A 138,026-nucleotide genomic window follows, 5' to 3' on the forward strand; every position below is an offset into this window, starting at 1 on the left:
GAAAAGGATCACATGGGAATAAAAAATCAAAAGGAATTGGGCTTCCCAACAATAAACTCAAAAGAAAATAGAAAATGCTAGAGGTACTTACATTTTTACAAAGGGAGGTTTACAAATTGACATGACATTTTATACAAATACGAAAATGCCCTTCCCTTCACCAATCCAAAATCTCTCCCCCACTCTCCCCTCTTGCCGGCCATTCTCCCTCTCTCCAGCACTCTCTCTCTCCCCTCTCAACTGGATCTGGTCGGAAACTCACGCTCGACCGATGTGGGTTTGAGAAATCTGGCCAGATCTGAGATACAGCCGAAACTCACGATCGGCCAGATCTGAGATCCGGCCGGATCTCTTGTCGGGATGCCCACGCTCGCCAGATCTCGCTGGCGGCCAGAGATCCGGCCTTCTCGAACCCAGATTCGGCCGATCGTCCATTCCCAAACCCAGATCCGGCCGGAAACTCACCCCTGTCGCCGCTGTTCCCTTACTTGGTCCTCGCCGGCCGTTTCTAGTAGTCGGACTTCCACAAGGCTGGTTGGGGTCATGGTTGGCCGGTGTGTTGGACTTCTAGCGGTGTCTGGATTCAACCGGAATAAGAAGGGTGTTTTTGTCTTATGTATTTAATTTTATTTTTTTTGACTATTTTTACATTAAACTGACGTGGAGCCTCATATAAAGCTCCACGTTAGTTTGTAAATTTGTTGGTAAGCTTCTCTTTGTACCTGTAGCAGCTTTCAAAGAAAATAGATTAAGATCCCTCAATTTCATTAAATAAAATGGATATTAAGGTCCTGATTTGAAGTTTGTGCATTTAATGATGTATATTAAGTCAATGTAGCACGTTTTTTTAAAAAAATTAAATAATATGAAATTATATACACTATTAAATGCATCAACTTTAAATCCTAACTATAAAATGGATAAGTGATGCATCAAATTTTCACTTGTCAATTATAGGTAATGTGACCTATTTTGGATGTTTTATACTTGTGAAAATGGTGTTTGTTATTCTAAGCTTGTCAATGAATAAGAACGATATTGTTTGTGATACTTCACTCTCACTGATAACATAGTTTGGCTTTTGTTTAATTTGAAGTCAAGATTGAGCAAGTTGTTGGAAATAACATATCGTTTGTGGGTATCGCTTCTAGTAAGCCCTCACGAGACTATAACTCGTCCACTAAGGACACCTAGGGTTTTAAAGACTTGTTGCATCCGCTAGATGCAATCGAGAATGCCAGTGAAAAGTGGTGTAATTAGTACTTTTATTTTAGTTGTTTTTCGACATTTAAAAAAAAAAAAGTTTTTTCTTTTCTTGAGTCTTTGTTCTTTTCATTTGTGTTTTAAATCGCTTGAATTGCCAGAGACTAGCAATAAGCTGGTTGGGGGTTGTGATAATAGCTTAAATATGCATGTTTTTGGAGATTCAAATAAGCATTATCATACTATGTATTTGAATAGATATTTTCCTAACTGTTTATATCAAGAGAAACGTATGTACATCATACGAAGAAGAAGTTAAAACCAAATACAAATCTTAATAATGTTATCTCTTATCACTTTTATCTACATGATTATCTTTAGATATATGTATGTTGAGATAAAGTTATTGTGACGACCTATTTTTTTTTAAAAAAAAAAACCTTACATAAATGGATTTTCATAGTGGCACGACTACTTGTCGCTCAGCCAACATAACGTACGCGTTCCATAACATGTACCTGATATTCAGAGTTACATTTAATACAGCGGAATATAAATATCAATGTGCAGTAGAACACATATCATAAGCGGAAATACATCTAATACATAACAGTTAATTACAACAACAAGAGTCATTTACAAGTTTATCTATTTAAGGCTTATAAAACATATTACACTAATTACGTACTAAAATACAGGCTCAATAAATACATGTGTCACGTAGGACACAAGTCATAAATAAAATACTTAAAATGCGAACTACCCCTGAGTCCGTGACTTATGACTGTCGCGATGGCTCCAATCATAACATCTCATACGCTAGGTGAACGAGTCAATATCTATATCCACCGAGAGCGACGGTCACAACCGGTGAGCAAGCGAGCGGGAGAGAGAGAGAGAGGGCGGCGGTTTCAAACGAAGGAGATCGAACGCCGGTGAAGCGGCACTGGGAAGGGGACGATCGGCGAAACAAATGAGCAGCGGCGGCGGCGGCTGTTTCATACGAAAGTTGGAGAGAGAGAGAGAGAGAGAGAGAGAGAGAGAGAGAGAGAGAGAGAGAGAGAGAGAGAGAGAGAGAGAGAGAGAGAGAGAGAGAGAGAGAGAGAGAGATGCGTTGGAGGGGAAATGAAAATTTCAATCCCCTCCAACCAGTTTTAGTCCCAAAAAACAAAAAATAATAAAAACCACTTTACCCTAGCTGTGTAGATGTGTTTTGGTAGTTCATGAATCATTTCTTTTACAATTTACACAGGCATCTCAATCCCTTAAAGAGAGTGGCAGCTACCGATTTGCAAGGGATCTGAATTCCTCACAATTTGCTGCTTGAATTGTTGGGCAACAAATGTGAAAGAGTCTTTATGGAGTTCACTTGCCTAATCAAGTGGGCGGGCAACCCAAAATTTATTTGGGCAAGTAGACTCTATAAGGATTCTCTCACATTTATTGCCTAAATTCTGATAATTTAGGCAACAAAATCGATGGGAGATTTCTATCCATTTGCAAGAGAAATTTATGGGAAAGTAATTGGAAAAAGTGAGAAATGCTAAATACTATAATTCTATCTAATTTTCATCTAATAATGCTGATGTGACCGTTCCAATCAATAATTGGAAAAAGAAATTTATGGGAAAGTAATTGGAAAAAGTGAGAAATGCTAAATACCATAATTCTATCCAATTTTCATCTAATAATGCTGATGTGACCGTTCCAATCAATAATTAGATATTTTCTTTTCTTTTCTTTTCGTTTTTGTTAAAAATGATTGATAAAAATGTTGGTTATTGTTGAATGAAAGTTGAATAGAATAATAGTATTTAGCATTTTTTGGGAAAAAAAAATAAATGGATGGTTAGTTTTGTGTGTGTTTTTCTTTTCTCTCTTTTTTTAAAAAAATTTTCATTTTTCTAGACATGTGAGAATCATATGTTTTTTTTATTAATGCTATTAAAAAAGCATGTAAGAAGCACATGCTATTTAAATAACGTGTGCTTCTCACATGTCAAGGGACACATGTCAATCTTATATGTGGGTTGTAGGAAATTTCCTATAAATCGGTTTATAAGAAATTTATGTCCAAGAAAGAAATAATATTTTAAATGAAAAAGTGAAAGGGAATAGCAAAAATGCTATGACAGATGTAAGTAATTTTAAAAATTAATAGCTAAATTATAAATATGTATATATATATATATATATATATATATATATATATATATATATATATATATATATATATATATATATATATATATATTCTAGCTAAATATTTGTTGGAGATGTGAGTGCTTATTATTTCTTGAGTTGAACTCAAAAAGTATATAGCAGTAGAACCCGAGTAATGCTAGAAGTCACTTTTTTGTCACTTTTATATTCTTTCAAAAATGATGTAACTTTTAAAATTACCATAAAGCTTGTGATTGATCACTATTGAATTTTTATCAAGTCGTAATTTTAAAAGTCACATTATTCTTGGAGGGTTACAAGAGTGACAAAAGAGTGATCTCTAAAATTACTCAGTAGAACTCGCCAACCAAGCGCGTGGAAAACAGTATTAGCTGTTTTTTATTTTTGAGAAAATAGCACAATTGGTTCTTGTGGTTGCATAAATTACAAATCGCTCCCTCTCCTCTGGTATCAAAATTAATTCAGAGATCTATGTGGTTGACTTAATTTACAAATCGCTCCCTAGAGTCAATTCCGTTAAGAATTTTGACAGATTTCGTTAGGCACCACGTTAGCGTCAACAAGATGGCGACACATGTCGATCATCATAAAAAATAAATAAATAAATATATTAAAAATATAAATAAATAAAACATATTTTTTAAAAAAATATTAAAATAGAAAATGGGCAACTGCCTCCAAAGGTGGCCGGGGGTGGCACGCGACCATCTCCAAAGGCATCTAGGGTGGCGTATGGCAACCCCCAAAGACATCTAGGGGTGGCTGCCCAACCGACAGCCACTCCTTTTTTCTTTTCAATTTTTTTATTTTTATTTTCTTTTTTTAAAAAAAAAAATTAAGCCTTTGGGGGTGGCGCACGGCCATCCCCAAAGGCACCTAGGGGTGGTGTGCGGCCACCTTCAGGTAGGGCTGTCAATTTTTGACAGGGTTGACCCGTTAGACCCGTATACTTAAACCTTTCTTTTTTTTTTTTTTTTTTTTTATTGTTAAAAAGTAAACCTAAACAATCATGTTACCTCTATATTTTTCTCATTGTCTAAAGAGTAAAGACTAAACTTAAAAAATCTCACAAAAGACAAAACAAGTTTGTTTATTTTATTGAGTTAGAACTTGAACCAAAAGGAAAAGACTAACAAAAAATTAGCTGAGTTTTTTTTTTGGGTTAAATACATTTTAGCCCTCCAAACTACCAATGCTTAAATTTTGGCCCCCCAAACTACCACTTTCTGATTTTTTGGCCCCATCCGTCTATTTATACCATCAATTCTAACAGAAATTGGCAAAAGACCCTAAAATACCCCTCCCTTAACCGTGAGAATTTCAAAGTTGAGGAGGGGTATTTTTGAATTTTTGTTTAGAATTGACGACATAAATGGACGGATGGGGCTAAAGAATCAGAAAGTAGTAGTTTGGGGGGCCAGAATCTAAGCATTGGTAGTTTGAGGGGTCATCCAAAGAAATTGTGGTAGTTTGGAGGGCTAAAATATATTTAACCCTTTTTTTTTCTTCAAGTTTTCAAACTTGAAGTTAGACCAAAACAAGTAAACAATAAAATAATTCAACGTTTCATACTTTCAATTGTGGAGTAATATGATTATTCAAACAATATGATTATTTTTAGTTTATATTTGTGTTTTTATTTTTATTTTTATAGACTTTATTATATAATAAGTCAAATGGATTGTGTCGTGTTAACCCGTTATTTAAGTGGGTTGTGTTAGGATCGAAGGGTCTGATCCTTTTAGTTAAACGGGTCGTGTTAAGATTGACCCTTAACGGAGTGGCGAGTCAAACAGATTGACCCAAATCCGAGACGTGAACCCGATTTGTCAGCCCTACCCCAGGGGCCAGGGGTGGCTCGAAGGCCACCCCTAGATGCCTCGAAGGACACCCACAAAAGATTGGGCAGCCACTCATTTTCTTCTTTTCAATTTTTTTTTTAAGTATTATTTGTTTATATTTTTAATATTTTTTATTTTTTTTATTATGATCGACATGTATCGCCATCTTATTTGCGTTGACGTGCCTAATATAATTTGTCAATTTTTTAAGGTTAAATACCCTATTAGTACCTGAGTTTTAAGCGTTTTTAAATTTAGTACCTGAGTTTTCATTTGTATCATAGGTGATACCTGAGTTAGGCGAAAAAACTCATTTGGTACCTCTGTTAGATTTTCCGTCCAAATTTTAACGGCTCGCCACGTGTCAACTGTTGAGGTTGACATGTGGCACCTCTTTTTTTTTTTCTTTTTTTTTAAAAATTATTTTTTAAAGATTTTTCTTTTATTTTCTTATTTAGTGTAGTTGACACGTGGGGAGCTGTTAAAATTTAGATGGAAAATCTAATAGAGGTACTAAATGGGTTTTTACCCTTAACTCAGGTACCACATATATAGAATACAAATGAAAACTCAGATACTAAATTTAAAAATACTTAAAACTCATATACTAATGAAATATTTAACCTATTTTTTTTAAGGAAAAATGATATAAATACTCACAGTGCACAACAGCAAGACACAATGAAGTGGAGCCTACACATTGAGCCCCACTCCATTATGTCTTACTGTTGTACACTTGTTGGACAATGTTTTTTAAGCAAAAGCAATTTGTAATTTAGAGTCTAGACATACCACGTATACCAAAAATACAATTTTTCCCTAATTTTGAAGCCTACAGCCTTTAGGCTTTCGGTATTAAAAAACAAATCGTGCTCTTGTCATCGGTCACCGGTCGATCCATCCCAATTCGTTAGGTTGAAGACAGTAGCCCCGTGGGTGGAACGTCTATTCAACTTCAGCCTTCAAGGTTCTGATTCAACCATCTCCTCTCACCAAAATCCATTGGTACGCTCTACATAGAATCTTGGCAGGCATTCACTTCATGTAGAACTATAAATTTTCAATTTTTTTTTTTAAAAAAAAAAAAAATTTAGATGGGTGTTATTATTTTCTAAGTTTTTTTATATTGTACGTTTGATATGGATAATCCAATCTCTCTCTATCTTAAAGGTGGCCATGGCCATCTATGCTTTCTTTCCTGTTATGTTGGCATAACATTGAGTTTTGACTAATACCCTCTGATTTTTTGCTTTGCTTTTGTTGGGCTCCTTTGGTCCATGTAAGATACCGAGACTGTTGAGTGAAAAAAGTGATGGATTCATGAGAAATCTGAGCAAATTATGACTTGAGGTTTTGCAATTGAAAATATTGAAAGAAGAATGGCCCCATTTTGGTTCACAAAATTGAATTGATGATGTTAGAGTATTAAATAAATTATCAAATGGAAAGAAAATAAAAAGAAGAAAATATATTTTTAATTTGTAACTTTTGTTCTTATTACGAACTTTCTCTCTAAATCTTACTGAGAAAATTTTAGTTGGACTGAGGAGGAAAATTTGTTATTATTTTCTCTTCCATCGTTCTGTTCTTTTCTTCTCCTTTTTCATTTACTAACCAAACAACCAAAAAAAAAAAATTCAAAATTCTCCATTATTTCATTGTAAATTATTTCATTTTCTCTAGTTGCAAACCAAACATAGTGTAAATTTGCAAAGGTATCATATATGTATTTTCTTTAGCCTTTTATGTGGGTTAAAAAGGCTCCTCTTTTTCTTTTCTTTTTTGTTCGGGGGGGGGGGGATGCTTAGTATATTTATGCAGTTCTGTTAATTTTTTTATATACCATACTAGCCTGTAAATTATATCCCTACCCTTCGCGAATAATATCATTCTTATAGTGATTCTTTCTCATTACGCTAGACCTTTATTGGAAGCAATGTGTTAAGAACGAAACTATATTAAAGTTCAAGAAAGAATTCCAAAGAAATTCTTCCGAGTGACAAGAATAATAGTTGGTTATTTTTGCATGACTTTCTTCCTCCTAAGCTCATTGCATAAATATTAGCATGGAGTTTTTCCAACAAGGAAACTCTCTGCTAGTCAATGTTTTATTTTAGGATACCAGAATATGGTTTCAAAAGAAAAATAACAAAGAAAATGGAAAAACAATAAAAAAAAACATGGTTCCTTTTGTCCTCTGTTTTGGGTTGCCAAAATAGAGCTTATTTCCATCCATGAAATATGACTTAACATTCCTGCCCATGGTTGCCAAAACAGGACTTAACATCCCCGCCTCCTTAAGATCAACCTTGTCTGCAAGGTTGGAGATCTGGAAAGTTATCATGAAGCTCCACTTATGTCTCACCCGTGCCTTCATCCATATCGTCTCATTTGATGAGAAACAGATATTTTTGCTTGCATTGATGCCCTGTGACCCAGTGCTCATCGCAGTTGTAACACAATTGCTAGCGAGTTGCGACGACGCTTTGCGGCTTCAACGGGAGTGAGTCGTGTTAGGTTTTATGCTGGCCAATTCAGTGTCCAAAACAATTTGATGCAAGTCAAAATTTAGTTAGGTTAAGTTGGTACTTAGGCTAGAAATCAAGAGGTTGATTATTTTTGAAGAATCAAGAATCTCGTTTAGAGCCTCGGTCAATAGTGGTCCGGACGAGTGACTTTTGAAGAGCCTCTGAGAAGCTCGGTCGATGGTGGTCCGGACGAGACACTTCAAAACTCTACAAAAAGGATTTCCGAGACAAATGGTACCTTCTTTGGAATAGGTTCGGACGAGGTAGCTTGAAGCTGTTCATTGAAGAGGTCCCGAGGCACTCGTTCGATGGATTCGTTTGATGATGGTCTGGACGAGATGAAGATCACAAAAGGTCTTGAGAAGGTCGTTCGCTAGCCTGGTCCGTGCTAGTTTGGACAGCGCCAGAAGAAAGCTGTGAAACCCTATTCTAGTCCGAACGCGATCACCTTACACGTCTGGACGCCGCCTTTGAAAATAGTTTTTTCAGTGTTTTAATCGTATTAAAACACTGTGTTTATCCCTTGGCTCTATATAAGGACTTCAATGCACGATTTTCCTAAGAGACCTAGAGACTATTGTTTTTTGAGCTAAAAGATAATTTTGTTTTGAGCCTTGACTTAATACCTCTCTTAGAGTTTTGTTAAACCACACAAAAATTCCACAAAAGCCTTCAACCACCAGAGTTCCAAGATTACAAGAGGAGACTCGATTGAAGAATTGGCCAAAGGTTCGGGAGTTACTATAGTATAAGACAAGCGGGTCAATTTTTGGGGTGCACATCAGGTTTAGTTACAAAGGTTGGTTTTTTTTATTTTTAATTTAAACTGTGTAATTTAATTCTTCTATAGTTGATGTCTTGATGAGTTTCCTGGGTTTGGCTGCCCTGGAGTTGTTACCTTGAGTAATTCTTCAAAGAATTTTCACTTTGTCACCAAATTGTTATGTTTGATAGTTTTATTACTTTGCTTATTTTGATGATTGTCGTGTGGTTGCCATATTTTTTAATTTGTTGTATTTGTTGGAAAACATCTATTCACATTTCACTCCCCTCTAGGTGCTGTTTAGGATACTAAAATATGGTTTCAAAAGGAAAATAACAAATAAAATGGAAAAACAATCATAAATGGCATGACTCCTTTGTTCCTCTGTTTTGGGTTGCCAAAATAGAGCTTATTTCCATGCATGAAAAATGACTTGACATTTCTGCCCATGGTTCCCAAAACAGGACTTAGCACAATGGAGCAAAATTTGAAATTCATATCTTCTCGTTCTAAGAGTTTACTGCAGAGTGATGATTTGTACCAGGTATTGTACCATTCTCCTTATTATTCTTCTGCTTTTGCTGTTTAAATTATCAATCTTATTCTTCAATGATGTCACAGTATATCCTGGAGACTAGTGTGTACCCACGTGAACCAGAACTTCTGAAGGAGTTAAGGCATATCACTGCTGGCCACCCACGGTAATTGTTCATTTCTAACTTTCTCCTACTATAGTTGTTGACCCTTTTTGGTACATTGACTTTTGTCGAAGTAATCTACTAGTTGTTTAGAAACCCAGCATGAAATGAAATTTCTGAAATTTTTTTTTTTTTTTACTAGTAAATTTCTGAATATTTCTTTAATAGAGCAAAACCACAAACATGATGATGCTGATAGAAGTTCATGGGTATGTTTGGGAAATGCTTGTACAGAACAGAGTAGTGGGTTAGTTTTAGAATTAGTAAAAAGTGATGATGTAATATAAAGTAAAAAGAATTTGTATAGAAAAGCGAAAAAGTTTTGTATTGTAGTGAATTTTTTTATTTGAATAGTAATAAAAAATTATTAATGTGATATAAAAAGTGAAAAAAGTTGGAATGGTTTGATGTTGATTGTTATTGACTTTAGTTATAGATGGATGCATGTAAATTATTGAACTATTTTCAAGACAACGTTTTCCTCCAAACTAACATATGTCCTTAGAGCATGTGAGAATCATATGTTTTAAGGATAGATTTCAAGTTAATAGACTGGGTTGAAAAAATTTCCTTCAAATACTCCCTTAAGAAATGGTGCATGAAACAATGAATGGCGTACGTACAGCTAAATCATCTTACTGGTTTAATGGTAGGCACTGAACTTGTTTATAGCAATAATTCCCTAGTACGCCTTTAAAATCAGTTAGTAAAGACTTTCTAGTATTTTTATCACTAAGTTTCAAGAAAGATAATTAGCTTGTCATTTTCCAGTGCTAGGATGGCTACTGCACCAGATGCAGCCCAGTTGATTGCCATGCTGTTGAAGCTAGTAAATCCAAAAAAGACTATTGAAGTTGGAGTTTTCACAGGATACTCTCTTCTCCTCACTGCTCTTACAATTCCAGAGGATGGCAAGGTCTGTAATTGATAATTTTCAGCGAGTATCTTATACTTATCCATTAGACTACTTATGAATTGCAGTACATCACTGCAGATTACAGCCATAGATATAAATCAGGAGACATTTGAGATTGGGTTGCCGATAATTAAGAAAGCCGGTGTTGCAGATAAAATTAATTTCATTCAGTCTGAGGCTTTACCAGTCCTTGATCAGCTTTTACAAACTGTAAGGATGAGCTTTCTCTTAATTTTTAACATTCTTTCATGCTTGCCACAATATGATCTCATTTTTCTATCTCCTCTCTTTTTACACTTCTGTTCAGCTCATCTTGAGTTTACTTTCCACAATAAGGTCTTACTGTTTTTCTCTCTCCTTTTTCTCTGGGAGTGGGGGGTTGTTATTGCAGCATGAAAATGAAGGGAGTTTTGAATTTGCTTTCATCGATGCGGACAAGGTTAATTATTGGAGCTACCATGAGCGGTTGATGAAACTGTTAAAGGTGGGTGGGGTGGTTGTCTATGATAACACGCTGTGGGGAGGAACAGTTGCAATGCCTGATGAGTTGGTTCCAGAGTTCTTGAAACAGGGCAGGCAGTTTACAATTGAGTTTAACAAATTACTTGTAGCTGATCCCCGCGTCCAAATTTCACATGCTTCAATAGGTGATGGTATCACCATCTGCAAGCGGCTCTACTGAACAGTGCTTGTAACCTCTCTTTAATTTACTTGCCTTATCATATATTTTGTGAGTAATACTCCCCTTATCATATACATATAGAGCTTCAATGTACAATTCACCTCAACTACATATGAACAACTATTTGTGATTTTGAAATCAGAGAAACTGAGGTTGCTGAAAAACAGATGGCTTCACCAGTCCACTGCGGGCGGTTTTCTGTGTTTTAACTTTTATTATCAGAAAACAGCATTCTGAGCTGAAAACAGCCCACACCATTCGCTTCTTTGTTCTTCTCAAGCCTCAACAGCCCAAGTAGTTTTTTTTTCTTTTAATGAATTTGAAATGTCTAATATTGTCTTCCTCATCCCTCTTTTCAAGTACACCGGAGTATTACAGTTTTTACTATAACTTCTTGCAAATTCACGAGGCAATCTACTTTTTGAAGTATTACAGTTTTTACTATAACTTCTTGCAAATTCACGAGGCAATCTACTTTTTAGTGATTGTCATGATAAGTACCATGTAAATTTTTACGTCAGTTGCAAATGTAGTAAGTGCAATGTTGACTGCCAAATGACAATTCACGTTTTAATAGCTGAAGTTGTAAGTATTACGCGGACTACCACATCAATTTGTAAAGGACTTTTAATAAAAGCTGTAGTACCTTAAGTAGCATTCAGGATTTCTACTCGGAAGTCCTTATGCCAAATTTTTGTTAGGAGAAATTATAGTTTACCTTCTATTATTAGGTCAATTACACTTGGGCTCTCTATTTTCAAAATATATGTATGTAATTTGGATTAAATTAATACATGTTGGTGATACCATCAGTTATTCTCTTGCTGAAAATATATCTTCACAAATTACGTCTTCACACGTTTTTATTTTTTTTATTCTTTTCTAGGCATGTCTTATCATCTTTCATTATTTGGAAAGATCTTTTTATAGCATTTCAAGTAGTCTCATCAAATTTTACTAGCTAAAATAGTTAAAAAAAACACTTTTATTTATTTTAGCCATCCATATTTTTAAACCACATTTAGCAGTCTTACCATTTTAATTATCTACAATATTATTACATTTAAATAACATTTTTCAGAAGAAAGGTTAGATTGTATGTGAACCATAAGAGAGAGAAATAAAAAAAAAAATTAAAAAAAAAAAGAGAAAATTTTAATAGTTTTTTTATTGTTTTGGTGAGTAAATACTAAACGGTGCAAACTATTGTTTTTTTTTTTTTTAACATAACCTTCATTAGAAGATAACAGCCCCAAAAGGGGATTACAATGATTCAAATGACATCACAAATATAAGATTAAAAACAGAAGACGAATCTATCACCTGAAGGCAAAAGCATAGCCCAAAGGTCATCACAGTGACCAAAGATAAAGAATCTCCACCTACTAAGTCAGGATAAAACTTGACTTGAAGCAGCTATCAAATACAATAAACTAATAAGACATAAACTTAAATTTGGGCATTCCAAAAACAATAAAGCACAACCCATATAAAGATAAGAGGTCTGGTCTAGCTAAAAAGCCACCTAAAAGCCCATACAAAATCATTCCATTGCAATGATACACTGAAAATAAAGAATATGCAAAAACCAAACAGAAACACATCCACTGCCATCGCCGGAAAAAGAGCCAACCATCACCTGAGTCGGCGCGTGCAAATGCACGCGCCACCTCCCAAGACTACCAGCAGCACCCAACCACCACCAATAGCCACAAACCAGGCCTGAGAAGCAACGCATAACCCTCACAAGCTGATCCGGGAAGCAAGTTCCCCGACACGTGCAGGCCACGCGCTGGTCAGGGAATAGCAACACAACCACAGCTTGAGACAGTCGAACCGGAATGCGGTGGCAAAGATAGCTAGGCAGCGCGTGACGAGAGATCTCCGATGAAAACGCATAGATCTGGCTCATAAATAAAACTTTACTAAGCACTGCCAGATAAGGCGAAATACACTGGGGACTTGAAGAACAATCGGTTCCAAAACTAACAAAGCCACTGGAGATTTCCTGCCGGAGAAAAGAAAAAACAAACAAAGAACACAAAAACAGAAAACAAAATAAACATTCCACAACCCCAAAGGATCAGGTGATCACCAGCCACCACCGAAACTAGTCTGGGTGGAACAAAACACCCTACCCTAGTGGTAAGGACAAAAAACATCCTCCATTGGTAAAGCCAAAGAGGGACAAAATCTCCAAGCTTAGGAGCTTGGAGAGTGAAAGACCAAGAGGAGAGAGGCGTGAGACCTCTCTCCCCCGGCAAGCAGATCTCTAAAGGAAACCTCTCTCTCTCTCTCTCTCTAAGAAGTTGAGAGCTTCTCTCTCTAGAAAACACTAATGGTAAAGTTCAGTGCAAACTATTGTTGGTGAGTATTGTTCACTCACCAAATTGGTAAGGATGCTGGAAACACATTTGAGCTATTTTATCAAATTGGCTCTCCAAAATAGCATTTTAAGAGCATACGTAGTAAACTAATCAAAGTTTAAGCAAATTTTAGCCAGGAAATTCACTTTTGTTATTTTATCTAGCTATTTTTCAAAAACTCTAAAAATCAAATTTTCTAAATATTTATCTACTTTAATTAAATATTCTTTTTTATTTGTTTTAGTCGGTTGAATTCAACTGTCATGAGGAGGAATAAATGAAATCTAAAACCGACAATCATATGTTTTTGTAGAAATACCGGAACAAAACTAAAGACAAACCCAAATCACCAAAATCCCTAAAATTTAGTGCAGATGACAAACTCAGATCAACAAAATCCCCAAAATTACTTCAACAACATTTCAGAAGTGAAACAAAATCCCTAAACCCAAAAGATTGAGATTAGAAGCAAAACTTGAGAATAGAAGCAGTTTGCAAGACACAAAACCTGAGGCGCGAAGGAGCTGGGGCTGAGACGCAAAGCAGCCAACAATCTTTTGGTACGCGTGAAGATGAATATACAAGTGAAAAAGAAGAAGTGGCGAGAGAAAATTGGCTTTGCTGGATAGACGAGTGATTCTGACAATCATATAAATCACTATAGCAGTAGTGAGCTTGATGCAGACATGATTTTGAGAAAACTCTCAGAATTTGGCGAAAAATCTTATTTGATGAGCTTACTTCGAATGCTCAACTATTTTGATGAGTTTACTAAAAATGCTCTTAAGCAATATGGAAGCTGATCCCATGATTTTAGCCATTGAGAAGCCTTATTGTGGCTCCATCGTTGTTGCTATGAAAATCAAATATTACAGAGAAAATCCCCTCTCATGGTCTTATTGCTAAATCAGGTAGAAATTTTTTCAACATTCTCATCCAACATGGAAAAAGGAACAGTAAACACTACATTTTTCCCCTCAAACCCACCACCTGCCAGTCTGCCACCACCATGGCTATATTAAGATGCCTTTGTAACAAGGCTTTCTAAATTATCAAATCCAACCAGAGTCCAACATAAATGATAATTTGGTAAAATTTAATTTATTTATTAAAATGCTTCAATTTAATCCTAACCAGAAAGAAGTTTAATCCTAATTAAACCTCATTACAGGAAGACAAATAAAGCTTACCCTTACAAAAATTGATCAATTTATTGTTGTTTTCCCACCTGCAGAAGATCAATGTCTTCCAAAAGTGGCATTGCCACTCTAATCTTTGATTGCACAGAAGAAATTATGGTAATCTAATGTATCAGTTAAATGGTGCAAAGGAGTGTCATATTGAGGAAATAGGCCCAATTTTCTGGTGCAAAAAAAGCCAAACATGACTATAATTGTTGCAAACAAGCTCCCTCCCTGCATATCCTAGCATCTCCAAGTTCACCTCCCATCCCAGTTCAGTAATTTAGCTCCCCTTTTCCCGGCATTGAATAATTGAGAAAAAGAAAAAGAAAAGGGGTTCGGTAATTGTACGATTAAATGAATCTGCACTTGGCCAAAAGTAATATCGAGCTTTAGTCCTGATGGAATTCTTTCTCCTTTGAGGCGAATGTTTCAGCAACCAGTAGAGGGAAAGCAATGGTTGCATCGCAATGTACCTGACCAGTTCAATCAAAAGGGGAACAATCCGAATCATATTTAGTAGCACTTCAAATAGATAAGCAAATAACTGAGATGAAGAAAACAAAGCTTATTCATAAAAGGAAAGTGAACAAAAGGCTAAAGCCTAAAGTTTTCTGTTTGTTAAAAAAAATTATAATACAAGTGAGAAGAATAGCTTAGAGGTAAGAAGCAAAACAAAGATGAGACAAAAACGAGATATACCTTAACAGTCTTAGCAGAACCTCGTATTTTTCCCCATGATAAAGCCTCATCAGGGCGAGCTCCTCAGTCACTCCCGTCAAACTCTTGTGCAGTATTGATGAACAGCGCATAATCTGCACCATTACGCATCATATTGGCATTGCAAATGTGATGCTTGGGAAGCCCCCCTCCAAGAATTATAATACCAGTCTTCTTAGGGCTTGCATGGACAGCTTCAACATTCATGGCTCTAATGTCTGTTCAAAGAGCTAACTATTGCAGTTTCATTTCTCAACTTGTTAAGTACAAGCATGCAAGAGCGTTGGAGAAGGATGTGCACACCTTGCACTATGTCGATGATCAAACCTGGGTTGTGGAAGGAATGGAAGTACAACATGTCCCCTAGTGAGCCATCTATTAGGCCCGGACAGTAAACCGGAATGTTGTTCTGGGAAAGACAACAAAGAAAATCAAATCTCTTACAAACTTACTACATATGGTACTGGGAAAATCTAAGAAACAACTATTTTTACTTGGGAGGTTGGAATCATAGGTGTTATTTGAGGGGGACACCAAACACAAGCCACGTATCACGTGGCTATGAACGTCAACATCAGGGGATGCCCAGCCCATGACCTTGCAGTTGGTTGATTGAGGGCTGAAGAATTATTGAGCTTTTTATTAGTTTGCATTTTTGTTTTATTATTTATTTTTCAGACTTGTTTTTTATTTTATTTTGAGCTTTACGTTACTTTTAGCAGGCCATTAGCCCAAGTACGACTAGGGTTAGGGTTGGGGTATAATTCCAAGTCTATTTAAACCTAATTTTCTATTGCATTCAGCAGTTTATGATAAATTGAGAAAATTGAACGACTGTTATCGTCTCCCTCTTGTCTTCTTTCTCCCCTCTTTTCTCTTTCCCTAGCTTCTTTTTCCTTCTCTTTGGCTTCTTTTCTCCTCTCTTCTCGGTTTCTCCTGCTCTTCTTATTCTCTTTCTTCAAACTTTCTTCCCAAGCATTTTTGTTCCGCATCATTATTAGTAGAGTTACCTAATAATATTAGATTCCCAAACTAGCAATGAAGCTGCTAACTAAATAGCATCATTTTTACACGTGAAGAAAGCAAAATATTAAATAATGTTGAACATAAAAATGAAAAAAGAATTGAAAAATAAGCAACCGTTAAACAGCACGCTAAGATGGGGAAAAAAGAAGGCCTGCTTCCAAAATATTAAACTATGAGCACTTGCCTTGTACGCCCAGTAGAGGTATGAATTCTTGTTATTAATTTCTTTTCCCAAGCGAGCAATCACCCTAGATGGCATCCACAGTACATTCTATGAAACCAAAAACAAAAAGGTTGAGGAATCTCTGATAGCATTCACAAAGAGCAGTGTATAATTAACAAGAGAGTGGGTTTCAGAAAGGATTTTCCATCAATGGGGCAAGAAGAGAAGAAAATACATATTGAAAATGATATTTCCTCTTCAAAGTTCATCAATGCATTGTACAGAGCATACACGGGCTGAAAGACCAAAACCTAAGACATGTATCAGCACTCATAAATTAGAAAATAAAAACCCGATCACTTCTTTTTTTCTTTTTCTTTTTTTTTTTTTTTTTGGGGGGGGGGGGGGGGGGGTTGTCTGAGCAAAATAATAAAATCCTACATAATTTGTAATGATCCACAAAACAACAAGCATTTCAATATTCTTGACACTGTTTTTTCAATGCCTGATTGCCAATGGAGTACAACCTATGCTATAGGATGTTTTTTGAATTACTTATCAGGTATTAGAATCTAATTCGTAAAAAACTTTATGACTATAACATATTTGAAGAAAATCCAATAGTCCAGATTCAAATAGATGGGTTTAGAGACAGATATATTAACAGTCTACAACAAACAAGCTCAGTAGACGGTTAAAAAATCACTACTATTGAACAAGTTCAAATTTGCAATCCTAGATATGTAGTACAACAGGATAAAAGGAATACATACCTCTTTGATCTGTTCCTTCAACATCTGGTCAAAAATGGGAATTATCCAGTCCTCGAATTTGCAGTCGTTGTCATTAGGAACCAACAAGTTACCAATGCGGTTCAGTCCTTTTGAGCGTAAATAGGCTCCAGGCAGAGTAAAGTCACCTTTATATGTGGGTGCAAGGCATTTTATAAGATCTTCTTCGATGCCACCAGTTGTTGTAACCACTACATCAACCTGCAGCCAAAAGATAACTAACACATAATGCTAAAGCTAACATGCAAGGCAACAATGCAATAGTGATGATAAGACTGTTCTAATCCTTTTATAACTCATAACCAAAAAGATCAAAATAACTCAACTTGCTGATTATATAACACAAAGAGGCTTCCCGCATTACACACCATATGATGCTCAACAAGATAGCGAACCACATCCCTAACACCAGAAGATATAAGATTTGAAGTAAAACCAAGGAAAATTTTGCATCTCACAGACTTTCTGTAGGTCGGATCCCTCTCCTCCTCACTGCAATCTTCTGTAATACTCTCATCAGCGAGCCTCCAATCTAGCTTTGGTCCAATTCAATATATCTTTTAAAAAATAGAAACTTCTTGATATTTGAGTAGAATTTATATCAATCACAAGCAGCCCCATAAAACATGGAAACAACACACCCACACACACACACACACAATATCCAAGTTTTTTCAAATAAAAACCAACCATTTGATTAACGACTTCAATGGCATCTCCCAAATTGGAGGCTTGAAACCCTGTGGAGACCATGGTCCTGAGAAGTTGAGAATAGTTTACTCCTAGATTGAAATCGTAACCCTCAATCTTAACACATTTCCCCTCCAGACTTTCCGAGTCTTTGAACACCGTGGAATGCACGGTCGCAAGAAGATTATCCTTCATCGCGTCCCCCATTATTTACTTCTTCTGCAACACTGCAACAAAATAGAACATAAAACTGAGAACAACAATTTTCCCCTCCGCCGCTAAATTTCCAATTCAGCAATTCAATGATTTCATCTTAGAGAGAGATCGACAGTCTCTCTTGTATACTTGTGTGCTTGGGTTGCTCCCCTTAGCGCATTTAATAAGATTGATTTACTTTTATATATATAAAAAACCAAACTTAACCAAGCCAGATGATTTTTAATTGCACACTTGGGACCCCGTTTGTTTTAGGGTAAAATGTTTTATGTCGAAAAATGATTTTTAATAGGTTTTGAGAGGTTTTGTTTTTGGAACGAAAGACTGTTAATTTGTATTTTGGTTGGTTTGTTAAGGATTTTGATTTTTTTTTTTTTAAAAAAAAAAAACAAAAATAAGGGCCACTAATGATGTTATGTATTGTGACACTCGTCCTTCAAAATCTCTACATTCATCCATTTTCGACCAAAACAAGAAATTGCAGTAAGAAGAACACAGAACCTTCAAAGAACAACACCTACGAAAATCAAGCCGCCAACACCCAGTCAGTTTCAGAGAAGACCCAAAGAGAAGATTGAAACACCCATACCTCATCTGGCCATTCAGGCCATATCAAACCTACCCACACACTTTCTTTCTCAATTAAACCTCAAACAGCACAAGAACTAATCAAGAGAGGAAAAGAGATTAGTATACCTTTCACAGCTTCAATTTCGGCTCCTTTGCCCTCTCTCTCTCTCTCTCTCTCGACGAAGCCGAACAGGGAGGGGGAGTGTTCTGCTTCGGGAATGAAAACAGAAGAGGGGGTTAGCTTTTGTTGTGTGAGAGAAAAAAGGATGGCAGGCGGCTCTTTAGTACACGAGAGGGGGATAGCCTTTTTTATTTTTTTTCTTCTGGGTTCTGCAATTTTTGCAGAACAGCATGATGAGGAATGGCCCCATTCCTCATTTGCTTAATCAAATTTAGAGGGAAGTTGGGGGGGGTTGTCGGCGCTCCCCTCCCTCCGGCGGGATCCCCCGGCGTGATAAAACTAAAGATTCCCTTGGAAGCTTTATCTGAAACTCTTTTTCTTTTTTCACGCTAACTCCGAAAATTACAAACTTACCCCTACTATCCATCCATCCATCCATATCTCTCTCTCTCTCTCTCTCTCTCCCTCTCTAGATAGATATGAGTAATGATATTTAATAAATAGTGGACTGTTATATAATTAAAATTATATGACAGTAAAAATTAGTCTTTAAATTAACAAGAATTTGTAAAAAGAAAAAATTAAGGACTAATTTAATATGTCAGATCATCACAATTATATGACAGTGATATAATAATTCATTAAATTACAATATATTATTAACTAAGCTGTTCTTTGTAAGCAGTCACGTCTCAATGTGAGGTCGGCCTCTCATTACTAATGATAGGCAACCCTAGCCACGTCTCGCTAGGGATGGTCGGCCACCTCTTATTTATGATATATTTATAATTTAAAGGAACTCATATGACACATACAATTAGTACATGATGTCTCAAATGAGCGCGTCTTGACATTAATTAATTGGTTTGACATATCATACCATTACTTAATTGGATTGTAGATTTATAGAGGGATTTATTTGAAATAAGAGAAAAATTTAAAGATCTAATTTTCAAAATTTAAAGTTAATGGACTAAATTGAAATCACATCAAAACATAAAGACTAAATTTGATTTTTTGCTTTTATTTCTTGAGAAAATTTTCATTTGTCTTTTTTTCCTATCAGAAGTTTAAATGATTAATGCACAAGACAATCACATAAATATTGAGTCATGAACATTGAGTTGATAAAAATGATAAATTATATGCTAAAAGAATCTAAAGATTTTTAAGGACTCTAATCCCAATTAAAGAAAATCTTCTATTTTATATTAAATCATTTCAAATAATTAACATACACGTTAAAATCAACATATTCCAGTGACCAAATTATTTTATTAATTTATGAAAAGAGTAATGTTATTTAATGGATTCATGTCCACCGGCCATACAATTAGAAGATGTAGCAATAAAAATCTAACTCTTTGATCAACACTCACTAAAAAAAAAAATTTGCTTATCCAAGGGAGTGCCTTCAATTAGCTTGTTTTTGCTATATTTTTCTATTTTGCTTCCCTCGCTCTTGAGGCCATGGTTCAAACTTCAACCATCTCATTTGGTGGTCAGAGTTTCAAGCAATCTCTGATCCAAAAGCAACTTCTATAACCCAAAATACCCAAGTGTGAGTCCGTCAATGAGGCTTATACTTAATAACACAAGCAAGCCAAGGAACTCAAGCCTCATGCCTGCAAAGCCAACATCAGTGACTGGCTATATAATGCCACAAGAAGGCTATATACTGCCAAAATGGCCTTTTCAAGAGATATTACTGGATTAAATCGATATCAATAAGCAATACCGCTTTAGGCAGCAAACATCGTCTGGAAGTGCATCATAGAAGTGCAATCATAAATTCAAAATGGATTACAGATTCAGGATATATGAACATCAGTTCCTGTATATGGTTGGCATCCATGTCAAATCACAAAATCCTTTCTGTAACAAAAAAACCAGATCTTCATGTAGATCTGATTTGAATAAGTTCTATCACAGTTCAATAACTGAACAAACAATAAATTTACTAAGGGAAAGGAACAGAAGTTTGTTCATCATCTCATTCATCAGAAGATACGGAGTTCTGATAGACAACATAAAAAGTTTTTGATGGTGAAGGCAAGCTGTGATCAAGTAGGATCTCATAACAGTTTTTCCATTAGCAAACAAGCTCACTCGTCTTTACAGCTTTTCCATCAAAGCATGTGGAAAGAGACAAGGTGAGAATCTAATGAAAATAACCCAGAACCTGTCCGCCCGCACTCCTTTTAATAGCCTCTTCATGATCCAGAACACCCTCTGGAGTAGTGATTACAACATAACCCCACTGCATGGAGAGAGAGAGAGAGAGAGAGAGAGGGGTAATGAGATGATTTTGAAGAAAACAACTTCCGTCCTATAGCAAACAAGATCCAATAACAAAGCAAAGAGAGAGAATCAAGCGCCCTTGTTAGTTGTTCCCTAAGCCTTTTCCACAATACAAGGGCCAAATGAGAATCAAGAAAATTCTACAGATTATTGACAATGAAATGTTACCAAACCTGATGTGTTGGAAGCATACGCAATCTGTATCTTTCAATCTCCGTTGCCTTGATATCCTGCCTGTAAGTGAGAGCCCGGCAGTCATTAATCCTGCCTTGTAGTTCAACTGTTATCCTCCCCACTCTATGTGGATCATAAACCTGAAAACCCCTGATGTACCCTAAAAGTAAATATACCAAGTTAATGAAACTGGGTTGCTTAGAAAAAAACAAGTTGGTCACTCTGCAAAGGCAGTAGATTAACCAATAGCCTTTCAGAACTCAAAATTGAAAGAGTAAATACACATGCAAAGAAGCTGCTCCAAACCGAGAGTAGCAAATCCTCAATGTTCGAGAGAAGATGGCTTAAGAAACTTCTTAAACTGCCCTTCTCTAAACACAGATTCATATAGAAGCAATGGTTATTCACAAATTCCTGGCCTTTCGTAAGCAGCTAGAGATCCATTGTGACTGATATGCCAAACAGAAATTGGTGCATGTGAGGAAAACAATATGTCAAAATCATACTTCTAGCCCTCTTGAAACACAAACAGATGTAATAGACAATCTTGAATTTTATCGAGTAAATTATAAGCACCTCATCCTCTTCAATATAATCTGTTTATTTATCTATGTTCTGGCAATTTCAGGTCTCTGATTACGATAAGGGCCTCCTGAGGTTTCTACAAATGCTCTCCCTCTTACTTCATTGACACTATTTTAACCTCCCCTCTGTTAAGGAAATTGGACATAAAGTAAGACTAAAGGAATTAATACTCAAATAACAATAATAAAAGTTGAATTTTGGTTTATAAACCCATATCAGTTCAGTGAAGATACAAATACAAGACCAAAGAAAACATAATAGAACCCCTACACAACAGGCTCAGGGATGACAATAGGCTCGGGTATGAAGTAGCAGTTTGGCACATACAAAATACAAACCTTAATTCAACTCTAACCGCAATGGAATATTTTTTCTTTTCTTTTATCTTCTTTTTTTTTTCTTTTTTTTTCTTTTTTTATATGTAATCGAAATTTTATAAAAAGCGTAAGGAACTTGCAGGTACACAAGAAGTTGTTTAGTAATTGGAGCTGGTTGGCACATTTTATCATGCACACAGGATTTTCCAATCTCACTGCTGAATGATATCATTAGTAGAATAAAAAAAATAAATAAACAAAATTATGATAGCAATGGACGTCAAAACATACAAATATTGAAAAGGGATTTCTCTAAAATCCACATGAAATGAAACATATGTTAATGCAATCCTCCAACATTCTATTTAGCATTCCCAGATTTCAGAAAACATTTCAGTTATATACCCTTTCCTAATTTTATGGGTAGGAATAAAATGCACTACCCACTTATCCTATTATGTTTCTAGAGATCTCAAGAACTTAGAGCCGGTTTGGGATTGTTGTGGTGATAGAGCTCTTGTCTGTAGAGTCTTGTCAACAAGCTCTACTGCTGAAAAACTGTTTAGATGTTTGGTAATTACACGTTTGAAGTGCTTTGAAGCTATTAAACTTATTTGATAAGTGGAAACAAAACCAAAAAAGTGTTTTTAGAAGTGGGAAATGGCAAAAAAAGACTATTATGCCCTCAAGCAATCAAAAAATGACTGGATCATAACAGAATCCAGCAACCTTATCCTCAAGACTTCCAAACTGCAAAATGCCTCTGATTTTTCCCACCAAAAGTAGCAGAGACTACAGTAAAGGGAAATAAAGAAATGGCAACAGCCTTTATCTCAACTGCAAACACCTTTCTTCCTTCTCATCTTTCCTCTTTAGAATCTTCTTCCTCTTCACCATCATTATTTTGCCCTTATGAACACAATGCAGAGAGAAAATTAGCAATATGCAAGGCAGTTATGATTCAACTCCAGTCTCTCTAAGTCTTACTAAACAAGGCCTTCCTATCTGCTTCATCACCAGCTTTGCCTTCTCGTTAGCTGGTAAAGGCTGCTCTGATGCTAATGCAGCGATTCTGGAGGCTGACGATGATGGCAAGCTCTTGGAAAAGGTCAAAAGGGACAGAAAGAAGAGGCTTGAAAGACAAGGAGTCATTAACTCATCCAACAAAGAAACAGGTTCTTACATTTATTAACTTTACAGAAAGCTCACAATCTGCATAACTTGAATACCCTCTAATGTTGCTGTATCAAGTGTCTAGTTTTACTTTTCTGTCTTAGGTTGGACATTTGATCAACTTGTCCTGCACCCCACTTATTAGAATGTGTAGAATTTTAACTTGGGATGATATAACTGATTAATGAGAAGCCCAGCAATATGTGGTTATGAGTTTCACTCAGACTTCAGCTTGAAGGATTGCGGAATTCTCATTTTATTGAGTTTTCTGTATTTGCACTAATTGAATATATCAATCAGAAATAGTGAGTCCTGATTTCATGTTAGGGATTTGATCAATTGAAACAAAAGTTTATTAGGATTGCTGTTAATTATCAGGGACCACATAATCTGGTTTGAAGGATTAAATTTTTTTTATATATATAAGTAATAAGCCAATCTCATAAAAAGCGTAAGGCGCCCCTAAGTACACTAGGAGTATACAAAAGGAGATGTCTAACTAGAGAACGAAGGATTTAATAATATTACTGTCAGAAATTGAAATGAAACTATAGATCAAGGTGTTTGGACATTTCCACAGGGGAGAAGAAAGCGTTATGGTGCAAAGACATGCAAAATAGTTCGAAGCAGTGTGTGGTACATTGAATTGAGCTCTTACCACTAAAATATGGAGTGATTCAATAATCTGACATAGAATTAAATTGTGACCCTGGTTGGTTTCCTTCTAACTATAGTAAACTCAAGAACTAGAAAGTGATTATACCCTGACCCTAATGATCATATTGTTGGTTTGAAATTTGAGAATCTTAATCGTTGTTCTTTCTAGTTTACTTTTCTTTCCTGCACGAAGTAAACCAACTCACCCCATTGATTTAATGGAGCCTGGTTATATATTCTTTTACATGATCTTACCAAATTCAGCCGCAATGTATGTCCCACGGCTTCAACTTCTAACAAATCACGAAGAAAATGATGTTTTGCAGGGTATTTGCAGGATTTGGTTACAAGCTGAGCAAAGTTAGTCAAGCCATTGAAAACAACGATCTATCTACAGCTAGTTCAGTTCTTGGGGGAAGCACAGATAAAGATTTATTATTCCTCACAAAAGCCCTATTTAACAGAACCCAAAATAAATAGAAACTCTATTGAAGCACTGAAAACAAGAACTGCGACAATCAGAAAGAATACTACATAGCTTTACCTCGATCTTTCATGATCCTAAGAAAAGAAGACATGACTGTGGAGATGGGTTTCAACTCCACCGTTGCTTTTCCTCTCCGCTCCGCATTGACGATCGCTCTCAACGCCTCGTTCAGTATCCTCCTCCCCATCTCTCCCTCTCTCAGCACAAAGCGTAAAAAACCCTAAACCCCAATACTGGCAAGTTCACTGAAATGGGGGTTTGAGTGGCATTTTGGATATTTAAACAAATACCAGGCTCATTTTGAAGCGTACCCACACGCGCCGTTAAAACGAGTGCAACTACCCCTCCTTAGACCCCCAAGATTCAAAGCCACGTGTCAATCCAAACCACTCAAACCTCTCTCTCGCTCGCTCGCTCTCTCGCTCCATGGAGGAGCTTCCACCGTCTCTGATCGTCGACATTCTTAGTCGACTCCCCGACTCGGCCGAGCTCGCTCGGTGCCGACTCGTCTCCAAGACCTTCAAGTCGCTCTCCTACGAGGTCCGATCCGTCCGCCTCCTCTGCACCTTGTCGCGCTACCTCAAGTCTCGGGCCCCTGAGACCATTCCCCCGGTCACACCTTTCAAGACCGTCCTCAACACCCTGGTCTGCGACTCCCGTTCACTCGAGTCCGTCTCCATCCGCGTGGACAAGTCTCTCGGAACTTTATCAAACGACGACGTCGAGGACGAGTCCGACGACCTCTACCTGACCGATGTGCGCTTCGTGAAGGATTGGTTGCCGAGGGTCGCTGGACGGCTGAGATCGCTTTCGGTGTCGGACTTTTGGGTTCAGTCTTGTTGGAGAAAGTCGGAGGTTCTGTCTCTGATCTCATCGTGCTGTGAGTTTCCCCTATGTCTGTGTCTGTATAATTTTGCTTGTAATTTTATCATTCATTATGATAAAACATGCTCTTATCAAATGGATGGTTGACACTGAGATTTACAACAGAGAAATATCACCGATGTTATATATATATATATGTATAACTGTTTACATGACCCATCTACCGTATTCACAAATTTTTGGTACACATCTCAAGAGTGGCAAAGCATCATTATATAGAATTAGGATACTTACAAGTTGCAAGTGAAGAATTTACGAAAGAGTGGAATCAGTTGGATGTAACTATTATAATATATGATCAATAAAGTACATCAATAGTTATGATTACAAGACTTGTGAGATATTGAAGATTCTGCTGAAGATGCAGCATCTGATAAGTCCCAATCAGAGTAAATGGATTACAAAAGAGAAAACAATACAATAAACCAGATAATCACACGATAATCTCCACCTAGGGCGGAAGTAACCACAGTGTAGTTCAAACTTAAAACACTCAACAGCTTCTACGTTAAACTTTACAAACTAAATACTATGGAAGATGCAGCATTCTAGCTAGTTTACGAAGATTTTAATGTTTGTGGTTGCATGTGCATGTGCAGGCCATAGTCTTCTCGAACTAGAGGTGAAGAATGCTTGGCTATCAGTGGATGGCCTGAATGCAATGCCCACCCTCACAAGCTTGACACTTGAGTTCATAAGACTGGATGATGAAGACCTAAACAAGGTCAACAATTTCTTCCCTTGTCTGAAAGTTCTGAATTTGATAGGTGTGGGAGGACTTAAGGAACCAAAGATTCATCTTTTGCACCTTAATACCTGTCATTGGACGGTGTCAAATGCTCCACTTTCTCTGGCTATATTTGCACCCAACCTTGTCAATCTGACCTTGAAGTGTGTTAAACCGCGTTCTCTTGTCCTTGAAACCCCATCATTGTCTGATTTCCACCTTACCCTTGAGGAAGCAAATGAATTTAAAGTAAAAGGGTTTCCTCATTTGAAAAACCTTCTGCTTCAGTCTGTGGATCTTTGTAGTCTCATTCGCATGTTTCCATCTGGTAGGACCATCAAGAAGCTCACCATGGATTCACCGCACCTAAAAATGACAGGATTTTGCCTCGAGACAGTGTTTGATGTTTTTCCAAATCTGAGCTATCTTAATTTGGGCATCAGAGCTTGGATGCAAGCAGAGGGTTATTTTGTCACAAGATGTATGGAAGGTAGGACTGGTATGAAAGTATTGAAGGAAATTGTTGCACATATGGGGACGGTATCTGAAGATGTTACACTTTCATTCATTTTCTCTATTTTGGATAACTGTACCAACTTGTCGGACATGGCATTGATGACCTACCCTCAAATTGGTTTTCTCACTGCTAGTGACCTTGTCTCGAGGTGCAGGGCTGCTTATCCTAGAGTTACGTGGAAATGGAAAATGTTGAAGGAAGGAACAGAAGACGTTTGGGTTTCTGATGGCATCTAATTTGGTAACCCTGGTTGTCCTAGGAAGAGATGCAAAATTGGATTTGTTGCGGGTCCTCTTTAGATTGGTTTAGGGGACATGTGGTGGGAGGATTTGAGTATAATTTGAATGAAATTTGTTTACCCACACCGTGGAGTTAGAACAAGATTTTGTTGAGTGGAGTTTGGCAGACTTAATAGGAGGTTGCAATGACCAAATAATTCATTAGATCCATGACAAAAATCAAATGCATGGGAGATAATATATTGGATGAGTGTGATCACGTTTGATCTTCTAGCATAAATAGAGTAAAAAATATTCTCTTTTTACATACAGAAAAACTTCAATAAGGGCCTCGTGTAATCGAGGTCATTTACACCCTCCAACAACAACCAGCCGCATTAGCTTGGCACACCAAAATGAAGGAGCAAGTCCACACTAGTTCGGGTCTGCCCAATTAAGAGAAGTCCCATCTCCTAAGCAATCAACTATACCAGAAGCCCTATTCAAGATAAACGACGGTGACCTTCAACCACCACGGCCGAACGCTACTGCCTAGGTTTTGAACTTCCTTTGGGTTCAAAGCAAGAGCCCATTTGATAGAGATTCACCCAGAGATCGACAAAGTCCCAGTGATATGTACAGTGGAAATGGCAGTGTTGTGTAGATCCGGTATTGGAGGCTGATAAGTTATCTTTTATAATAAGTAGTATTATGAAATACCTTATCGGTTATATTTTGATTCGTCTATACTTACTCATAGCGGAGGGTTCTTGAAGCATATTAGTCTGCAGAATATAGATTGCAATGGATGTGTTTTACTGTTTTTGTTTCTAAATCGTAACTGGTAAAAGGAGAGAAGAATTTTGCTTTATTTTGTTATAGAATGCCTATCACAAAGTTTTCTTGCTTTCTTGACTCTTTTAGGCATATGGTTTGCGTTTAAGAGAGGTTCTCTTGGTTAAAATTGTTGAATTTATTTGATCACACTATTGCTCCTCCTACTTTCTTCCTTTTCTGTCCCTCTACTGTGAAAATGGTTGAGACCATAAATGAGGCTTTAAGGTCAACATGGCAAACTGTCAGGGTTCTTTATCAATAAACCCAATTTCTGGATTTCAAATCAAATTGCTTTCCATTGGCTACCGGTGATTACTTTGAGATCCTTTTATATGTTACCAATGGCTCTGTGCTGGGCACCGAATAGGCTTTTCTATAATGTACATAGGTTTAAAGACCCTTTAAAAAATTGGCTTGGATTTAAATTGCGAGGACCGTGTTATTCAGTCTCTTGAACTGTGTCTGTTAAACAGTCTCGTCTGCATAGATTATGCATAATTCTTGTCGGGGATGTCTTTTCCCAAGCACTTGTGTCTGGTCACATATACTTCTTTTCCGTTCTGTTTTTAAGACCATATCTTATGTTAATGATAGGCCACTTATGTCTTGCTTCTGCGTGGCCCAACTCAGCCCCTATTTTTAGTCCTTTTGCTTACCTTTGCAGAAAAATCCAGATTAATTAACAAACCTAGCTTGTGTAATCTTTGGGCAAATGATGAGAGAACAAAGGAAGTGTTGTTGTCCCCTGCTTGCAATTTATCTTTGAAGGTTCAGTTGATGAAAACAGTTTTATTCCTGGGTATTCATGGCCATTAGATTGTTGGAAATTTTCTTTACAAATTGCAACAGGAAACTTTTTTTTTTTTTTTTTAAGGCCCAAAATGAATTTCTTCTGTTATAGAATTTCAGTTTCAAGCTTTGATGATTTCAGAGAATTTTGTGGTTGCAATGCGGATGTAACACAAATTTAGGAGCATCTTTCAAGAGAGCAAACTTGTGAATATTTATACAGATTGTTGTCCGGTCTGCCTCTCCTACTATACTTTTGAGCACGATTAAGCAAGACCAATTTGGTTGGTGTAATTCTGCAGCTGCCTTGAGAGTTTTGTCATACTTGTCGCTGTCTTAATCTGTTTTAAGCACACTCTTGGTAGTTCCAACTCCACTGAGGGACGCTGTTTAGGATTATGTTGCAAAGCGACTCTATGACTGGTTCGGGAAGAGTCAGAGGATTGCTTAGTTTTGCAAGAGAGAGAGCTGCTTGAACGTTTCGTTGATAGGGAAGAAATGATGGACAGGTGTGGATCAGATTTGTGATTAGCTTCTTAAATGCCATTTTGTTTGTAGATGCATTGGTTAATATTCTGAAGGGGATATAGAAATCTGAAGTTGTAAACGCGGGGTGTAGCTTTGGCAAAGCCTTGTTGATCAAACTATGTGTCATTGTTCACCATTAAAAAATTTAGCAGGAGTTATTTGATAGAAGTTTAAAAACCACAACAATCTATACATTATTTTTCTCCTTTTGTAATCAATGGGATGATTTTTTCTCAAGCCCATCAGGCCATCATCCATTTTTTTTTATTAAGTAATTGGTCTCAAAAGAAAGAAGGAAAAATTCAAACCGATGACTTTTACTTCATGAAACGTGATCTCCAATCAATTGTGCTACCCTTAAGGTTAAACCTGCCATTTAAAGACTAAAGTTAATGCAGACAAATCATTTATTTATGCATTCGAAATTCAAGCAATTCGGACTCTAAATAAAATTTGACTTAGGATTACTATAACGAATACAAATGAGAATTATAAAATTAGAACTTGTGATAAATGAATCCTGCCCACATGTTTACTTGTCTTTTATAATTATCGAAGGAGTTTCTTAAAGAGCACCCCACCTGAAATGAATATGCAATCCTAGACTACCCAATTTTGTTGGTTAGAAGTTAGAACGAATAGATAGATTTTGGGATCGGAACATTTCAAGGAAAAAATAAAAATTACAAATTGCAACGTGGTCGTGGGGCGTTCCGAGAATCGAACTCGGGACCTCTCGCACCCAAAGCGAGAATCATACCACTAGACCAAACGCCCGCGACGAGAATGTTTCTTTGTTTTATATATTTATTTCAAATACACATTGTTTTTCCTGAGCATTTCTTAAGGCGTTTGAGATTAGGGTTTTGGAAACGCGTATAAATGTAGCACTTAAATTCTTCGGAGCGGAGGCGTCGTAATTCGTAAACCCCCCTCTCTGTCAGAGTCTTGCGCCGTCTCTCTCTCTGCGACTTAGAGTAAGTCTTCCTCATCTCTCCGATCGCCTCTTTCATTTCTCCCATCCTTAAATCGGTTTCACTCTCTACCAGTTTTTCGCTTCACATCAGATCAAGTACTCATTGACGCCATCTGTGTAGTGGAGTTTGTTTTCAATGTTTTGACAGCGTTTTCTGTGTTCACTCTTCGAGTTCATCCAATATATTGATTTTGGAATTGTGCAGGTAGCGATGGCCGCGGTTCCAGATCAGTTAATCTGGGAGATCGTTAAGAGGAACAACTGCTTTCTCGTCAAGGAGTTCGGGCGAGGCAACGCCAGCGTCCAGTTCAGCAAGGAGAGCAACAACCTCTACAATCTCAACTCCTACAAGCACTCCGGTACTTGTTTATTTCCCGAGAAAAATACAAAAAACAAAAGATTCACGGAAAACATCAGATGTCGGATCTTAAATTCAAAAATTTAAATTGATCATCTCGAACTTCGCGAAACAGCTATTGTATTTGATGTTTCCCTAATTGACGAAGCGAAACGAAAATGTAGGGTTGGCGAACCGAAAGACGGTGACGATTCAGCCGAGTGGCAAAGATCTGTCGGTCGTGCTGGCGACGACGAAGACCAAGAAGCAGAACAAGCCGGCGAGTTTGCTTCACAAGTCGGTCATGAGAAAGGAGTTCCCTCGCATGGCCAAGGCCGTTACCAATCAGGTACTCAACTTTGCTGCAAACTTGACGTGCCTTTGTTGATTGATTGTTGATTACTAGAAAATTTTGGTAGCAATTGTCGCTGGTGATGTCGAGTCTGCAGCATATAACGATTATTCGGATGAGTAATTTGTTGTTTTGAGTTATGCATTTGATCTTTGATATAAGTGCAATTCGAAGCCATGTCTTTCCTTATTTGACGTCTCGCCATAACTGCTTGTTCGCTGTAGAATGAGCTGCAAATTTTTTTTCTTCTTATGAGCAGTGATGAGTAGCTAACGTGTAAGGAAATCCTGCTTGCAGTGGGATTTTCGATGAAATGTTTGTTACGCTTGGCTTCTGAGCTCTCTTTTCACCAAGATGTATTGTGCTTCGGGATTGTTGGCCTTTATCACTTGAAATGATTATATTTGTCACATTAAGCTTTCTTGTTAATTGCCGTGCCGTGTAATTCTTCTATGCTGGTTTGTGGGGGTAAACCCTGCCCGCAAGGGTTAGCTTGAATGGTCAACTTGTTTGCTTAATACCACAAGATTGGTTCAAGAAGACTCAACCGATATGATTCTTGTGTGCAAGGTCGTGTGTCCGGTGTTTACTCAACAAGAATGGGTCACGAAGTGGCTCTGCCTTGACGGGGTTCCATTTCATTAAAAATAAAAAAAGTGTAGTAACATCATCTCCATTAGAAATTTCCTTATGCTATGCTTAAGGTTGAGATGAGCACTGAATTTACTCATTTTACTTTAGATACATCCATTTCTTGACAAATCTCCTTAAAATTTTGTTTGACTTTGATACCAAGTGCATATAGTTGAATAACTGATTAGGTTTTGCTTTTTCCTTTTTTGCGTGTACATAATGTCAAATTGAACTTTGAACTGGTTGTTTTCCTCGTATCTTTCCATGTACTTTGAGTTGCATGGGATGCAGTTTACTTCCCTGAAATGTGTATATAAATATGTTTATATATTGCATGCCTTCAAGAATGGCATTATGTTTTATGTAAATGCCAACACCTTCTAAGATGGTTGTTTGCCCATGATTTCAGGTTTCTCATAACTACTACAGGCCAGATTTGAAGAAGGCAGCCCTTGCAAGGCTTAGTGCCGTTCACAGGAGCCTTAAGGTTTCAAAGTCTGGCCTCAAGAAGAGGAACAGGCAGAATGCTAAGATCCGCGGTAGGAAGTGAGATGCTTGGGACTGAGTTGTCATTTCTTGTTTCTGTCGAGTCTTTTCCTTTGTGTTAATCTCTTTTTGTATGCAAAAGAACTACCCCTTTACCACAAAAGGGAAAACCCAGTTTTTAACATAATATTGCCCTAGTTTGTTCTGCAACTTCAATTGTCTTGACATGAAATTCACATCCATCCTTTGATGTGAAATAGTTTTAAACTTCAACCAAATATCACATTCCAGTTTTGACATGTGTGATCTGGCGACTCATGTATGCGGTTTGTACTGCTGCTGAGCTGTACAATAATGAGCAGCAGCTTAAATTTGCCTAGCTTTTTGAACCTTTCGAGCTGGTTTTTTTCTGCATTCATATATTGGAAGGGGCGTATATGTTAATTGATCTGTATGATAGTTTTAAGTGCTCCTGCGGTTGATCTGTTTGGAGTTTGAGCCTTGTGTTATAATGAAGAAAAGAAGCACATGGTGGAACATTGTTTTCAGGTGTTTATTAGGGCCGTCGTTTTTTGAAACAAAGAAACCATGGATTGGAAACCTACATGGGTGCGTACACCTAAAAAAATTTGCAAAACTTAATAATAAAAGAATTATTAAAACTCAAAAATTATAATTAAAAATCCAAAAATATTAAAACCTAAAAACCCAAAAGGGGTGGCTGGCCACCCCATTTTTGGCCAAAGGACCCCCTTGGCCGATTTAGGGTGGACGAATCATCCCATATCAGCTTTTGATGGTCCGGCCACCCTCAAAAGGCTAAAAAACAAAGGAAAAAAAAAATGGTTTAGGTTTTGGGGGTGGCCAATTGCTTTTCTTTTGCAAAGGAAAAAATCATCGTATTTGAAAGGGAGAAAATTGAGTTGATGGCAATCTGGGTGTTGGCAGTGTCGATGGCAATCTGGGTGTCACTCTCGAATTTAGTTATGTATTCCTTCTTCAAGCTAACATAAGCTTCTATTACATCACCCAACGGTGCATCTACGAAAAAGGCTAAGTTCTTGAAAATCAGGGCAAGCGAGCCAAACCAAGTAGGCTTGCCCCATCCTAAATCAGCTTCATACAGAGGAAACCTGCACAACTTCATACCAAAATTAGCTTCCTCCCATGTCTTTTTCTGTATCGGTTTTCTATTCTCTTTCTTTGTCGCTGTGAATTCTTTTTCGTTGTAGAAGGAAAGCAGTGAGCCGACCACCCCCAAAACTCAAGCCTCTTTTTCTTTTCTTTTTTTCTTTTTTTTTTTTGCCTTTTGAGGGTGGCCAGACTACCCCATTGGCCAACACTGGCCACCCCTTTTGGTTTTTTAGGATTTAATATTTTTTGGTTTTTTAATTTTTTTTATATAGTTTTTAAGTTTTAATAAAATATTTATTATTAAGTTTAAGTTTTGCAAAAAAAATTTAAGTGGACCACTAACAATATGCATGCGGTAGTTTTCATGCAAGCCGGATTCGGTGCATATTAGGTGACTTTGGGGAGTTGAACTAACAAAGAATACCTGCAATTACAAGAAAATTACAACATTTATGTCCTAGCCGAGGGCTTGGGTGGTTGGCTGCAAGGCAAGTCACGGCGTTTAAGGGTGCGTTTGAGATTGCGATTTCATAGACAATAAGTACGATTTTAAACCAAATCGCAGAACATAGATCGTTTAGGAACTGCATTTTTAAAAATTGTGATTTGAAAACGCAGAAAATCTGCTTTTTCAAATCTCAGATAAGATGGTGCTTTTTTGAAAACGTAAAATTTTAAAGGTAAATTCGCGATTTTAAAGGCCAAACTGCAATTTTGCCAAACGCTTAACTGCCGTTTTTAAAAATCATTTTTTTTCAAATTGCACATTTTAAAATCGTTATTTTAAATCGCACTTTTGAAATCGCAAACCCAAACAGACCCTAAAGCAAGTTGAATTAAATGGGGTTGACTAATATAGTCTTATACTCATGTTTTGACATCTACATGAAATTAGCAAGTTAGAATTGAAGTGTTTGACCCGTTTAATTAAATTGATTGGGCAATGGTTAAGTTATAAAGGATTATACTCATTTCTCGATAGCACCTAAACTCTACAACAATTTTTAACGCGTTGAGGTTAACGGGCTTTACCCGTTTAATTAAATTAGTCAGATTTTGATTGATCTTGACTATATATACATCAGCAAGACCTAAATTTGACACATGAACACAAATTGTTGCCCCGTAATATTTATTGGCCATGTAGTTTTACTTCCATTGAAATTCATTTGGCCAGCCTACTTGAGTTAACAAAAACTCAATGTATTTTCTCCCTCCATTTTCTTGATTAGAAGTTTTGGTGGATGTTTACGGAGAAACCAGATAAATTGCTTTTTGTTCGTTAATTCCCTCCGAGAGCATCCTGCTTTTGATTTCCATACCATTTTTATGGCAAAAATATAAAGGGCTCTTGGGATGGACATGTTTATGACTTTTGGTTAATGAGAAATAAAACAAACGGTACTACTTGTTCATATTAGGTTTTACAAATGGGTCTATATTATCACATTATTTAAAAAAAATTAATGATGCGTCACCGTGTTTAAAGCATTATGTATAGTATAAATGCGATAAAATAAAATATTAACCGTAAATTTTTTTTTCTCTATTTCATTTAAATATTTTAATAATAATTGATTCAATGGTGGGTTGAAATTACCGCATCGACGTTGTAAAATAAAAATGTAATTTTTAATATTGTACCTTTCTATTTCACTTAAAATGGAGAGTTCCAACTGGATTACCCTATTTCAAATAAATGAACAGTAAATCCTATATGGTATGAATCATGTCCTTAGTATGAAACCGAAATTGCAAGATATCATGAATTCCCTGGGATTATTTTGACCTCTAAATAATGCTTCAAGAGAATTCATCTTAAGTTCTTCGATTGCTTAAAGCCCACTAAGCCATGTTCGTTGAAACAATACGAAGCCCCTAATTGGCCTGGGCCTGGGCCTGGGCCTCATATGTAACCCTAGACAAATGTTGGTGTCACGTGCAATGCACGCGGGAAAAGTCTCCACCTGCCTATACAGGAGGACTATATAATGGCCTAAATTCCCCCCGATTGTTCGTACTGTAGAATTTCCCGCCTCTGTCCCTCACAATTTCCCGCTCTGAAAAACCCTAACCCCCAAAAATGGGGCAGAAGCAGCAATCCACCGCTGATCCCACAGCCGAGCCCAAGAAACGAAGGCGCGTCGGCTTCTCCAACATCGGTGAGTTAACTCAGCTCCGATTCACAGTCTTCCAAAACTTCTTGACTGACCTTTCATTTCCGTGATTTTGTTCTTGTTTGTGTGTTTTCTGGAAGCACTTTCATTGTTTTAGCTCACTTCTACTTGTTTTCTTTGTGCTTGTTTTCGTGCAGATGCTGGAGTTGAGGCCAAAGAGTGCATTAAGATTTACCTGGGTATGATTAGATTATGGGTAGTTAGATTAAGTATGATTTAATTATATTGATGGTAATTTTTGGTTGGTTTATTTTTTGTTAACTATTATTATATTCTGCTTGCACTTTAAGCATTTTTTTTAAAAGATAAAAACATGTTTGGTGCTTCTTGTGGTTTCGTAAAGTTGGGCCTTTGGGTAAAATACTTATGGGGATTAATTTTTCTATCTCCCTGTTTGGTTAGTGAGAAAATGCAGGAAAAGTAAAATGCTAGTGATTTTGCTGATTATCATTATTTTTACTTGTTTTGGGTTTGAGATTACTGTAGTCAACAATGAAATGACGGTAAATAACGAGAACTTGATTCAAGTTGTTTTTGTTTAAATTGTTAAATTGGTTTTAACTAAGGTTGATTGTATGAGCTGAGGTTCTTTAGAAATCAGCTCGGTTTCTTGAGACCCTGGAATCTGAGCTCGCTGAGCTCATCCTGCTTTGCCTAAGTGAGATGTAAGGAGTTGATAAATGCAATGTTTGTCTGGTGGTAAATGTAGTATCGTTAATATGTGCAATAAGCTATATTGTCATCTAATGAATTCTATGGGTTGGTTGCTCAGTCTAAAAGAATGGGCCATCTGTGAAGATAAATGCTTGCGTGCATGTGTCAATTTGCACTTGGGTAATGCCTGTGCACACAAGCATGCATATGTGTATGTATGTTCAATAATCTTTCTATAAACTGATTGTTTGACTTACTGCATATGGCGCAGAGCGGAACCTGAATACCCTGGCATGGTTCATGCTTATATGATAGCAATTTTGATTTTGGCCTCTGTCTTGATTCTTAATGACTCAAGCTTCCACTCTGTTATAAACTTATTAGATAAGCAGCTCAAGATCTGATGTTTTGTCTATTTCTTTTTATTGATTCTCTTCTTCATTACATACTTGTTATTTTATTTGTATTCTGTTGAGCTTTATGTCAGCAATATGTACTTGATTGCTTGTGTCATAGTTTCTAGCAAAGAGGAAGTGGGTTCTGCAGACAGTTTATGTGTCGACCCTGTTGACTTGAATAGCTTTTTTGATGAAGATGGAAAGATATATGGTTACCAAGGATTGCAGGTGATTTAACATTGTTGCGAATTGAAGTTTTCTTGCTGTTGAAGTTTAATAATGTTGAAACAATGTTTCCTTTTTGACAATGTAAACAGAATGATTAGTTCTCTACAAAGACCTTTTCCTTAATTCATCTTGTTTAATAATTTTATGCAGATTACCATCTGGGTTAGCAGTGTATCATTTCATGCATATGCTGATATTACATTTCAGAGCAAATCTGATGTAAGTACTGGAATTCATCCATGGCCTGCTAGGGCTTTTCTTTCTTTTTTTTAAGCAAGAAATGTTTTTTTAGAATAGAAGCCATGGTCTACTAGAAAGTCAAGATGTTTATATACTTCTGCTATCTTTTATATTGAGTCATGACCTTTTCCTTAAAGAATCAAATTTGGTTGTCCTTTGAACACGTTTACTAATTGCTTTTATTTGTTTTCAGGGAGGAAAAGGTATCACAGATCTGAAAGCTGCTCTTCAGGTATACATTAATTGCCCATCTTAAACCATCCTTTGTCATTATTCCTATAGATCTGCTGATTAATTAATCAGTCATGTTCTACAGAGAATTTTCGCTGAGACTCTTGTTGAGGATAAACATGACTTTCTTCAGACTTTTTCCACAGAGAGTAGTCTTATTAGGTACCGTGTACTTTTTTGTCTGACATCTAATAATCAAGCTTATTTTTCTCCATGCAGTGTTGGGTTTTTGGTTTGTTGTGCTCTGATGTCCACCTTTTAACTCTTTGCAGATCCATTATCTCAAGCGGGGAGATATTGAACCACAAAACCTCAAATGGAAACATCACCGATACTGCTAGCCATTTGGAAGCAGCTAATTCTGATGTTGAGGTGCTTTTTGCATATTAAGCTTTCTGATTTAGTATCATGTAAAAATGATAGTTGCTTGTCTAGATGTCTGTAATTATGACCTCCATACTATGTATATTTTATAGAATGCTTGTCATGGTTTCTTGGTCCCTCTATATTGTTATGGTACCGGCCTGCCTAGCTAGTGCACATATAATAATTATTTTTTGGATCCATCATTAGCAGTATTATTAGTTAGGTCAAAGAAGAATCTAGAATGACCAATTCCTTTCACGTTCCTTTTTTTTTCTTATTCTATTTGCAATCATGCATATTAAACTGAGTACGATGGTCGATTTGCTCTACTGGGTCAGGTTGTTCGCATGGTGGTGGGCACTACAGCTGCTGGGCACCTCTACAGTCGCTTGATACCTCTTGTTCTTCTTCTTGTTGATGGTAATGCTCTTGTTTGTCTTGGCTGTTGCAATCTCTAATTTTTTTTTCTCCTTTTCTTTGGTTGCATTTTGAAAGTATAGCTTCAATATTTAACAGTACTATTTTCTGAATTAGGAAGCAGTCCTATCGATGTTATTGATCCAAGATGGGAGTTGTATGTCCTGATTCAGAAGAAAACTGATCAGCAGGGCGACATTCAATGCAGATTGCTTGGTTTTACAGCCATTTATCGTTTTTACCATTATCCAGACAGTTCTCGATTGCGACTCAGTCAGGTATGCTCCTTTATTGTTGACTAAGTGGTTGCTTTCTTGACACACTTAAGAGAATCCAATTTTGGTGCCCTTACATGAGCATGTTTGAACAACTCTGATTCTATATTCATATAGTTATTGGATTTTTTTCAGCATTATCATGAGATATTGCTTTTTGCAGATACTGGTATTGCCTCCTTACCAACGCAAAGGTTATGGGCATTACCTTCTGGAGGTGCTTAATGATGTTGCAGTGTCTGAAGATGTTTATGACTTGACAGTTGAAGAGCCCTTGGATTACTTCCAACATGTGCGCACCTGTGTTGACATACCACGCTTGCTTGTTTTTGATCCAATTCAGCATGCAGTTAGTTCAGCTGTTTCACGTCTGACGCAAGGAAAACTGTCAAAGAAAATCCACATCCCTCGGTTCATGCCCCCTTCAAGTCTCATTGATGATGTCAGGAAAAGTTTGAAAATTAACAAAAAGCAGTTTCTCAAGTGTTGGGAGGTTTTAATCTATCTTGGTCTTGATCCTGTTGACAAGTACATGGACGATTTTGTGAGCGTCATTTCAAATCGTGTGAAGGATGACATTATCGGGAAAGATTCTGGGACTGCCGGAAAGCGAGTAATCGAAGTTCCAAGTGATTATGACCAGGAGATGTCGTTTGTCATGCATAGGTCTCGGGCTGGTGAAGATGGTAGTGTTCAGATGGATGAAAATCAAACAAATCAAGAAGAGCAGCTCCGGCAGTTGGTCGACGAGAGGGTGAAAGAAATCAAGTTAATTGCCCACAAGGTATCTGTGCATTAGTGGACTCTAGTCTGTATGAAGCCACTGCATATTCCTAAATGATGCAATCATATGAGGTCTAGGCGATGCTGTAGTTTCGGAAGAATAGAGGCTTGTCTGTTAAAGACCGAGCTGTACTTGGTACTTTTAGCAATTGTTTAGAAAATTTACAGAGTCTAGTCTTCCCTGGTTTTTTCAAATTACTAATGTACTTTGGAACTTTTTTTTCAAATATTTTTTTTTAGCAACTTTAAGGGTATTTTAGGTATAAAAAAAAATGCAATAGAGATTATGTGTAGCGCACGTTGACTTCTTTATCGTCTATCTTGATGACAAATATTAACAGAATGTTTAATTTGACGTGTGGTGATAGAATAAGAATTTCAATGTCTCTTTTTAAAGTTTAGAAGTACTTTTTAGAGTTTAGAAGTACAATAAAATTTTCAATGTCACATTTTAAAATTTAGAAGTACAAAAACAAATGCGGTGGTACTTCGCCGTGTTTCTACATGCTTTAATGTCCAGGCATGCAAGTACGCAAATTTGGCAACAAGATCCTCTTCAATTGATTTTTAACGGGAGAGGATCTTGGTCCGCAAATCCGGAGAAATAAAGATCATCTCCATTTCACTTTAAATAAATAGTATCTAATTTCATAATTGTGACTTGAAATTAGAGTTAATAATGCCACATTATTTTTTTTTTGAAAAAAAAACGTTTCAACATTGACATAATGTATATCATTAGATAAATCCATTTCATTTCATTTCATTTTAAAATTGATAGTATCCTATCCCGGTGAAGGAAGGAAATACACGCTGCTTCCAAACCAGGAAAAGAAGAAAGGAAATTTTCATCAATCGATTTAAAGACTGCGACCCATTTAAAAGCCTTCTCTCAAGTGTCTCCTCCGATTTACTAGTCTGAAGTATACATTTCTATGCTCAGAACAGAGGCTTACGTGCCTAGAACCGGCATTCTCTAAGGGGCTATAATATATATCTGGCGTTCATGAAAGGCGTTTTGCGACCTGTTCTCGTCCTTCAGGAGTGGCAAAGAAAGTAAGCAAACAAGCGAAGAATGTAGGCTAAATCTTGTGGACGCTGCAACCTGCATCCTCTGATGTCAAGTTCTCTTTCCAGTTCTCAAATTCAGATCCACCAAACATTAATTGCTTGATGCCAATTATGCTGTTAAAAGAAAACGCAAAGGGGTAAGAGTATAAAATAAACATGAAGAGCTTTTTAAGTCCACAAAAAAATGGGCCAAAACACCAGCAAACAAACATCCCAAACCAAAAAGTAACCAAGAAATGCCAATCCAAGACCATTTAAGGAGCTGAAAGAGAGAAGAAGGCAATCCTAGATTCCTAGCTATCAACATATGCATATGTGTAAACCCAACTTTATATCCTATGTTAAAAAAAAAAGACACTAAATATGCAGAGACAAGTTGTTGGAAATCTGCAATTATCATTCTCTGGAAATTTCTATTGCATTTAAACTATGATTGTGCAGGAAGATATTTACTTCCAGTTCCAACTCTAATCGGTGACTCACTTCAAGTAAGAAAATATTTGAAAAGAAAAAGAGACATGTGAAGCTTACTCAGTGCTTATCTGTGTCAATGCATTTATCAGAACATCCAGAAGCAATGGTTCACTGGTCCCAATATCCACCCTGTTAAAATTGTTATCAGATATATGAGGAAGAAACATAAATACCTCTCTCTCTCTCTCTCTCTCTCTCTCTCTCTCTCAATATGTGTACATGTGTATGTAACTACTTAATCTACACAACACTTCAAACTAAGAATCACAAATAAACCTAAGCATATGTAAAGCATCATCAGGAAATTTTGAATTTCTTTTTTTTTTTTTAAAAAAAAAAAATCTCTAATATCCATTATCTTGAAATTCAAAATAGTCCCCATACCAGAATCGTGCCAAGTTATCTTGAATCTCAAGATCCCCAATATTGTAAAATGTGGTTGGTGTCACATTTGCTCCCTGAGAACCATCATAACTTGGTCTTTTATCCAAAGGAGATTGTGACAGCTGCAGGAATGACATTGTGCATTGTGTGATTAACAAATAACCTATATAGCTAAAAAAGTCGCTAAGTTTCCAAGCAATAAACTTGCCATCCATATGGCATGAAAAATATCTGTATCAAAATTTTAAGAAGATCAAACCTTACTTGCATATTCAAGGAATTGACACCACCAAGACGTCCAATAATGTGCCATGATCGAATGGCCTGAAAACAAACCAAATCAACTAAGTCACTAGACTACAAGAGAAAGAAGGAAAAAGTAAGTCATAAAACTTCATCTTGTGGAGAGGTTATCGTTAAGGAAAAGAACAGTCGCTTACATCACAAATTAAGGCAATATCTTTCTCCAACGGAGTGTTGTAGAATTCAAACCATATCAATGAGTTTGAGAAGTCAAATCTGGAAATACCAATCGTCAAAGAGTAAATTTACAAAAGAGGAGTACTGATGAATTCCATCTATATGATAACTTTCAAATGAAAGAGACTAAGTATAATACAAGAAGCAGGAAATGAAGCAGTTGTATCACATCCATGATTAGAAGCTGATGGAAGATATCAACTCCAGAAATTAGAAAAAATGTACTTCAAGAATTTTGGCCCTTCAGGAAAATTTAGACTCATCTGAAAAACATGGTGGACTCCGCAAACACACATGCCATAAGAAAAATATGTTTATGTAATCAACTTATCAGTTCGTCTTCAATAAATGCAAAACTACCTGTTATCAATTAACAAGGACAGAATAAGCCCAGGGTTAAAATGGCTTGTTTGGAAAAAGCATCTTTTGCTGGAATATCCTATAAGCTTACATGCGTTGTTGACCAATCGCAATAATTCAATATCACCAGATGTTAATAATTTCAAACATTTTCGTGTGTAGCTTCACCATGATGCCAAATTTCTGGCACCCAGTGTCCTTAAAATAACTTGTAGGATGAGCAAATCAATTCCCTCTATGCCTTCTTCTAAAGCATCCATGATTAAAAGTTTTTTCTTTTGATTAGTGAACATTGCAATGAGATCCATGAAGCTCGAGTATCTATAAGGCTCAGTTTGAACATGGGGCTTTTATTGCCCCCCCCCCCCCCAAAAAAAAAGAAAAAAAAAAAAGAAAAAGAAGGGTTTTAGAGTACTTGTAATGTTGGAAACATTATGTCCTTTGCCTTGCTGAAACAAAAGAGCAGTGTGACTAATATACTTTCAGAGCTTGTGCTCCCTAGTAAGCTCTCCTCAGTATGGTTTGATTGGTACCCAAAATGTGGTATTTTTTTTAAACAATTGCACTCAGCGTTAAGCTACTTACACAGACTGGAAAAATTACAAATCTTAGCAACCATTTTACCTGAAGAGATTGAGAAGATATAGACACTTTTTTCTGAATACATATGATGAATTGATAGTGCTCAATGCTCCAAAATCTTTTCAAAAGTTAGAATTAAGTAAATGGTTCCTATGAGAGAGTGATACTTAATGTAGGTTCAGGTTCATTAAAATTGAAGAACAATTTAAAACTCGCGTGCTCTTGAAAAGAAATCATGTGAGCATAAATTAGTATAAAATCAGCATTACCGTATATACCACTTAGTTGCATTTAGTCTAGCCAATTAGTGTCCCATGTATTCAAACTTACTTATTGAATGTCACTTTCATTGGTATTGCTGAACCGGTCTTCGACTGCAAAATTTTATTCCTTTTCCTCCTCAACCTCTCCTCCATCTGCAATTCAACAAACCGCATTTCAACTCAGACAAAAAATCCCCAAAATCTACTAGTAATAGCTCTTAACCACACCCGTTATCCATTTAAACATTCCCTCAAACATTTCCAACAACACAAAGACCACAACTTTAAAACATCCATGCATTAATTCTCACATAAAACATGAAACTAAAACTAAAAACTAACACTTGTCAGTGAAAAACAACAACCCAGCAAAAAAATTTGCTAAGAAATTCCAACAATGCAGTGCTTACTTTGGACCGCGCCTTTTGCGGGTCGTCCAGACAACTACCGAGGATTTCAGCGAACTCGGGGTCTCTGTCATAATCTTTCTCTTCTTCTCTCCCTCTATATCCACCCCGAGCTGAAAACCCATCTTCAAATTCATCCTCGTCTTCATCATCTTCCTCATGCTCTTGTTTTTCTTCTTCAAACTCTCTTTCCAGGTTCTGGGTATTCAATCTCCGGCTTCGACTCGCTTTAGCTCTACACAGCAACGTTCTGGTCCGAGCATAGCTCGGATTCCAAACATTAACGGTCAAGAACGGCGGGAAGCGGTTGGTGTGGAGGGAAAAGCTGGGGTACGAAGTGGTTGGCGGTTGAGAAAACGCTGCGCAGGGGCGTAGGATAAGCAGGCGTTGGGGACCGGCGTATGCTAGCAACACATGAGCCATTGCGTTGTGGAGGCCCAGTGTTATCTATCTCCTGCTCTCCTCAACTTGCGCCTGTTCGGTCATCCTCTTCCTCTTTCAAAGTTGCTTGGTGAATCTGTGAGAGAGGCTCATCCCTGGTGGAGGTTCCCAGTTACTTATCATGGACCGGACCAATGATGAAAATGAATTTTATGGAGTAAAGATAAAAACAATATCATTTATTTAAATACTTTTTCTGTATGGTATGAGATAAAAACTATATCATTTACGAGATATAGGAGATTAAATGAAAATTATTTAAATACTTTTTCTGTATTTGGAACTAATTATACTCCAGTAATTTCAAAATAAACGTGTTAAATTAAAATTATTTAAATACTTTTTCTGTATTTGGAACTAATTATACTCCAGTAATTTCAAAATAAACGTGTTAAATTATTAAGAGAAATGCTACCTACTACACCATTATTCACTTTTATTTTATTGGGTAATAAGAAAAACAAATTAACTGAGTAAGGATATGGTTAATCTTTGGTTCAATAATCGTCCTCTCTAGGGAAGAACGTCCACCTTCTCTCTAGCAACAGAGATACTGGTCTGTTTGCCAACAGAGTTGAATCAGAATTCTTTTCTATTCATCTCTACTTTTTTCAAAAATAAATTATATTTTATTTAACTTTTTCAAATTTTTTCAAATTTTATCTCACAAAATCAAACTTCGAAATTCACGCAATGAATCAGAATTCTATTCTAAGTTTAAAAAATTCAATTCCCAAACGCACAGGCTTCCCACCTCCAAGTTAGATTTTTCCTTCACTTCCGGTGGATTTCCAAATTCCAAGGGTGAAGGATGGTTCTCATCCCCCCCTCCTCCCTTCCCCTTTTTGTTCCATATTTACTCTATGTTTTTATGTTTTCTCTAATTTTTTCGTTAGTTATTTCTGTTTTCTTATAATAATAATAATAAATACACTACTGCAACTCTACATCCTCCACTAGTCCACCTACCCTTGCCACCGTGATGCTCTTCGCCCCAACTCCTACCCTCCTTTTTGGCCACTTGACGGATCTGACATTGTTTTCAAATTTGACTTTTTCAAGACCAGATCTGGAAATCTCTATCGGCCCCACTCTTAAATGCGCCCCACCCCATGCTTCGAACCTCTCCGCCTCCCACCAGTAGCCTCCACATCGTGATCCGGCCACCACGCACCTGTGCGTGGTCCTCATATGCCGATGTTGTTGCTATTTTATGTTAATATATATATATATATATTATTATTATTTCGTATTTCTGCTGTTTTCCTACACTTTTGTTGGTATTTTGATGTTTTTCTTTTGTGGTTTGGGTTACCGTCTTCTAACTCCTTTGAAGTTTGATCTGTTAGTAGAGATTTTTGTAACCGAATTTCGTTATTCATCAACGGATCGTCTCCAATCTTTGGCGGTGTTTCTTCAGCAACAACCATCTCCCGGTGATTATTGCCTTTACTGGTTGGGGCCCGACTTTGAGCCTTTTTGCTATTTAAAACTACCTTGTGCAGCCCCATGAAAGACCCGATTTGTTTATGGTTCTTCTGAAATTATAGACGACTACCATTGTCTACTGTTCACTGTTTGTGTTTGTATTTTTTTGCCTTTTTCGTTGTGGCTATGTAGGTTTGTACTTTGATCCCCTGTAACCCCTTTCCCAAGTTTGAATTTAAATTTTTTTTTTAAAAAAAATAAAAAATAAAACCCCTAAGTAAGGGTGTGTATGAATGGGTACATGGTGAAGGGTCCTTTCCTTTTTATATAGAATCGGCATTCCTGCCTTTGCTTCATAGGGTGTGGTAGTCTCTCGCTCGAATATTGTTGAGGGAATCAAATGCCATTGAGGGTGTGAACAAATATCGGGGGAGGTTTATGGTGTTGAGAAGCCATTATTTGACCAGGCGAAAGGGAATTTGGGTGTGGCGTGTCTCATTAAGGCACAAGTGTATCAGAGTTCTTGAATATGACTGCTTTTGAGCTGACTGACAAGTCTCTTACTAGCTCGATGATCTTGGTCTATTTTGGCAAGTCATCGAGCCTTTGGGCATACGGGCCATTCAGCCGGCGAGCCTCATTCATTCTTCGGCAGCAGAGGACTTTTGGTTGTGTTTGGGCCCGAGGGCCATAAGTAAACACCAATTCATTGGGCCAACTTTATTAAAGGTCGGCCCACCAAAATTCTAGCTAATAAATAATTTCTCCATGAAAGTAAATAATAAAGTAGAAAATCTGTTCAACAGAATATAAAAAAAGAAAAAAGAAAAAACATTAACATGCAGCCATGCAGGACAATCTCAAGGACACCCATCTCATTTTTATATAATAATGTATAATAAGTTAATGAAACACTTTTCTAACTAGTGCGGATTTATATTATTATTTTTTTATTAAGAATAAGAATATATGTATGTGTAAACGTTTATTAAAAAGAGAAAACGGAGAGGGACCAACAAAACACAATAAGAGCTGACTAAATTTAAACTCTAAAAACTTTTTGCTCCATAAGGCCAATGACATTTGCACCAATCTTACCATGACTTTCAATTTACCAAACTATGGATATGGATGAATTGTAATTTGTTGACCAGATTACAGCTTGTTCGAGCACCGAATGAAAGAGGTCGTTAATGGAACTTGTTCAAGAATATAACATCTAATGGAGGTCTCTTTCAATCAGTTGTCGGATTGATGCAATTCGAACAACAAATTAAAGTGAAGTTAGTTTCCAAACTATACGAGAGTAGACTTTACCTTCTTGTTAATTTTTTAAATATTTTTATTCTTAAGGAAATATTTAATTATAGTTTGAACTGAATATGATGCTGGACATAATGGCCCATTTCAACTGGTGTCTGTTTATATTCTTTTTTTTTTTAGAATAAGAATACTGAATACATGTCTGTATACCTTTTAAAAAAAAAAAAAAAAAACAGAAGAATACATGTTTGTCTAAACATTTATTTATTTATTTTTTTTAAAAAAAGGAGACGGGGACCAACAGAACACCATAAGAGTTGACTGAATGATGATGCCAAGCATAAAGTGACGAAAGTATCCCGTCATAACACTTTATTAACACAGAGAGGAGTTTATTTCTGTTGAAGAGAGTTTAAAAGGCTTCCACTAATGAGTGTTATCAATTCATTCTCTTAATTACTTAAAAAAAAAAAATGACAGATAATAAGTCGTTTTAACAATAATTTAATAATTAAATCAAAACTAGTAATCTGCTTCAACACATATACACATACTTTGTTTTAAAGGGAAATAAAATCTCCCCAAAATGCTGTAAAATATCTACAATTTTTTTTGTAATTATTAATGTTTTAAGTTTTCAGAGCATCGGCTAGTCAAATGTTTTAAAATAGTCAAATTTAAATATTATGAAATTTTCTTTTCAATCCCGCAGACGAGGCAAATCGGCTATTTTTATTATAGAGTGAATAGTAAATAGGCTTTACAGCTTATTCCTTATTCACTCTGTAACTAATAAAATATTGAGAAAAATTAAAACAATATGATATTCATGTATCACAATCTCTCTCCCACCCACTTTTCATTATAAAAGCGTGCATAATAATGTATAACATGATTATTGAAGATGAACGAAATACTGACGATATTAGTGACTTGAATATGAACAAATCGATGAAACTCCCTATGTACAAATTTCTCACGAGCATACCTCTAGACTTTTAGAGTTCATTGAAAAGCATATAAACAATAGAAACAGTCAAAGTCATTATCAGCTGCAATCCGACCTTATCAAACACATATGGCAATTGCATGGTCAATCTTAATAATTATTCTTATTGTATGCTTTTAGTTGCTTTATTTTATTTTTTTTACATTGTTCATTTTTGTTGGTTTTTTTTTATTTTTTTTTAATGATCAATTGCTTTGTTTTTGGTTGTTTTGCTTTAATAAATCGTGTAATTTTGCTAGACTATCAAACTAGTGCAACATTCGAACGATGTAGATCAAAGAATGCGTGAAAATTTAATATTTTTTCTTTCATTTAGTGTTGACAAAATTATAGTAAAAAAGAATAAGAAATGATATTTAAATGAAAGTAAATAATAAAATAGAAAATCTGTTCAACAGAATATAAAAAAAAATAATAACTAAAATAAAAAATTGCTACTTTAATTATTATCGTTAGAATGACCGGAAATGGCTCTAAAAGGCGAAAGAGCCGTAAGAAGAAAAGCTTTTAGAAACATGTCGTTCTCAAGTGGTGTTGAGAACGACAAATTATCCCTTTTATTTTCCTTTTTTAAGTAATTTTGAAAAGAAAAGAAAAAATTTCATACATTTTGACGTGATGTGATATAAAAATATACGAATAAATATTTTCGATACCTTGTCGTATATTTTTATATCACGTCACGTCAAAATGTATGAAAATCAATTTTTTTTTTCTTTTCAAAATTACTTAAAAAAATAAAAAAAAATAATTGCACAGTTGATCCCTGTGGTATGCTATAATTATTTTTTACTCTATATGGTTTAAAAAGTTTATGGAAGGTCCCTGTGGTATGCAATAATTACGTTTTACTCCCTGGGTCGATTTTCCGTCTACCATTTTGACGGAATCTGTTAACCTTACACGTCAGCACCACGTGTCGCCAATAAGATGGCGACACGTGTCCATCTGAATAAAAAAATATAAATTTATTAAAAAATAAATAAACTTATTTTTTTTAAAAAAAATTAAAAAAAAACAAAAAAAAAAGTTTATTTATTTTTTAATAAATTTATATTTTTTTTTATTAAGATGGACACGTGTCGCCAATAAAATGGCGACATATGTCGCTGATGTGTAGGGCTAACAGATTTCGTCAAAATTGTGGACGGAAAATTGACCCAGGGAGTAAAACGTAATTATTACATACCACAGGGACCTCTTATGAACTTTTTAAACCATAAAAGTGAAAAATAATTATGACATACCACGTGGACCAACGATGAAATTATTCCAAAACAAAATTCAAAGTTTGAAAAAGCTTGACCTATATCAAGACGATTTTTGTCATATCATTAGGTCGTCCGTGCAAGCCTGCGTGTCAAAGCGATAAAGTGGAGGCAGCCAATGATGGTGGAGATCAGTGCCTTGGCAAGCGTCTGACAACACAAGAAGGCAGAAGCTGTTGCTGTAGATTTTTCTGCTTCTTTACTATAATTCTATAAAGAAAGACTTGTGGGTAACGACTGTTTTTGTGCAAAAAAAGAGTTTCACCGGTTTATTCCTCATTGGGAAGAGAATTCTGACAGTGAGAGAGAAATAGACGAAGAGGGATGAATTTGCTTCCGGCAGAGAATTTACAAATCGCAAAGAAACATGGGTTCAGGTCGCTGAAGCTGTTGAACGTGGACCAGGACCGCGCTCTTGAAGAACAACCCGTGGGAGTTGACTACGGCAGGCTTGACAATGGTCTCTATTATTATGTCCGTTGCAATTCTAAGCCCAGAATGAGAGCTGCTCTTGCACTCGCTGTTAAAGCCGGGTAATTTGCCTTTTGTTTGTTTGCTGGGTCGCTTTGCTTTTGATGATATGTGGTTGTGTTTTGTTGAATTTGATGGCAATTTGATTCTCCTTTACTGTAAGAATGTAGTTTATGGAGTTTAACCCATTATAGCAAAATATGAAAAGCCCATTGGAAATTACTGAGCAATGTAATGTGTGCATCAGTGCGGACTTATGCTTTGGGTTGAGAACAATATAGGGGATGTCAGCATCTTCTATGAGAGCTAATTGAGCTATATATAAAGTTATTGTAATATGAGACAATGGAATGGATACATTACCCAAGTGCAATTCAAATTTGGTTTATGACATATACCCCTGGAAAATAGAAAACACCCATTGATCTCTGGATGATATAAAAATTTTACTTTGGTTTTCTCATAAAGCCCTGCTAATCACAGTCTCTTGAGTCTCTAAAGGTGTTATATCAGATCCCGCCAGAGAAAAAGTGTTAATTCACATATGGCGTGTTTAATCAAGCCAGCTACAGATACCATCTAGATTGTAGTTCACATATATATTCCTTTTGGCTAAGCAATGGAGGGTTTAAGCCTCTAGAGCTTAACTTTTTCAGATTCCTCATCACTATTCCTCTGTGCATTCTAAAGCATGCTTTTTAATTGTTTTTTATTTTTTGGATGAATTAAAACTTTATGAAGCAAAACACAAACAATACAATCTCAACTCTCCAGTAAACACTGGACCAAGTTTTTCCAACTACAAGGAAAAAACACGCCTATGCTCTGCTATACATCAGCAACAACATGAAACAAACTAAAACAAGACCCTACTCTTACAACAGAGAATGTAAGTTCCAATTATATACAAGGTCTAAGTGTTTATCAAGCCGATTGACGGAACCCTTAGCTAGGATTCTGGACCTTACTTCCTACTTAATCTGAGCTACAAGGGCCTCCTCAGTTTTAGGAGTATTTCCATGAAGCAAAGCATTCCGTTGTTTCCAGAGATGATACACACAGGCACCAAAACAAAGCTTGCCTAAGCTGGACTTCAGACTCTTTCCGTGCAATACTGCTACACACCAATCCACAACACTCTCCCAATCTGAAGGTGGATCTATACAAGAACAATCATTCATAAGAGCAATCCAAATCCTTCTACTAAAACTGCAATGGAACAACAAATGATTACGACTTTCCTGCCATAGTGCCATCCATGGTAGAACAGACAATTTGTCCTCCCTGTGTAACCCCATCTACACATCCTCTCCTTAGTGACAATTGCATCTTGAAAGACCAACCAAAGGATGAAGGAATGTCGTGGAATAGAAAGGGAGAACCAAACAAGTTTTCACCAAACCACAACAGGTTTTTTGTTTCTCAAATGCTCCTAGGTTTCTGCACAAGAATAAGAACCATTTCTGGAATTCCATATAGGTAAATCTTCAATACCTATATCAACCTCAGGAAGTCTACTCTGGATCTCCACAATACTATCAAACGGAGCATACGACCAAAACCATGCACCATCTCTGGTGATGGTAGAGAAGCTTAGAACCAACAGATATACCTGAATCATAGGCTGCCCGAAATCCAAAATTATCAAGAAGGTAACCAGCAGGATGCCATGGATCAAACCACATAAAAATCTGGCAGCCATCTCCAACTTTAAACTTAATAAAGGACTTAGCAATGTCCCGGAGTTTTAACAGTTTATTTGTTATGATATCAGCTTTATCAAATCGGATGCTTTTTAGTTGTTCACCAAGTTTATTTGTACATACATAAATATGCGCATGCTCGCCCACACATACACATTATATTAAGAATGGCAATCAAGCTGATTTATTGGTTTCTTGGCAGATCAGTTTTGGAAGAGGAGGATGAACGTGGAGTTGCTCACATAGTGGAGCATCTTGCCTTCAGTGCCACTAAGAAATACACAAATCATGATATGATCAAGTTTCTTGAAAGTATTGGGGCAGAATTTGGTGCTTGTCAGAATGCAGTAACATCTGCTGATGACACCGTGTATGAGTTGTTTGTTCCCATTGACAAGCCTGAACTGTTATCTCAAGCCATTTCGGTCTTGGCAGAATTCAGTTTGGAGGTATTAACAAAGATTCTACCATGTTTGGTTATCTGGTAATTTTAAAGTTTTTACTTTAGTATATTTATTTGTTCCATGCAGGTTCGGGTCTCAAAAGATGATTTGGAAAAAGAAAGAGGAGCTGTCATGGAAGAGTACAGAGGGAATAGGAACGCTGCTGGAAGGATGCAGGATGCACATTGGGTTCTGATGATGGAAGGCTCACAGGTACTGATATTGACTACAAATTTTTTTGCATGATAATTACTGAATCAATTCATTGTTGAGGCTCTTCTTGCTGATATAATTGGCACATTTATTGCATTAAAGAGCCAAAACATTTCTATTTCCCAGTTATCCTGATGAGAAGCTGCACTTATTTTTTGACGAGCCATCTCTTGTAATGTTTTTATATAGCACCATTATTTTACGCATATTCCCTTTGTCCCTTAATATACTTTTTTTATAAATCAATTTTATGTTGTTTCTGAAATCCTCTGATTAATTGCAGTATGCTGAGCGCTTGCCAATTGGATTAGAGAAAGTAATTCGGACCGTTTCTCATGAGACTGTGAAGCAGTTTTATAGGAAGTGGTACCATATATCCAATATGGCGGTTGTAGCCGTTGGAGATTTTTCTGATACACAGGTTTGATTTTGTTGATATGTAAACTTTCACATTGGAACTATAACAGTATGTTTTCTGGTTAAGGTTTCTTGACAAACTCTCTCTCTCTCAGAGCGTAGTTGAGTTGATAAAGACTCATTTCGGGCAGAAAAGTTCAGCACCTGATCCTCCACTTATACCAACATTTCCAGTTCCACCTCATGAGCATCCACGTTTTTCATGTTTCGTTGAATCCGAAGCTGCTGGGGTTAGTACAGAACAAATTGGCCTTGTTCATACAAATATTTCTGCACGTTTGAAAAGCATGCGAGTAAAAGGCTTTCATATTGAAATTGTAAATCTTAATAATTTTATCTTGTATTCGTTCAAAACAGTCTGCAGTTATGATTAGCTATAAGATGCAAGCAGATCAACTGAAGACGGTGAAGGACTATAGGGATTTACTTGCAGAATCCATGTTCCTTTATGCTCTAAACCAGAGGTTCTTTAAGATCTCTCGTAGAAAGAATCCACCCTATTTCTCATGCTCAGCTGCTGCAGATGTTCTAGTTCGTCCATTGAAGGCATATATGATGACTTCATCTTGTAAAGAAAAAGGGACCATTGAGGCCCTAGAGTCAATGTTGATTGAGGTCTGCTTTCTATCTTGGTTTGAGAACTTGCTCTATTTTTTTTTTGCTCCCTCTCTCCCTCCTGTTCTCTCTCTCTCCAGTTCAAAATGTTTTACCTTTTAATGACAGCTCTTATGTTTCAGGTTGCAAGGGTACGCCTACATGGGTTTTCAGAACGCGAAATATCTATTGTCCGAGCTTTACTGATGTCAGAGATTGAATCTGCCTATTTGGAGCGTGATCAAATGCAATCGACCAGCTTGCGGGATGAATATTTACAAGTATATCCAAACTGCAGCTTTCTTGGATCTTCTAATTGTTAATTTGAACCTGTAATTTATAATGGAAAAAATGTCTTTATATTTCTTTTGCAGCATTTTCTTCGCAATGAACCTGTTGTTGGGATTGAATATGAGGCTCAACTCCAGAAAACTCTTTTACCTCGTGAGTAAATATTATTGCATCTGTAAATGTACTGGTTCTAGGATTCTGAAATAAACCAAGCATGAGAATATATTTGGTTGCAATCACCACGATCACTTTCTATGCATAGATATAACGGCATTAGAGGTATCCAACTATTCGGAGAAATTACGAACATCGTGCAGCTGTGTCATAAAGACAATTGAGCCTCGAGCTTCTGCAACAGTAGATGATCTGAAAAATTTAATGTTGAAGATCAATATTCTTGAGGAAGAAAGGAACATTTCTCCTTGGGATGATGAACACATTCCAGAAGAAATTGTCAGTATAAAGCCAAATCTTGGGTAAAGTTTGACTCCTTTGAAGATCAATCTTTTGTACATGTTTTTTCATTTGACTTTTATTTGCATGGACTACTCTCCCTATCTGCTTTGGTTACATTGTCTTCACCTTCGGAAGAAATTCGATAATTTGATGCATTGATATATTCCTTCTATATTCATTATTAGCCCAATAAGATAGGTTATTTGTACTATTTTGGAGGATCTCAGTCTACTATGACAGATCACATTTGCAGTTTGGTTGTCAAATCTAATTTTTCCCAAACAATTTGCTTCAGGAATATTGTGCAGCAGTTTGAACATCCAAATATTGGAGCTACTGAGTTAATTCTATCAAATGGTATGCGAGTTTGCTATAAGTGTACAGACTTTCTCGCTGACCAGGTACAAAACTGCGTAGATATTGCAATATCTGTAGTGAAAAGAACTCTGTAATGAAATTCTGTGAAAGATCTTGTTTGTATTGGCTCCTTTGTGGTGTTTATTTATCACTTGTTTGTTTATTGTTTATTGTTTCTTTTTTGTTGGTCTGACTTGTTTGTTTATTGTTGAAGTTATGAACTTATGATTACATTCATAATCTTAAATTCATAAATCAGTGCTTACAGCTAGAGATTGGATGTAATTTTGTGTGTATGGGGGGGAAACAAATCATCCAATTTGAAGCCTTCATATATCTCTTTTCTGTACGTAAGGTGAGCAGTTATTATTATAAAAAGCTGATTGGAGTATTCTGAAGGTGGGTATAAGATGGAACATCAGTGTACTCTAGACATATAAACCCTTAAAGGATTGTGATTTGAAATGGAAAGAATTAGTGGATTGGCCTGGTCAACTAAGAAAGGACACAAATAATTTTGGGAAGAATTAGTGGTTTGTAGTGAGAGAATTAAAGCTCGACTCTTGGAGTGCTCAGTCTTATTGGGAACTTCAAGCCTTTGATATCATATAATTTCATTTGTAGACTAATTATATGGCTATAGCATTTGCAATTAGAGCCTAGAAAGAGATGGATTTGAAGTATTCCCATGCCTGATACCATCAAGGTGGACTAGGTTCCTTTCTAGTCATTTGGAGAGATAAATTACTGCTTGTCCAATAAAATTAAGTTCATAGGAAATAGTGAATTTACTCATTTAGTCAACATTCTCATACTTCCCCTTATTTGGGTACACACTCGCTCTCAATAAGAGGGATCCAACACGTGAAACTTTTTAACTTTAAATGGGGGATAGAGGGGAGTTAAAGTTTGTTATGACCACCTGTTTTGATATCATGATAAATTATTAGTTATCTCACAAGTTTAAACTGAAAAGAATTTTGAGTTTAAGACTAAAATCAATATTCTTATAGAGTGCAAGTCTCCATCTAATGTGGCCTTCTTAAATTATTGTACATGGCAACGCAAGAGATCTGGAAATCAGTCTATCATATTTGGAGGGCATAGACCACCTTATTTGTGGATTTGGGGGGTTAGGATCACTTGCTTCACTGTCATTTGCATAGGCAAATGAGCTTGATTCCATTTTAGGTTCAGTCTTCACTGGAGTTATTGGAGGTTGAAAATTAGAGGAACTTCATTTTCAATTTCTTTTTCTCCTCCTTTTACATTCCTGCATATTTTATTATTCCGAGGTGCATAAAAAAGGAGACTAATATTATTGAGAAAGCGTGAAGACTCTTGTGGAGGGGCATTTATCTATTCTCCATTTGGGTTACTGTCGCAAATGGATTTTTTTTTTCTTCAAATAATTTGGTTCTAAATGAGAGAAAAACTTGTTTCTTGTTGATGTTATCTGGAAGATATAGGGCTCTTGTTCTATACTTAATGGATGCATAGGAGATGCTCCCCTGAGAATCTATAATCTATGCAGCGAGTTCGGGTAGCTTAACTATTCTTGGACTGTCAGAGTAACTTTTTTTTTTTTTTTTTAAAAAAAATTATTTTTATATTGGATGATCAAAAATTGAGCATGACTTCATGTACTATATTCTTTTAACTCTTTTTTTTTTTTTTTTTTTCAACAGGTTATCTTTACAGGCTTCTCATATGGAGGTTTATCAGAACTCCAAGAGAGCGACTATTTCTCTTGCTCGATGGGAACAACCATTGCCGGAGAAATTGGTGTATTTGGTTATAGACCATCAATTTTAATGGACATGCTTGCTGGCAAGAGAGCTGAAGTTGGTGTGAATCTTGGAGCATACATGAGAAGTTTCTCTGGTGACTGTTCACCGTCAGACTTGGAAACTGCCTTGCAGGTTTGCTTCTCTCAGTTAATCATGCCCAAAGTCTCATTTGCTAGAACTCTACAAGCGTACATATAGGGGATTGTACTAAAAGTATCTATCACAAATCTTTATAAGTAATTAAAAAAGGGGAAAAATCAAAATCAGTTCCTAGGTTTTTTTTTTTTGCAATTTTAATTTAGTTATCGGGTTTACAATTTCATCAATTAGGCATTTAGGTTTTACCTCAATTTCAAATAGGTGATTCCATCAAGCTACCATCCAATTAAATGATGGCATACAATGTCAAATTACTAAGTCGATGACATGTAGTTCGCATTTGACATGTCATGTGCCAATTATATGTTCCATGTAAGAAATTATCTTAAATTACAAATCTACCTTTTAATAAAAAAAAAAATTAAAAATTAAAAACAAGATTAAAAAAGAAAAAGAGGGGTGACAATTGTGAGGAGAGGCCTCCCCTCATAGAGGAGAGGCGGTCGCCCCTCTCCTATGAGGGAAACTTGTGAAGGATGGCCATCACTCACCAGATGAGGGGTGGCCGGCCCTCACAAGAGAGAAGAGGCCGCCCCTCTCCTATGTGGGGCCACCTCCCCTCACAAAGGGGGGCGGCCACCCCCTTTCATTGCCGGCCACCCCTTATAGCTATCAGCTTTCTTCTTCTTCTTCTTTTATTTTTATTTTTTTTAATTCAGAATAGATTTGTAATTTAAGATAATTTGCTATGTGAAACATATAGTTGGGACATGACGTGATCAGACGCAAACCACATGTCATCAACTTAATAGTTTGACATAACATGCCGTCAATTAATTAGACGAGAACTTGATAGAGGGGCTTATTTGAAAAGAAGGTAAAACCTAGAGACCTAATTGTCAAAATTGGAAATCTGATGACTAAATTAAATTTGCAAGAAAACCTAGGGACTAATTTTGATTTTTCCCAAAAAAAATAATAATAGTATTTCAATTATGTGTCTCCATATTTGAAAGTGATATGTTGGTGCTCTTACTTGCTAAGGTTAATTAATGTCATGCATGGTGGACATGTTTTTTTTCTTCCTTTTTTTTTTTTTTTTTTTTTTTTTTTTTTTTTTTTTTTTATGTGGTGGGGTGGGGGGAAGGGAGTTGAATGATATGAATATGTATTCGAAATTATTCTGTGAAGCATGCCTGCAATAAATTTTATCTATCTAAAGTGGGTTTAAGACAATCAGGCTCACCTCTGTTACATAATGATTGTATTTTCTTACTAGTAGCTTTGTTGTTAATATCATTCCTAAGTGTGAACTCAACCCCTAGTTCCTTTGGGCCATAATTTGATCAGCTGAGACACAGATATTGCTAGCTCTTATGCCGTCCCTTCATTCATCCATATCTGGGTTTTAAATAGTTGCTGGATCTTTTTAGTTTTTTCTTCAATCTTCTTAATATACTACAGTGAGAGTGTCACACCTGTCATTTTTTATTCTGTTTGCTTTGGCAGCTTGTCTATCAACTATTTACAACAAATGTAGCACCAGGAGGAGAAGATGTCAAAATAGTGATGCAAATGGCAGAAGAGGCCGTTCGAGCTCAAGAGAGGGATCCTTACACTGCTTTTGCAAACCGTGTGAAGGAGCTCAACTATGGAAACTCCTATTTCTTTAAGGTGCGGCTGATTTCCTGCTTTAATCTTTCTGATTCAAGATAGGTGTGCCCTGCTTCTAAATTGAGGTTGATTTCTTCTTCTGCAGCCCATTAGAATAAGTGACCTTCGAAAAGTTGATCCGTTAAAAGCTTGTGAATATTTCAACAACTGTTTCAAAGATCCATCAACTTTTACTGTTATGATTATTGGCAGTATTGATCCTACAATTGCACTTCCCTTAATATTGCAGTATTTGGTAAGCAGTAGCTTTTTTGCAATTCTACTTAGCTCTGGAAACAGTAATTATTCCATGTTAACTAGGTTTGTGATTCTGCATGCAGGGTGGAATACCAAGGCCTCCTGAACCTATTATGCATTTAAACCGTGATGACCTCAAAGGCTTGCCATTCACTTTTCCTTCAACCATAGTTAGGTAATCAGCACAATAAAGTACTCGTTTCTTTTTTCTTTATTATTATTATTTTTTTAACTTTTTGAAGGGAACAACCATTCACTCCACCTGTCTGTCACTGGTCACCCAATCTTTAATCCCCCTCCTCTTTGTTGTTATCTTGAATGTTGTTGCTTTCATATCCTTCTTTTGACATTTGAAACGTCATTGGAATTGTCCTGTGTCCGTGGATGCATGTTTTTTCTTTTAGAATTCTAATCCCTGCTAACCATTGGATATGCTTGTAGAGAAGTGGTCCGCAGCCCCATGGTGGAAGCACAATGTTCGGTCCAGTTATGCTTTCCCATTGAGCTGAAAAATGGAACCATGGTATGCAGTTCTTTTAGATCTATCAATTAAATACTATTGTAATGGATTGCCAACAGGCCTTTTTGACATTCATTTTACCAATGGTGATAATGAGTTTTTTGTTGAAAAATAATAATAATAAATAAATGGCAGGTGGAAGAGATTCATTTTGTTGGGTTCCTGAGCAAACTTCTTGAAACAAAATTAATGCACGTTCTGCGTTTCAAGCATGGGCAGGTGAGCATGCATGCCAGTTGTCTTTTCTTTGATTGTAATGTTTGTTGGCCTAATTTTTATTTAATTGGCTCTTGGGACCAGATCTACTCTGTAGTTGTTTCAGTATTTCTTGGTGGTAATAAACCTTCGCGAACTGGTAACGTTCGTGGTGATATTAGCATAAATTTCTCTTGTGATCCAGCAATCTCCTCAAAGCTGGTGGGTTTTTATTATCGTAATTTGTTCCTTTTTTTTTGTTTGGTTCTAATTATTGGGTGGCCAATCTACTCACTATCTAGGTCTTGCAATATTTCTTAACAGGCTGATCTTGCTCTGGATGAGATACTCCGTCTTCAAGAGGAAGGTCCTTCAGATGAAGATGTTTCTTCCATCCTTGAAATTGAGCAAAGAGCCCAGGAAAATGGACTTCAGGTAAAATCTTATTTACAAATTAGAGTTTTATAAAATTATGGGCCATATGGTTGTCAAAAAGATGGAGTAAAAGCTATTTGATTACTGCTGTTCAACTTTAATCGTCGTAAAACTTTGAACTTTCTTCTTCTCATGTGTTTTAGGCAATCATCCAGAGCATTAAGGTTCATGGATGTGAGAAGTGAAAGCAATTTACTACCATTCACTTGGTGTTGCTGATTGTGTATGCTTTTTCAGGAGAACTACTACTGGCTTGACAGGATTTTGCGCAGCTACCAGTCAAGGATCTATGCTGGTGATGTCAGCACTTCTTTTGAGGTTGGTGGCTGTAACCTTGTTGTCTACCAGCCTATGTTGTAGTTTGCAGTTTGCATACAATGTATTACGTTTCTATAGGCCTTAAAGGTGCAAGAATTTGCAGGGCTAACAATATATGGTGAGAGATAAGAATTGCATACACTTGTTTTTCTTGGTTTCTGAACTGTATCACACAAGAATTCTGACCATCTTCTACACCAATAATGCGTTACAGTATGCATAGAACTCTGATTTCAAGCTTAACATTTTTTTAATCTCTCATTGTTCATAAATAATGCATACAACTGTTCTGGTTTACATAAAAATTAGTTCATTCTGTACGTGAGTGGGGTAGAAATTCTCACCTTCTACAAGAGCAAGTGACAGTTTGGATAATCATTGATCATAATCTAAACAGTATTGTCACAGAGGATTGGCAATGGCAGTAATATTATATCTGAATAATCACGATTTAGCATGCACCATACAATCATGTTTCTATATTTCTTTAACAAGATGAAAGAAAATGTAATGCTTGGGCATGTAATTGCAGCAAGCACTTTGTATTCACGCCATGCAACCATTTATGTGCAGCGATTTTTAGTTACAATAGTATGAGAGAAAGCATATTTTACCTTTTCTTTTCTTATTCCTTAAATAATTAATTTGTCATTATTTCTCTGATGCAGATTATAGATGAAGGGCGGTCGAAAGTTAGATCAACGCTGACACCACTAACAGCACAGTTGGCACTCCAAAGGATACTGCCACATCCTTGCACAAGACAGTACACTGTAGTGATTCTAATGCCCCAGACATCTCGCTTTAAGTTACTGAAATCATTCTTCCGATCTTCTCAGATCGGTTATCGCAGCGATGCAAAGGTCAGTTATGATTATGCCGGTTTGCCACCGCTGTGTTTCTAGTGCATATGCCAACAATGTGACATTGTTCTCTGAAGTTCTTAAGCCTTCTCAATACTTAAAATGCTAAATTTTTTTTTTTCCCACGGTTGTCACAGAATTCCTCATTTTTTAACATAGGTATCTCGTATTTCTTCTGATCTTTTTGAAACCTAACACATTAGTTATGTTTGTTGTGGCAGATTTTGGCAGGGATTGCTGGTTTCACAGTTGTAGCTCTTACTTTGTGGAGATATTCACGGAGTACCCTAAAATCTTAGGGTATTTTATTTAGTGGAGTTCCATATATTTTTGGAAGTATGAAGATTTCCAACAGAAATCAGGGTGATTATTTCCTCATTGCAGGCAGATGTGAGGTATCACTAGGAGGTCAGAGGAAAAGTAACCCACAAAATTATATATGGCCTCAATGATTGAAACGTTCATATATCCATTTTTTTTCTGGCCAGCTCTGTTGGATGCACCATTTGTTCAGAAGAATGTGGCACTACACTTGTATTATTCATTGTTGCTGAACAAATTATTTATAGCACTGTGGTCCTTGTGGACAAGAATAGGTCTCATGAAACTAGTCTAAAGACTCAAAAACACTACACATAATTTGTTCCAATAGAATGGAAAAATGCTTTCACTGCAGCTTCTACTACAGTATCTTCCAAACTCACGTGACAATGTCTATTTTGAAAGTAATGCTACTCTTCAAATTCATTTATTATAGTTATTTCATATCGGTTGATAATTGGTAGTTTTTTTTTTTTTTTAAATGATTGATATGGGAAGTTACTTTAAACATATTATGTCTGTCGGTATGAAGTTGATGTGATGAATGAGTGTGAAGAGTAGCATTATTTATATATTAGTGATGAAAAAATTAAGTAACAAAATTTAATAGATAAATTTAATTGTTTAGTAGCCAACGTGATAAGTGACACAAGGACTATCATGCTAATTTATAAAGAATGTATAATAAAAGTAATAATATGGGTGCCTCTAGTAGCACTAAATAGGATGACTAGTGACTTACCAAAAAAAAAAAAAATGAAATGAGAAATACTATATGTACTTAAACTTTTATAAATAGAGTCTTACCAACTGATGTGAAGCTTATTCATTGGAGATGATCAAAACAATTAATAAAAAAAAAAAATGCTACAAATACTAATGAATTAGATCCACATCATTTCAATACTCATCTTTTAGCAAAAAATTTAGTACATTTAGAATTTCTAAAAAAAAAAAGGATGACTGGTTATGCATAGCTAGGGGTGACAATTCGTGTTTGCATATTATGTTCAGATTGTATCGAGGTATAAGTATAAGATTATATAAGTTAATCCTAACCTGACACATTTAATTAAACAGGTCAAATCATCTAACCTTAACTTGCTAAATTCATGTTGGGTTCGTATTGAGTTTGCAGATCGTGTCAAAAATTGTTAATCCTAGTGTCGCGTATCGATGCATGGGTATAAGATTATATATTTAAACCTTAAGCCGACTCATTTAACTAAATGAGTTAAACTCATGAACCTCAATACACTAATTTTGTGTTGAATTCATGTCAAATTTATTAATTGTGTAAAAATTATTCAGTTCTTATGCATGGCCCAAGAAGGACGCTTATGTAATGAACCATTTCATTTCAGAAAACACATTACTCTTATTTGTTTAACGTCATATATGGTGATAGCTCAAAAACTATTAATTTTTACATCTATTGAAACAGGCATCATTCATAAATTGGATCTAGTGAACTTTCCTAATCTTTTTTTGGTTGACAGATCTAGTGAACTTAAGCATTCTGTTTGTTTTTAAAAAGAGAAAAAAAGAAAAAAGAAGAAGAAATAATTGGTCCTTTGATTCAAGATAAAACTAATATTTATTCTTAGAGCATATAAAAATTAAAAATTTATATAAAAACCTCATATTTTAAGAACAAATGTCAATTTAAATAAATTGAATTTGTTATACACAAATGTACAGAGTAATTTTATTGTGCAACCCATCCCCCAATTCATTTGTAACATTGACACAGAAAGTTACACTCGAGGTTGGGTCGGGCTTCGCCTATCCTAAAGGACAATATGTGGGTACCCGGCCCCGGCCTGCCTAAATTCCCAGCTCAAAACCCCACAGAGAGAGAGAGAGAGAACCAAAAGGAGCCACCGCAGCCATAAGGTTAAAAGCGCCATTTTGCTAACTATAAACAAATTAAAAAGAAAAAAAAAGAAAAAAAAAAAAAAGAAGGAAAGTTATAGACCTTTATTACGGTATGCAATGTAGGGTTTTGGTTCTAGGTTTTTAGTTGAGTACTCACCTCCGCTTTCGCCTCTCTCTCTCTGTCTCTCTCTGCACGACTCGAAGCCTTCAAGGTCGCTCTCTCTCTCTCTCTCTCTCTCTCTCTAAGCTCTTAGCTGAAGTGCCTAACCCTCTGTTTGATTGCTGAGAAAAACCCAGAAAAAGAAAATGAAACAATGATCTTGATCTTGATCTCATGTTATCTTAATTTTGTAATGGGTTTTTCTTTTTACGATCCCTGCGGTTTCCCAGCAACCAAATGATTGACTATCCTTCAATTTCCTATAAAGCTCCTAGTTTGCCTTTAAATATTTATTTTTTATTGTTGGTTTTTTTGTTAAGATTATTTTGGTTATGCTTTGAAATTCAAATGGTTCTGGGTATCTATCTTGAAAAAGCTTTTTATATTTCAATGGAATTTAGGCTGTTGTAGGAAATATAAAGTGACGAGTGTGACTGAATGACTGGTGGCAGGTAATCCGTTTGAGGAGAAGGGAGAGCGAAAATGGTGGAGAAGACCAAGGGGAGGAAGGAGGAGGTGGTGACCAGAGAATACACCATCAACCTCCATAAACGCTTGCATGGCTGGTAACACTTTCTTTTGCCTTTTTTTTTTATCGTTTTAATGCTTTCACATGCCATGGGTTATTAGAGGTTGTCCAATATATGAAATTTCGATTTGGATTTACGTTAGGTTAATGGATCGATATAGATGGAGACCATGGTATGAGAATTAGGTTCAATTATTTAATTACCGTCCGGCAATGAGTGTTGTGAACACTTTGGTGATTTGTTCCTTTGAGTGCACGATTCCTTAGCTTTACCCGTCTTGTACCGAGGTCTTTGGTGGTCTTTCTTTTTCCGTTTGCATTGGAGGGTAGTGAGTGAAGTCATTCCTCAGCAGCGGAAAGAAACCTTGATGCAGATGGGGTGGTGATAACGTAAAGGATTGGAGATGGAAAATTGTGGGTTTGATGATGCTGACTGGCTTTCTAATGCTTGGTAATGGGCAGTGGTTCTGATAGTGATAAGAAACTTCGTTAGTTGGATATTTAGTTGGAAGGGTGGTTGTGATGGATGGATGAGAGTGGAGAGAGAGAGAATGGGGGGGGGGGGGTGCTGGGTGATTGTGGTTATGGGTTTCATATAGGATGAGGCAGTCACTCAAAATATGGAAATAGAAAATATGGTGTGTGTGTGTGTGAGAGAGAGAGAGAGAGAGAGAGAGAGAGGGATTTGATTATTAGGAAAAGTGTTTGTTTAGGATGAAGTGGTCACAATGTCAGATTCCCTGCCAAATTCTTGTAATTGGTTGGATGCCCTGTCTAAGGTCTTGGACCATTAAATATTCTCTCCAATCATGGAGTGAGATTCTGATCTATGTTCACTGAAATTTGCTTTCAATTTTCTAAGTAATAGTTGGTAATGTACATAAATTATCTCCGTCTCTCCGTGCCTTATTTCCCTTGTACTTGCTGTGGTTCTTGATTGAGAACAAGGGCTGGTATAAACAATGTGTGAGAGAATGTTTGCTTAACTGAAAAGATTTCATTATCACCTATGAGGTCTTTTTTTATTTTTTTTATTGGTAAGTTACAAACGCACCAGACTTGAACCCAGGCTCTCACCCTCTATCTTGCTACAAAGATAGGAAGTACCATTTGGACTAAAGCTTATTGGTCATCTAGAAGATCAAGGAGCGCTGCGGTTTGAAAAATGGCGCCTATTTGCCTCTTTTGGTGCTTATGGAGGGAAAGAAATAATAGGAGCTTTGAGGACTTAGAAAGTACCTTAGAAGAGATTCTTTCCTCATTCTACCATTCATTGTATTTTTGGACTACGGCTTATGTCTACCCTTTGTATTTTTCTTATCCCAACTTTCTTGCTCGCTTTTCTCTTTCTAGCTAGGTATTTTCCTTGTATACTCTCAGTGTACTAAGGGAGGCCTTACGCTTTTTTAAGTTTGATTGGTTTCTTACTAATAAAAAAAAATAAAAAAATATAAGTGGCATTGCAAAAAAAAAAAAAGGTGGGGCAAGCACATGGTTAGTGTTTTAATGCAAAAGCTGTATTTCAAAGGTTCATCTGTTATTGCTTTCGATGCTGAAGCAATGGCGATTCCCTCCTTAGTTTGTTGCAATGCATGTGATAGATATGCATCACATGTTATCATGATGACATAGTGATAATAGTCACCAACTAATTTCACTACCACCGTTGCTCTTACACCTTTTAATGTAGGAGGTGATTTGGCGGTAATATGAAATTTTATGATGCAACATATTTCAGTTTATTCTAAGTTTGCATTATTAGATGGAAGACAGTAATTGTGCTGAACTTAACCATGAATATAATTACCATGTCTAATATTATGTGAAAGGATCTAAGTAGTTTGTTTTCTACTGTCATTCTTGAAAAACAGCACATTCAAGAAGAAGGCTCCCAAGGCAATAAAGGAGATCAGAAAGTTTGCACAAATAGCCATGGGGACGAAGGACGTTAGAGTGGATGTGAAGTTGAACAAGCACATCTGGAGCAGGGGTATCCGGAGTGTTCCAAGGAGGATTAGGGTTCGCATTGCTCGAAAGAGGAATGACGACGAAGATGCGAAGGAAGAGCTCTACTCTCTTGTCACTGTTGCTGAAGTCCCACCAGAGGGACTGGGGGGTTTGGGAACGAAGGTCATTGAAGAGGATGATTGATTTATTAATTATCTGTTAGAAGTAAACTTGCTGCTAATAGGCAGTATAAGGGGTGGTTTTAGATGAGAGTTTTGTCCTGGCATTTTAAGTTTTATGAATCAGACTTGTTTTTTCAGATTTACAATTATTATTGTTGCGTAGAATTTCAACTTGGTTATTTTATCTTTGGGTGTAGTGAATGCAGTTTTTCCAATTGCTTTTTTCTTGTTGAAAAATCCTCTGCATGACTAAAGTAGTTGGGAATTAGCCAATGGCCCAATAGGATCCTCTCCATTTCAAATGAAATGGTTGGGATCGGGGAGTGGAGAAGCCTCTTCAAAATTGAAGATTTTGCATTTGCATTTGCATTTGCTTCTCTCTAATTATCACTCATTTTGCAATATCTTCTTAATGTCTAAATTTTTGCAATATCATCCCTAATCCACTATTGGGGTTGCAATTTCTCCTGTCTAAAATGATAAAAGTACCATTTTTTTTTATAGCTTTTATTCTTTAAGAATTTCTGTTTTTCATTTTCTTAGATTATTTTTTTTCCTCTGATTTTTGTCATTGTTCTGAGTTTTCAAATATTATTGTTTTGTCAGAATTTTTTATCCAATGCACAGGACTTGTCATTATAAGTGACGGAATAGGGATATTGCAACTATTCATTGAATTCATTGATTTTTGAAAAATCGGCAGTCCTTTAAAAGCTTCAAGTCCTTCCTGGTCAACTGAAGCTTCCCTTCTTCGCCATTGGTTATGACTGATACGGTTGATGCATCCAACCAAAGATAACCATTACGGGAGAGTTTCGTTGGAGGGGTTCTTTACTTCTTTTAAATTTGAGATTTTCAAATTGTTAAATACCAACCAAATTTTATATCTAACAACTCACAACATACTAACCGTCAAATCTGACATGATGTTAAGGGGATGAAATTCGTATCCATTAATTTTGCAATTGATGATACAATTTTTGGTACGATGATAAGACATGTTTTTTTATGTTCTTCATGCTTTTTAAGAATGTGCAAAACAAAACCAAAACTAGAAATCTGTTCCGATGCTTAAATTAGCTTCTGTAAAAAAATAATACTATGTATAATTAATTTTTGTTTATACATGGTATATGTGCCTATTTATAGGCAAAGAGGTGGAGTCAAACCTGAATTAGGTTTCCTCTCCTTCTCAATCTAGGAGTACTGTCAAAGTTCTATTTGGACTCTGATCATTTAATAGACATATTATCTTATCTGATTTCTTAAGATCCGGGATCAAATTTGGATTAGGAGTCTTATACCGATTCTACGGGGAATAGGACTGCTGATCGGATTATGACTTCTACTTCAATTCAACTTGGAGTAGAATCCTAATCCGAATTTCTTAAGACAAATTATTTTCCGAGACAAACTTGTCTTGGGCCTTGGCCGGCTATTGACTCTTGGTCTTGGGCTATTTGTATTCTTGGAACCCAATCTAAATTTACCTCCTGTCACGAATTCTCAGGAATAATTGCTTAGTATCTTACTCTCGGAATAGGACTTTTCCGAAAGTACTGCTGTCTCGGCCGCTTAATGTCCTATTCCAAGAGTCCCGCTGCTTCCTTTTTAGGTCGAGCTAAATGGAATTATTTCTGACAACAACTAAGTTCTTGTTGGGACCGGAGACAAATTATGTTTCAGCTCATCTTAAAGAAGTCTGTCTAAAGGAACTTTTCACTTAGAAGAAGAAAAAACAAAATTCCGAAGGGTTGATCGCCTGATGGCATCATCATTTGAAATAGTTTGTCATCTCTTGTACCCTTTAAGCTCTAACCACCCCTAACGTCACACTTTAAGGATTGGTTGGAATAGTTAACCACTCCCTCTCACCTTTTGACAGGATAATCAAACCATCCGAACCACCCCATAAGGTATTAAGGATGATTGACCACCCTGAGTGAAGAGATGGTCGCACGGTCTCGCACCAAGAGACCCTCGGCATCACTTATTTTTGTCTATTTCAATTTTTTTTCGTTAATTTTTTTAGGGCTTACATGCCTCAACCCAATTGAAGGCCCCACCTCAATTCACCTCAATCCTAACCGCGATAAGCTGAAAACGTGGCACGTAGGCCTTCTTTTGGGGTGAATATGGCGCGTAGGATTTAACAAATATAGTAGTAGCTTTAAGATTTAGCCCAATCTTCTCCGCTTGTCAGAGATCATATATCTTCGAAATCACCGTTAATTGTGCCGACCGCCGAGTGTGTTTCCTTTTCTTATCTCCATTTTCTCGTCTGAAACCGTGGCATAAAAGGTAACGCTTTAACAAACGCGTGACTCAGCACGGCGATTTTTAACATTATCCAAAAACCAAAAATGCTGTTATAAAAGCGATGCGTAGAACTGTGTGAGGTACGCTACCAGACAAAACACACCACCCCTCTATGCGTGAGAAACTGTTGAGGAAAGGAATGGTGGCAAGCCACGCAAACCAAAGCGAGACGGCCATGGCCGCCGCCCTTCCCTACGAAATCATAGAGGAAATACTTTCAAGACTGCCTGTCAAGTCATTGGGTCGGTCCAGGTGCGTTTCAAAGCTATGGCGCTCTCTTATCTCTGACCCCCACTTCATCAAAATGCATCTTAAACAAAGATTAACGCACAAAGTCTTTATGTCGTTTATCTCTCGGCGTAAGATCCTGTTTTTTGACTACGAAGCCTTGCTCAATGGCGATGATGACGAAAACTCTGCTATTAAGAATCTTCAATTCCCAGTTGTAATGGGCGCCATTCGTTCTGTTAAGCTTCTGGGTTCTTGTAACGGGTTGTTATGTTTAGGCCTGGGTGAAAGAAACGTCATCGTATGGAACCCATGTATAGGAGAGTACAAGAAGCTACAAGAACCCGAGGGCGAGGGAGATGGTTCTTATGGTTTTGGTTATGATTCTTGCAACGATGATTACAAGCTAGTTAGAGTCTTTCTTGGAAATATTGGATCTGATAAGATGATCAGCGTGGATGTTTTCTCGCTGAAAACAAATTCTTGGAGGAGGGTTTGTTATGGTGGTCACAGATTTGATCTTCTTGATCGGATGGGGACCTTCTTCAATGGGTCTGTTTATTGGCAAGCAAAACAGGGAGGAGATACAAATGCAATGACGCTGATCGTTTCCTTTGATATAGCGGAGGAGAAATTTCGCGAGGTGCCAAAGCCTGATGGGAGATTCGCTACAGGGCCGATGCTGGGTATTCTAGGAGAGTGTCTTTGCGCGTGTCGTTCTGAATTTGGGAAGGATGTTGAGCTGTGGGCGATGAAGGAAGAGGGAGCCGAGGTGTCTTGGATTAAATTGGCCGACGTTTCGCAGCGGGCGGAGCCGGAATATATTCGTGACTTTTCAATACCATTATGCTTTGCTAAGAATGGTGAAGCTTTAGTCCTCCAAGGTGGACTGAAAGTGGATGCCTACAATTTGAAGCAAAACCATTGTAGGAGGATATTCATTTCCCCTTACTACCATTGTGAATTTGATGGGGTTTTGTATCTGGAGAGTCTTGTTTCGCCAAATGCTTATGATGCTGATCATGAATCAATTCCAAGAATTGGGGGGCAATGATCAAGAAAAGGTTGAGGAAGTGGAAGAAAGGTAAGATTTTATATAGTGTTTTATTTTCATTTTCCTTAATTCCATTCAAATTCCAGACTCTGTTATTTCTGATTTTTTTTTCTCCTAATGTGTGGTGCGTGATTAAATTTTTAAGTGTCTTCCTATAAACTGTTTTTACTTTATATTAGTTCTTGCATTGAATGTAACACTCTAGAGACAACCACATTATATAACTTTAGAGACAACCACACTATATAATATATGGTTTGGGTCTTTTAGGTGTATTAAGATGAAACTCTAGTTCTACTTGAGAAAAAGAAAAAAGAAAAAAAAGGTACCCTAATTTTTGGATTCAATGTGATTTCCCCCAAGCACATGGATTCTTCACTTGGCATTAGATGAGTTTAACTAGGATTTTCAAGCACATTGCCTTTTTTTTATTTATTATGCTTTTGTTCTCATGCTCATTTAGACTAAGAATCTTGATCTTTCAAACAAAAGGAAGATTGATCTGATGATTGTTACGTGAATTACTTTACTTCATTTTGAAGAGAAGTGCTTGTACAAAGATCATACTTATCCATTGATAATGTAATAAAGATCAGAAAGATGCTGCGTGGAGCTTTCTTCTCTTTTTATTTGTTGTAAAAGAGGAAAAAGGAATGCAGGAAATGTTAGGCAATCTCTAGGCAGCTTTATGGGTTATAAAAGTTAATATGCCCTTTCATGTAGGCTATTGAGATAATGAACTATGTCTCCCTTATGCTGTTTCATGTTTTTGGTTCATTCTGGAAGGAATCAGTCTCAAGTCTAAAATATTAACTTCTTTTCATTATTAATTTTTTGTTTTAAATTTTCTTTTGGATACAGGAGGGAGAGGTTTGACATCGGTTAGCACTTTAGCAGTGCTTGCAAGAAAGATGATGACGAAAATGCATAGGAAGAGTTCTACCCTCTTGTTGCTAAAATTCCAATGAGTGATTGTAGAGATTTCAGCACCCTTGAAGAATCATTCTCTGTTTGAAGAAAACCTGCCCTTTCATAGGCTGGATAAAGATTACATGGGTTTTGGCTATAGTGTTGAGTGGGTAGTTCTTTTAGATACCTGGCTTCTTAAATCTTTTGATTGCCGACTTTGGTACTTTTATTTGGTTGTAGTTGAAACCAATTCTAATGCTAAAGTTTATCATTTCACATGATTTGTTGAAGAAGAAAAAAAGACCAAATCTTTACATCTAATTAATCAATACTGTATTTGCTTGAGAGTACTAAATTGGGGTTTGTTGCTTTATTCAGAATTTTGTACATCCACATCAAAAGCTTAATTAAGTACTTGATAATAAATATCACCTCACTGGAGCCTTATCCTTCGTCTTTTCCCGTGTCTTTGGAAATGTAGCTCAAACTCCACTACAGCAACTGCAATTCCCTTTCAAATGGCTTTATAAGAATACATGTAGCCTCGAAGCTTTCTTATTTCTTCTGATGACTCCCACAGTAGATAATCCACATACAGGCACATTCCAGCTCCACTGCAATTCCCAAGCATGTATGTGTATTTCTCAGTGAACATATTGTTACACACAAATGCAGAGACAAATAAGCTATAACATACCCAACAGGCCCAAATGGAAGCCAGATAACATCCCACCGGAACTTTGGCAATCTACACCCAAGGAAGTATCGGATAAGTATACAGATGATACAACTTAACATGTTAGAACATAGAGCAGGATATCAATACTAAAACACACTTCACCAAAAAAAAAAAACATTTTACTAGGCCAAGAACCTAAAGCCAAACCGTGTTGGAACACAATTTCTGTAGCTCAATGCACAAAAATTGAACAGTAAAGAGTGAAACACGATTTAATTAAATGAAGATTGAAAGAATCTTTGATTGAAGAAGGAAAAAGAAAAAAAGAGAAAAAGCATTGGATGGCAATGAAGCAAAAGGAATGAGGGAGGACAGAAACCTAGAAATTTTACATCAACAGATGCGCAGTGCAAAATATTCTCTTGTTTGCGTTTTTGAAATGGAAGTATTGAAAATTGGTTGTAGGAATAGAAAATGCCCCAAGAGAGAATATGTACGAAATTTGACATACCTCAACATGTAATATAACCAGAAAACTGCAACTATAATGCCAGCAAAGCACGAGTACCACATCCATTGCCTGTGATACTTCGAGTTAAGAAGTAGCCCTATGATGGCCAATGAGCATGCTAAAACAGCTAGCCAATCTGTTCAAATTTAAAATCAGGAGTTATATCTGAAAAGAATTTAACACCAATTGCATAAAACATAACATCAGTCACAATATCTGATGCCAAATTTCCAGATTAAAGTCAAATGATGTGTTGAGGAACACAGAAAAAACTGTTGCCTGGCCACACTTGAAACTAGTCCAAACGCGACATCTCATGAAACAATGAATTTGATTGATAACCATGACTAGGTAAGGTATTAAAAGAGCCATATATGCAAGGGCCAAAAATAAACACTAATTACGAAAAACTAGTTGAACACTTGATATTAAGGCTCTCCCACAATAAATGAAATACAATCAGCAAAAACAAAAGCTAAAAGATGGTGATAAGCACAGAAATGAACCTGCAGATATAATCATCCACGAGTCCACCTCCTCCATGAAGTAAGCATGATACCTCTGTTCATCAAAGAACAACAGGTTAAAGTTAATTGAACAAACACCAATTTTAAAAGCAAAAAGTCATGAGATGCAATATGCAATCATATAGCCGCTAGTTTGAACTTCGTAGTATTCAGAAATCTCTGGAATGCCAAAAACAAACAAACAAGTTCCATATATCTACAAAATTTGATATAATAGTGTAATACATAGCATTTCCAACACCCTTTAGGGCTGTTCAATTACCCGAGCCACCAACATGACCTGAGGGGTTCAGACCTCACCAGTTGGCTCGAAGGTCAGAACCCTTTCTTTTTTATTTCCAACTGAAGTTGGGTTAGAAGTCGGAACCGAACCGAACCCAACGATTGTTTTACTTCAAAATGGTGGCCACCAACCTCTAAGCCGATGTTGTTGGTGTCGGCTTGACTCAGCAACTCCTAGGGCGTGGGTCGCCTTGGAAGGCACATCTATCTTCTAACTTCCGCCGGGTCGGAAGTTGGAGGGTGAATACTTCCAACCCAACTGGATTGGTACCCACACCTAACACCCTTATTAGACCATGTTCCTAGATTAACAAATTTTATTGTCACAAATTTTGTAAAATCTACCATTTATGACAACATAACCAACAGCTTTTGTATGATCCTAAAAAATGTAACCATTATCAATAGTATATTTGTGATACCCCGAATTGTAAATGTTACATCCCACATTGGTTGGATGGACTGTGAAAACACATGTACAAAATGATTCTAGTGAACGCCAATTATAACTTTATTAGTCTAGCACAATGGCTAGTGCTTTCCCTGGACCATTATATATATAGAGAGAGAGAGGGGGGGGGGGGGGGGGGGGGGGCAGAGAGAGAGAAGAGAAATATGCTAGATACTATAATTCTATCTAACAATGCTTACATGGCACTCTTAACCGACCATTAGATTTTTTATTTTATTTTACTTAACAAAGATTAATTCAAGGGTTAGTTGTGAGTGTCACGTCAGCCTTGTTAGATGAATATTGGATAGAATTATAGTCTCTAGCATTACTGGTATATATATAAAATATGAATAATGCCTGAGGTCATAAAATAAGACTAATGAACTGATGGTTGAATTTTAAGAACTCCACCATTGAGTTACCCTAAGCCAAAAAGCTTGGAATAGCATAATGAAGGATTCCGTACCAGTTCCCATGGAGATGAAGCCTGCTGGAAGATGGAGTACAAAAGAAATACCACAAAACAAAAGAGAATTGCTGCGAACAGACTCTACCAAAAAAACACAAACCAAAACAAAAAGAGTAAATTGGATTTCATTATTCGGCTAAAAATAAATCAAGTAAAGAACAGAAAGTTAAACATTAAGTGGAGGCCCATTTTTGTTTTTTGAGAAACCATATAAAATACCCTCCATAGACGACTCTGTTGAGCTTGAGTCTTTTCTAACGATCGAATCAACTCCTCCTGTTCTGCAAATATATACGCTAAACAATTAAAAGCTTCCAGCAAGCGATAACCTCCACATTCAAAAATTGAATTTCTTTTCTCTACCCACAATTTCTCCGCCCCCAACGCAGATTTACACATAATATATATATATATATATATATATATATATATATATATATATATATAAAAAGAGAGAGAGAGAGAGAGAGAGAGAGAGAGACCTTGGGTGTCCATGGGACGAGAATCGTCGAGTGTAGGGAGAGAGAAGTTGTCGTCGTGATGAGATTTACGCCATTTTCTGGTCAGCTTATTCATCGTCACGACTCACAATTAACTCCCTCTGACCTCTTACTTTTCTTTGCACCGAACGAAACTGAGAGGTGTTCGGGATGGCATTCTAAAATGTTGTACATATACGGAGATTCTAAACGACGACATGGTCCTACTGCGTTACCACACGTGCTAGTTTTGCGCAATACAAAAATCGACTGCCGTTTTGGAGTACAGAAGATGTGCTATCGGTACACTTTACACACCGGCTAACATGCCATATTTTTAAGCGGGTTATATATATTTTTAATTTGTTTATAAACTATTTAAAATACGTTATATCGACCGATGTATAATAAGTATAATAAATAGGTATAAAGAATAAAATTATTCAAAAAATTATAGTGATCGTCTTTTTGATTTAGTAAATTTCAAACAATTTAAGAAATTATAACTTTACAGTTAATGAAAACACGATATTTAAAAACACAATCAGCGTTCTTGATGCACACAAACATAGTTCAACTTTTATAATTGTGCATTTTTTTAAATGCATTCTTTACTTGCCGCATAAAAACTTGAATTTTTACACGTTTTTAAATCGTTATTTTTTTGAGACGTACTTTTAAATGGAACAATATCTACAATTTAGCTTAAAAAATACTTGTTTGGCCTGCAAAATAATTAGGCAAACACACTCTCAATCATATTAGGCAGCGCTTACATTCCATTACTCATGAAAGCGTCTAAATCCCTTCAATTCGGTGTCCAAAGAGTAGAAAACCATCTTGATAACCACGAAATGATAGCACAAGACTCAATTTTACCAATTGGTAATTGGTTTTATGTTTACCTTCGACTTCGGGGCTCAAGCGTGTAATCGCTAAAAATGAATTTCATACTTTTCAATCACATGCTAATACGTGTCAACAAGTTAAATAAAAATAATAATAAAAAATAAAATGTCTGTCTTCTATTTTTCTTTTCAGTTTCTTATAAAAAGAGAATGTACAATAATGCTCCGTTTGTTTCGGCGTAAAATGATTTTCTAGAAAATTATTTCGACATTTTCAAGTGTTTGGTGGGGGCAAAAATAATAGTCAACCGAAAAATGATTTCTGTTTGACCAAAAATGCTTAGTAAAGCGTAAATCGTTTTCCGAAAACGCCAGATGCGGTCGATCTATTTTAAACGACACAGTCGACCTTCACGTTCAAGCAGCCGACCACCATCGAAATATTGCCGGTATCGGAATCCGACAACATCCGGTTAATGTCGCCCGAATCTGGAGACGAAATTCGACCACCTTTGCCGGAATCCGATCAGTCCAGATCCGGCCTCTCTGGCCGGAATCCGCCCACTTTCGCCGGAATCAAATAAAAATGGTCAGAATCTTGTTGGTCAGTGACCGAATCTCATCATCGACGATTTTTATATTATTTTATATTAATATTTATATGTTTTGAATAAAAATTAATTTTTATAGGTTAAAATGATTGAATGAAAATATGAAAAATATTTATGATTTTTTGTATGCTATTTTATGTCGAAACAAACGGAGCATAAAATCATATGGCATAAATATGCCTGTAACAATTGGGCAGACATCAACAGCACATCTATCACAAATACAAGAAAAAGAAAAAATAAAATAGTACGACAGATCAACAAAGCATAGAAGAACAGCACAAGAAATGGGAACATGGAAAGTTTAGGCTTATGCAAGGAAGAAAGCCATAACAATAACTTACGGACATAGCAGAACAACTTATATTGGATTATAGATGCAAATTACTAAGCTAAATGGATTTGGATCAAGCGCTGTAAAGAAAAAAATTACAAGAGATTTCCTATAGTTTTCTTAACTGTCTAGATTTAATTTTAAGTTTACTAAAAGAGGGTATAATTAAATCTGGACCATTAAAAAAACGACAAAAGATCTCCTGCAGTTTCTTTTACAGCATCTAAATCAATTTGCAGCAACAGAGTCCAACTCAAAGATCTGCTCTCCCGGGATATCTAGGGAAAGGAATAACGTCTCTGATGTTCTCAATGCCGGTGGCGAAAAGAAGCATGCGTTCAAACCCAAGACCAAAACCACTATGTTTTACCGTCCCAAAGCGCCGCAGGTCAAGGTACCACTCATATGGCTCAAGAGGCAGCCCCATGTCTAGTATTCTGCAACAAAAGAAATGCATCCCATTAAGATTGCCTTCCTCAATTCAAATTTACAGATTCGAAAAAATTTAGCAAGCACAAAAAGTTCTCAGACCTTTGCTGAATAACCTCCAAACGCTCCTCCCTCTGGCTTCCCCCAATCAACTCCCCTACCTGAAATATAAGACAAATATCAATTTGTTCATATTCAAAGAAGTGAAAACTGAAATCAGAACAAGTACATGGAAAGCAAAGAATAAACATGTATAATAAGAAAGCGTACCTTTGGCACGAGCACATCCATAGCAGCCACTGTCTTAGAGTCATCATTGAGCCTCATGTAGAATGCTTTGATACCTTTTGGGTAGTTATAGACAATAACAGGCTTCTGAAATTTCACCTCTGTCAAGTATCTGCAAAATTAGGAAACCAAGGGCTTCAGAAACTGCTGCTCAAGTAGAAAGAACTTGAAAACTGTAGTCACATACCTTTCATGTTCAGATGCTAAATCAATGCCCCATTCCACTTTATTATCAAACTTCTTGCCACCTTTCACGGCCTCTTCTAGAAGTTCCACAGCCTCAGTATACGAAACACGCTCAAAAGGGGTGGAAGCAACCATTCTTAGACGATCGATGCAAGTCTTATCAAACTTATCAGCCATAAATTCCATATCGTCAAGGCAGTTGTCAAGTAACCACTGACACATAAATTTCACATATGCCTCTGCACAGTTCATATCATCCTACAAAAATAGCACCTTTAAAATTACCTCCATGTGTAATACGTTTCAACATCACATATATGGAGGTGCACCACAAATAGATTAAAGCCATTTCAAATACTGTTTCCAGGATATTAATTATTTTTTTTTATAATATTTCCAGGATATTGAATTTTAACGTAGGAGTTCGCATCTTAATCCCCAGATTTTACAATTAACACTGAAACAGAACAATGGATGACCATAGGGGATTTAAAATGACGCATTGGAACAAGTCCCATTATCATGGAATTCCAATGCTTGGACGAAGATATTGTCATGGTTGATGTAATTGCAACAACTATTTTATTAAATTAGTAAAGGGAACTGGCCACACCAGGATTTTCCAGAAATACAAACACCTATTCACATATTCATCAACAGCATTCAATGAAACTCAAAAAGCTTTTGATCAGCCTTCACAAAAACCAGAAATATTAATGAGCTTACTAGATGTAAGTTTCACATACCTTGAGTTCTGCAAAAGCTATTTCAGGCTCAACCATCCAGAACTCAGCCAAATGCCTTGAAGTGTGAGAGTTTTCAGCTCTAAAAGTGGGCCCAAATGTATAGACACTACTAAGACAACATGCGTAAGATTCAACTTGTAATTGGCCAGAGACAGTCAAAAATGCTTGGCGGGCAAAGAAATCTTGTGTGTAGTCAATCTTCCCATCCTTTTGGGGAATACCAGGTTTCAGCTTTGATCTCTCCTCCAGTTTTGCTAGATTCTCTTTTGCTTTCTTTAGTTCAGCTACAGAAGCATTGATCTCCACTTTGCCCGCTTTGGCAGATTTCAGTTGAGCAACAATGTCTCCTTTCTCCTTGACAAGAAGTTGAGCAGCTTCTATATCAGCTGCCGATGGAGGAGGATTCTTGATCAACTCCTTCTCCAACTTATCAGCTTCACTAATCAAAGTTGTAACTTGAAACATTTCACCAGCACCCTCACAATCGCTAGTGGTGACAATCGGAGTGTGAACATAAAGAAATCCGTGCTTGTAAAAGAATGTATGCGTTGCATATGCAAGGGCATTTCTGATTCGAGCAACTGCAGATATCTGTAACCATAGCATACTACTTTAGAGAACCACAAGAGGGTTAAAAAATAAAGCAGAATACCATTTGCACAAGGATTCTATAAATACATCAGAACTCAATCAGCAAAAAATCATCACATGATTTCCATGACTCTTAAAGAGAAATGAATAAGCAGTTAATTTACATCAGAATCCCATCAAACATGCGATCCAAGATTTGATTCTATTACCTTGTATCTGGTAGCAAACTCAAAATTGGTACAAAAAACCACATCCCATTTCTGCAAAGCACATTTTTAGTGCCTATACTTGTCAAAAAGTTCAACTAGTTGATTGCCCAGATCTTTTGGCATGTAAGGAGTGAATCAATAAGAAATAATCACAAACACAATGCCACAGAAAATCATTTCGGAAAAAATGAGCAAACACCAGCCTTAAAATCAATAAACTCAAGCAATATACACAGAAACTAAAACCTATTATAAGTGAATAGATTAAAAGAAAGAAAAAATGAATAAATTTTCCTTTCATACACTATTCCAGAAATTCGCCAATTACAACATCCTATTCTAATCGCAAAAGTTCTCTACCAAAACCCAATAACTTGATAACTAATAAAAAATAAACGAAAATACATATCTTTGATAAGAAAAACGAAAGCATTTGCGTAAATAAGCAAATCAAACACACACACACATTAGCACCTGAACTCACCGTGTTGGTTCTCGGCCGAAGGTGCACGACATCTCTGAGAAACTCGAGCGTGAGCCTGGTCTTCGGCAACGGGTACTTGGCCGGGTCAACCGGCCCAACATGGACTACCTTCTCGCCCCGGAGCTCCACCTTCTGCTTGGTCCCGGCGGGAGGAAGCTTCAGCACGCCGTCAACGACTACGCACGTGCCGGTCGGCACGAGGGGGCTCAGATCCGCCACGGCCGCGTCCACGATGACCTGCAGGTTCCCCGGGCACGACCCGTCGTTGAGCTCCAGGAACGCGAACGCGTCCTTGTCGGCCTTCCGGCCCGTCTTGACCCATCCGCCGACCCGAACCCGGTGCCCCGAGAGCCCCGCGCCGCCGTCGGGCCGGGACACGATGGATCGGATCGGCACTCGGTCGGAAAACTCGGCCTTTAAGACTTCGGATGATGAAACGTTTAGGGTTGTTGCGGCTAGTTGGCCAGGTAGTGAAGCTGAGTCGTCTGCCATTGGTTAGCCTTGGCAAATGCTCTCTCTCCCTCTGTCTGAGTCTGTGGCTTTTGGCTAACGGTGTGTTAGCCGAAAAACCCTAACAACGAATTTTATAGGCTGTGTAGAAATGATCCACTGCTTCTGCTTTTATTGTAGACACGTCCTTATTACGGATAATACTAGTACACGTGTCAGACTGTTAGTGCGAATATGTACGCCGGCAATACGAGATTCCAGAAGCGGGATTCTAGGCGTTAAGTTTATGCCCAGCCTAGAATCTAAAATTTGACGCTGGCGTGACCAGCACGTCGAATTAGGAAACTTTTCTTTCTTTCTTGTCTGGGGAATAAATCGATTACATACGTTTGAATATAAAACTTTTTCCAATTAAGCTTTTTTTTAAAAAAATAAAAATAAAACACACAAAATACTCAAAATTATTTTTAATTCCACGTTAAAACACCTTTTTCAAACACAATGCAAAAAATATTAACAAATATAACTTATTTTCAGAGTATTAAATTTTTATAATAAATAATGATTTAACATAATATTAAAGCAGAAGTTCTAAATTCAAACCTTATCTCTTTCATTTATTTCAAATTTTAATTAAATATTACACGCATTGGGTATCACCTATTAAAAAAAAAATTGAGCTCATGCGTGAGAATGAGTGTTAAAATATGCTTAAATGATTAAATTTACATTTTTCAATGAACTTAATTTTTTTAAAAAAGTAGTGATTTAACACTTTTGATTTAACGTACAAATTTTCATCCTAGATTTATCTCTATTGATAAGTTATATATTTTCTACAGTTTGAGATTTAAATTTCTTTAGTAAGTGGTATATTTTTTACATTGTTTTCCTAAATAACCTAATACTTGTAAGAGATATCTAAGTGTTTAGGATTTTATTCATATTTTAATATACATGCGGATTTTGCGTGAATCTCACAGATTTAATAATTAATTTTTAAAATGAGAGATCGGAGAATGATCCAAATAAATAGTTGGTTATTTATACATATACGGTAATTTATATATATGCACAAATTAATTATTAGTCTATGGATGCTGATTTGAGTTTTATATTTAAGTAATGTTACATGCAATACTCATATTTCCTTTTATTATCTCAAATGATTATTATTATTAGATTTTAATCAATATGTAATTTTAAAAACCGTATCACATTTAAGGGTAAAATGTGATATAAATATTGCATATAAAATTTATCCTTATATTTTTATTTTTTTAATATACTCTATAATCCGTCATTTTGAATCCACTTTTTTAGTAGATTTTGTTGAATCCACTTTAGATTTATAAAAGTCATCTCAATTTTTTTTAACAAGAGAAATGATCCCTACACTCATTTCTCACAACAGCCCTACAACAAGCTGACGTAGCTGGTAATATTTTATTATTTTCTTTGTTTTCTTTTTGTAAAAAAATAATAAAATATTATCAGCCACATCAGCTTGTTGTGGGGCTGTTGTGAGAAATGAGTGTAGGGATCATTTCTCTTTTAACAAATGGTTCCTCTTCAAAAAGCACAAATCTTAATAAACTGATTTTTAAATGCTTTTTACTCACTTTTTATAGAGATGTGGTATTTTGCTACCCCAAAACACAACTCTTGACCACCTTAGAGCATTTTTAGTAGCCTCACCAAATTAGTTTTTTAGCTATTTTGGTGAGCCAATTTGATGAAAACTCTTAAAAACCACTCCCAGCAGCCTCACCATTTTAACCAAAAAAATTTGATGACTGAAATTACTAGTCAAATTAGACCAGGCATTTTCACTCAACAACCCACTCACCAAATTTTGTTTCACATTTCTCTCTCACATGATTAGCACACTTTTTTCCTTTTTTTCTCTCATTTTCTTCTTTCATCCCCCATCTCTCACACGATAATGTCCTTATTTCATGGATATAAATGATTTTTTATAAAAATATTATATAGAGAAAAAATAAAGAAATATGAAAAAATTATTATTTAAATGGAATAGTGAATATTGACTAGTTAAAATGGTGAGGCTGCTGGGGGAATTTTAATAAAGTGGCTCATCAGAATAGAAAAAAGTAATTTTTAGTTATTTTGGTGAGTAAAATTTGGTGAGGCTACTAGGAATGCTTACACATGTGGTAAGGTGATCCCTTAGCTAACTTTAGGGTTTTTTTTTTTTTTAATAAATAAATAAAAGTAAAAGTTGCCACGTTGACAAATATAATTAAAGTGTCTTAAGGTGATAATGTATTGTATATCATTTTTATATATCAAATTCTACTACTATTACTTTTAAGGTTTTTCTTTTTCTTTTTTATTTTTTTATAATATTAAAATAAACCTATTCTTAATTTTAATGCATCGTTTGGTTTGCGGAATGACTATTCTATTAGGAAAATGAATAGAAGGTGGCAGAATGGAATGGCTATTCATAATCTTTAGTTTGGTAAGAACTCATATATTTTAATTATAATTCAATCAAAATTACTAAAAAAACCCCACATTTTTTTTTTTTTTTTAAAAAAAAAGAAAAAAAAAAGAAAATCAAATTATTAAAAAAAAAAACAAAAAGAAAACCCATGGGCGGCTGACCACCAAGAGCCGAGGGTGGCCGCAACCCCCCAGAGTGGTCTCCGAGGGTGGCCGCAAAGACAAGCCACCCCCAAAAGCGGCGACCACCCCCGGAACACCTCGGGGGTCCACCACAAGATGTTCCGGGGGTGGTGTGACCACCCTGGCTCCATATACTGGCTAGCCGGGCACCCAGCCACTGAAGGGTTTGATTTTTTTTTTTTTAAATAAAATATAAAATAAATTGTTTTTTTTTTTAAATATTGCCTTTACCCCAGAGAATACTTATTCCTCTTATTTTTTTAAAGGAATAAGTATTCCTCTTTCGTAAATGAATAGGTATTCCAATGGGAATAACTATTTCAATAAATAAACCCCTACTAAACAAAAGAATGACTATTCCACAAGAATAACCATTCCATTCTATGGGTCTATTCCGCAAATCAAGCGAGACCTAAGTTGAAAAGAAGAAAGTACAACACAAAATAAATGCAACGATTAAAGGTTATTTTAGGCAATGAACAGACATTTTGGTATAACTAATTACAGAAATATGCATTATTAAAATCTATTATTATATAACCAAATAAGTAGAAGGAATTACTCCTTTCAAGTTTAGATTATTTGATTTAATAATGAACTTATCGAACATGTATTAAATTTTGAGACATGGTATTTGGTATTTTTTTTTTTTTTTTGTATTTCTTATTTTTTTTTTTAACGTGACACTGTCAATTCACATTTAGATTAATCTTAATTATATAAAATCAAATCAAATCAAATGATGATTTGATAATGTTATATTAATAAACACGAAAAGAAAAAGAGAGAATAGTAATAAAATACAAAATTACATTTCTCATAAATTTCACCTACCTAATGACTAGGGTATATTGTAGACGTCATGGATTCCATCACTATCTATGCAATTTACTTTCTATTTTTAATTAAACAGACATATTGAGCCTTATTTATTAAATAAAAGTTTTAACTCACACAAAAATAAATAAAAAAAAATTAAATTTAATAATTTTTACACTAAACAACAAATTCCTATAAATTAAATGAGAAATGATATTTACGATTCTTGTGTACAACAACTATATTCACACAAGACACATTGGAATGGAGCCCACACACTGGACCCCACCCCAATATGTCTTGTATAAGTATAATTATTGTAAGGGTGATGTCTAACTATCATTTTTCAAATTAAATATTGCAAATATGCGCATACGAGACCGACATGGCAACATCTGGCACAAGGCCATCATCCATGGCAGGCTTCAAGTAGAAGAAACACTCAATGACTCTTTTTTTTTTTTTTTTAATGAATAAAATATTTTATAAGGCTCAACTCAGCAACCAATACACTCAGGTAAAAACTGGAAACAACTCCTGCATAGGGACAACAAACCCCTAGCTAGGAAACCAAGAGAGAAAAAACATCAACGACAACCCTACTACTTCCAAGAACACAGCAAGCAACAACATAATACAAAGACCACCAGAACCTGCTATTAGTAGACACAATCAACTAAAGCAATCATCCAAAAAACAAACACCCATCTACAAGATCAAAACAGAGAAATCAAACCCCCATCAATCCTCAAAGACACATAGGACTCACAACATCCTATCACTCCAGAAAATGCAGATTCCATTTAGCAACAAGGTTCATATACTTCTTGAAATGGCTGATCTTCCCTTTTGCTACAATCTTCGCTCGAGCTTCCCACCTAACACGAGTCAAAATTGCTTCCTCCATGCGTGGAGTGTTATTTTGTAAAAGGTCGTTCCTCTACTTCCATATATGGTACACAGTAGCTACTCAATGACTCTTTTGAGTCTTTTTTACCCTTTGATGCTCAGATGCCAATTCCCTATTCCACCGCTTCATTCTCGAAGTTCCTCCCATCTTCCTCAGCATATTTCCCCTGCCTTCTGTACATGTAATACAGAAGATCAATGCGATCTCCCATGGCAAAAACTTTTCATATAATCTTCAAGATAATATGTTTTTGAAATAAGTTATAATATATATATATATAAAACTCATATTGAATCACGTTTAAAATTCAGAAATTATTTGAACTTGAACACTTGCATTTAATTTTTCTTTTTTAAAGGTGATATGGGGCGTCCGGTGATTGGTCGTTGTAGGGGGTTCTCTAGTGGTGGCGCGTGTGCCACACGCATTGCCACTGGTAATGGTTCTCTTGAAAGGCAGCTCTTGTTTTTTGAGTTTACCTGAGTTGTTTGTGTTTGTGGTTCATTTGACAGTTTATTCTGTACTTGTATTAAGCTAGTCATTAGTTTTTGTTCAGAATGTGTGGCCGATTTTATGTTCAAGTAAAGATTTATGTCAACACATAGACACTATTCTGTTGGTTAGATTTTTTAGTAACAATTGTCTGTATTTATGTGAATCTTTTAGACTCATGTTGGATGTACACCTTTGGGGTAGTTGCTTATGTTCACCTATACGATGTTTGCTGCTATAACGTGGATTTCAATAATGAAAGTTTCCCCTTCCCTTAAAAAATAAATAAATAAATAAAATAATTGAGGACTATGATAGTGGGTTGCAGTGTGGTATGTATGCTAAGGGCCATGGGCCAAACACTTCCATCTTCCGGGCCTAATAGGCTTGAGGGATATCTATGCGCCTCAAACAAAGCGATGTAGAAGAGATCTCCTGTGGGCCTTCGAACTCGGCCCACAACACTCAGCGTCCTATATATACCCTCCCAAAACCCTAACCCTAGATTTCTCACTTTCTTTAAATAGAGCGACACAATCACTCAGCGGCCGAAGAACTCTCGAGCAATCCACCATGGGTAATCTAATACACCACTCAGATCTCTCACTTAGGGTTTCTATTCTTTCTGTGTTTTCCAATATCTGATTCAATTTTTGTTCTTTTTGATGATTTGTGTGTGTGTGTGTGTGTGTGTGTGTTTTTTTTTTTTCTTTTTGTCAGGTAAGGTACACGGATCTCTAGCTCGTGCTGGTAAGGTGAGAGGCCAAACCCCCAAAGTGGCCAAGCAAGACAAGAAAAAGAAGCCCCGTGGACGCGCCCACAAGCGCATGCAATACAATCGCCGATTCGTCACCGCCGGTATGTCTCTTATTTGTATCTTTCAAATTATTATGTATTTTCCAAGTTTATTTGATTCTTTTTTATCTGGGTTTTGCAATTACATGGTTGTATGATAAGGATTCGAAATGGGGTTTAAGAAATATGTGATTTGAGAGGTTTTACTGTTATGATTTTGATGGGGAACCTTGTTTTTTGGGTGATTGTAGTGGTTGGATTTGGCAAGAAGAGGGGACCAAACTCGTCGGAGAAGTGAGCAACATGCTTTGAGAGGATGAGGAGCTCTTTAGGGTAAAGATTTTTTTTTTTGGATAAATTTTCATGTAATGTCAAAGACTGATGCTTATGTTAGTTGTGGAGTTATGTACTGGATTATGATTTTGTTGGAGTTATGCTGATCAATTATTTTGAAAATGATGAGTTTGTATTATGGGTTTGATGTTTTGAAATTGATCGTGCGTTTGCTGATGAAATGGGCTAATGTGGTTACATAAAAGACTAGTTTTAGTGATTTTGTTGATTTTTTTTTCTTTTTCTACGCAAGTCTCTCTTATTCTTAATGTGTACTTGAGATATGCCCTTTTGCCTTATAATAAAATTCGGTTATAAAACAAAAAAGAATTATGAATTGGATGGAAGCAGACTTTTGGTATGCGTGGCTCTTTGAGTTCATTTGCTATCTATTAATTATTATTTTTCTTTCGTTTCTATTCCCCTTATTCTGTGATGCATATGAAGAGAGAACTTGAAGTTGCATATGTTGAAACCTTTATGCTGCAACCGTTGCAATTATGTTTGAACTGCTTCTCGAATGAGGAAACTGAGAATATTTGTCTAATGCACGGTTTGTCTTGGAATAGGATCGAGTCATTTCGTGGTTAGGATTTAATGTAGCATTTAAAAAATGACATCTACAGTACTGTTAGATATAACAAGTGCAAATCATGACCATAAAATGACTTCTCCATTTCATAGGATATATCATTTATGGGACTGCATTCAAAAAATGACATCTGCACTGTTAGATATAACAAGTGTAAATCATGACCATAATATGGCTTCTCCATTTCATAGGATATATCGTTTATGGGACTGCATTCAACAAAGGACATCTACACTGTTAGATATAACAGGTGTAAATCATGACCATATCTGAGGATCCTTGTCCGTGTGTCTTTATGTCTTTAACTTGTCTGTTCTTCAAGCTGGATTAACATCTCTTCAACAAATTACCAATCTCATAGGTTGAGAAACCTAAGAGCTTGATTGTGTAGTAGCACATGTTCTTGGAATCAGATGGATTTTTTTTTTTTACGTCTTTATTACCCTTTCCCGTGGGTTTGATCATTCTTTTCGTCTAGTATAAGGGGTAGGTCTTTTAGAGGATTTGGGGATTCAAGGCACCAATAAACCAAGTCGTTTTTGCAAAATAATCTCAAACTCATGCTCTTGACTCTCATATTTTACTCGTCTTCTCATCGAATTCTCTCTTTTGTATGCACAAACTCAACTCTGTATATGAATTATCTATATAACTCATATGTATGTGTGTATGACTTGAGCTCATCCCTGCTGGATGTACTTCACCGGTGGCATGGTGCAGAACTTTATGGCCGTGTGATGATTTTGAATCTTTTGACCATGGTTTCTGCTCCTCATTCTGAGCATACATCCATTTGAGGAAGGATTTCAAGAACTATCCGAGAAAACCAAATTTCAACTTCGTAGTGTAAAAACAAAAAGAAAAAGGAAAAAGAAAGGAAAAAAAACTTCACTTATCACTCTAGCGTTTTTATTTTTATTTTTAATTTCATTAATCCGTTAGGATTTTTTTGTTAAATCTGTTAAAAATTTTAAAATATTCTTGTATTTTTTTTTTAAAAAAAATTATAAATCTTTTAAAGAGGTATTCTTGCAAATTTTGTAATGCTTAAATCATTGTAATTTATTTTTTTAATATAAAAAAAGGTAGGGTAGTTTAGAAATTTTGACATTCTCTATTAATATTTAATAAAAAATTTCAATAGGGTATTGAAATTGAAAAATGCAAATTTCGTAATGTTTAAATCATTGTAATTTTTTTTTTCCTCAAAAAAAGGTGGGTTAGTTTATAAATTTTGATACTTCTCCATAAAAAATTTCAATAGAGGGTTGAAATAGAAAAATATATATATATATATATATATATATATTAAATTGATACTTTTTAAAATTTAAAGGTATAATTACAAAAGTACTGAAAGATTAAGGCGTCGTTTGATTTGTGGAATAAGTATTCCATTGAAAAATGAAATAGTTATTATCAGGAATAAAAGAGATCGGAATGGAATGACTATTCATACTTATATATATATATATATATATATATATTAAATTGATACTTTTTAAAATTTAAAGGTATAATTACAAAAGTACTGAAAGATTAAGGCGTCGTTTGATTTGTGAAATAAGTATTTCATTGGAAAATGAAATAGTTATTATCAGGAATAAAAGAGATCGGAATGGAATGACTATTCATACTTTTTAATTTGGTTACAACTCATATACTTTAATTGAAATTTAATCAAAATTACTAAAAATATCCTTACATTATTATTATTATTTTTTTTTAAAAAAAAAAGTTAAAAAAAAAACTCAATTATTAAAAAAACTTTTCTTTTTTGGTTTTTGGAAAACCATTGGTGGCGGCCCGCCGACCACCTACCAAAAGGGCTGGGGTGGCTACAACCACCCCTGATGGACTCTTAGGGTGGCCGTCTCGAAGCCAATAAGGGGTGGCCTGTGCCACTTCCAAATGGTCCGGGGGTGGTGCGACCACTCTCGACTCCTTATGTGGTTGGTCGACCACCCATTGGGGTGGTTGGCTGATCACCCCAATGGGTGGTCGGCTAGACATCGTGAGTTTTTTTTTTTTTTTTTTTTTTTTTTTTTTCTTTAGTTTTTCGTTTTTCATTTTTTTTTTTAAAAAAAAAAAAGAGAGAAAATATAAATTAATGAGTTTTTTTTTTTATTGGAAATTGTAAAAACCACCCCCATTTTGGCCTTTTGGATGGATAGCTATTCCTCTAAGTTTTTAGAGGAATATGTATTTCTCTTCGTAAGGAATGAAAATAGCTATTCCATGGAATAAACCCTTACCAAACAAAGAAATGTCATTTTATTTCAAGGATCTATTCCGTGAACCAAATGAAGCATAATGTGTTAAAGTGACGTTTTTCTAAAAAAGAAGAGGAAAGAGAATTGTTTCTCTGACAAAAATGTTCGATTGTTAATTTCTTACCACCTCCAAGAAAATTTTGTTACTTTTCAAACTGTTATTTTAATTCGGTTAGTTAATCGACTTTTGTCGGAATGCAGTCGATGAATTATTTCGGTTAAGTAGGTTAATAGGTGGTCGGTTAAGTCGGTTACCATGGGTAATGAAACGACGTCGTTTTGATTTTTTTTTTTTAAAAAAAAAAAAAGAAAAAAGAGAGAAAAGAAAAAAGAAAAAGATCAAACGTTTCGTTTTTTACTAAAACGACGTCATTTCGTTTTATGTCGGTTCGATTGATCGGTCAGTTAAAAGGCGGTTCGGTTAAGTTCGGTAATTGTTTAAAAGGCGGTTCACCGAACCGACTTTTGGAATAAAATTTTATACTGATTACCGATCTAAAATTAGTCGGTAGAGTTGATAGGCGGTCGATGGCAATTCAGTTTGGTTCGGTAAATAGTCGGTAGGCGATAGTTAGATAATTTGTCTGCCCCTATGTCGAGGTCAAAAGCATTCACTTCAGAACTAAGAATGAAATTGAAGCCCGTAAATGAGACACTTTCTAGTTCTGGAGCCAAAACTTCTATCGGCATGATGAAATGGCTGAAAAAGAAAAATATATGGAGCACAAACATAAAAATACAATCCTTCCCATTTTCGTTCTCTGTATCGGCCAGGAGTTTTCTTAAAGTGCAATCCTCGTTGTAATTATCTTTTTGAATTGGTAATAAAAACTTTCCGTGATTATTATTTAACATGTTAATACGAACAATAAAAATATAATGTATTAGCCAAAATTCCATTTCAAATTTGAACCCCGTAAAGTTTGACATTTAAATTAAAATTATCATTGGATTAAAATTTAATAATAATTTATTATTTTAGAACTCATTTCAATTGTGGGAAGCGAAAAAAGACTTGAATCTTCCTTTTTAACATTAGTACTCCTTATTGTAATTAAGGTGAATGCACCATATAGAAGCACGTCTTCGTCAAACCCTGTAGGCTGTACTAGAGTGAATGCCCTGATTCAAACCATCATCGAGTCTCATTCTTCATCACAATGAAGAAGTACCCTGGATTAATCACCTCCCCATAAAATGAGAAGAGAAATCTTATGATCCCATTCAGCAGTTGCATTTCTAATTTGTTCTGGATGCCCAATGAAGAAGAAGAGCATATATACTGATTGGAAAAGATAATGGAAATCTAAACCAATAGCATTCAACAAGTTTACCTCTTAAATTCTTTCCTTAATGCTTCGTTTGTTTTGGCGTAAAATATTTTCGGCATTTTTCGGTGTTTGGTGGAGGCAAAAATAATTGTCAATAAAAATCATTTTCAATTTGACCGTAAAAGTCTCCTTAATTTTTTGAAAAACGAAAGTCGTTTTCTGAATTAAAATCTTTCTTTAATGCTTTGTTTGTTTTGGAGTAAAATATTTTCTAAAAAATATTTTCGGCGTTTTTCGGTGTTTGGTAGAAGCAAAGATAACGGTCAACAAAAATCATTTTCAATTTGACCGTAAAAGTCTCTTTAATTTTTTGAAAAACGAAAATCGTTTTTTGAATTTAAATTTTTTATTCTTGCACGCACGTTTGTGGGAATACGCCACTGCTGGGTAATGGAGTTTATTAGTAGTCTAAATTTTGTTATCCGATTGCTGGATTCAAGCGGACTAAATTCCGGCCAAATGGGCCGTAATCTAACTAGTACAGCTAGAGTATGGAAATTTCTACAGGATTCCGGCCAAACTAGGCCAGATTTCGGCTGAACTGGTTAGATCGGAACCTATTATTGGATTATTTTTTATGCCGTTAGTATTTTTTTGTACGAGCTAAACGCCGAAAAATATTTTCAAAAAATAAAAATAATTTCGTTAAAAATATTTTACTACGGAAAACACTTTACGTCGAAACAAACTGAGCATAAGTTCGATAAGAATTAAGATCCCCTCAAATTTTTTGCCCGAATTTGATAGAATTCGGGCAGGTAGTTGTGAGTGAGCATTTATGAGACCCACCTGACCAAATAAAAGTTGGGCTGCCCAACTGCTTATCCGGTCAGGTGAATCTCATAAATGCTTACTCACAACAACCTGCCCGAATTGTATCAAATTCGGGCAAAGAATTTGAGGGGATCCTGATCCGTTGGATAAAGCTTTCTTTTGAGAATGCCCCGAAAGTGCCACCCTTTGTGACGGAATCCGGGGTAACATAGAATGCACCGCACCGCCTCCTTGGAATTTAGCAACTGTAACCACTAACCACCTTCAAGTTTATGCGCTTGTTTAAAAGTTGAATTAAACAGTAGTCAGGCAGCAACGAAGGTGCCACGCACTCTGCAAAACGCATATATTCACTTCATTTGCTATGAAAAAGAGGAACAAGAATTCGCGCGCTTTTTACCATGGCATATATTCGCTTGACGGCTTGAGTGCAGTTGGTAGACATAGGTGAATGCCGACTGGTTGTGTCATTGGGAAGATGATGGGACGCATGGGGGAATCAAACTTTCCCAAGGATTTTTTTTTATTTATTTTTTATTTTTTATTTTTTAAGATTTTGGAGATCGAAGACAAATACCAGATTATATCAAAACTATAAAGCATTGCAGCCTCTCTGCATGCAAGCGTATTTGTGCGTCTGAGAGAGAGAGAGCAACGCAATCACTCTGCTGCGGAAGAACTTGATCTCTAGCAATCCACCATGGGTAATCTAATACACCACTCAATTTTTCCAATATCTTATTCAATTTGTGTTCTTTTTTTAGTGATTTCTTCTTCTTTTCTTTTTTTGAAAAATAAAAAATAAAAAATCAGGTAAAGTACATGGATCTCTGGCTCGTGCCGGTAAGGTGAGAGGCCAAACCCCCAAAGTGGAGAAGCAAGAGAAGAAGAAGAAGCCCCGTGGACGCGACCACAAGCGCATGCAATACAATCGCCGATTCGTCACCGCCGGTATGTCTCTTATTTTTGCTTTAGAAAATTAGAAATTGCTTTGTATATTTGAGTTTATTTGATGCTTTTTGGTCTGGGTTTTTGCAATAACATGGTTTTATGATTAGGGTTAGAAATGGGGTTTAAGGAATTTGTGGCTTGAGAGGTTTTAATGCTATGATTTTGATGGGGAAGCTTGTTTTTTTGGGTGATTGTAGTGGTTAGATTTGGCAAGAAGAAGGGTCCAAACTCGTCAGAGAAGTGAAGCAAAGCTTTGAGAGGATGAGAAGGCTCTTTAGGTTAAAGATTTGTTTGGTTTTCATTTTTCATTTCATGTTATGTTAAAGACTCTGATGCTTATTATGTTAGTTGCTGGAGATAAGTGCTGGATTATTTATGATTATGTTGGAGTTATGCTGATCAATTATTTTGAGAATGATATGAGTTTGTTTAATGGGTTTTATGTTTTGAAATTGATTGTGCGTTTGCTGATAGAGAGATAAAACACTAGTTCTAATAATTTTCTTGATTTTTTTTTTCTTTTTTGTATATTTTGGTGTTTGGTACGATCGAAAATCTTAGTCAATTTAAAAACGTTTTTGGTCAACTAGGAAAACCTCCTCCTTTAAGCTGCATAAAATGGTTTTCCTTTTTTATTTTCGTAAATCATTTTTCGAGTTTAAGCTTTTCATTCTCGCACGCACTATCTCTTGTAATTCATCATCCACTGTCATTGGCGGTTGCCGGATGTCACCAGCCTTTATCGCTGGAGTTTGCCAGGCGCCACCACCAAAGTTTGCTGGAGATTGCCTACCATCGTAACTGGAGGTCGCCCACCGTCGTCGTTGCCGTCAATAATTTTTCATACGAGTCAAATATCAAAAAATATTTTCAGTTGAAATCATTTTCCTTAAAAATCATTTTCATTACGTTGAAAATATTTTCCAACAAAAAAACATTTTACTTTGAAACAAACAGAACCTTACACAAAATAAAGTTTTGCCATTTCTTCATAGCTTGTGTAGATCAGATCAATTATGAGAGAGTAAATACCTCCATTATTTGAGGATAAGTTCTTTATTTCCTACCATGTCTCTCCTTTGGATGCCTAAAGCATGTTGTGTGTGTGGGTGTGAAGAAGACTAGTAATTCAACCTTATTTTTTATTGATTGACATAATGAAGGTTAATGGGTCAACTCCACTTATATATAGGGTGATGGGCCCAAAAAATGGAAAGATTATGCCAATCCACACAAAAGAATTCCAAAGCACAATCAAGTCCAAATGTGTTTGCAATTAACAAGTTAAGAATACAATGAGAGAATGCATGTCATATAACAAGCACTTACAAACACGTAATCCAAGCAAATAGAATGCTAGTGTAATATTCGAATAACACAAGTAGTGATCACTACATATTCGCATAAAGACTAACGAGACTAACTCACAATGTCTCGTATCACAACACTAATAATGTCATAGTTAACATAAATGCACGCAAAATAATATTCGGCAACACAAAAATACTCACGATATACACACGAATACATAACTCACCCTAATTAAATACAACATAATTCTCCAACAACCCCGTATGAGTCATATGCTCATCCCAGCTGGATATATATTTTACTGGGGATAGAAATTTCCTACAAACTTACATATAAAATTGACATGTGTCTCTTTGCATGTGAAAAACATATGTTATTTAAATAACATGTGCTTCTTACATGCATTTTTTATAGCATTAATAAAAAAACATGTGAGAAAAAGGACACGTGTCTTTTTTATATGTGGGTTGTAGGAAATTTCTGTCACTTTACTGGTGCCATGGTTTGTAGAACCAAAAGTTTGTGTGGGTTTGATTAGAAATGGGTGTTTACTTATTTGGTGGCTCCTTCCGTTACTGGTAACTTTGATGCAGAGCTTTTATGGCCGTGTGATGGTTTTGATCATGGTTTCGGCACCTGTTTCTGAGCAATACGATTTGTTTATAAACATGCGTTTGGACCAAAAGCATTCACTTCAGGACTAAGAATGAACCTGAAGCCTGAAAATGAAACACTTTTCTGGAGCCAAAACTTCTAATATCATGATAAATGGCTAAATGAGAAAAACATCTGGAGACCTATATATACTTTGTGGAGCTACATGACAAACTTTTACATGAAATTTTCTGTGGTTTCTTCTTTATTTCCCTGAATCAGATAGGGGTTTTCTTTCCTCGTTGTAATTATCTTTTCGAATAGGTAATAAAAACTCTCCGCGATCATTTAACAATTGCATTTATCAAGTAATTAGCCAAAAAATCCAAATTTTCATTTCAAATTCGAACTTAGCAAAATTTGATATCTGAACTAGAAGTGTAAACTCTCTATATCTTAATATAGTCACAAGAGCTATCTTAATGAACATTTCACGTAGTATGAAGTATGAACCTTGAGAAGCACACAATATAAAACCCTAAGCACATTAAACTTGAGAGAGGTTATCTTAAATGATTGATAAGTTCAATTTACAGGTGTTGCAGCTTTCTAGTATCAAGATTTACATGCAATTCAAAATTGTGGCAGTGCTTTAAATCAATCAATAAAAGCCTTTTCACTCACAATCTTTCTTCAGCAACTCACAGTTCATCATGAAAGCTCCCCTTTGGTGGATTAGGTTTGGGTTGCTTTTCCAGGAGATACCTTGTGACTAATGATGCATGTAATGCTGCTCCATATGGAAGCACATCTTCGTTAACGCTGTAGTAGGGTGAATGCCCTGATGCAAACCGTCCTTGAGTCTCATTCTTCATCCCAATGAAGAAGAAGTATCCTGGAATCACCTCCATATAAAATGAGAAATCTTCTGATCCCATCAGTGGTTGCATTTTTAATACGTTCTGGGTGCCCAGCATGTCCCCGGCAACTTTCCTGAAGTGCTCATGCAGATCTTTGTCATTTACAGTCACTGGGTAAAAGGGCTTCTCACCAACATGGAAGATGACAGTTGCATTGCACCTTTGCACGCTGGCTTGTTTTGTTATAACCTGTCACTTGCATTTTTAAGAGAATCAGCATTCAAGGTAGGGAGGAGTAGGACAAGAACTGTGACTATTTCAAAAGGGCATACTGACTGGAAAAGATAACGGGAATCTAAACAAATAGCATTCAACAAGTTTACCTCATCAATTCTTTCTTTAAGTTGGAAAAAGCTTTCTTTTGAGAATGCCCTGAAAGTGCCACCAATTGTGACTGAATCCGGGATAACATTGAATGCACCGCCTCCTTGGAATTTAGCAACTGTAACCACCTGCAAGTTTATGCGTTTTTTTGTTTAAAAGTTCAATTAAACAGTTAGGCAGCAACTAAGGTGCCACTCTGCAAAGGCTTGTCATGAACATATCTTCAATGTTATTGATAATTCACCAAAAGGACTGATCAAAGAATAAACAAAAAGGAATTCTTTCAATTATTTTTCACATTTGAAAGCAAATGTCAATTCTATATGGGATCTTACCTGAAAATAGAAATTTAGAAGCAAAAAAAGGAGGAAATTTTAAAAGATGAAGCTTTTGCAAAGGAAGTATTAAAATTGACAATTGAAATTCCAAAATTGATGCCATACATGCTACGAGATAGATTTGCTTCATTTTCTATGAAAAAAGAGTACAAAAACAATCTACTTTTTACATGGCATATATTCACTTGAGTGCACTTGGTAGATATAGGTACTGGTTGTGTCAATGGGAAGTAACCTAGCTAAGCAATATTTTTGTGAAACTAATAGCAGATGCTGAAAACGTGATGACACACATGGGGGAATCAAACTTTCCAATGGAATTTTTAAAGAATTTGCAGAAGACAAATACCAGATATCAAAACTATAAAGGAGGAATAAAATAGGTTCTGTGAGGACGCACTTTTTACTTGCATTCTGATTGGAAGGCTCTTCCCCCCACCCCCCCCCCCCCCCCCCCCCCAAAAAAAAAGAAAAAAAAAATCTTGTAGATGGAAATAAACCATTGTATGCCTCCGCATGCAAGCGTATTCGTGTGTGTGTGTGTGTGAGAGAGAGAGAGAGAGAGAGAGAGAGAGAGAGAGAGAGAGAGAGAGAACCTGTGAATCCAAGGGATCGGCTTCGCGTGAAACAAGATGTTGCAAACTAACAATTACATTGGAAGCTGCTAAGATTGGGTCAATTGTGTGCTGGGGAATGGCTGCATGACCTCCCTTTCCATTTATTACTGCCTCAAAGAAACCACACGCGGCTAAAATAGGGCCAGACCTGGAGGCCACTGCACCAATAGAGTAAGCAGAAGAAACATGCAGCCCAAAAATGGCATCAACATTCTTCAGTGCTCCATCATCTAACATTTTCTTTGCTCCCCCACCTCCCTCCTCAGCTGGTTGGAAAACAAGTACTACCGTTCCCTTTCAAGAACAGAAGAAATAATTATGAAAGCTTTAGTCTGGGGAAAACACAAATAGTGCAATACTGCTAAAGCAACATAAACAGTGATGTATGACAGCAGAATTTGACTCCTTGTATGGTGTCATTTTCACCATTTTGAAGTTATACTCAATTATGCACCTTTAGTACTACAATGGTTTACCATAGTAGAGTAGGGGACAGAAAGAGAAATGAAGAAACAAAAGCAATCCAATGTGCTATTTATGCCAAAGCCGGTTTCTATTATACTTTGCTAGTCTGCTTCAGAGTAAAAACCTGGAAATAGATAATTTTTATGAATGATTTCTAATATTCCATTTACAGTTATGAACATAAATCTGTTGGAACAAGTAAGAATTTAGCCTCTCAGAAGTAGTACTACTAAGATTTCAAAAGACATACACAAAGAGACCAAAAGGAGTAAGAATGGCAACCCAGTACATCAGCATGAATACTCTAGCAATCTAATACTTTTTACCATCTACATTGATGATGTGCGAGGCCAGGGTGAATGTTTTAAGCCATAGAAATTAAATAAAAAGGGGTAATTACCTTTTCCCCCATGAACTACCAAAAAATGCGCGATGCCCCCATGAACTACCAACTCGACCAAAATAGAGCATTCAACTACCAAAGACAACCCTTTTCCCCCCATCCGTCAGTCAAAGGGGTTAAAACAAACGGTCAACGGGTCACGTGACCGTCACACGCCGTTTTATCCTCATTTTCTTCCTCTTTCTCCCCCATGAACTACCACCGTCTTCCTCTTTCCCCCCATGAACTACCACTATCTTCCAACATGCCCCCATGTAAAACGGCACATGACCCGTTGACTGTTTCTTTTAACCCCTCTAACTGACGGAAGGGGGGAAAATGGTTGTCTTTGGTAGTTGAATACTCTATTTTGGTCGAGTTGGTAGTTCATGGGGGCATCGCGCATTTTTTGGTAGTTCATGGGGAAAAAGGTAATTACCCCAAATAAAAATCTACACAAAGATTTTCTTTCCCAGTGTCTTTATCAAGGTAGTTGATATGTTTTATCCTCAAATACAGAGGTCCAACTAGAAATTTAAACATGAGATCATTCGTAGCAATAAACTGCTGATAGTTATTCGTCATGAATAGGGATAATTTCCGAGGGATCTGAGGTAACATTTTCCAGTATAGGCAACCCCAATTATTAATCTGTAAGCACATTAGCCAATAAACAATTGGGGATAAGGACGCAAAATCCACATGAAGTGAAGTAAATGTGTGTATAATAACTACATGAATTAAACTGAGGCCAATTTACATGTTATGTAATACTGAAACAGTTTATAGTCACAATGTTTTGTAAATGAGACTACATTTTTCTATCTCAAACAACCATCTGAATGTACAATTGCTATTTATGCAATGCACAAAATCCATCTCAATACGACACTCAAAAACCATCTGCAGCTGACTGAACGCAAAAGATCAGTCATTAAGAAACATAGAGACAAATCAATCGTATAAAGAAAAAAGCCAAAAAAAAAAAAAAAAAAAAAAAAAAAAGGTGAATATTGAAAAAAGTATAAGTAAATTCATATGCAAGTTACTAAAGCAATGAACCTGTAACTCGTGGCGATGCTCTTGAAGAATCTTTGCAGCACCAAGAACCATGGCAACATGGGCGTCATGCCCACATGCATGCATCTTCCCAGGAACTTTGCTCTTGTGCTCCCACTCTACACTCTCCTATAACAACGAAAATCCCATTATTTTCCAAAAAATTCCACTCTAACTTCAATTCATCAAAGCAATCAGGAATTCGCAATTTCTACCTCTAGACAGGTCCATTACAATTTCCAGGACCATTAAGCATATTGCACATATATCACCAAAAAGTAGTATGATCTTTCACATCATAATTCCATTAAAAAAAAAAAAAACACAGAAAGTCAAACACAAGAAGCCCATCTACAACCAAAGAATCCCAAAATTGAAACAAACCTCCATAGCAAGAGCATCCATATCCGCTCGGATTGCAACAAAAGGCGGTGAACCGGTCCCAATATAGCCGACAACACCTGTTTCAGCAAACGGGTACTTGTAGGAGACGCCCATCTGGTCAAGCTCGGCTCTGATAAGCTTACTGGTCTCAAATTCCACGAACGCAAGTTCTGGGTTTTCATGAATCTTCCTCCTAATACCCACCATCCAATCAAAAAGCTCCGGTTTTTTCGCAAAGTCAAGGAAGCTCACAGGGATTTGAGCCAACTCTTCCGGGCTCAGAGAAAGCCTTGAAGAAAAAATGGACAGGGGCAGAATCGCATGGAGAACGAAAATCAAACATACCCATTTGGAAAAACCCATTAATTCTGCAAGGAAAGTTTGGGACTTGAGATTGAATTGGAAGAAAAGGAGAAGGTTTGGTCAATGAGTTTGGTGGGAGTGAAGCAAAGGAGCAGAGGTTGTTGTTTTGGTTTTGTGGGAGGGTGGACGGGCGTGGCAAGTATTAAGCAGAAAAGTGAAAAAATCTGAAGAAGGTGACCTCATCATGAGAGGTGAGAGAACAATGTCAGAATGTTATGGGAGATTGGGAGCAGTGGAACCATTAATTGTGGAGGTCAAGATAGTTCTCATGACAATAAAAGAAGCAAGCAACATAGGGTTGGAAAACATAACCCTTGAATGTGTCCTGTTAACTATATAATTCAAACCATCACCCTACAAAATTGCAGCCTCTTCGGAATGCACTTATGGCTAGGTTGGTTTGCGAATATTTTATTGAAAAAAATAATAGTTATTATAGAGAAAGAAAGATAATGGAATGGAATGATTATTCTTATTTCTTAATTTGGTGACAACTGCCAACACATATATTTTAATTTGAATCAAATTAAAATTATTACAAAAAATGAAGAAGAAGAAAACGTGAACTGGTGGGTGGCTAGGCCGCCCCCGACCATGCTTAGGGTTTGCCACAGCCACCCCCAAATGCACCGGTGGTGGTCACACCACCCATGAAACGTCTTAGGGGTTACCACGAGGAGTTCTGAGGGTGGTGCAACCATCCCTGGCTCTATCTGTGGCTGACCTGTCATCCCAATAGATATCACATACGTTCTTTTTTTATTATTATCTGGGAGAAAATAAAAAATAATTGAATGGTTTTTTATGGAAAATGTAATATATGCATTTTCGGAAGGGAATAGTAATTCCAATTGGAATAACTATTTTAATGAATAGACCCCTACCAAATTAAGGAAGGGTCTATTCCATAAACTAAACGAGGTCTTACTATTGTTATAATTGTTATTAGGGATGTAAATAAATCAATCTGTTCGACAACTTGCTTGATATCTGCTCGGTTTAGCCCGATCCGAGTTCGAGCTCAATATTGTAGAAACTTGCTCGTTACTGTTGAAACCTGCTCGATTAGTAAGTGATACATACTTGACTCACTCGACAAAACTCGATATGGGCTCACGAACTCAGCTCGTTTAAAGTTCTACCGGATCGCTCGCTTGGCTCGTTAGTCCGACTCTTTAGCTCGTTCATATCTCTTATATATTACTAAAAATGAGTTATATAAATTTAAACACGTATATTAGTAATTAAGTAATTTATGTGTGTGTATTAGTTAACATACTAACTAGTTAGTTCATAAACTAACATATTATCAAATTTATTAACATATACTAAGTAAATGTAATTAACTATATCTTACTCGATATTTTTTTGAATATATATATACTTTGATAATAGTATTTAGTATGTTAAACTAACATATTAAGTTATTAATAGTTAGTATGGAAGTTGTTTACAAACTTGGGCTTGAATTCCACTTTGGTCACACATTGAAAAATTTAATAGTCTACCTCGAACTCTAGTTGAGCCGAACTTGTCGAGTAACCCGACTCGGCTCGAATGTCATTCTCAACGAATTCGAGCTCGCCCGAATTTTAAACGAGTTGAGCTTAAACACACATTTTATAGCTCAGCTCAAATTCGAGCTCGACTATTTAAGCTCGACTCATAAATGAGCCAGCCTTGAAATCTTAAAACTCGACTCGGCTCGGCTCGATTACATCCCTAATTGCTATTAATAGGACTTTTGTGTGTTTTGGTTGGAATTTTGCTAATTTCATTTCGGATATTAACTTGATTTTATCTTTATTTTAAAGTTGAAATGATTTGAAACTTTATTGATGTGCTAATTTCAGAGCACATGGTTTAGTTGAGTGAGTCACTTGTCATATTGTATTTGTTCTTCCATTTTGATCAAGAGTGTAGAACACCACCTTAAACCGTTCTTCCTTATCATCCTACAACAGTTTAAGCTATAATTTGTTAAACAGTGATGGTAGTGGCATTAAGCTTTTACAAGTTTTTTTTACAAACCGTTCATAATTAGTAAAATGATTGAAAAAATAATAATTTTGACTTGTTAATTTAATTAGTTAGTAATTGACCGGTAAACAACTCTCTATCATTTCATTAATTAATATGATATTTTTTATTTCATCTGAAATAGAGATAAATCATGCATGGCTAATGGTATAAATAATGTCATGTGATAATGAGAGGATCTTTGTTCGTACGGAAGAGAATAATAATAAAAATTATAGTATCTTAAGCATTTTTTCATATGTTAACACTTAAAATAATGCAAATATTGGCAAATTATTATTATCATAAATATAAAAAAGCTCCTTTAATTACTAATCATTTTTAATAAAGCTCCACAAAGTGACCGTGGTGACAATTCAATACATCAAACTATTATTTTGTAAAAAAAATATCACTATTTTGTCATTCTTTCTAAAATACTTATATTTTCTTAAAAACAAAAATAAAATAAAATAAATTGATTTAAAAAACTAAGCAAACAAAGTTGAAAAAGTGGCCTTTTTTATTCTAGTTTTTTTAATTATTATTATTATTTTTTTTTTGTTTCTTAAAAAATAAAAATATTTTAAAAAGAATGACAGAAAAATGACATCTTTTTACTAAAAATTGTAGTTTTATATTTTTATTTTTTTTAAAGGGATAGATTGGCAAATTCTATCACCTATTATTTATACCGTTTGTCTCGTCACATATTAAAAGTGGAATAGATAACCCCATATGTAATATTTTTTTCTTTTATTTTCTAAACTTTGAAAAACTTCAAAAAAAAAAAAAAAAAAAATTCGTTCATTTTCCTTTTTCAATACTTGAACGGGTATCGTATCTCATTTGCGTTGTGACGTTATACCAATGCCTGAATAAGCAAGTTATCTATAATAGATAAATTTGATTATTATGATTTTTTTTTTTTAAATATTTAACAAAGTAATTGTTTTAGTGTTTTTTCTTATCATGTGAATAGTAAATAGGCTTTTTGCCTATTCATTATTCACATTAAAAAAAGTTGTTTTATTATTTTATCTCTCTTCCTCTTTCTTTCACACAAAATAATATTTAAAGAAAATAGAGAATAGAATAGATAATCTGTTGAAGTGTGTATAGAAAAATGAGTAGCTAAAATATAAAATTTTACTTTTTCAATAGCTATTTTGGCTACTCCTACTAAAGATGCTTTTTCTCAGTGTAAAATGTTTTTGTTGGAAAATCTTGTGGGGCGTTTGGCTCATGGAAAAAATCAACAAACTTTTTTTTATTTTTTTATTTTCATTTAATCATATTAACCTATAAATATCAACTTTCATTCACAATATAAAAATATTAATATAAAACAACTAAAAGATATCAACATAAAATTATGTTTAATTAAAATATACACATTGAATAACAATGATCATATATTTTCATATAATATGTAGAGCTGCAAGGAAAAGAAAGAGACGGCAAATATGAGCTTCGGAGGAAAATTGTGTGTGAGAACAAAAGGTTTTTTTAAGGTTAAATTGAGAATCAGTGCAATTATTTGCTCATATTGTTTGCAATTTAGGCATGCTATTGCGTGAGGCTCTTGCGGGGCTTAGTCTGGGATAGATAGCCCTCTTAAAGGCCCTCGCACAATTGCCTATTGGTGTTGTGGGAGAGCGGCAGAAAATGATTTACACATATGAGAAACGTAAACCATTTTACACATCATAAATGTTATTTTTCTTGGTCAACTGAAAATATTTTCAGGTTGACCAATATTTTACGCCGTGCAAAATACTTAAAAATAATTAAAAGCTTCTCAAAAACGTTTTACGTCGGAACAAATGGGCATGAGTAAAAGTGGAAATGACACTTATATATATATATATATTTTTTAAAATCTATGTAGAAAATTGACCTAAAAAAATCATTCATTCACCCCTTTTAATGCTTGAATTTGAATGGGTATTTCTTTTACCTCACCACATACTGCTAATGCTCCTATATATATATATATATATATATATATTTTTCCCATTTTAAGCGTTGTAAGAAATTGACCTAATAAAATTATTTTTTACCCATTTCAATGCTTGAATGGGTATTCCATTTACCTCACCACATAATGATAATTAAAAGAAAAAAAGACCCTTACCTTTTCAAAAAGGTTATTGAACAATTGTTTTAGGTCAATTTTTGACAAAGATTAAAAAATGAAATATATATATATATATATATATATATATATATTATGTGTTTTACACATCTCAGTTTAGCAGACTGATCGAAAAAGAAATTGCATTAGAATGTAGGAAAACCTTTGTCTATATTTATTATGTTTTATTAAATTTTAAACAAACTAAATTAATCATTTAACTGAAAAATTAAGATAAATTTATGATAAATCTCCGAGCAAATGCACATTTTGTGACAATTCCTTCTTTTTTTTAAAAAAAAATAACTTCTTAAGTTTATCGTGGATATAAAATGGGTCATTTCGTGTGTTTTTCATCCAATCAAGCAACGTCTATTAGTGCAACATCAGCATTTTTGCGACATCAAATAAAAAATTATAATTTTTTTAATAAATAAAGATCTCAAAAAAAGAAAGACCTAAGAAATTGCTTTATTGGACGAAATACACATGAAATGACTCATTTCAAATCCACTACAAACCAAAGAAGTAAAGAAAAAAAAAAACCTTTCAAGGTTTGAGAAATTACGTGACAGATGGCCAAGCAAATATGGGAAAAGCTGCTGACATAAAATGATTAAAATAAATTGGAATGCGACGGCAGACAAAAATCAAAAGAAGATGGGAATGAGAATAATAATGGATCAGGATCGTCTGCAATTATTTGTTCGAATTTGAGAGAATTCGGGCAGGTAATTGTGAAATATCACTCATGAGACCCATCTGATCAGATAAGTGGTTAAACAACCCAATTTTTATTTAGTCAAGTAGCCGGGTCCCATAAATAGTCTTTCACAATCACCTATCCGAATTTAAGATCGTAGACGATCCTAATCCGGGAATAATAGCGAGAGACCATGATGGGCAAATGCTAGGATACATGTGAAATAAAGCTGTACATTGATGACACATCTATTGCTGCTCAGGATTTGGGGGCTTGAAAGCTTGTGGAGTTTGTCAAGACCTGGGGTTCCAAAATATAACGTTGGATGGAGATGTGCTGGAAGCATATGTTTTTGCGAAAATAATGATTTCGTTGGAGTATGTAACAAGTATAATCCTGTTAGGTGTTTTAGGGCGGATTTAGAGAGAAAAAGTGGATTCAACGTAGTAGTAATGGAATTGAAAGATAATCGGAAATACAGTGATAGAGCAATTTCGAGATTGCTATCCCTCCAAAGAGTAATTGATTAATTCTCAAGATACCTTCCTAATGTGATAGAGGGGCCTTATATGGTGGCCTTAGACCACTCCCAACAGATCATCTAAATTTTAATCTATTTTATATAACCAAAACCCACTCTTTGCTAGTTTAGCTAACTACATTTAAAACTACTCTCCATCAGATTATCTAAATTTATATCAATTTTATTAAAATAATCATTTTTAATATATTTTTATTATTTTTGTTAAAACCTCATTCCCACTCTTCTCCACAAACCCACAAGAAATGGCTTTTTAAGCACTGTTCCACGATCCTGAAGTCCTTCACCTCAACCATAATTCACCACACCATAATCAACTCACCGGATCAAAATCAATATCAACTCACCTGAAAATCAAAATAAAAAACCCACCGGAAATCAAAATCAAAATCAAACGTCCATTTGGGAATTGAAGGCTATGCCCTTGCTGGGTCGTACGGTCGCCACCATCGAACGGTGGATACGAGCTCCTACAGGTACTATTCGGACCCGATGTCGCCGAATTGGGGCGTCAAGGAAAATTTCAGGCCATACGGGATGCCGGCGAAACCGGTTGGCTATGGAGCTAAGTAAATTCTTTTATAAATCCCAATCTTCATGCTACCCTCCGTTTGATGGATCCGGCAAAAGTTGCTTCAACGAAGGTGATGGAGAGGTAGAGGCCGGCGTCGGTAGGGAAAGGAAAAGGAAAAAAAGAAAAAGGAGAAAGAAGAGAATCAGAGAATGAGAGAGAGACGGGTAGAATTTTAAGCATAAAATATTCATACATTTGTGAACAGTGCAACGCCACTTCACAGATGCAACCTAAATCTATTTTGGAGTTGCTTTAGAGAATCTAATGGAGCAACATTTTAAGGGTTTTGTTACCTATTCTAGCTAAGAGTGAGTTTTACATCACTTGCTGGGAATGCTCTTACAAAAGAAAGGACTAAAACACATAAATTAAGCCTTTAAACGACACCTAGAATGCATAAAACGCACATCCATTCTTTTTCTCCAAACGCGCCGTTTGCTTACCCAGGTGGAAGCCAGCTGCATCACACTTAGTTTCCTACCCAGCTCCTTCCGCCGTGTCACACTCGACCGAACTCGCCTAGCTTATCTAATCCTTCTAGATTACTCTTCAGTTTCTTCAGTTTCCTGCCACTCATTTCTTCCCCAAAACTCCAAGCTTTTCCCTTTATAGGTTCAGTCATGACACAGTAGGTACGGACAATTAATTGAAGATACAAAAGTTATTCTTAATACTTAAAAGCTTTCAGTAATGGAGAATGGGGCATGTAAACATGCAAGCCAATGAAGCGGTACATAGACTTGCAAATGAGGCTATTCATCGGTCGTTGGAACAAGTTTGGATAGATAATTTTTATGTTTTTTTTGCGAAATTGTGTTTGTCGAGGAACATATTCCTCAATTTATTTAATTAACAAATCTTCGAGACTTCAAAAAAAATAAAATAAAAATGGTTTGAGGATATAAGAGCATCTCCAGCAGGCTAGTAAAATGTTCCAAATAGTTAAATTTGACTATTATCAAGTTTTTTTTCTAAATTCAGCGGAAGAAGCAAATTAGTTATTTTCGTTGCAAAATGAATAGCCTATTTACTGTTTATTCTATAACTAATAAAATATTATAAAAACATCAAGTAAAACAATATGATATTCACTCGTATTTCTCTCCCTCCCACTTTTCATTGCATTTTGGAACTTCTTTACATTTCGAACTTATTGTATGTTTCATATTTTCTTTTTTGAGATATTTCCATTTGGTTTCATTTTTTTGTTGCTTTCTAAATTGCATTATTGTAACTATATACTATTGTTTTTAGTTGCTTTGTTTTTTTTTTTTTTTGGAATTGTTGTTGTTGTTGTTTTTTTTTTAAAAAAAATTATCAATTGCTTTGTTTTTTTGTTGCATTTGCTTTCATAAATTGTGTAATTTTGCTAAAATACTGAACTAGTGAAACATTCGTATAGTGTAGTTCAAAGGAGTGTAAATTCAATATTTTATATTTTATTGGGTGTTAGCAAAAATATAATATTTAAATGTAAAGAGATAGTATAAAAAATAATAATTAAAGCAAAAAATTATTTTCAAAAATTATTTTGGTTATTATCCTTGAGTGGGCTCTAAAACCTTAGAGCATTTGTAGTGAAGTTGTCAAACAGATGAAATCATCAAAATCAGATGATTTTGCTCAAAATCTCGTCTCCAACGAGCTCTCTACTTCTACAATAGATTTGCGGATTGTCAGAAACCCTCGTCCGATGAGACGAGGGCAAAACCGATCGTCACATAATATTTTGCAATTTTTTTAATTCCAAATCGATATTCTCTCTCCTCTTCCTATTCATCGTCGTCTCGGTTGCGACGACGTTGCCAGGGTCAGATCCTTTGATTCGACAGGTCGTGGACGACGCAGATGGCCGGTTGGGTGTGGAGCACCAGTGTGGCGAGCTGTTCAAGCGAAGGTACGGCGAACCACGGTGTGACTGACCCAGTTCTTGAACTTCACCCCATTGGCATTACCAGCATGGCTTCAATCTTGCCTACCGAAGATCTTCCTACTGATTTTGCTAATCCGGCCGATCTACCGAAGGTTTGATAATTTGGCCAATCTACGGTTTTATTTTTTTTTATTTCTTTTTTATAAAATTAATAAAAAATTAATATTTATTTAAAGTATAAAATATTTAAAAAATTTGATATTTAAAGTTTTTATATAGTAAATAGTTAAAATAACAAAAATGATATATATATATATATTTTTTTTTTTGTCAAAATTTGCTGAAATTTTGACGACTTAGGATACCCACGCTTCGCAGACCAATTAGTGGGGCGCCACGCGGACAGCCGCTGACTCCGCAACGACGTGAAGAAAAGGCAAAGCAGCTTCCACCCCCATCTCCAACACGCCTAAGAAAACCAAAAAAAACCAATCTCCCTCTCCCTCCCTCCCTCCCTCCCTCTCTCTCAGTCACACCCATATAGATTCACAGATCCAATCCAAGACCTTAATCTATCAATTCGATTCTTCTCTCGCCGATCTCTAACCTCAATTTCACAGGTCCGTACATATCTAATTAGATTATATATAAAAATCATTGTCTTAATCTTTCTAATTCTCCTCTGAAATACTATTTTGTTAAGTATCTTGGAAGATCGGTTTTTAAATCAGGATTTCATTTTTAATTTTGTTTTTATTGAATGGTGCAGAAGATCGAGGGGTTTTAATCGGTTAGAATCGACCATGTTTACGCGGCTCTTCGGAAAACCTAAACAGGAAACCAATGCTCTAGCCACGCTAGACAAATTAAACGAGGTATGATTACGATCACCGATTTATTTTGTTATTTGATTTATTTGTGTATTGCTAGTTTTGAACGTTCGTATTGATCTTTGCGTTTTCTATTTCGGAATTCGAATTATGGCTTACTGTTGCAAGATAGGTATTTATCGATGAGAATAGTCCAGGGATAGAAAAACATCTATGTAAAACATTATATGCTTTGATTTTACGGCCATAGAAATTGAATTGCTTGTTTGGAAGGTATGCTTCCTGTGTAAATGTTAGAGTCATAGTTGTTGAGGCGGAAACCAGAGCTATGGTTAACTTGTTAAGTAGGCAATTAGCAGTATCAATTTTCACAAGAGAATCCCAATATATTTAGAGCTCAATAACAAATGTTAAATTGAATTCGTAAGTTGCATATATGGAATTTGTAAAATTTTAGTGCTTTTAAGGAGTCTTTTTTAGTATTCAAAGTATGTGATAAATTATACAAGTTTCAAAATAAAAGCCGTTGTTGTGAAGGGGCTATTAAATTGAATTCTTTGAAATGTGCTGATTTATAGATAAAGCAGAAAACTTTATGGTGGCGTGTTATTTCATCAATTCTTTGGACGGTTTACTAATTGGCACTTTTCAATGCTATTCTTCTTCTTATTGTATTCAATTATTTATTTTGAATAACGTTGATCACTAATTTGCTTGAACTCTTTACTCCCTGAATTTTATAGACACTTGAAATGCTAGAGAAAAAGGAGAAAGTACTTATAAAAAAGGCTTCTGCAGAGGTTGAAAGGGCCAAGGAGTTTACCAGATCAAAGAACAAAAGGGGTATGGTCGGATAGCACATTCATATTTTATCTGGAGAACTGTAACTTTTCTATTGTTGAATTTTTTCTTGAATTAGTGTGTGAGTAATCCAGTTAAATTTGCAGCAATAGAAGTTGCAGTTATATGCTTTTTTAGTGTAATTAGTGATGAATTATCTTTCTCAATGATATAACTAGAATCTCTATTGCATTACTACCTTGCCATATAGGCTAGGTACACTAAAGCTACATGTTTCAGGCAAGACATTCCTGTTGGTTTTGTTATCTAGATCCTATTTTTGTTGTATAAGGAAGTTTGATTTAGAATAAAAAATGCATAAAGAACAAGTTTCTTTAGCTTGAAATCCAATTCTTGAGGAACTTCACATCGAGGGTCTACAATATTTTAAAGACAGAAATTTCCTACAAATTGGATTGTAGAAACTCTTACAATTCAACCTCTAAAAAAAGTGACATGTGTCCTGTAGCATGTGGGAAGCACATATTTTTTTAATAGCATGTGCTTATCTTATATGCTTTTTTAATAGCATTAATAAGAAAGCACGTGCTTCTCACATGAATGCTTAAAGCACATATCACTTTTTAAAGGCTGGGTTGTAGGAACTCCTACATCCCAGTTTGTCGGAAATTTTTGTCCATATTTTAATGGTCACTTTTGCTGTTTACAAAAACTGTTTTGCTTATGAATTTGTACACATTGGATGTCGCCCTTTGATGCTAGGCGTTCCCCAAATGTGAAAGTCTTTGATCTACCGATGTTTTCTTTTATTCTTTTCTTTTCTTTTTTTAAGAAAAAAACTTTATGGAGCATAAAATTCTATGAAGTGAGACTCTCTTATTTAAGTTTACGGTTCTTTTAGTTTGTCTGATTTCTGAATCTTAATAAGAAAAGCCTCTTGATATCATCCAAGTTAGATACTATCAACACAGGCTATGGTTGAACTTTATTACTTTGGCTTTTGAACCAGAAGATGTTTCACAGCATTATTCACAAATTCACATTGTTAAATGGTGGTATTCTAACTTGTCCTGTGGTCATGTAGCGGCTATTCAATGTTTGAAGAGGAAGAGGTTATATGAACAGCAAATAGAGCAGCTTGGAAATTTCCAGTTGCGTATCCATGATCAGGTGTGCTTGTTGGTTTATTATATCTACTAGTTTTTGACATTATGAAAGATGAGGGAGGGAGGAAGGGGTGAGTGTTCTATATTGTGTGTGCTCTATGGGATGACTCTAAAATTTTTGGTATATAAATGTTGCAGATGATAATGTTAGAAGGCGCAAAAGCAACTACTGAGACTGTAGATGCATTGAGAACTGGAGCTTCTGCAATGAAGGCAATGCAAAAAGCAACGTATGTAGTACTTCAGAATTCAGGGTCTACTCTGCATTGGTCCATTAGTTTCTTTTTTAACTTGCTATCTGTTTATACAATTCTGGACTGCTTCCTCAACCCTGGCACTGCTTGGCTTTGTGGTCTGATATGCAATTTGCATTTTATCTCAGAAGCTGACTTCATAGATTTTATCTCAAATGTCAATGGAAGTTTGCTTTCCCGTTCATGCTTCAACAAAACTTTCTTAAACGATTATTATTGGAATTATTTCTAGTTATTCCTATGGAGTTCACTTGATTAGGACATGCAACCCCATTGGAGAAATTAGATCTTCCTAATATATTCTAAGAATACTGTGTCCAACCTGATTCATCTAAATAAATAACTATATGTGCTGCTTATAAAAATTTGGTGTGGTAATCAAAGTAGTGCTGTGGCTGATATAATTGCAATCATCATCTTGTTTAACAGGAATATTGATGATGTGGACAAGACCATGGATGAGATCAATGAGCAGACTGAAAACATGAAACAGATCCAGGAAGCATTGTCAGCTCCAATTGGTGCAGCAGCCGATTTTGATGAGGTTATTGTTCTCTTGATGCCTTTTCATTTACTCTTAGGTCCTATTCAGTTGCCAACAAAAGAAAGACATTTTCTTCTCTCATTGAATTACCTATTAATTGAGCCTTGCGAAGCTCTGCTGGAGAATCTAAATGTTTTTCTCATTGCAGGATGAATTGGAAGCTGAACTTGAAGAGCTGGAAGGTGCTGAGCTGGAAGAACAGCTTCTTCAGCCTGCAACAACTGCTCCTGCAGCTCCAGTGCAGGTCGCAGCAGGCCCGCAACGTCGCCCTGCTCCGAAGCGTACAGCTGAGGAAGATGAACTGGCTGCACTACAGGCTGAGATGGCACTTTAAGCAGGTCCCTTTTCTCTGTTGTGATATGATTTATCCATTTTATCAATGCATCTTTGAATTTTCTTATAAGACGATATATCATCTGCAGCTTATTCCATAGTGCATGTAATTTGCAGTTGATGGATATTCGAGTTGTGCATTCTAGTCTGGATCCATGAGGCGTTGAGTGGTCTTTTTTGTTTTTGTTTTTACTTCAAGTAGAACTAATTTAGGGCCAATTTTTTTTAAAAACAATTGAAACAAATTACATTTTATGCGGTTAAAATATTTTGCTCTATTGGCTTCTGATAATGATTTTGTTGGTCAGACTTTTGCAGGTATTGTTTGGGTATAATTATGGGAGGCTATGTAAAGAATTGGCCTTATTGTTTGATGGAGATTTCTGCCCCTTCAGGCTTCATGTATTCTGTTTTCTTTGTCGAAGCATTGGTAAACGGACAATGTGTATATAAAGGTGGCATTAAATCAAACAAGTCGCCATTCAAACTTGAAATCTGCTCTTTCGAGCTTCCAAACAACTCTTATTTTTTGGTTTCTTTTTTATTTTTTATTTTTATGTGCTGTGGGCCTGTGAGGCCTTGTTTGATAGCTTAATGATTCTCCCATGTAATATATCCAAGTGAATCTCAAATCATCTTGGAGCCAAATACAGTGAAATGAAGAAAGTACCACCTTGTTGCTGTCTGCAATGGACTTGCCTGAATTAACGCTAGCTATAATTAATTCAAGGGAAAACTACATTTACTCCCTGAGACGTGCCATACATCTTCTCTCGGTCTTTTTTTTTTCAATTTTTCACTTTTCAAAATCACTATTGGATTTGTGAGGTTTTTACGCAAATTTTATACATGGGTCTTACAGATTCAATGGTAATTTTGAAAAGTGGGAGAATAGAAGAATCATGAGGGGAGGAAAAATTCATTTCTCTAAAGAGAATATTTGTCAGAATATTTCTCATAAATGTTCCAATTTTTGCAATGTTCCCCTTCAAATTATCATTGGGTTTGCAATGATACTTTTTCTTGATTCAAAATGATAAAATAAAAATATGCGATGTATTTTTGTTATTTTGGGTCGTGAAAGGGGGACATTGCAATTTCAATGGTAGATTGGGGAGGGGGAAACATTGCAAAATTTGAAACATTAGGGGAGACATTGCAATAAAGATGATAATTAGAAAGGGTAAATGTAATTAACCCTTAATTGAATGTGTTTTTTTTTTTTTTTTTTTTTTTTTTTTTTGTAGCGATTGTGCATGATGATGGAAAGCTATAAATAATGCTGTAAGATTGGTTTATTAGCGTTTGCATATGCATTTCAATCTGTCGATCCATCACAGGTATTCACTTGTAGAGACGGCAAATAAGATTTTGACGAACACCAACTCTGAAGGATGGAATTTGTTGAACGTGAATGAATTATGAATTTAGCATGTACTAATGTTTTTCCTGGACAGAAAAGAAAAGAAATTCAGTCTGCCATACTCGTGGCAGTGAGGGAGGAAAACAAAAGAAAGGTAATGAAAATCTTGGTGGAAAATGCAATTTAGCTTTATCTATCACATCTCATTGGTGAGGACAGCTAGAAAATAAGGCCAAAAAAAAGAAAAGAAAAAGTCTGCATACCATATTTCTTCTTGATTGGACAATTAAAGTTTTCCTCAAAATCTTCAAAGTATATTGAAAATGGATTTAAATCCCCTTAAATTTTCTAAACATTTGAAAATTTTAAATTGTTAAATCCTAACCATGCTTTACATCTAACGATTCACAATGTGCCAACTGTCCACATGAAATAAATATTATCAACAAAAAGTGGTATCAATAAATACTTTAACATTTATTTCATGTGGACAATTGGCACATTGTGAACCGTTAGATGTAAAGCATGAATACGATTTTAAGTCTATATTAAAAATGTACATGAGAATCACATATTTTACATCTAACGATTCACAATGTGCCAAATGTCCACACGAAATAATTACTATCAACAAAAAGTGGTATCAATAAATACTTTAACATTTATTTCATGTGGACAATTGGCACATTGTGAACCGTTAGATGTAAAGCATGAATACGATTTTAAGTCTATATTAAAAATGTACATGAGAATCACATATTTTACATCTAACGATTCACAATGTGCCAACTGTCCACACGAAATAATTACTATCAACAAAAAGTGGTATCAATAAATACTTTAACATTTATTTCATGTGGACAATTGGCACATTGTGAACCGTTAGATGTAAAGCATGAATACGATTTTAAGTCTATATTAAAAATGTACGTGAGAATCACATATTTTAAGACTCCATTTAATAGTTTGAATTAATTTTTTTTTTTTTACAATTCAAATTGAAAGGAAACCGTCATTCATGATTTGGATTACTATCAGGTCGTTACTGCAAATCAAATTGGTTTTCTTTTTTACTTTTTCCCCTTTTTTGGCCTCCGGGTGAGGGAGGGGGGCAAGGAAAATGGTGCCAATTTTGGTCCTGTCTTTCCGTTCTGTCAAATTTGGTGGCCTTTAAAAATTGAAAATTGACAGTTGCTAATGCCGTCATATCAAAATGGTAACCACGTTGTTGGTTAAGGGTGGGGGCTTAGCATTATGATTGACCACAAAGTAAAGAAAAAAAATAAAAAAAAATCATAAAGAAAAGGATCCTAAAGAACTGTCAGGAAAGTGCTAAGGATGAATGGTGGGAGGTTTAAACCTCCATGTACCATAAGTTATGTTGCGTAGAGAGGGAGATATGCTCCTCTGTTCAAGGCCCCCGTGCGCACCTATAGGCAGTCCGATTGAGATCGGGTGCAATAAGGCTATCCATTACTCAAACATGTATCCGGACAGCCTGAACGGATGCCCGGTTCAAGCTGTCCGAACTTACATTCAAGAAAAGACCCGAGTACCTCTCTCTTTACAATCTGTCTATAGGGAAGGATAGGTAAAAAAGAATGTTCATATTGGAAAGAATAGGGGTTTACATAAATGGGAACACAAACAAGAAACAGAACATTTCAAGCATGAGACTGACATCTCTCTCTCTCTCTCTCTTGAAGAGGTCAGTGAATCAATGAATGATGTAGGTCAGTACGAGAGCAAGCAGCATCAGCACATAGGCAACTCCTTGGTCAATGGCTACCCCTGCAAAAGTAACATATATAACTCAGCCCCATTATCAGACTGCCTTGCAAACCCAAGAAACATTCCTTAAAAAAAAAATTTCCTGTTTTTGTGACAGAAAGAGAGAGAACACAGACCATCACTTGAAGGACCAAGCGCAGGCCCAGGCGCAAGGCTCTGGGCATGGATGGAAGGAACAACCAATGCCAAAACAAGCGCAAAAACAGCCACTACTGAATGCTGAACTCTCATCATCTCCATTGCAGTTGAAACCGAAACCCCTGTTTCGATTTCTTTGATTTTTGTTCCAATGAAAACTCCCTCCGCCTCCAATGGGGTTGAGGAAGCGTTTGGGATTATAAAGAGGAACAGATAGAGAGAGAGAGAGAGAGAAGGCAAAGCCTCAAGAGAATCTTCAGAAATTCGCAGGCCACTCTGGCTTATAATTGCTGCTAAGATAACGGCGATTTTAGACCCATATTTGGGCCGTTGATTTATGCCACGTGTACGGCCAATGGCTGGTGCATGTTCACAACTCCAGCTGTGTACAGAGAGGACCTCGTCCAATCAGCGTATATTCCTTCTACTTTTTTACCTCCGCCACATGCATAGATGATTTGAGTTGTGGAATATTCTCAATTATTTTTAATTTTATATGCTAGATTTTTAAAATTCAATTCGAATGCTATACATCCAAACACTTTTTTTTTTTAAGAATTTGATTACAAACTGATGTGTCATAATTTCATGAGATCTATCATTTTGGAAAGTGTGCCACAATCTTATACGATTGTGACACATCAGTTTAAAACCAAATTAGTGTTTGGATCTCTAGCATTTCTCAATTCAAAATTTCAAAGATGATTGAGCCGTTACTTTTGGACGGTGACCGTTGGCTTGGTCTCACAGTTCAGAAATCAGCAGGAAGGGGCCATTTTTTTTATATACTTTTCTTCAAGTCCACCTACATTTTGAAATTTGAGGCCCTTCAAATTTTCAAAGGATGATGAAGCCGATGATTTGGGCAGTGACGTTGGCTTCAGCCCCAGAATTCAGAACGGGGGCCCTAATGCCACCACCGTGACAAATTAGAAAATTTCTTTTCTAAGAAAATTTTTGTAAACCAGTCTATTAAATTAATTGACATTTATATTTAGAATACGTAATTTTCACATGCATTTTTTTTTTTAATATATATATATATATGTGTGTGTGTGTGTGATTTGTTAATCTTATCACTCAAAAGATAGATATCAGTTTGAGGAGTGATTGTTACACTTATGCTGCACAACTCCTGCACTCACACCAGACACAAGGAAGTGGAGCCCATTGTATAGGTCCCACTTCCTTGTGTCTGGTGTGAGTGCACAAGTTGTGCAGGTGAAGTGTAACGATCATTTTTAATAGATTGGTTTGGAATAAAACTTTGTCCTAATTGGACTGCTTGATATTTTCTTGCTGTCTATTAAAACCAAAGCAAAAATTGCAAAGGATATCTAATATAATCATAGATTTGACTACTTAGAATGGCAATGGAATTGACAAAAATGCAAGACCTATTATCATACTTAATACACAGAGTATGCCAGTCTTAAAAGAAATTGAGATATGAAGAAATTCTGCAATCAAGGTGCTAAGCGATCTTTTTAACTTTCTATTCTCATCCTACACAGAAGAATCGCATCAATGTAGAATGGTACTCATTTTCTTTATAAGGTTTAAGAGCACAGGGAATCTGCCATTGTTGGAAACAAGAGATTTCCCATTCAATCAAACATTTACAGGAATCAAACACTGTATCTTTCAATCAAGCGTCGACCCTATTTTTAGCCCAGAATTATGATTTCAGAAACCTTTAACCAATATAGCAGCGCTTAGGTAGGAAAGGGTGGGTCGAAGGCTGGATGTCAACTTGTACAAAATAGTTGCGTGAAATTACTTAAAAGAGAAATATAAGCCATTCGTCATTGCCTTAGGAGTTCAATTGGCTTCAAGCATCTAATCAACAGCTGAGCTGAGTGGAACTACTGATAACTCCAGATAGTCAAAATCATCAGTTATTCCAACCTGCATATAGATTTAAAGGCAAGACACCGAGAAAAGAGAGAAACCCATCAAACAAGGTTACCAGCCTCAAGCACATGGTCACAATCGCCATTGCTAATAAAAAAGTCATTGTCCCTTAAAAATATGGGTATATTCTCATTTCAGTCTAATGAATGAGGAGTGACAAGAAAAAAAGGTGTATGATGTATGTAGAGCTATACTGCTTTGCTTTGAGCTTGACATGCAGGATGCATTGATGCATTCAGAGAGCTATATGTTTCAGTTGGCTCAATATTTTTTCATATATGAGAAAAGCAAGTTCCAAGATGAATTATTGAATTTGGATGCACAAACCCTGTGGAGTATTTGGGGCAGAATGATAACTATAAGCTTATCGCATAAATTAACTATGTTCGAGTAAATATGTCCATATACGAGGAGCACCAGGATCCAACACCAAAGGGGCGATGGTGGGATTTATTTGTCTGCACCGTTTTCAAGTATATAGATATGCATAGTGGAGAGATCAGGTAATATACCTCCTTGTACATGTTTTCAAGCTGCTCTTTGGCCTCAGGAAAGTTGTTTGAACACCACTGCCGCACTGTGAAGATGTTATCTGAGGAGTTTTAGCCCACAGCAATTCAAAAGAAAGGTCATCATTAGAGTTCACCATCTATGGGAACCAAACGCTTCCCAGTAGGAAAAAAAAAACGGAACATATGAGTAGAAGGTAAACCTGTCCATCTGTTAGCTGCTGCATAGGCAACTTCAATCGCTTCCTCTGCCAATGTTTTTATTAAATTATCAGTATGTATAATATCAAGCATCAATCAGTTAATGTTAATTCCTAGATTTGACAAAGATGAAAATATACTATAAATTAAGCATCGCGTGAGAATATAAGCATTTCTTAACTCATTGCTTCGTAGGCAGCTGGATCATTATCTGCAAACTGTACCATCTCATCCTGAAAATGTACATGAATTTTAATCACAAACTTGGAAACAAAAAAAAAAAAAAAAACTCATGTTTCTCGATGCATTGCAAAAGAGCAGGGCAATCCAACCTTCAGCACATTATGCTTTTGCTCGATGGATTTTAGCTCAAATAATGCCTCCTTCCGTTCATCCTGGTAAAGCTTTCGAGTCAGATGTACAAAGACGTAACACTTTATCCTTAACCTTAATTAGAGAAGGGATGAAATGGACTTACAGATTCCTCCCTTCCCATCTTTAATGCATCACGCTGGTCAACTAGTTCTGCAAGCCTCTTCTTACTGCTTTGGAGATCAGATTCCAGTTTGTGACGCACACTCCTTAGCTGGTCAACAATATTGGCATAGTTAGATGAAGTTACATCCACATGTTTTACAATATTGAGGTTAACATGTACCCCAAGTGCCACACTAGCACCCGTGGATTACATGCGCCGCCACTCATTTTGGTTTAACACGAGTTCCTTGGATCTCCTATACATCCTCTCCCTCCTTTACTTCTCCATAATCAGAGCTCCCTTTTTGCCTATGAAGACTACCAAATCCGATATTCCTGAGAGCATTAATCACAAGGCACCTCCCTCGCTGGACATCAAAGTAGACCTCTTCAGTAACTTCGGTTCAATTGATCACAGTACAATCTTCCCTGTACTACTAAGTTTTCTTGTTATTGTAATAGGAGTTTTTCCAAGCATTGGACCCTTAGACTATCTCAAAAACTGCCGTTTTCAACAGCCCCCTTTTAGGCCAATGTGCCAAGAACCATTGGGGCGAGCCAATTATTCGGTTCATTCCCAATGTATTTTTTAATCCTTTTAAGGGTACTAATCTAACTGTACTGGGGTGATTGTTGGGGTCCCCCACCCCCTCCTTGTGTATTTGTTTTTCTATGTTTAATGCAATCTTGCTTAGAAAAAAAAAACGTAATACATTAAAACATCACCTGATTTCCAGCGCAGCTAGGAAGGCTCCAAAAGTACACCTAAGATTTCAAAAATATGAGTATGTAAAATGACGGGAGACATCAGCATGTGTAATATAATAATATATCTTTGACAGTTGTATAGAACAAATTAGTCTACAAACTTCAAGTGCATGCAAGATATCTCATGCAATCTACCACAACGCAGAGAAATGAAACTTCAGTTCAAAAACCATCTAAGAATAATTACTTACAGAAGTTCCTATCTTGTCTTTTAAAACAAGGTCATCATCCACTAAACTTTGGACGACATCTTTCACAGACTGAGAAATCACACCTTTCCTGGGGCCCGACTTCTCAAGCTCCTTAAGCTGAAATCATTTATAAAAAAAAAAGGGGGGGTACAAATGTGGCAATTTTCTCATCAGAACGGTACGCAACAAATCAATTTGAGTTATGAAAGCCTGTAAGAACACTGTAAGGGACTGAAGCAGGAAAGTAAGAAGATTGTCGAATAATCCAACAGAAAGTTCAAAATCAACCCAATAAAGACGAGCTTAGCTATATAAGTGACAAAGTATTGATGAGCCTAAAAAAGTCCGAAAGAAAAGGGACATCGTGTTTGATAAAATCGTTGAAATAGAAATGCTCTTCTTCTCGTACATGAAAATAATCCTCTAAAACAACATTAGGAGTAAATAAAAAATACCTCCAACCTTAACAGCACAGCATACTCACAAGGAAGAAGTCTTGAGACTCATAAAATATTTCAAGCATCTTCTCACGCTTCTCTTCCAACGAAAGACCCCGTTTCTTAGACTGTGCCACGAATCAAGAAGTGTCCATCAAATTTTCCATCATGGGTAGCGAACTCAAAAAGTTATAGTAACATATTGCAAAAAACAAAAACAAAGAACGGTAGAACCAACACAAACAATTGCAAATGACAAGATAAATATATATTAGTCCCGAAATGAGATATCATTTTCACAAACATTGAGGGGGCACTCTCTCATTGTCAGCTTGACCTCTTTTTTCCTTTTTTAATTTACGTCAAATCTAATTTTAATTTTACTTTCCAAAAAAAGCACAGTTATTGAAACGCCGAATAGATGTATCATAGTCATACAAGTAACAACATGGTTTGTTGGTGATTTCCTCAGCAATCAAACAGAGCAAGAATCCTAGGGTTCATAAGTAAGTTACACAGACCATAATCTAATCGCATCGATTAATTAACTTCTGAACTTCATAGGAAAAGTCCACCACAAGCTCAAAAATTAAAATCTACACCAAATCATCCCCGCAAAGACCAAAATAAAAGAAAACAAAAATTCAAAGAGTAGCTTAGATAAACGACACAGATAGGATGTTCGCAATTAATTAGATCTATGAAACGGAGAGAGCATAATTAGGGTTTGGAGGGACTGATTGGTATACCATTTGAAAAGAACCGTTTTGCGAAGAAGACGACGAAGACTGACCAAAGCTCAGGGAGAAAAGAGTGTCGAAGAAGGCTCCAGAGGTTTGCGAAATGTGAAATGTAATCGTTCTGTTTAGGCGCGAAAGTTTTCTGTTTACGAAGTCATTGAAACGTCGTCGTATAGAGAACTGTTATTTATTGCCTTTTTTTTTTAAACACGGAGATTATTATGTCTCAATTTATAAATATGTTGTCCTGTTATTTAATTTTTTTAAATAATATATATATATATATAAAATTTATAGTAATTAGTTATAAATTAATCTAAAAAAGTAACACGAGTCCTTACAATAAAAATTTAATTTGAGCTATGGAATAGATTTTTTTATTTCACTCGAACTAAATTACATCTTAAATTGGTAGTTAGAATTGATGACCAAATCCAATTCATTAATATGCAACAAGTACCTCTGAAAATTTGAAGTGATACAATTAAAATTGTTTATTTCTAGGTATTACAATTCTTGAAAGTTAAACAAGAAAAGTTAAATATTCCATTTTTTTTTTTTTATAGATAAATATTCCATATTTTTGAAATTGTTCTATTAGAGCTAATCGTTTTGCCAACCTACAATCATAAATATGAATCAATCCAAATAATGTAGTGGATGAGTCTTAAGTGTGAATCAAGAAGATGTATGTGTAAAAATTTTAATTAAGTAATTAATATACACTATGATTTCTATGATCAGTTATTTATTTTTATTTTTTTTTGGATGAGGGAGAGTTTTTTATACTATCATTTGTTCCAGGCCTATATGTGCAAGAAATTATTATAATTTAATTCATTAAGGCTTTATTTGTTTCGGTATAAAATGTTCTCAGTATTTTTTCGATATTTGGTGTGACCGAAAATAATGGTTAAAACAAAAAACATTTTCTATTTGACCAGAATGCTCGTCGTCGCTATTTTTCATACGAGCCAAATGCCAATCGAAAAATGTTTTCAACTAAAATCCAAAAAATATTTTCTGTTGAAAAACATTTTACGTCGAAATAAACGAAGCCTAAATAATTAAAATCTCACACTTTACAATGAGTTGTCTCGCAACCAATAAGAAATTTGACTTTGAGAGAGGAGATTTACGTTAAATAATATAAGGACAAAGTTTTCTTTTAAATTGTGTTAAAAGAACTTTCTTCAATTCAGTCTATTAAATCACTATATGTTTTAAAAGTATATGATTTTCAAATACATTTTTAATAGGATTAACATATCACACGCATTTTAAAAATTATAGTCAGAATGCATGACGTGCTCGAGAACAAATGTTAATTTAATAGGATTCGGCTTGTATGCTGTAGTTAAAACTACAACATGTATGCTATAAAAAAAAAATTAAAGGGCTTAGATTTAACTAAATAATGGAAGGGATCAGATCTATTCTAGAATTTTCTTCAAGCTTTTTTCCATCCATCACTTATTCTCTTTCTTTTTCTCCTCTGTAAAACCTCTCTCTCTCTCTCTCTCTTCCATCAATATTTTCCTCACCAGTAAAGCCCAAAGAAAATGAAGCAAAAAAAGATTGGATTTTGCAAAAGAATCACCGTATGGTTATGGGATTTTGTAGGAAAAAGTTCTGTATTTTCACTTGCTGTTCATGTCAAATCTGTGAATGAAGATGAGGATGCTCTCTCGTGAGTTCTGATGGATGAGAGAGAGAGAGAGAGAGAGAGGGGTTTTACAAAGGAGAAGAGGAAGTGATGGATGGAAGAGAGCTTCATGAATTAAAACCGTGGGACAGATATGAGCCATTCAATTATTTAATTAAATCTAAGCTCTTCAATTTTTTTTTTTGCAGAATGTGTGCTATAGTTAAAATTACAGCACACAAGTCCGATCCAATTTAATAAATTAGATTTGGAGATTTTTTTTCAATCCAATTTAAAGAAAACTTTATCCATGCATAATACAATTCATTTGAAGCTTATTCAATAGAAACTAAATCCATGATTGAACCACTAGCAAGTTAGTTTTGTACTTGTATTAAGGTAATAAAGCTTACTTAATTACCATAAGTTTGAGTTATTCCTTTCCCTTAATTTTTTCTTTCTTATCGAGGAGTATCATTTTGTAATTATTAATTGGTTTTACTTATTCTGGTCAAAAGTTCTTTAAAGGAGTTTCTTAGTAAAACATGCATGATAAATAATATTTTTTTCTTCTCCTATTTATTTTCTCTTTTCAAAACAAAACACTCAAAATTTATTTAACCTTTACGGCACATCATAACATCATTTTAAACAAATAAAAAAATAAAAATACCCTCTAACAAGTTAATATATATAATAAGACACTCAAATTGACCTTATCATTTTAATTTGCTTCGAGAAGTGCATATATATATAACTAGATAAGACATCAATACAACAAGTTAACAAGGATGTTTTGAGTTGACTTCAACTAATTATGCTGTTACTAACAAAAAAAAAATAATAAAAAAAATAAACAAATATTGTTGAAGCTGAGAACTGTTTCTTGGAGTTTCGTATCAGCAAAGACAACGTTTTGTTTGTTTTATTTACTTTGGATTAAAAGGGATTAAACGTAGTGATTAAGCATGTTGAAGCAACAATAAAATAATTATAGCTTCGATAATTCTAGCCACGTGTACTGCATGTCACCTTCAAGTATATATCAAGCAACGTGCTTAATTACTGGTCAAAAGTGATAAAGTCATTCTCATGAATCTCATGATTTATATTTTATATGTTTCGAAGCAAATTATTCTCGTTCGGCTAGTCAAAGATTATTTTGGCTATTCAAAATATAAATTTAGGTAGAAATATAATTATATTCAGATAATTAGTATATTTTAGCCTAAAAATTGATGAATTGCTACTATTAAACCACCGCTTATTCCAAAAAAACTTAAGCTGATAGGAAGAAATAAATTTAATCATTTACTCAGTACTTTTACACTCCCCCTCACGTGTGGGCTCAAACTCGATTTTCAATAAGCGAAGTCCAACACATAGAATAATTAACTGAAATGGGACGTAAATGATAGAGTCAAGGTTTGAATTTATGACCTTTGGCTTTGATACCATATTAATTCATCACTTATCCCTAAAACTTAAGTCTATTATACCATGTTAAATCACTACTTATCCCAAAAGCTTAAGTTTTAGGATAAATGACGATTTAACATGGTATCAAAACCAAAGGTCATGAGTTCGAACTTTGACTCTGTCATTTACCTCATTATCAATTATATACCACGTGTTGGGCCTCGCTTATTAAAAATGTATATAGTTTGAGCCCACACGTCATAAGGAAAATGTTAAAATATTGATTAAGTGATTAAATTTACATATTCTTATAAGTTTAAACTTTTGGGATAAATGATGATTTAACAACTCCCTCTTTCTCTCTCTCTCTTTATATATATATAATTTTTGATAAGTACATGACTTTAGAATATAGGTGCTTCAAAAAAGAAAAAATACTTAAAAAGAATAGTAAAAATAAATATCTAAAATAGAAAAATATAGTTTGTTTTAGCAAAAATAGAGAGAAAATTTACAAAGCAATATGTGAATGCAAGCTCATGGCCTCTAGCCAGTTTTCTTCTCTATCCTTTAATTAAAATGCTTGGAATTTCTTGAAACAAGTAAATTCTTTCCTAATGCTACTTTCAAAACAAACAACACACTCAACCATTAACAAATACTGCTAACACTTTTCAAATATAAACTTTTATAAAAAAAACAAAAATTTTCATCTTTATATCACATCAAAGCGAATTTTCAAATCAAAACCAAAAAATACAATTTAAAATTAGTATCAAACGTACGCAAACGAACACAGAGTCAGAGCACGTGGCAGCTAGCGGCTATAAAGAGACACCCTGATGGATTGATATGTCCATACTAGGAAGGCTTAATTTTCAAATGAGTATAAATTTCAATGACATTAAGTCAAGAGGGGCATGCTTATTATTAACCCAAAAGGCCAAAAAAAAAAAAAAAAAAAAAAAAAAGTCAAGAGGTGACATGTTGTGAGTGGTTTAAAAGATGCCCAAGAAACTTCAACGAAGGTGAAGGGAGAGTATATATAAAGCTTAAGCTTATTTATAAGTAAAGGTCACAAAGGCTAGCTAGCGGACACACTATGAACATTGAAACCGATGGCTTTAATATATTGGTGTATATTTATATACATGCATTCGCTGGTCCCCCAGCCAATGTATTCAAAAAGCACTGTCTTGATCATCACTTTTCAAATAGAAGTCTAAGCAAAAGGCTTTTCTAGCCATTACATTTCATATTATAATGCCTGCCATTGCCCACCAAGCACTCTATTTTCTAGATTAGGATCCTCCCCACAGCCCATATTTGACTTCTCACTCTTCAAATGTGGTTCACTCTGACTCTCTACCAAGTTGTTCAACTTTTGAAAATGCATACCCCTAAACATTGACACGAGAGAACTTATCCACGACTAGTTTTCTTTGATGCAAACAATGCCGTTTCGTTCACATGAAGGGTTTTTAGAACATGCATTGTGGAGTGTGATTTCGAATACCATAAAAGGCTTTAACTTCTTCGTTGGACACCAATTGATTTTCGGATGAGATGGCTTTTGAAAATTCTTAGCCCTAAACCCTAACCTAAGAGAATGCACCTACTATCAGTTTTGTTGGGGTGCAACGGTGACATTCCGCTCACATGAACAGCTCTTAGAACATGCTTTGCAAGGTGTGATTTTGAATGCCATAAAATGTGTTGGCTTTTCTCATTGGACACTAATTGGTTTTCAGATGAGATGGCTTTTGAAAATGCTTAGCCCTAAACCCTAACCTAAAAGAACGCACCCGCTACCAGTTTTGTTGGGGTGCAACAGTGCCGTTCCACTCACATCAACGGCTCTTAGAACATGTTTTGCAGGGTACAATTTCGAATGATATAAAAGAATTTGACTTCCCTCAATTGACACTAATTAGTTTTCAAATGAGATGGTCAAAGCTCAATCCAACAAGTTTAAAAAAATGTTATGACATGTCACAAAGACTTTGAAACTATTTTTAAGTGTTTCGAATTGTTTATTAATGTTATTTTTCGCCCAAAAGAAAAAGGTTTAACGCATAAATTAAGCTGTTCTCCGTTGGTGTTGCCATTCAAGGTAAAAGATAGCCGTTTCTTGAATTAGTCTCAGATGATAAATGTGCCGCCAGACCAATAGTCATGAGCAGGAAGAGAAGGAATTAATATACACCAAATTTTTATTGCTCTATCATTGATCGTAATTAATTAAGACCAAACCCGTGGCTAGCTATACTATTCAAATTGTGTTTTACATCTTATTATATATATATATATATATATATATATAGATAGACACACACTTTTGGCAGAGTTCTGCTTGCTTGCCAGTCAAAGATTTCTCCTATTGTAAAACTTTGAATTATGGCATTGTTTGGCAAGCCCTCTTCACTTATCCAAAAAACAATCAACTTCAAAATATTCTAACTTTATATCACATTAATAATTTTTTATTATTATTTAAATATAAAAAATTACTTCAATACAAATTTTTTTTACTTTTCTATACAATTTTTTTTTACTTTTCTATACAAATTTTTTTTACTTTATATCACATCCATTTCTTCAAATTCCCACTACCAATTTCCTTTCCCTTACATAAGTACATTGGAATTTCTTTATGATACATAGTACTCGTTTTGAACATATACAATGAACCTCCACCTCCAAAGTCCAGTCGGCATATATTTCTTAGAGTGCGTTTGGTAAAGTAATTTGACAAATTAAATGTTTATTTTTAAACAAAATTGGAAAAAATGCTTATGTTTGGGAAACGAATTACAAGTTTAAAAAGAGCATTTTCATTAACTGAGTTTTAAAATTGCTATTTTATTTTTTTTAAAGCCATTCATTTTATAGCCGTGAAGCCAAACGGACTTGTCTCTTGCCAGTGTAAGTAAATAATGAGTTAGGCCTGGAGCAGCAGATCATGAAAAGCTTTGACCAATAAATTATTTTATGGTTTAAATTTTGTTTTGTTGCATTTAATAATATATTATTACATCATCTAAAACTTTAATACACCATTAAGTTAATTAAAACCAACATATACACCATGCTATGAGGCCTTAAATGGTCATTTATGGCTGTTGAGCGCAGCCATGCACTCGTATTTAAAATATTAATGATGATCATGATCGATTTCGGCTTCTTCAATGGGAAATTTAGTAGAAGCAGATGAACATTGTAAAGGACAAAAATTAGCGATAAACCGGTTTGAAGTAATTAGTCATAAATCAGTCTAATAAAGTGACGTGTTTTTAAAGCATGTGAGAAACACAAGTTATTTTGATTAATATTAGTAAAAAAACATGTGAGAAGCACATGCTATATATTAAAGAAACATGTATATCTCACATGCTAAGAGACACGCGCACGTCACTTTTTTAGACTGATTTAATTGTAGCTAATTGATACAAACCCGTAAACCCGTTTGTATTTAATTTATGTCCCATTGTATATGCACGAGCTAGCTAGCTTAAAGATCAAAATGAGGTTGGTCCATGGTCACCGGCCGTGAAATTACTGGCATGTATACATTCATGAAATAGGTGTAACTAAAAAAGAGGTGCAGAGGGCATCATTCAAAGGTGCATTCATGTTGGCCATGGAAGCAAACAAAATTTCTAGGACTAACATATATTATATTAATTTTTCTTGTTTTTAATAAAGGTTGATCTGAAGATTGATGGGCATTGCCACAACAGTCTACTAGGATGAGAATTGATCGAGTATGTAACTTAATTATTACTCAGTTTGTTTATATGAATGATATACAATGTCAGAGCTACATCATGCAATGCTTCTAATGTGACTTGTAATAAATCAAAGAAAACGTTAATTAAATCCGTGTCATCATTAATGTAGAAGGACTAGTCAAGTTATAATTGGACCACTCTATAATTATTAGTGTCATTTAATAATCAAACCAATGCGAAACTTAGCACTGCTTTTATAATCTATGATCTACTTTATGTAAGATATTCATCTTTCCAGCATAAAAACGAGGTGTTATAAGAGAAAGAGTTAAAAGGGTGGTTTTTGTCAGATGGAGACATATTCTTCGTCTTTGAATTGGCTAGGCAATGCAACTTTCATGACTACTGACCAGTCAGAACCAAACAAGGTTTGCTGACCACATCTTTCAAGTTCATGAATTTACCGGCCAGGACAATTAAACAAACTTATTATATAAAAATAAAAATAAAAATGAGGCTTCTCTGTTAAAAAATAAAAATAAAAAATAAAAAAGAAGAGGAAAAACGTTGTAGGAAACAGCACACCCACATGACTTTTCTTTAATATTATATATACTAGCTATCACGATCGATCCCATGTTCATTAGTTTAAAATTTCAATTACATTGAATATTTCAACAAAACAACACCCTAAAAATCCATCTAAAAAACTACTTTTTTCTATCTTATTCTTCAATCCATGGTCAGTTTGTAACATTTTGATAGGTTAATGTTCAGAACTATTACCCGGCAAAGTAACCTAGTGGGGAGTTTCCTAAGAATACTGGGGCAAGATCTCTAGTATCTTCCTGAAATTCAAAACCATTAAGAAAGTTATCATCATGGGGAAAGACTCCTGCTTCCTCCTCTTTGAAACCTCCATTAATGCCGGACCACATGCTGTAACTGTTCTCCAGACCCAAAGCAGATGAAGTTGAAAGACCCGAAACATCCTGAGATGAAGTTATGCTGAAATCCGAAACTTGGATAGGCTTCGAAATCGGAGATAATTGATGATCATTCGAATCACAGTTTTGCACATAAACTTGCATAGGCAATGTACTGGAGCTTGAATCAAAACAAGCTGAATTACCATAATCATAGGATTCCACTTTAGGAATTGGAGCCGAAATCTCTGCCAAGTTGAGATAACTAATATTTTTAGTAGTCTCGTTGTTATTGTCAGTGGTGGCAGTCATGGGACAACTATTTCCTGCCATAAATAGCTTTTTCTTCAGCTTGGTGTTCCAGTAGTTCTTAATATCATTGTCTGTTCTACCGGGCAGTTGGGAAGCTATAACAGACCACCTAATCCCAAAAACATAACATATAACAAAAATCTAAACAAAACAAAAACAAGGACAAAGAAGTAGCTAGGTTGAGATGAATTAACTTGCCTACTTCCAATGCTACCAAAGAGAGAGCAGATAATCATGTCTTCCTCCTCAGTGAAACCTCCACGCTTGATGTCTGGCCTTAGATAATTTAGCCATCTCAGCCGACAGCTCTTGCCGCAGCGTTTAAGGCCTAATTAAAAGCATAGAAAAACCATCGTCAAGGCCGGCAACAACAAGTACTGACAGTTTTTCTTCTAAAAGAAGAAGAAGAGAGAGATGGGTAAAAATTTACAGCTTTCAAAAGCAAGAAGAATATCGTATTCAATGGGAAAAGAGAGACCTGCTTTGTGAGGCAAAGCAATCCAATTGCCACCAGTGCCATGTTTCTCGAGGAACTTCTTTAGAGTGGCATCTTCTTCAGGGGACCATGGACCTTTTTTCACGCTAGCTTTGTCACAGCACGGAGCTCTACCCATGGCCAACTCACTCACTGAAATTCAACAGCAGGAAAAACAAAAGCTCTGAGAGAGAGAGAGAGAGAGAGAGAGAGAGAGAGAGAGAGAGAAATTTTGACATAAAGTGAGCATACAATAAGGTTTTGGAGATGGATAAGAAGAACTTTAGAAAGCTTGACTTAGTCTGACTCTATTTTTGCCTTTTCCATCAAAACTCAAACCCAACTTGTTGGCTTTTATTTTGGGTTAAGAGGGAGGGCCCAGTCAATGTGGGCGCTTGCGGCAGAACGCAGATTTCATGCTTTTGCTGTCGAACAACAGCCACCCAACCAGTCTCTCTGGGCTAGCCTGCGACCAACGAGCCACCCTAGCCATTTTTCTATATCACATTAATCTACGCTAAGACACAGAGTGTGAAATCTATACGTATGAATCTCATATACATGAATTATACATTCAATATGTTTTGATATATAATAATGTGATATAAAAATAACACATTTCGCTATCAATGTAATTGGGTTGTAAAGATGGGCCCAGCGCCAGGTGGTGGGATGTACTTGGGTGTATTTTTTTTTAAGTTTTTTTTTTTAAGTGAAGCTAAAGGTGATGTGTTACTAACAGGACGTAGACAGAAAACACACTAAGGGAGCTCTATCAAATTCGCAAAAAAATTATCTGTTAAAGTTGATTTTTTTAAAACTGAGCAATTGATCACAAAATCCATCTTTACTCAAAATTTTATTATTCATTTACCCTTAATTTTAATTAATGGTATTTTGTTGTAACAAAAAAAATTGTTATGGAGCTTTGGTGGGATAGGGAAACCAAAATAACTATACAAAGGTCCATAATAAGGATTGGAGAAATTTTTGTACTAGGATTAAGAATTTATTTATTTATTTTGTCAATTCTTTAGTTTGTTATGTGTAACAAAAGTTCTAAGGCACCTATTTCTTAGGGTTATTTTTATTTTTATTTTTTTTCAGCTTTCTATATATAAGTCCACCCCTCAAAGGTGTAAAACTTGGCAGAAATACCTTCGCCCTCACAAAAAACTTAAAATTCACTCTAGATTATATATATAAATATATATCCCAAATTTACTTTTTGGCCCCTCTCCAAAAGTTCTGTCATTTAGTTCCCCGCTCCAAAGAGTGTAAAACCAAAATGCTTCCTTCTTTTAAGCCCGTTAGATTCGATGTAAAATGTTTTTTTTTTTTGAAAAATCTTTTCAACGAAATTATTTTTCAAAAAAATTTGAGCTAAAAACATTTTTTGACGTTTGGTTCATATGAAAAATCAACAGTGGCAACGGACGACAACACAACGATGGTCGGCAGTAGCAAATTCCGACTACCTTCGGCAGAGGCCGAGAATGAACAACGATAAAGAAAAGCTCAAACTTAAAAAATGATTTACCCCCCCCAAAAAAAAAAACCATTTTACATAGCTTAAAAGAAGTTTTTCTAGTCAACCGAAAATATTTTTGGTTTGACCAAAATTTTCAGTCATACCAAACATTAAAAAATAAGAAAGAAATTTCCAAATAAATTAAGTTTTATTTCAAAACAAACCAAGTGTTAGTTTTCCTCTTGCGTGAAACTGAAACATGCCGAGAGCTGAGAACAGAGAAATTCCCTCTTGAGCCTTTCTTTTTCTTTTCATTCCTTCTCAAGCCTCTAAAGCCTCAATCTCAAGTTTCCTATATTCTCAAATTTACCTTTTCTTTCTGGGATTTGATTCTTACATTACACCATCACAGCAACTGCACAACAACCCCTCACATGAGGGTGGGCCACAATGTCTGGGGACCACCCTCATGTAAGGGGTTGTTGTGCAATTATTGTATTGGTGTTGTAAATCTAGCATTTTCCTTTCTTTCTGGCCTTGTCCTTAGAAAAACGGAGGGCATTTTGTCCAAGTCTTGAAGAATGGTTCTGGGTTTGATCCGATCAGCTGCTGTCTGCACGTACATTGCTGCAAGTTAAGGTCACCAAAGTAATCCTTTGAATTTCATTTTGTGGTATAAGAGTTTCACATTAAATCAGATAACCCGCACTATAAAGTGGGCAGGAGCGAAGCTAGCATCCCCAACTTGGGGGGGGCCAAATTAAAAATAAAAAATTGGAGGGGTAAATTTTTATTTTTATTTTTTAGTTTTTTTTTCGGTGTGGAAAAGCCTTAGGGCTTGGGGGCCAAATTGAAGAAAAAAATTGGCCAGGGGGTGGGGGGAGCCAAATTAAAAAGAAAAAAAGAATTATGGGTAAATTTTTAAATTTTTAATTTTTTTTGGAAAAGCATTGGGGCCTCCCCAAGCTCCTGAATAGCTCTTCCACTAAAACTGGGTAGATTATAACGACAGTTATATATAGATATGAAGTCTCATATTAATTCATTATTAAGTGAGACTGCTATTTATAAGCTACATATGATTAATGCCTGCTCTCCATCATTATAAATAGTAATAGGACAACTTAAAAAAAAATAAATAAATAAATAAAATTTGCGGTTGCGGGGTCGTCTGTTGTCGATTCTTAAAAATTGAAATATTTTCGTACGTTGCAACCAAACTGAGACTGGCTGAACGAGAATTCGATAGGATTTAGAAGACATGGAGCTAATTAAACGTATTTGCTTAGACTTGTCACCTGACATTGATCGGTTTATAATGTTGTCTAGGCATGGGCCTTCGATATTTTTGATATGTCTTTGTCTCGGTCGTTGTTTCATCCTCTTTTCATGGTTCACTTTGTTGTGGGTTTCAAGGAATAATTTTTTTTTTTAAAAAAAAAAAAAAAAAAAAACAAAAACAAAAAATTGGGTGGGCATTGATGGCTTTATCTCACCAATTTTAGAAGCCGGCCAATCCAGCCACTCCTTTTTGTCGGAGTGAGAATGTTAATGAAGAGAGAAATCCTACGTTAGGGAGGTTTTACACATTGAGAATTACATGCTGGTTTCCATTTTTCTTTTTCTTTTTTCTAATTACATGTGGGGTTTCGGTTGTTAAATTTTTTATTGTTAGAATATATTCTAATATTTAAATTATTAATTTATGTTTTCTAGTTTAGGTTGATTTGTATTTATTTGTATAAGTCGATTTAGAATATAATCAAAATACTTTCTGACATTTATGATGAGATTGTTGATCTCTTAATCTAGATATTTGATGATCTATGATTAATTTGTACCTCTACGTGAAAAGAACGATTTTAGCAATAAGTGGCAGATTACTCTTTCAAGTACTATGCACCTCACAGTGTCTCTGAACTTTAATGTTGAAGGTGAGAATCCTAACTCACTATTGTCTTAAATAGGCCTCCTAACAATCAACATATTTTTATTTTTATTTTTTATTTTAAATAAAGAGAAGCTATTTCATGGTATCAGATTGAACATTTTTGGATCTAACTGTGTAAATTAAATGATTATGTGAACAACATGAAATGGCTCAGAATATATATGGAAAGGATCATATTCCCACAAATATTAATATATGATCCTTATCACTAAACAGGATCACTGGATTAGTGATAAGAATCCAGAAGAATCATGGAGAGACATGGAGGTGTGTGCGTGGTAAACAAAGTGAGAACACTAAACTAGAAGAACCAAGAATAAACATAGAAGTGTGTGCGTAGAAGGAATAAGAGAACACGTGTTGTTGGGTGAAGTAGTACTAAAAACATTAATTGAGCCACTTGTATTCGGTTAAGCCAGTTGGACTTGGTTGTTAGAAGGCCAGCAAAAGTTAATTGCAAATAGATGGGTTACATATGCCCAGTGATTGTAAGGCTAATATATTGGGCTTTCTAGAAATGGTACAAAAATATTTATAATCATTTTGTAACCTTTTACACTTTGGAGCTTGTGATTGGGCTCGAACCGGTCTCTCTGTCTCAATATCAGTTCATATTTTTCATTCTCCTACTCGATCCATATTTTCATTCCTAATTCCCAGAAAACTGATAGAAAAATACAGGAGTATTACATGGATGAATGAATTTTTTTTACTAACAAACAACAACTTTACAAAAAATCTCTCAAGTTTAATTAAATTGGAATAAGTGCAGCAAAATCATATGAAGAAAAACACCAATCAGCCCAAAATATTCCATCAAACCCAAATATGCACAACCCATTACAATTTCCATCCAGCCCACTCTACATTCCTATATATATCTACAAACAGACTACAAAACAAACTGTTTGTACACTAGAGAAACCCGATCAAGCCAAGATCTTCACATCTATTCCCCAATTTCCTCACAAACAAAAACCAAGGCTCCAAAATTAGAATCAACCCAAAGCTTCTCAAACTGCCCACACCAATTCGGCACTTACCTAAATTGTCCATGACGGCCGTGTAATAACCTCCCTACCCTCCCCTCTCTTTTCTTATGGGGAGAATTTTTTTTGTTAAGTGAAAGTAAAAAGTGATTGATGTGATATAAAGTAGAAAGAATTTATATAAAAAAATGAAAAAAAAAAAAATTTAAATTAAATTGTAGTGGATTTTTTATTTCAATAATAATAAAAAGTTGTTGATGTAATATAAAAAGTTAAAAATGTTTTAAAATTGATATTTTTTTAGAGAAGTGAAAATAAGAAGAGGAGTGGGAAGGGGGTTATTAAATGGGCTGATGTCCTGAAGCTGGTACAAGCATGCGAAAATCTCGATTTTTACCCCATTTTCGCATTGCCTTGGAAGTGGGTTAACCTTTTGTATATTAGATGAGGAGGACTCACCATTAAAAGGCCACATTTGTCAATCTTTTACGGTGAGAAATCTTTTGTTCGATCACTTGAATGAGAACACAGTTACTACATGCGGTTGGAAATTGGTTTGGTGGTATATGGGTGCTGCTGGCCTTCCTTTCGCCCATGCATGGCTTTAGGGCGAAGAAGATGAGACATTGGTTTGGTGGTATATGGGTGTCCACTTGCCTTCATTTCGTCCATGGCTTTAGGGTGGAGAAGACACGCAAGGTCTGCCACAGGAGTACGTATATACCAGCTATGGAGGTCATAATTACTGGATTTCTTCTATTTTCTTTCCCTTTTGACAAGCAACAATAATTGGCCGGTTTGATGATACAAGTGGTCCTTCCGAAATTCCATAACTCGTCCTCCCAACCATGACATAGAATAAAACACAAAAAAAAACTTCCCATTTTGCAGAAAAAAAAGTATAAGGAAACGAAGACAAACTACCCATTTATGATCTTACTCTGCAATCTGTCTCTTATAACACGGGTTTGTTAGCTTAACTCCTGGAAAATGTCTTGGGCCCCAAGCATTTCACAACCGAAGATCTGCAGTCTGTAGTGTTAGGCTATGTTGAGTTTGGTATGTGTCCGATCTGGTTTGCACCCGACTCCGTCCGACAATAGAAACGCCACAGTTTAAATGGATTTCTTGTGAGGCTTAGCCCATTAAGAAGAGGTGTTTTGACCTAATTGAAGGTCGTATTTACAGTCGTTTCTATTTTTAAGGTTTTGTGCTGTTTTGACGCTTTCTTGTATTGTTTTTCAAGAAATAGTGAAACATCAATATCTGCAACTCGGTGGACATAACCCTTAGTGGTGGAACCACATAAATTTGTGTGTATGTGATTGCTTGTTTTCAAAAGAGAAACTGCAACCTTAATGTGAGTTTCACAACAACTGCAAGTTAAGATTATGTTGGTTGCTTTCTGTTTCAGCTTGTATATGACTCTTAAATCTTGATCGTTGAACGGTTGAACCGCGCGTAAGCCAAATCCTTCGTTATAATACCACCTGCATGTGAATTAACAAGCCCTCTTCAGTCCCGTGTGGGCTTCGTTGCTCTTTGTTCAAAGGAACATGATTTCACGGGCTTGGTAGCGACCAAAAGGGCCAAGAATTGGGTTCCATTTTTTACTAGTTTAAGGAGAACAAATTTCAAATATCCTCAAAGACATCGAAGATAGTCTTCCATGCATCGAAGTGTATGAAATAAGTATGGAGACCAGGTGATTAGGTCTAATCTTTAATTATTCTAATCACCAAATTTCCATCCATAAGACACGGTTTGCCCACATCATGGTGAACACAGTCGTGCTTTTGAATTGTCGTAACACCTAATTATTATAGGTTATCTGGTCGATTCTGTCGCCATCAGATCGATTGCAAAAGAACCTCGTATTCGTCAATCTGAATCCAGTTAAACAAATATTTTAGGCAAAGGTGTGAGATAATGGGGATAAATAAATACGGGAAACCACTCAAAAAGCATTACTTAAGTTGACGGTAACCTCAATTTGCCGGGAAAATTCCCCTCCATTTCGCCTATTTTCTTGGTAATCATCTTCTTTGCTTGTCATTGACTATTTATTTATTCTTTGTTCTGCGTCAAGACATGGGCCCATTTTTCTTTCCATCCAAGTCTTTGTTTGAATAAGTCACATATCTGCCTTTGTTTATTCCTTTCCGTGTTCATTGTATCAGTAATGCTAAAAATTATACCTTTATTCACGCGACTTTACCTGTCAATCCTTGTAAAAAAATAAAACTTTGAAGACCGATGAGCATTGCTACGTCAGCCCAGCAAAATTTGGTGGAATAGAGGTGTAATTATTATCGTTCTATGACTTGGTTTTGGATGCCGAGCATCTCACGGAAGAATACGTATCATAACTTGAATGGGAAAGAATCTATTTTATGGGCTTAATCCAATTTTTGAACCACGTACGTTTGCAAAAATTATACCTTTATTCACGCGACTTTACCTCTCAATCCTAGTAAAAAATAAAACTTTGAAGACCGATGAGCATTGCTACGTCAGCCCAACAAAATTTGGAAGAATAGAGGTGTAATTATTACCATTCTATGACTTGGTTTTGGATGCCGCGCATCTCACGGAAGAACACGTATCATCTCACATGATCGTCAAAAGAAATCAAAATAAGGATTGATAATGTGGAATAACTTGAATGGGAGAGAATCTATTTTATGAGCTTAATCCAAATTTTGAATCACTTACACTTGCAAATTGTGATATGAAAATACAAATTGAATTGTAAACATTAGATAATACAAATATTTATAAATTGAATTCTAATCTAAAAAAGAATGCATCTATTTATAAAAGTCATGGATGTGAACATATCGTAATTTTGAAGAATTATTAATCTCAAGATTTTCGTTGACATTATCTATAAACATTGGCCAAGATTTTCTATAACTTATGAATGTTTTAAGTTTGTTAGGAATAATTCCACTCAGACCGGCCCATCTAAAGAATCATTGGCTTTCAGGTCAATACCAGCCCAAGAAAAATTGGCGGCCGGAGAGCAGAGACAGCAGAACTCCTTAGTAGTCCTATCCTGGGAGATAGACACCAAGTAGTCATCCCCGTAAAAACTATTCAAAAATATGCAACAGGAGGTAGATCTTGATTAAGTCCTGGGAATGCAGACACCTCGAGACTAAAAGTCAACTCAATCAGCCAAGACCCGAGACAAGCATGTCTTGGGAACTCAGGTCTCATTCAACCTTTTATGAACCAGTCAGCCAAGGCCCTGGACAAGCATGTCCCTGAAACTTAGGTCACAGTCAGCTAAGGCCCGGGACAAGCATGTCCCAGAAACTCAGGTCTCATTCAACCAAGGCCCGGGATAAGCATGACCCAGGAACTCAAGTATCAGTCAGCCAAGGCTCGGGACAAGCAAGCCCAAAAAACTCAAGTATCAACTTCATCCCAGAAAATCCGGATTAGAGCCCTACTCAAAGTTGAATTGAGGTAGGAGTCACAATCCGGATCCAATAAATCCAGTCAACAGTCCTATTCCTAGTAGAATTGGGATAGGACTCCCAATCCAAATCTAATCACTAAAGATCTGAGAATCCCTTAGATTCGGGATCATTCTAAAGATCCGAACCAGATCCTACGTCTACTAAGGAATCGAAGTCCAAATAAAACTCTGACGGCACTCGAAGGTCAAGAAGGACAGACTGATTATTTTATGCATAGCGCATACTTTTCTCCCATAAGCTAATTTATGCATTGAAGCGAGACCCTTCGAGAGCATTTGTAGTGAACTCGTCAAAACAATGAATTCACCAAATTCTGCTGAATTTTCTCAAAATCACGCCTGCAGCAAACTCATTACTACTACAGTAATTCAGACGATTGTCAGATACCATTGTCTCTTCAGCCGAGTGACTTTCGATCGTCTCTTCTTATTTTTCATTTTTGAAAAATAAAATTGACTTCTAATTAACCGTGTGTGTGTGAACAGTGTGCAACAAAATATTAAATGCGGAATTTAAAGGAGACAAATATTTTGTTGACGAAATGGAAACTCAATTAGGAGAAAAATCACTCCGGGGCAGCCAAACCTAAGATATCCACTATTTAGAAAACAAAGCTAGTACGTAGAAAGTAATACTCACATACCCCGATTCAGCGATCGTTCTTCTTACTCTGACACGAAACCCATCGTGAACGCTTCCCTACCAAGTCTCCTACATGAAGGAGTTTTCAATGGAATCCTTTACCTTAAGGCTCCTCCCTAAAATAAACTTCAATTTTAGCACAACAGTAACACACAACGGCAACGACTTACGAGTGAGCGGATCAGCACAACAACTCCTAAAATATACTCTCTGAGCTCTACGGATTTCAATACCGAATTCTTACAAATTACATGTCTAAGAGCCTCTATTTATAGGCTACAGAAAATGTAAATTGCGTATAATACGATTTTCCTAGGCGGCGTCTGGACGGTAGCTGAGGGCGTCCAGACGGGCAAGTGTGCAACTGACTTTCCAAATTCGATTGAAATTCTTTCTTGAATCGGGTCACGTCCAGACGGTGTTGCCCTAGCATCGGGACGGTTGCACTTCTGCTACACGTAATTTTCATATTAAAACTTGAGCGTCTGGACCATGGAGTCTGATGTCCGGACGGTTGAACGTCTTTTGCACGACTTGCCTTATCAAGGATAGCGTCGAGACGGAATAGTCATGTCGTCCAGACGGTTGCAGCTGTCTTCCTATATCTGTGTTTTTGAAAGAAATCTTTTTACTTGTCAAACACTGAAAGGCGTCCGGACGAATGCAACCGATAACAGTTCGAAACTTCTTGACACAAAGGGACGTCTAGACGGAAAGTTCTCATCATCCGAACGGATAATGCTTTGACAGATGAGCGTCCAGATGGAATTTCACGTTGTACGGACAGATGCAAGGGAACTAAACTACACTGTTTTGAATCTTGCATAAAGTCTTCTTAAAGCTCAGAAATGAAGTGTAGACTCTGAATAAAACAGCATCCTTGTATAATAAACATCATTATATAAAAGTGATTTTGTCCAATAGAATATAGTAAATCACAAACTAACAATTTTTTTTATTTCATTTCCCTACATACTCGTTCAGCCTCAAAGCTCCTTTGCACCAATTTTGCATCTATCGGAGATAGAAGAAGATGCATGAGAGAGGGAGATTGACGCAATCGTGTTGCGGTGTCTGTTTTAGCTAAATCGTGCAATCTTCGGTGTGGTTCGGTCTCTGATTTAGTTGTGGTTTTTTTAGGGTTTTGGGTTTGCGTTTTTGGAATTTGAGGGGGTTTGGGATTTTGGGTGGTAAACTGGCTATGGACTAAGAACCGTACGATAACAGTCTCTAAATTTGCTTGGTTTTTGGGTGATTTGGGTTTCTGGGCGTGTTTTGTTTGGGGAATTAGGGCTTGGGTTTGCTTGAATTTTTGTTAATGTTGAGGTTTTAGGTTTCTTGGAGGGGAAAGAATTGGGTTTTAGGGTTTTGGGACTGTAGTTCGTGGTGGGTTGTATCAGAATTTGGTTTATGGGGTTCTTGAGGACGAAACGCAGTCGTACGACTCCTCCTCTTCATCGTGGTGCTTTGCCCCTACTTTGAGCGCTTCGACCTCGGCCTCGTCAGTGTGTCTAGAGCTGTGGCACGTGTGGGAAAGTGAATGGTTTTTGGTTATTTGGGTTTAGGTTTTATGGGTTTTGTGCATTTTGATTGCTTTTAGTGGTTTGTTCATTTGTTTCCCCAAAAAATTGAGGGGGTGAGGGGGAAGGAATGTAAAAAGTTTTCTTTTCTGTGGTTTTTGTTTAGATTACATGCATTGTTTTGGCTTCTGAATGTTGAGTTGTTCTAGTAATGGTTGTGAATTTTCATAAACCCATTTTTTCAGTGCACATTTGTGATCAATGTATGTGCTTCAAGTTGGATTTGGGTTCTTTGTACGCCATGTTTGGGCACCTTGTGGATGAAATGCTCAAATGAATGTGAAACCAGTAAATTTTGGTTTCATGACAGTTGAAGGTGGTTGAAAAGTGGTTGGAAGTGGTTACTTTAAAACCAATAAAAAATAGTATTTATTAAAGTAGAGAATATTTAGAGAATTTGATATTTAGAGCTTTTGAAAACTAAGTAGTTAACATAACAAAAGTGAATTTTTTAGTCGAAATTTGCTTAAATTTTTACTAGTTCACTACAAATGCTCTAAAGGGTTTTTCAATTTTGGTTGTTTTGCAGTATTCTTGGGAAGCGAGAAGAACATCAAAGAACATGCACTTTACATCATACCGAAAACTGTCCTAACAAAGTTTATCACTACCGTCTATCTCTCTCATCTTATCTAGACATAATTATCTTCTCTCACAAATACATCAAGTCCCTAGCGGGAGCGGCTCCCTTCCAATTGGAGGGCCTTCCATTTCCATACCTTCCAATTTTAAATGGGAAGATGACGCGTGTAAAAATACTACTCAATGACTAAACGTTTTTCACGTCTATCAGTCTCCCCAAAAATCAAGGTGTACAGAATTTTATTTTAAATAAAAAATTATTTGGGACATTATATTTCATATTTTTTTATGTTTATTGGAAAAAATAATTAAGATATTATTGGACATAAATTGAAAAATATCTTTTTTACTAAAATATTTTTTCAGAATTTTTGTTGCTCAGTTTCAAATTCGCTTGAGTTAATATAATCGGAGGTAATTTAAAAACTTTTTGGGTGTGTATTTTGTACATTATTTTCTACGTGCTTAGAGCATTCTCAATAGCATTACTAGATTGTACAAGCCAAAATAGCTATAACTTACTTTTTTCTATTTTAACTATCAACTTTTTTTAAAGTACCTCAACAGCCTCACTATTTTAGTTATCTACTTTCACTATTCTATTTAAATATTATTTTTCAAATATTTTTCTATTTTTTCTCTAACATTTATATTTTTGAACTTTTGTCTTTTCTTAACGGTCATATTTATGAATATTTGTCTGATTCTAACAGTCATTTTTTAAAATGTGTCTTTTCCGAACGATCATACTTTACATATTTATCTTATCCTAGCGGTCATATTTTTTAATATTTGTCTTATCCTAGAAGTCGTATTTTTTAAAATTTATCTTTTCCTAATGGTCATATTTTTTTATTTTATTTTTCTAACAGCATAGAATTCGAGGGCTTCGCTTCGCTTTGTGTTTCTCTGAGTGTGAAAAATAAATAAAAAAAGTGAGAGATAAATTTTATTATTTTTGTTTACTCACCAAACAAAAATCCATCGTCATTTTTAATTAGACTATTGATCGAAAGAGTTTTTATTTTTCATAAATTTTAGAAATTTGAGTCACAAAAATAACTGTCAAACTAAAAATACGACAGGCTTTCTATGAACCGTCGAGAAATTCCATGGGACCATATGATGCATTATGCTCAAATGTTGCATTTCCAAGATGAAGACCTTTCATACTTTATGTGCATTGGCACAAACACGTGTCCGACATGCAATACACGATGCTGCTCATAATGTGACACCGCATACTGGCCTGTCTGTCCCAAGCCCTGCTGAGAATAGCGACGTTTTTGGCCTTCGTTGAACAAACTGTCGGCAAACATATGACTGCAACTTCTTTTAGCGATTATAGTAACTCGAAAAAACTTGACTCTGTACAAATTTGGAAACATCTCTCTATATATATATATATTAATGGCCGACTCTTTACGATCACATGATGTAGCCAGCCAAACACAAGGAAAGAATCCATGGCTCGTCGCTTTTGGCAGCTCTTTTCTAAGCTTGTTAATTTTTCTTTGAATTTAAGGTTGTTTATGAAAGAAACAAAAATATGCATGAGAAACTTTAATTTCTGAAACTGTGGTCGCTAAAAATATGACAACCTTAATCTCTAATTGTACTGAAGATTTGATCGCTAATGACCAGATTTGTTGTCAAAAATGAAAAAGCTTAATTGTACACCCAGACAAGCATGCATGAATGTTTTATGAACTTTATGTAACTTAATTGTCAAGGGTCTTGTAGTTCGTAACAAAGGCCTTTTCCTTTTTCTTTCTGTGGGTAAAGATAATACGGATCTATTCTTTTTCAGAGCCTTCTACAGAACACATGTTGCTTCGGGGAGGAGATAGGATCGATCTACTTTGAAGAATAGTGAAGTGAGAGTTTCTGTTTTCATTATCACAAACTAAGGGTGCGTTTGGGATTGCGATTTCGTAGACAATAAGTGCGATTTTAAACCAAATCGCAGAACATAGATCGTTTGGGAACTGCGTTTTTAAAAATTGCGATTTGAAAACGCAGAAAATCTGCTTTTTCAAATCGCAGATAAGATGGTGCTTTTTTTAAAACGCAGAATTTTAAAAGGTAAATTCACGATTTTAAAGGCTAAACTGTGATTTTGCCAAACGCTTAACTGCGTTTTTAAAAATCACTTTTTTCAAATCGCACATTTTAAAATCGTTATTTTAAATCGCACTTTTTGAAATCGCAAACCCAAACGGACCCTAAGATGGAGTAATGCTACAAGGAATTTAAGATTTGTTTCTCTCCTACATACTTTCAAAATTAATGAAACTTTTAAAATCATCATTGAATTTGAGATAGATCACTATTGAATTTTGATCTAATTGTAATTTTAAAAGCTAAATTTATTTTGAGATGATACAAGGAGGACCAATGGCGGACCCAGCCTTCTGAATAGGGGGTAGAGATCCGCCCCTGAGGAGAACATGCAGGGGCGGAGCTAGAAGATATTATGGGTAGATGTCCGAGGCCAAAAACTTATTTTGCCAAGAGCCAATAGGCAAATTTTTTTTTTTCATTTATATATATATATATATATATTTAAATCCTATGGTAGAATAAGTCTTGCAGAAGCAAGACTCTCTTTATTTTTAATAAGACTATATAATTTAAATCGAAGTTTAAGACTATAATATATAACTTAGAAATAATAAGTT

General features: G+C 35.7%; 18 protein-coding genes and 2 non-coding genes across 24 annotated transcripts; 11 read left to right on the top strand and 9 right to left on the bottom strand.

The window, feature by feature from the left end:
• The first annotated feature begins 6,066 nt into the window (after positions 1-6,066).
• On the top strand, positions 6,067-11,086 carry LOC133857276 (probable caffeoyl-CoA O-methyltransferase At4g26220). Its single transcript, XM_062292479.1, has 6 exons — positions 6,067-6,233; positions 8,984-9,063; positions 9,141-9,220; positions 9,989-10,133; positions 10,212-10,343; positions 10,525-11,086. The coding sequence occupies exons 2-6, from the start codon at positions 8,995-8,997 to the stop codon at positions 10,813-10,815; spliced, it is 717 nt and encodes a 238-aa protein (XP_062148463.1). The 5' UTR covers positions 6,067-6,233; positions 8,984-8,994; the 3' UTR covers positions 10,816-11,086.
• Positions 11,087-14,373: 3,287 nt separating this feature from the next.
• LOC133857809 (deoxyhypusine synthase-like) lies at positions 14,374-19,018 on the bottom strand. Its single transcript, XM_062293160.1, has 8 exons — positions 18,665-19,018; positions 17,753-17,979; positions 17,389-17,598; positions 17,045-17,263; positions 16,293-16,379; positions 15,386-15,491; positions 15,065-15,300; positions 14,374-14,838 (listed from the first exon to the last, which is right to left on the bottom strand). Exons 2-7 carry the CDS (start codon positions 17,957-17,959, stop codon positions 15,128-15,130), a joined length of 1,002 nt encoding a protein of 333 aa, XP_062149144.1. The 5' UTR covers positions 17,960-17,979; positions 18,665-19,018; the 3' UTR covers positions 14,374-14,838; positions 15,065-15,127.
• Positions 19,019-20,418: 1,400 nt separating this feature from the next.
• LOC133857169 (small ribosomal subunit protein uS8my) lies at positions 20,419-24,602 on the bottom strand. Its single transcript, XM_062292315.1, has 3 exons — positions 24,411-24,602; positions 21,134-21,294; positions 20,419-20,919 (listed from the first exon to the last, which is right to left on the bottom strand). Exons 1-3 carry the CDS (start codon positions 24,538-24,540, stop codon positions 20,821-20,823), a joined length of 390 nt encoding a protein of 129 aa, XP_062148299.1. The 5' UTR covers positions 24,541-24,602; the 3' UTR covers positions 20,419-20,820.
• Positions 24,603-24,715: 113 nt separating this feature from the next.
• On the top strand, positions 24,716-27,608 carry LOC133857168 (F-box/LRR-repeat protein At4g29420). Its single transcript, XM_062292314.1, has 2 exons — positions 24,716-25,233; positions 25,838-27,608. Exons 1-2 carry the CDS (start codon positions 24,780-24,782, stop codon positions 26,716-26,718), a joined length of 1,335 nt encoding a protein of 444 aa, XP_062148298.1. The 5' UTR covers positions 24,716-24,779; the 3' UTR covers positions 26,719-27,608.
• A 1,951-nt stretch (positions 27,609-29,559) lies between these two features.
• On the bottom strand, positions 29,560-29,631 carry TRNAP-UGG (transfer RNA proline (anticodon UGG)). Its single transcript has one exon. It is a non-coding gene; the product is annotated as a tRNA-Pro (tRNA).
• Positions 29,632-29,693: 62 nt separating this feature from the next.
• On the top strand, positions 29,694-31,848 carry LOC133857876 (large ribosomal subunit protein eL28y). The gene is made up of 4 exons (XM_062293246.1): positions 29,694-29,831; positions 30,036-30,189; positions 30,353-30,516; positions 31,562-31,848. Exons 2-4 carry the CDS (start codon positions 30,042-30,044, stop codon positions 31,700-31,702), a joined length of 453 nt encoding a protein of 150 aa, XP_062149230.1. The 5' UTR covers positions 29,694-29,831; positions 30,036-30,041; the 3' UTR covers positions 31,703-31,848.
• On the top strand, positions 30,772-30,861 carry LOC133858188 (small nucleolar RNA R24). The gene has a single exon (XR_009898466.1). It is a non-coding gene; the product is annotated as a small nucleolar RNA R24 (small nucleolar RNA).
• Positions 31,849-34,794: 2,946 nt separating the features above from the next.
• LOC133858117 (histone acetyltransferase type B catalytic subunit) lies at positions 34,795-38,884 on the top strand. The gene is made up of 10 exons (XM_062293563.1): positions 34,795-34,934; positions 35,087-35,128; positions 36,120-36,229; positions 36,380-36,448; positions 36,663-36,701; positions 36,786-36,862; positions 36,973-37,072; positions 37,405-37,486; positions 37,601-37,761; positions 37,922-38,884. Exons 1-10 carry the CDS (start codon positions 34,856-34,858, stop codon positions 38,555-38,557), a joined length of 1,395 nt encoding a protein of 464 aa, XP_062149547.1. The 5' UTR covers positions 34,795-34,855; the 3' UTR covers positions 38,558-38,884.
• Positions 38,885-39,377: 493 nt separating this feature from the next.
• Positions 39,378-43,140, bottom strand: LOC133857334 (uncharacterized). The gene is made up of 7 exons (XM_062292558.1): positions 42,566-43,140; positions 42,223-42,308; positions 40,911-40,989; positions 40,735-40,794; positions 40,471-40,592; positions 40,144-40,215; positions 39,378-39,726 (listed from the first exon to the last, which is right to left on the bottom strand). Exons 1-7 carry the CDS (start codon positions 42,983-42,985, stop codon positions 39,624-39,626), a joined length of 942 nt encoding a protein of 313 aa, XP_062148542.1. The 5' UTR covers positions 42,986-43,140; the 3' UTR covers positions 39,378-39,623.
• A 4,915-nt stretch (positions 43,141-48,055) lies between these two features.
• On the top strand, positions 48,056-59,722 carry LOC133857448 (zinc protease PQQL-like). Of its 2 annotated transcripts, none has more exons than XM_062292721.1 (21): positions 48,056-48,504; positions 50,348-50,594; positions 50,676-50,801; positions 51,085-51,222; positions 51,314-51,448; positions 51,576-51,833; positions 51,956-52,093; positions 52,187-52,256; positions 52,366-52,579; positions 52,855-52,960; positions 54,605-54,838; positions 56,315-56,479; positions 56,565-56,714; positions 56,800-56,891; positions 57,158-57,239; positions 57,372-57,455; positions 57,537-57,653; positions 57,756-57,866; positions 58,104-58,184; positions 58,853-59,047; positions 59,269-59,722. In XM_062292721.1, exons 1-21 carry the CDS (start codon positions 48,296-48,298, stop codon positions 59,344-59,346), a joined length of 3,030 nt encoding a protein of 1,009 aa, XP_062148705.1. In that variant the 5' UTR covers positions 48,056-48,295; the 3' UTR covers positions 59,347-59,722. The 2 variants fall into 2 exon arrangements, with proteins under 2 accessions (XP_062148705.1, XP_062148706.1); XM_062292722.1 differs by having other exon boundaries at positions 48,367-48,504; positions 50,353-50,594.
• Positions 59,723-61,337: 1,615 nt separating this feature from the next.
• Positions 61,338-64,279, top strand: LOC133858025 (large ribosomal subunit protein eL31). 2 transcript variants are annotated; one of them, XM_062293437.1, is made up of 3 exons: positions 61,338-61,458; positions 61,859-61,972; positions 63,807-64,279. In XM_062293437.1, the coding sequence occupies exons 2-3, from the start codon at positions 61,890-61,892 to the stop codon at positions 64,084-64,086; spliced, it is 363 nt and encodes a 120-aa protein (XP_062149421.1). In that variant the 5' UTR covers positions 61,338-61,458; positions 61,859-61,889; the 3' UTR covers positions 64,087-64,279. The 2 variants fall into 2 exon arrangements, with proteins under 2 accessions (XP_062149421.1, XP_062149422.1); XM_062293438.1 differs by lacking the exon at positions 61,338-61,458 and having other exon boundaries at positions 61,835-61,972.
• A 2,176-nt stretch (positions 64,280-66,455) lies between these two features.
• LOC133856493 (F-box/kelch-repeat protein At3g06240-like) lies at positions 66,456-68,852 on the top strand. Its single transcript, XM_062291534.1, has 2 exons — positions 66,456-67,695; positions 68,527-68,852. Exon 1 carries the CDS (start codon positions 66,496-66,498, stop codon positions 67,663-67,665), a length of 1,170 nt encoding a protein of 389 aa, XP_062147518.1. The 5' UTR covers positions 66,456-66,495; the 3' UTR covers positions 67,666-67,695; positions 68,527-68,852.
• A 20-nt stretch (positions 68,853-68,872) lies between these two features.
• LOC133856494 (uncharacterized) lies at positions 68,873-72,156 on the bottom strand. Its single transcript, XM_062291536.1, has 7 exons — positions 71,979-72,156; positions 71,716-71,777; positions 71,494-71,577; positions 70,271-70,325; positions 69,765-69,900; positions 69,272-69,322; positions 68,873-69,188 (listed from the first exon to the last, which is right to left on the bottom strand). The coding sequence occupies exons 1-7, from the start codon at positions 72,070-72,072 to the stop codon at positions 69,089-69,091; spliced, it is 582 nt and encodes a 193-aa protein (XP_062147520.1). The 5' UTR covers positions 72,073-72,156; the 3' UTR covers positions 68,873-69,088.
• On the top strand, positions 71,960-89,506 carry LOC133856495 (small ribosomal subunit protein eS30z/eS30y/eS30x-like). Of its 2 annotated transcripts, XM_062291538.1 has the most exons (4): positions 71,960-71,978; positions 88,775-88,826; positions 88,936-89,073; positions 89,271-89,506. In XM_062291538.1, exons 2-4 carry the CDS (start codon positions 88,823-88,825, stop codon positions 89,315-89,317), a joined length of 189 nt encoding a protein of 62 aa, XP_062147522.1. In that variant the 5' UTR covers positions 71,960-71,978; positions 88,775-88,822; the 3' UTR covers positions 89,318-89,506. The 2 variants fall into 2 exon arrangements, with proteins under 2 accessions (XP_062147522.1, XP_062147521.1); XM_062291537.1 differs by lacking the exon at positions 71,960-71,978 and having other exon boundaries at positions 88,709-88,826.
• Positions 73,780-77,276, bottom strand: LOC133857258 (asparagine--tRNA ligase, cytoplasmic 1). Its single transcript, XM_062292454.1, has 6 exons — positions 76,702-77,276; positions 75,418-76,008; positions 74,673-74,929; positions 74,468-74,597; positions 74,300-74,358; positions 73,780-74,205 (listed from the first exon to the last, which is right to left on the bottom strand). Exons 1-6 carry the CDS (start codon positions 77,191-77,193, stop codon positions 74,022-74,024), a joined length of 1,713 nt encoding a protein of 570 aa, XP_062148438.1. The 5' UTR covers positions 77,194-77,276; the 3' UTR covers positions 73,780-74,021.
• On the top strand, positions 82,471-83,291 carry LOC133857343 (small ribosomal subunit protein eS30z/eS30y/eS30x). The gene is made up of 3 exons (XM_062292578.1): positions 82,471-82,601; positions 82,745-82,882; positions 83,071-83,291. The coding sequence occupies exons 1-3, from the start codon at positions 82,598-82,600 to the stop codon at positions 83,115-83,117; spliced, it is 189 nt and encodes a 62-aa protein (XP_062148562.1). The 5' UTR covers positions 82,471-82,597; the 3' UTR covers positions 83,118-83,291.
• Positions 89,507-91,517: 2,011 nt separating the features above from the next.
• LOC133856492 (IAA-amino acid hydrolase ILR1-like 4) lies at positions 91,518-96,112 on the bottom strand. The gene is made up of 5 exons (XM_062291533.1): positions 95,468-96,112; positions 95,087-95,212; positions 93,157-93,471; positions 92,222-92,350; positions 91,518-92,087 (listed from the first exon to the last, which is right to left on the bottom strand). Exons 1-5 carry the CDS (start codon positions 95,828-95,830, stop codon positions 91,680-91,682), a joined length of 1,341 nt encoding a protein of 446 aa, XP_062147517.1. The 5' UTR covers positions 95,831-96,112; the 3' UTR covers positions 91,518-91,679.
• Positions 96,113-104,132: 8,020 nt separating this feature from the next.
• Positions 104,133-108,290, top strand: LOC133857805 (vacuolar protein sorting-associated protein 32 homolog 2-like). Of its 2 annotated transcripts, none has more exons than XM_062293154.1 (8): positions 104,133-104,297; positions 104,447-104,552; positions 105,251-105,350; positions 106,393-106,478; positions 106,613-106,704; positions 107,158-107,272; positions 107,421-107,610; positions 107,924-108,290. In XM_062293154.1, the coding sequence occupies exons 2-7, from the start codon at positions 104,481-104,483 to the stop codon at positions 107,604-107,606; spliced, it is 651 nt and encodes a 216-aa protein (XP_062149138.1). In that variant the 5' UTR covers positions 104,133-104,297; positions 104,447-104,480; the 3' UTR covers positions 107,607-107,610; positions 107,924-108,290. The 2 variants fall into 2 exon arrangements, with proteins under 2 accessions (XP_062149138.1, XP_062149136.1); XM_062293152.1 differs by having other exon boundaries at positions 104,134-104,297; positions 107,914-108,290.
• Positions 108,291-112,427: 4,137 nt separating this feature from the next.
• Positions 112,428-116,282, bottom strand: LOC133857862 (meiotic nuclear division protein 1 homolog). The gene is made up of 10 exons (XM_062293220.1): positions 116,144-116,282; positions 115,442-115,522; positions 114,958-115,074; positions 114,725-114,763; positions 114,000-114,107; positions 113,854-113,916; positions 113,703-113,754; positions 113,524-113,568; positions 113,324-113,403; positions 112,428-112,805 (listed from the first exon to the last, which is right to left on the bottom strand). Exons 1-10 carry the CDS (start codon positions 116,144-116,146, stop codon positions 112,737-112,739), a joined length of 657 nt encoding a protein of 218 aa, XP_062149204.1. The 5' UTR covers positions 116,147-116,282; the 3' UTR covers positions 112,428-112,736.
• Positions 116,283-123,525: 7,243 nt separating this feature from the next.
• LOC133857823 (transcription factor MYB36-like) lies at positions 123,526-124,879 on the bottom strand. Its single transcript, XM_062293172.1, has 3 exons — positions 124,646-124,879; positions 124,366-124,495; positions 123,526-124,276 (listed from the first exon to the last, which is right to left on the bottom strand). The coding sequence occupies exons 1-3, from the start codon at positions 124,779-124,781 to the stop codon at positions 123,712-123,714; spliced, it is 831 nt and encodes a 276-aa protein (XP_062149156.1). The 5' UTR covers positions 124,782-124,879; the 3' UTR covers positions 123,526-123,711.
• Between the last annotated feature and the right edge of the window lie 13,147 nt (positions 124,880-138,026).

This window comes from Alnus glutinosa, chromosome 14, assembly GCF_958979055.1.
Source record: "Alnus glutinosa chromosome 14, dhAlnGlut1.1, whole genome shotgun sequence".
Taxonomy (NCBI): Eukaryota; Viridiplantae; Streptophyta; class Magnoliopsida; order Fagales; family Betulaceae; genus Alnus; species Alnus glutinosa.

What these genes read in the sequence shown, in the direction of transcription:
- LOC133857334 (XM_062292558.1), bottom strand. Translation starts at nt 42,985, where the DNA reads ATGGCTCATGTGTTGCTAGCATACGCCGGTCCCCAACGCCTGCTTATC. An exon ending in GATAACTTGGCACGATTCTG is followed by an intron (nt 40,216 to 40,470) that starts GTATGGGGACTA and finishes CAATTTTAACAG; the next exon opens with GGTGGATATTGGGACCAGTG. An exon ending in TTGACACAGATAAGCACTGA is followed by an intron (nt 39,727 to 40,143) that starts GTAAGCTTCACA and finishes TTCTTTTAACAG; the next exon opens with CATAATTGGCATCAAGCAAT.
- LOC133857276 (XM_062292479.1), top strand. Translation starts at nt 8,995, where the DNA reads ATGGAGCAAAATTTGAAATTCATATCTTCTCGTTCTAAGAGTTTACTG. An exon ending in ATCACTGCTGGCCACCCACG is followed by an intron (nt 9,221 to 9,988) that starts GTAATTGTTCAT and finishes GTCATTTTCCAG; the next exon opens with TGCTAGGATGGCTACTGCAC. An exon ending in CAATTCCAGAGGATGGCAAG is followed by an intron (nt 10,134 to 10,211) that starts GTCTGTAATTGA and finishes ACATCACTGCAG; the next exon opens with ATTACAGCCATAGATATAAA.
- LOC133858025 (XM_062293437.1), top strand. Translation starts at nt 61,890, where the DNA reads ATGGTGGAGAAGACCAAGGGGAGGAAGGAGGAGGTGGTGACCAGAGAA. An exon ending in CATAAACGCTTGCATGGCTG is followed by an intron (nt 61,973 to 63,806) that starts GTAACACTTTCT and finishes CTTGAAAAACAG; the next exon opens with CACATTCAAGAAGAAGGCTC.
- LOC133857168 (XM_062292314.1), top strand. Translation starts at nt 24,780, where the DNA reads ATGGAGGAGCTTCCACCGTCTCTGATCGTCGACATTCTTAGTCGACTC. An exon ending in GTCTCTGATCTCATCGTGCT is followed by an intron (nt 25,234 to 25,837) that starts GTGAGTTTCCCC and finishes GTGCATGTGCAG; the next exon opens with GCCATAGTCTTCTCGAACTA.
- LOC133856492 (XM_062291533.1), bottom strand. Translation starts at nt 95,830, where the DNA reads ATGGGTTTTTCCAAATGGGTATGTTTGATTTTCGTTCTCCATGCGATT. An exon ending in TGGATGCTCTTGCTATGGAG is followed by an intron (nt 95,213 to 95,467) that starts GTTTGTTTCAAT and finishes TCGTTGTTATAG; the next exon opens with GAGAGTGTAGAGTGGGAGCA. An exon ending in CCGATCCCTTGGATTCACAG is followed by an intron (nt 92,351 to 93,156) that starts GTTCTCTCTCTC and finishes ATAAACTTGCAG; the next exon opens with GTGGTTACAGTTGCTAAATT.
- LOC133857862 (XM_062293220.1), bottom strand. An exon ending in AGTCTCAAGACTTCTTCCTT is followed by an intron (nt 115,075 to 115,441) that starts GTGAGTATGCTG and finishes AAATGATTTCAG; the next exon opens with CTTAAGGAGCTTGAGAAGTC. An exon ending in CTAGCTGCGCTGGAAATCAG is followed by an intron (nt 114,108 to 114,724) that starts GTGATGTTTTAA and finishes ATTGTTGACCAG; the next exon opens with CTAAGGAGTGTGCGTCACAA.
- LOC133857169 (XM_062292315.1), bottom strand. Translation starts at nt 24,540, where the DNA reads ATGGGGAGGAGGATACTGAACGAGGCGTTGAGAGCGATCGTCAATGCG. An exon ending in TAGGATCATGAAAGATCGAG is followed by an intron (nt 21,295 to 24,410) that starts GTAAAGCTATGT and finishes ATTTACTTTTAG; the next exon opens with GGTACATCAGGGGTTTTCAG. An exon ending in GTATGCTTCCAACACATCAG is followed by an intron (nt 20,920 to 21,133) that starts GTTTGGTAACAT and finishes CTCTCCATGCAG; the next exon opens with TGGGGTTATGTTGTAATCAC.
- LOC133858117 (XM_062293563.1), top strand. Translation starts at nt 34,856, where the DNA reads ATGGGGCAGAAGCAGCAATCCACCGCTGATCCCACAGCCGAGCCCAAG. An exon ending in CGTCGGCTTCTCCAACATCG is followed by an intron (nt 34,935 to 35,086) that starts GTGAGTTAACTC and finishes GTTTTCGTGCAG; the next exon opens with ATGCTGGAGTTGAGGCCAAA. An exon ending in ATCTGAAAGCTGCTCTTCAG is followed by an intron (nt 36,702 to 36,785) that starts GTATACATTAAT and finishes CATGTTCTACAG; the next exon opens with AGAATTTTCGCTGAGACTCT.
- LOC133857343 (XM_062292578.1), top strand. An exon ending in TCGCCGATTCGTCACCGCCG is followed by an intron (nt 82,883 to 83,070) that starts GTATGTCTCTTA and finishes GGGTGATTGTAG; the next exon opens with TGGTTGGATTTGGCAAGAAG.
- LOC133857805 (XM_062293154.1), top strand. Translation starts at nt 104,481, where the DNA reads ATGTTTACGCGGCTCTTCGGAAAACCTAAACAGGAAACCAATGCTCTA. An exon ending in AGTTGCGTATCCATGATCAG is followed by an intron (nt 106,479 to 106,612) that starts GTGTGCTTGTTG and finishes TAAATGTTGCAG; the next exon opens with ATGATAATGTTAGAAGGCGC. An exon ending in AAGGCAATGCAAAAAGCAAC is followed by an intron (nt 106,705 to 107,157) that starts GTATGTAGTACT and finishes CTTGTTTAACAG; the next exon opens with GAATATTGATGATGTGGACA.
- LOC133857809 (XM_062293160.1), bottom strand. Translation starts at nt 17,959, where the DNA reads ATGGGGGACGCGATGAAGGATAATCTTCTTGCGACCGTGCATTCCACG. An exon ending in TTGTGTTATATAATCAGCAA is followed by an intron (nt 17,264 to 17,388) that starts GTTGAGTTATTT and finishes TTTTGGCTGCAG; the next exon opens with GTTGATGTAGTGGTTACAAC. An exon ending in GATCATCGACATAGTGCAAG is followed by an intron (nt 15,301 to 15,385) that starts GTGTGCACATCC and finishes CTCTTTGAACAG; the next exon opens with ACATTAGAGCCATGAATGTT.
- LOC133856495 (XM_062291538.1), top strand. An exon ending in TCGCCGATTCGTCACCGCCG is followed by an intron (nt 89,074 to 89,270) that starts GTATGTCTCTTA and finishes GGGTGATTGTAG; the next exon opens with TGGTTAGATTTGGCAAGAAG.
- LOC133856494 (XM_062291536.1), bottom strand. Translation starts at nt 72,072, where the DNA reads ATGAATAAGCTGACCAGAAAATGGCGTAAATCTCATCACGACGACAAC. An exon ending in TCGTCCCATGGACACCCAAG is followed by an intron (nt 71,778 to 71,978) that starts GTCTCTCTCTCT and finishes ATATATTTGCAG; the next exon opens with AACAGGAGGAGTTGATTCGA. An exon ending in TGGTTATATTACATGTTGAG is followed by an intron (nt 69,323 to 69,764) that starts GTATGTCAAATT and finishes CCTTGGGTGTAG; the next exon opens with ATTGCCAAAGTTCCGGTGGG.
- LOC133856493 (XM_062291534.1), top strand. Translation starts at nt 66,496, where the DNA reads ATGCGTGAGAAACTGTTGAGGAAAGGAATGGTGGCAAGCCACGCAAAC.
- LOC133857823 (XM_062293172.1), bottom strand. Translation starts at nt 124,781, where the DNA reads ATGGGTAGAGCTCCGTGCTGTGACAAAGCTAGCGTGAAAAAAGGTCCA. An exon ending in TGCTTTGCCTCACAAAGCAG is followed by an intron (nt 124,496 to 124,645) that starts GTCTCTCTTTTC and finishes GCTTTTAATTAG; the next exon opens with GCCTTAAACGCTGCGGCAAG. An exon ending in TTTGGTAGCATTGGAAGTAG is followed by an intron (nt 124,277 to 124,365) that starts GCAAGTTAATTC and finishes TTTTGGGATTAG; the next exon opens with GTGGTCTGTTATAGCTTCCC.
- LOC133857258 (XM_062292454.1), bottom strand. Translation starts at nt 77,193, where the DNA reads ATGGCAGACGACTCAGCTTCACTACCTGGCCAACTAGCCGCAACAACC. An exon ending in TTCGGCCGAGAACCAACACG is followed by an intron (nt 76,009 to 76,701) that starts GTGAGTTCAGGT and finishes CTATGGTTACAG; the next exon opens with ATATCTGCAGTTGCTCGAAT. An exon ending in TTGGAGGTTATTCAGCAAAG is followed by an intron (nt 74,206 to 74,299) that starts GTCTGAGAACTT and finishes CTTTTGTTGCAG; the next exon opens with AATACTAGACATGGGGCTGC.
- LOC133857876 (XM_062293246.1), top strand. Translation starts at nt 30,042, where the DNA reads ATGGCCGCGGTTCCAGATCAGTTAATCTGGGAGATCGTTAAGAGGAAC. An exon ending in CAACTCCTACAAGCACTCCG is followed by an intron (nt 30,190 to 30,352) that starts GTACTTGTTTAT and finishes ACGAAAATGTAG; the next exon opens with GGTTGGCGAACCGAAAGACG. An exon ending in CCAAGGCCGTTACCAATCAG is followed by an intron (nt 30,517 to 31,561) that starts GTACTCAACTTT and finishes CCATGATTTCAG; the next exon opens with GTTTCTCATAACTACTACAG.
- LOC133857448 (XM_062292721.1), top strand. Translation starts at nt 48,296, where the DNA reads ATGAATTTGCTTCCGGCAGAGAATTTACAAATCGCAAAGAAACATGGG. An exon ending in GCACTCGCTGTTAAAGCCGG is followed by an intron (nt 48,505 to 50,347) that starts GTAATTTGCCTT and finishes GTTTCTTGGCAG; the next exon opens with ATCAGTTTTGGAAGAGGAGG. An exon ending in GTTATCGCAGCGATGCAAAG is followed by an intron (nt 59,048 to 59,268) that starts GTCAGTTATGAT and finishes TTGTTGTGGCAG; the next exon opens with ATTTTGGCAGGGATTGCTGG.